The sequence below is a fragment of the Tachypleus tridentatus genome, chromosome 9, assembly GCF_004210375.1.
Source record: "Tachypleus tridentatus isolate NWPU-2018 chromosome 9, ASM421037v1, whole genome shotgun sequence".
Taxonomy (NCBI): domain Eukaryota; kingdom Metazoa; phylum Arthropoda; class Merostomata; order Xiphosura; family Limulidae; genus Tachypleus; species Tachypleus tridentatus.
The window spans coordinates 101,294,952-101,435,436 of NC_134833.1; the positions used below are offsets into that span (position 1 = coordinate 101,294,952).

General features: G+C 32.2%; 2 protein-coding genes across 11 annotated transcripts; one reads left to right on the forward strand and one right to left on the reverse strand.

Annotated features, from left to right (window-relative positions):
- Positions 1 to 316: 316 nt before the first annotated feature.
- ema (C-type lectin domain containing ema) lies at positions 317 to 61,198 on the reverse strand. Of its 10 annotated transcripts, none has more exons than XM_076456075.1 (24): positions 60,991 to 61,198; positions 56,905 to 57,033; positions 54,853 to 54,986; positions 54,046 to 54,156; positions 51,610 to 51,677; positions 48,707 to 48,787; positions 41,056 to 41,161; positions 39,699 to 39,822; positions 38,899 to 39,082; positions 37,127 to 37,177; positions 33,835 to 33,948; positions 31,330 to 31,561; positions 29,422 to 29,563; positions 28,610 to 28,710; positions 25,340 to 25,392; positions 24,468 to 24,537; positions 23,794 to 23,948; positions 21,331 to 21,381; positions 19,508 to 19,636; positions 18,823 to 18,943; positions 15,232 to 15,383; positions 14,600 to 14,906; positions 12,977 to 13,350; positions 317 to 3,912 (listed from the first exon to the last, which is right to left on the reverse strand). In XM_076456075.1, the coding sequence occupies exons 1-24, from the start codon at positions 61,062 to 61,064 to the stop codon at positions 3,343 to 3,345; spliced, it is 3,633 nt and encodes a 1,210-aa protein (XP_076312190.1). In that variant the 5' UTR covers positions 61,065 to 61,198; the 3' UTR covers positions 317 to 3,342. The 10 variants fall into 10 exon arrangements, with proteins under 10 accessions (XP_076312190.1, XP_076312189.1, XP_076312193.1 ...); XM_076456074.1 differs by having other exon boundaries at positions 15,232 to 15,395; XM_076456078.1 differs by lacking the exon at positions 54,046 to 54,156.
- A 25,085-nt stretch (positions 61,199 to 86,283) lies between these two features.
- LOC143225899 (claudin domain-containing protein 1-like) lies at positions 86,284 to 112,774 on the forward strand. The gene is made up of 5 exons (XM_076456085.1): positions 86,284 to 87,019; positions 105,219 to 105,326; positions 108,185 to 108,322; positions 109,681 to 109,778; positions 111,502 to 112,774. The coding sequence occupies exons 1-5, from the start codon at positions 86,779 to 86,781 to the stop codon at positions 111,751 to 111,753; spliced, it is 837 nt and encodes a 278-aa protein (XP_076312200.1). The 5' UTR covers positions 86,284 to 86,778; the 3' UTR covers positions 111,754 to 112,774.
- Positions 112,775 to 140,485: the final 27,711 nt, after the last annotated feature.

The following is a 140,485-nucleotide window of genomic DNA, read 5'->3' on the forward strand; positions in this document are numbered from 1 at the left end:
TGGCGACATAGACTGTAATTATGTGGTGAAGCTCTAAAATCGATTTTTAACAGAACACATCCAACCTCTGAATATCTCGTTCACAAGAATGTTCTATTCATCCCATACTTTGTTGCAACCATTAGTTATACATATGACAAAGATTTGTGAAATTCCTTTCTGCCAAAGGATATTCGTACAAGAGTATTTATAAACGATGAACAACCAAAAGCCATAAGATGTCCAAGTGTAAAGCCTTCATTTCATTTTTTCATGGAAGGTGATAAATTTGTATAATGTTGTCTTAAGAACAGAAATAGGCTCTGAAACCACACCCTTGGCTAATCTAGAGCTGTTTATTTTACATTAAAAATCTTGTGAAATATATGACCCTGAAAGCAGTATCTTGTGGGGTCACAGATGAGAGATTACCTGTTATGATAAAAAAAAATCAATTTATTACATACTTTACTTTGAATACACAATTTTATGAGCTACAAAGCAGTTTATCTGTTATGATGAAAAATATGTTGAAGACAGATCAGACTGAATACAAAATATTACCAGTCATAGGTGGATTATCTGCTAGATCTATAGATCTTGTTTAGGATATAGACTGAAATCAGTTTTTTGTGTGCCACAGATTAGAGATTGTCTGCTACAAAAACATCATATTTTGGTGCATATCACAAATATAATATTTTTTTCTTACTGATACCTTTTATAAGAATCAACATATTCAAAACATCTTAATTAAGGGCAATAATTTTATGACAAAAAAACTGTTTTGGTTCTCTTTTTATACCACCAGAAAAAAAATACATATTGTACCAGAAACAGATAAAGGTAAAGCTTGTGCTAGAGGTGGAGCAAGATTAAAAGGAATGCAATCCAACTTCGTTTTAGGAAGGCCTAAAAACCATCCCATTACTTTTTAAAAGACTTGAAACTACACTGGTACTATTACAGTTGCTTAGAGCTACATCAAATATCTTTCTTTTTGTTCTCCTTTACATACCACTATGAGCAGCAGGATATAACACAAAGCAACAATGAAACATATTCTGTTAATAAACTATAAAAATTTAGAGTTGCTATTTCAAGCTGATAAATGCTGGCCTAATCTAAAATTATACACAGACCAATTAGGTTATCTTTTCTTTTATTTTTCATATTCGAAATATCACAAACAATTCCACTACTTTCTTTACAGTGTCAAAAACTTTCACAAACCATTTTGCTTCTTCTATTCCTCCACTTCAAACACTGGGTAAACCCCAAACTTTTATAAAGATAAATAGTTGGATATCTATGCAGGTCCAATCAAAATGCTCCTAACAACAACAAAAAGTACATTGTGCAGAAGTTCTTATTAGTGCTGTGTATTTAAATACACCAATCAGAATACAGCCAGCACAGGTTATCATTAATATTACAATTTTATCTAAGCAAACATTTAAGTGTTTTCATAACTATGATCAATCCAGTGTCTATCCACTGATCTTCTTGTAAACAACAATTAATTTCTTAATTTAAAATACAATCTTTTTGCAGCTTCCAACACAATTATTTTATAATCAGAAAACAGAATTAGTCAGGTAGAGAAATGAATATCAATATGCTATCTGTGCTTGTAAACCATTTGATTTGAAGGGCATCCACAATTTACAGTGTAAAAAAAAGATGTAAAAGTAAAAAAAAGAGAGTTTAATATATATTTTGTATTTTTTCAGTAAATGAATCTGTTTTGTGAAATTTAACATAAAGCTTGTGGGTTATCAGTGTTAGGTGTTCCTAATTTATAAGTAATAGACTTGAGGGAAAGCAACTACATCAATGTTACCCACTACCAAGTCTTTTAATTACCCTTTACTAACAAATAACACAACTAAACATCATAATATGTTGCCCCATTGCTGGAAGAACAAGTATGTTTGACAATAAACTCGACCCTATTACAGGCAAGTTGCGAGTCATTGGGCCACAGAACGCTTGTTTCGGCAACTATACATAAATTACTAGAACCCAGAATGTCTACCATTTTTATAGCAGTTTGAACACTTTAGCTCAAAAGGTACTCAATAGATAGTTTGTTACCTAACTTGTTCAACTGTTTCTCCAACTCCAACTCTTTACTATTTATACACAGCAAACCTCCAATCAAGCTGCAGTTAATTTCTTACTCAAACAGATATTAAAGGTACAAGATTAGTTTCTTAGACCTGTACTCTGGTTTTACTGGTATATATATCTATAAAATCATTTTCACAAGAAGTTTAGTCAATCTTTTGAATTTAGTTGCAATGAAAACCTATAAAACTAGTTCACACATAGTATCTTAGCTAACAATGCATTTCTAATCCCACTCACTCTTCAGAATGAAGGTAAGTTATTTTTTTATTACAATATCATGGAAGTCTGCTAGATTGGGTCCTGATGAAAAGTAACTTTTTTTACTATTGCATCAAGATCTAACATGTTTAAAGCAATTCCTGTTAACAGTTAACATGCACTTGTGTATAAAACAAATATTTAAGTTTTGTTAATAAGCTACATTATTCATTATGATGTGAACATGTTTCTGAAAAAGAGTTCTTAAGAATTCACTTCCAAGAATTTGTAATTAATTGTTCATAAAAGCTATTAACATTTTCTACAAAAATTTATTTTAATACATGATAAATTTCAGCAATTTTTAACTCACACATTCTGATTACAAAGAAGCTTTGTATTTTAGAGCACAAATCTATGCAAAATTATTTTAGAAATCTTCACTAATGGAGGCTGAAGTGTTAGACTACTGATATTAAAATAAGTTGAAATGTTAAGAACATGCAAGTTTCTACATTGTGTTTGTTTACTTGTATTTTTGATGGAAGATTAATTTGTTTACACTATATGTCAGATTAATTTTCTTTCATTGAAAACATTGTAAGGGTGATTATTAAATTCTTGAAGGCCACAGCTAAATGATACATGCAATGTACATATATATTAAAATTTCACATATTATGATTTGCTTGAAAATGAAAAACCTATAGATGTAGATCTCATTCCAGCTCAAGTTGTACTTTGTAGTTTGAGCACTGACAATACCAAACAGTTATAGTCACATTATGCAGAAGTTCCACTGTTTGACTGTCTTCCAAAACAGTTATGTCAATCTACCTTAAAGTGTGTCAGTCTTAATAATATCAACACAAACATGAAATTCATCTTAGTTCAAAACAACTATTAAAAACAAATAACCATTTCATAATAATAATAATTTTCAACTTCATTTATAACTTGAAATTTACTCATCCATACGTACACAATAATTAATGACATTGTCCATATCATTGTCAATGAAAACTTTGGTAATCATACCGTGTGTACTGCACCTTTATTTACAGAATTGTTTTTTTTCACACAACTAGCTTTTTGAGGATCTGCAGCAGTAGCTGAAGAATGATGACACAAACCTTCAGAAAGGTTGGGAGATATTTCTTCACACGTCAATTGCTGATCATCTAAGTTTGTTTTATCCAATGCTGCCAGAAGCTGCTTTTCAGTAAATGATGTTTCATTCATGCAACAAGGTTTTGTACATGTTTCAGATGGGCTATCCATCTCACCGTCAGAACCTGACAAGCTCTGAATTCCGTCTTGTGCGTGTAATTGTGGACTGTGTGGTGGCAACAAACAAGGAACATCTTCACTTAACGATCCAGTTACTAATGAGACTGAAGAAATTTCAGCAGGTCTTAGGCTTTTTGGGGCAGGTATCTCTTGACAAGAGTCTACAGTATGATTTTGACATCCCAATTTTGCTGCCAACTTTGTATCTATTTTACCAGTGTCTTCAATTAGTCTACTAGAGGGAGATGAGATAGTGGTATGACCAGAGAAAACTGGTATGTGAGATATATTTGGTGGTGCACTTATCCTGGCCTAAAATAAAAACAAAACAAAAAAACACATCATCGTAAACCTTTCTAACACTATTTTAACCATATATGAAGTTAATTCACTTTGCACATAACAATACAAAGCTATACAATACAAAAAATATGTAAGTACTACACTAACTTCAAAAACTACAAAAACTTATCACTTCCAAACTTGTCTCTTTTTAATTTAATTCCTCTTCTAAAACTAACTTTTGTACAATGAAGGGATAATACCTGATCGATCAGTGTGAATGTTGCATTGTGAATATTCTTAAGTCATACACATTGAGGTGATTATAGAATAAGCAGGCTAGTTCAGAACCCTGTAGAAGCCAATCTGATGATTCTACAGTTGTACAATAATTTAGAAATAAAGTGCAATGCAATATTTCATATTCTGTATAATTTTAGAATTTGCCACCAGGTGATAAGATGGTAAAATCAGATGGATCTAAATGAAATATACTGCATGAACAAAACAAGTCAACATATAGACTTTAGAACATTGTATTAAATTATACATATTGAATTGCTAAGAAAATAAGGCAAAATTACAGACAGGCAAAGCACTGCAATGCTTCATATGTTCCAACCTATGGAAGCATCCATAATGTGACCAAATTTGGCATTCCATCATACCTAAAAAAAAGTTCTGGTACAAATTCAACCAACACAGTATAGAAACGTATGCAGAAATCACTAATAAATTATTGCTGTTCAAGAAAAGTTGCCTAACAAAAAAACCAGGCTTCTTACATTAACAACATTAAGACATAAGGAAACTGTAACCTAGAAAAATAATTTCATCTGTTCATCAACAGAATATTTATTTTCACATTACTAATTTTTCTCTAACATTAAATGTGTTTTTAATTTTTTACTATTAGGGCCCAAAATACAGGTTTTATACTTCAACTATCTTCACATAAATCACATGATTACCACTGTAGACACATCATGTTAAATTCAACAATCTTGCCCAAAACTAAACTGATTTGATTATATAGGTAAGTATAACATATCAGAAGGCTTTGTGTTATTAAACTTACAACTTATGTGTATAATCAAAGGATGCAAGTTCTTCTAAAACAGTACAGAAAGAGTAAAGTGTCTTTTTTTTACATAAAGGCTTAGTTTAAAAAACAGACCTAAAATAAATCAACAATTTTCTTTGGGGATTTAAAAGATTTTCAAAGGAATATCCAAATAAATATAATTACAGTTACATTCCTAAATGAAATGTATAACTTAGAGCCAAACTTTACATCCTACGAGACTGATTTATCATTTTTATTATTACTTATGTTTAGTGAATACAAAGCCAGTAAGTTAACTTGTACATGAAATAATTCTTGGAATCACATCCTTAATCTTCCAGTATTAATAACGACATATTATAACATGAAAATACAAATGTTTAGTCTGAGTAGCTTAAGTCTCATAACACTATATATTTACATATATACAGGGTGTCCCTAAAACATGTTTACACACTTTGAATGATTATAACTCACTCAAACATTATTTATTTTCAGGTCAAACTGATTTGAAGTCATGGCAGAAGCAAGACTAAACTTTAAAAAAAAGAAATTTATCTTAAAGTGCTACTGGAAGTGTGAGAACGTAGCTGAAGTGCAAAGAAGAAAGTTTCAGACGGATCCACCAATGCGACTCACCATTACTCGCATCAGAAATAAGTTTAAAACAAATGGAACTGTTCAAAACATCCATAAAGGTCATTCTGAAAGACAGCGATCGTCCACCAGTCCCACACCAGAAGCAGAGCTGTTAGAAAGTTTCCACCGATCTCCAAGAAAATCTGTAAGGCAAACAGCCTGTGCGACAGGAATCCCAAAATTGAGTGTCCATCGCATGTTGAAGTGCGTTCACTGGAAAAGTTTTATTCTGGTATTAGTCCACACCCTCAATGAAAATGATCCTGACTGGAGAGCTGAATTTTGCGAGTGGTATCTGATGGCAAAATCTGCAGAGGATGCACAGTTTCCAAACAAGATTGTCTGGAGTGATGAGGTGACATTTAAGTTAAATAATTCAGTTAATCTCCACAATTGCACCTATGGAGCACCTCAAAACCCACACATTACTGTTGAACACCACGTAAACTTACCAGGGGTTATAATGTGGTGTGGATTATGAGCATTGGGCATAACTGGTTCATTCTTTTTCCAAAACAGAGTCACCCGTCTCGTTTATCTGAACTTGCTGCAAGAATTTGTCATGCCACACATTCAAGAGCAATTTATGGTTGATGAGTTTTATTTCCAGCAAGATGGAGCACCTTCCCACTACCATTGTAATGTGAGGGCCTATCTTAATGAAAATTTGCCAAACAGATGGATTGGGCAAAGAGGTAGAAATGAATTTCCACCCCGATCACCAGACTTCACACCTCTGGACATTTTTTTTTTTATGAGGATACTTCAAAGATAAGGTTTATAGCACAAAATGTGCAACAGTCAATGAGCTGAGAGCAGCAACTGAAACAGAATGCACCAATTACCAAATGAAATGATTCATGAAATTTACAATTCCATCTGTCCACGATATTAATGGTGCTTGGATCAGAACAGTCATCAGTTTAAACATCTGCAATAACTCAAAAGACTCTACAATTGTCTTCTTAAACTTGGATTATAAAACCTAAATATATATCTTAATAAACATTGTATTTAAATCATTCAAAGTGTGTATACATTTTGGGACACCCTGTATATATATTTTTTATTATATTCATCTTCTTGTCATTTGTAGCTAACATTACATAACTTGCATTGAAGCAGTGCACATGCACTTATGTTACATGTCCAGTAATATAAAACTGACCTTTATTCTGCCCTGTCTTGGTTGTGTTTTACTGGACTAGCATTTTGTAATATACAGTCACATTTCAATTATTATACATTATCTATATTATTACTATTTAGAAATAAATTATTAAACTTATGTTTTTAAATATAGAACAATAAATCAAAAAGTTAAGGAAACAATTATCTCTTCCAGCTACAACCTTTATACTCGGTTACTGCCAAACAAAAAAGGTCTGAATCAAAAAGTTCTAAGACAACTTCTGTTACAGAGACAGTGAGCTTCACTGAGGTGTATACAAAGTACAAATAGTGATCTATCCCAGGAACAAGACGTTTCTTCAGACTTTATACTTGTGCTGCAAAAAACGTATTCAAAACTAGATGTATTTCTTGCCCATGTTGTAATAAAAATGGACAGAAAAGAAGAGCAACGTGTTTGCATCAAGTTTTGTGTAAAATGGTAAAGGAGGAACAGAAATCCTCGAAATCTTAAGAACTGCTTTAAGAACTGACGACTGATTAAGTAAGGCTGTCACTTATCAGTGGATAAAATGCTTTCAAGATGGCCAGGAATCAGTCAAAGATGACTCGTGTTCTGTGCAACTGTCAACATTGTCCACTAATGAAATGGTCGCTAAGGTGAAAGAAAAAACTCAAAGTGATCTTTGATTAATGATCTGCAAAATTGCGGATGAGCTGGACCTTTCTTTCGGATGACAACAGGCGATTTCAACTGAAAAATTCTGTATGTGTCAAGTGTCTGAAAAACGTTTTCCAAGGCTGTTAACAGATGATCACAAGTTTCATGGTCGACAAGTGTGCTAGGATCTGAAAAGAAGGCTAGAAGTTGATCCTAGTTTCATCAATGTCATTATTACTGGTGATAAGTCATGAGTATGTGGTTATGAACCTGAAACAAAACCTCAGTCATTCCAGTGGAAGTCTCCATCATCACCGCATCTGAATAAGGCACTACAGTCTCGATCAAATGTGAAGACAATGACGATTGTGTTTTATGACATTAGAAGTATTGTTCATGAATTCATACCTCATGGCCAGACAGTTAACCAGGATGTTTGTAAAGAGGTCTTAATTTGCTTGAGGGAGAATGAAAAACTTCTGCAAGCTGTACGAGAATGGTCACTAGTTTCTTTATCATGACAATGCCCCTTCATATACTGCTGTGTCTGTTGAAAGAGATTTGATGACATTCTGACCATCCATAACTAACAATGTGAAAGCAGAACTTAGTCACATAACAGTTGAAGACTTCCAGCATTGCTTCCAAAAATGGCAGGAACATTGAAACAAGTGTGTATCAGCTGGGGGAAGATTACTTTAAAGGGTATAGCATATAATACTAATGTATGTGCATTATTCTTTGGAATAGAAGTGAAATCTTAGAATTTTTTTATCACACCTCGTAGGTTGCTAAGCCTTTTAAAATTTCACGTGGAGAATATCAAACAAGTTTTTAGTTGTTTTTTTTATATATACAGTTGAATAACCAAATACTCATAAATAACTATACTGATACCACAGAATTCCATTATAATTTATTAAGCTAAGTAACTAAGATTTATTTAGATTTTACAAAATATGAAACTTCAAGCAGACTAAAGGCACAACCTATCTCCTTAAAAATTTGGATTGAAAGAACATGGTAGATTTTTTACAGATTAAGATGACTGAGAAAATCGTTCTGGGGACATTCTAAGCTGTTAACTGGTTATTCACATGTCATATACTGTATTATGGGTATATAAGGGACTGTTTCAAAGAATGGATAGAGCAGAATGTGGCCACTGTTTGATTCAATACATAAATCATATCTCAACAAAATAAGATATGAGGTTCTTATTTTATATTCTAGGTTGTCAATATTAGTAATTTGAGTTGTTTTAGTACAAAATTATAGGCTTAGTATTTTGACATCACAAACATGTAATTTTAAACAGTGCAGCATTCAACATACCACTTGACTCACTAACATCTATATTTAAATATGTTCTTTTAATATTTACTTTTATATTATATAATTTACAATTTCATTCCAAACTTATTGACATAAATTCATAAAATAGTAGTTCAATAAAATTTTGAATGCAAGTCAAGAAATGCAATGACATGGGCTTCGACCCATGAGCAGCATAGAAGGGTTAACACAAATTTATTTTTTAAACAGAAACCTTATATGCATAGCACTGAAAGTCACCAATACAGGTCATAACTTGTTTCTCTATTGTTTTAAAACTATAATATACTTTAGTATATTAATCCTGTATGTAAGATGTTAAAAGTTATTATACCAGTTGTCAATTAAAGCTTTTTACTTATATTTCTTTATGGCATAAATATGTATATATTTGTACAGCGATGTTGGACTTAGTTTTCTACGATAGGTGTCTGCTATTTTTTGGCAATAAATTAAACAATAAATGAACAGCCTGCACCATTTGTTTTCAAAATAATGTATACATTCAGTACTAGTTAAATGTTGTAGAACAACTTCTTTACACTACAGAGATCACAGGCATATCATAAACACTATATAGTACTCTTTTCCTTCTCAAAAGTCCACTTAGGTCTATTCAACTCCTTTAGAATTTCAGTTGACAAGCCAAACTACTTCTTTCTGTTTCTATCCCACTAGTACTCTGTGTGGAATTCACTTACAACTGTGACACAAGTTACTGTAGTTGTATACTGCTCTTCCAGTAATTGTTTACTTTTCTTTTTTTCAAGATATCCTCTGTTCCTTTTGTAAAAGTGTACTCAGGCTGATTCAGTTATTTTAAAACCATAATTTGATGGAACAAGTTACTCTTCTTATCTCTTTTTATACTGTTAGTGACAATAGTAAAAGTCATAGACCCAATATTTAATGTGTTAGTCTTACACTAACACATTAAACATCAGGTCTATGACTTTTATTATTGTGTTTGTCTGTCTGCTCATTCCCATTGAACTGATACTATTTATATGTTTATTACTAAATTGTCTCTGGTCATTGTGCTCTCAATATCAATAAGTTACAAATACAATTATTAAAAACTGTCTGCTTTTAATAAAAAAACTAAACAATCATAGAATATTCATTCACAAAATAAACTAATAATATCTACATTAAAGCATTTTATATAACACTGTAAAACAAATTTTTACAGGTTTTGAAATCTGTATTAAAACTCACAGAAGTATCTTTGCTTTATGATACATTTGTTAAAATAATTGTGTAACTGCTACATATACAGCTAGTCCTCAACCAATTAAAAACAGCTGCAAGAAGCACATCCGTAACTCATTGCAAAAGCAAAAGTACTGCGTTAACTGTCTTGTTATGGACTCAGTGGAACTACACCAACCTTGAGACCCCAAAGTAACTATCACAGATTCGGTAATGTAGCTTTTCATACAGTTTATGTATCTTCATGAAATTTGGCAAGCTTTCAAGAAACATTACAAATCTTTTGTACCCAAAAAATCATATTTTTTTAAATTCAATATTTTCACTAAAACTTTACCCATAAATACACAGAGTCAGTGTTAAATGCTCTGGGTGGCAAGTGATTTTAATTTTAAGATTACAAATATTTCAAATGAAAATTGACAAATTGTATTTACATAACCTCTAAAATAAGTATGAATTTTTTTCTGTAAACCATTACATTTTATCTATTATTTTCTCTACTCTAATTCTATATACCCTCAATCTATTTGACTAACTTTGTAAACACCTTCAATCAATTTGACTGACTTTGTAAACACTTAAAAAAAATATGAAATTAAATTTCTCTTTCTTTCTCAAATGAGTGAAATTGTTTATTGAACAGAGCTTATAACAGTAAACATCTGTTTATACTTAAATTTTATTGCACTTTGACCTGTGTCTAATTAATAATCCACTACACAAGTTGTAAATCATTTTGTGAATGCACAGTTCTTTAACTGTGGTTAACTGTGGTTTATGGTACTTAAAAGCGTACCATATTGAATTACATAATTCAGAGATGCCAACCATTTCAAATGAATGAGTGTAATGATTGTAGACAGAGCCCTTTCACAGTTTTAGTCCTTTTAGATTTGCCAGAAACAAGACAATCTGGTGAACAAGGCCTCTTTTTTTCCATCTTGTGAACAATTGCATTGGTGTTTCTATGCCGCTTATAAAACGAGAAATACCCATCTACGCGAGGGCTGAGTGGCTGACAAGCACTGATGACGTAACTATGGGTTCCCCCATGTCACCAGTATTGAGAAGCACTGCACTCAAGCTATTAGTAGATGTCAGAGATACAAATATTTTTTATTATTTCAAGCACAAACATGATTATCGCAAGTAGCCATTTAGACTATGTCTTTTATTTATTATCAAAATTTATTTGTATCTCACTAGAAATTTTCTTTTCACTCCTTTCAAGCCCTGAGGGAACAATTTATCACTTTATTCTGTAGGCCTATATAATATATAATAATTTGGAAGTTGCAATAAGTCGTAATATTTGTCTGTATAAGCGTATAGTCGTAATGTATACATCAAAATCGTAATGATTACACTCAAATTGTAATGGTTGGCATCTTTGCATAATTCACAAGCTGCTTCCAAGCATATCTCATAAAGAATTATTTTTTTATTTCCCTTATTCTAATTCAAAAGTTTCCAATTTTTAAATTCTAGTTACTTTTATAATGATCAAAAAAAATGATGCTTTTATGCTGATGAAAGATGAGCATACCTTCTTATGTTAATGGTACTAGTACCATAAATACTTTTTATTCAGTTAAGTAATACATCTAAGAACACAGAATAACAAGATGTACAAAGCAAACAATATCTTATAACCAACATAATTTACCTGGCTTTCTAACAATACAATAACAGCCTCTTAAATATTTAGCTAAGCTTGTTGATATGAATATTACAATGAAAATTTTCAAACTGGAGACAAGATGGACAATATTATATACATAAAAGTTTTGTACTCACACCATCTTCAAATTATAAGACAATTGGGTCATAGTTTGATAAATTAAAACTCTGGATTTCTTCTATAGGTTATAAATAATATACTATAACACATCAGAGAGAACTACTGACTATTTGTGAAAGAGACGATGTGACAGGTGGACATTGCAAATGAGTCTGATTTTTCAGTTTATGGCTATGTAAAAAATTAATATTCAAGGGTATAAAAGTTATGCTTTGCCCAAGTAATATCGACAATATAAAGAGTAATTCATGTTACACTAGTTGGAGTACATGTGTGGGGGTGGATTATGTGATAACACAAAAAACAATTAATTTTCATGCAATATTTTTATAACATATCATTATAGCATTCATTATTACATAACCAAAAGTTTTGTGTAAGCTGTAAAAACTCACTGTGTGTGCACTTTAAACATGACATACACTATGTAATGATCAGAGTGACTTTGTATTAAAAGGTAGTGGCAGCAGGGGTATTTTCTGTTATCTTCTTTCAAGGCCTATCTCTTTAATGTTTTTCCACTTTGACAGTCACTAGACACAGAAAGTGTCTTATGAGCTGAAGCTGAAATGTTATGGATCAAAGTAGGAAACTGGTATAATGCATTACTGCAATAGTGGTGGCCACGTTTTCATTACATTCCTCTACGGAGAGTGATATATGTGTGTGTATATATATATATATATATATCAGAAATATAAGATGTTTTTGTGTTCTTCCCCCCACACTTTGTATATATTGTAGTACATATTTTTTTTTTCCATAAAAGGATGATGCCATCTAATATGCAACTAATGTTAACTTACATCAAAGATAATAAATGCTCAAGAACAGCAATAATGGGGGCTGTTAACCTTATATAAATATGGCCATCATTTCAAACTATCATCTCAGAAAGTTTGATTGAGATTGGCTCAATGACCTGAAGTAGTTAGATAATGAAAACAAACACATACATTTTCGTCCTTTACATATACATATATATATTAAAACTTATATTTTGTAAGTTAGATATTTTTGCTCCTAAGCTATCTTCTTCATTACAACTTACCATAAATTTTACAAATGGGTCCTGAGCCAAAAAAGATTGAAAATAACTGGTGTACAGTGATCAAAACTTCTGTAAAATATTAAGTAACAGAAGATTTTTCATAAAAGGTCAAGACTGACTATAACTTTAGTATAAATGAATCACACTAGAATAAAATAATGAGTAATAAGTTACTTCTAGACCTTGAGTTTTTACCTTTGGTAAGCCAGAAGCACTTTGTCTCTTTAGATTAGGACTACTATGCCGAGAGCGTGACTTAGAGAAATCTTCTAGTGGAATCTCCTCAGAACTACTGTTCCTTTGTTGCCTTGGAGACGAGTCTCGAGATCTGGGAATTGAAGAGTGTCGTTGACTTGAAGGACTTCCACTTGGTCTACGCTGTCTTTCACCACCACTTGTTTCATGTTGTATTGAGCTTGGCAGAGAATTCTGTTCTCGTTTCATCATGGTGGCAAAACCTGGCACTCTGTTCGTTGATATAAAAAGTGGACGATAAGGGCCCTGACCACTGCTAGAGGCTAATGCTTTACTGCGAAATCCTGTGTCTTGTGATTGGCTTCTGTGTATTGCTGAAATAGTCACATTTAGATTTTGTATCTAAATAATATTCACATATCGTATTCCTGACTGAAAAAATTCCAAACAGCTACTTTTTATTTCATATAAAACAAATGTATTTGTTTTACATATCTAATACATTTCTATGTATACATAACTAAACCTAGCACAATTCTGTTGGACCACTTCTAAATTTAGAGCAATCCTGTGTGCTATTCTAAAGATTGTCCAACTCAGTATATCTTTCTTAAGATCTAAATTTATTTTATTTCATTTTAAACATGGTAAATCTAAGCACATGTTTTTCTTAAACCTGAAAGTTCTGACTGTTTGTTTTTTACATCTAGTTCACATCTCAGTGTGTCTTTCTAAACTTACACTTATAACTCAACTTAAAATTCTGTTAATCACTTTCTAAATGTGATACAATAAAGATCTTGTTTATTTATTATCAAGCACAAATTTACACAGTGTGCTGTTTCCATCAGGAGTATCAAAACCCAAATTTTAATGTTATAAGACCTTAAAACTCAAAGTTAGTGATGCATGTTTGCTGTTTTTCTCACACGATAAAATTCTCTTTATATCATTAAGCTTGTTACCAATCTGAGTATTCACTCTGTTACACACTTTTATGTAAGTCTTTGTAAACTAATATAATTACCAATTCTGGTTTTAAAATTGGGACTATTTTTGTGACAGTTTAATAATAATAAAAAATATATGTAGATACATGTATTTTAATGTAATAAAACATGTAGGTTTTCAACAACTAAACCATTCTGTATACAAATGATATAATAATAAAGGATAGTTCTTTAACAATTAAGTCATCTATAAACTTTAGTTTTATAATGACCTAAATAAATAAATAGTTCCATAGTATGTTTTTAAAACAAGAGATTGTCTTTACAGACATTCTAATAAAAACATCCATATAATAAACTTAATATATTATAGTAAAATTATTTCGAAACATGATAAGTTGCACATTATCACATGCACTGGCTATCGTTGATTATAATAAAATAATCCCAAAGAGAACTAATTATTTTGCCAAGTTTAACAGCATAACAGAAGACTGTGGAACACTTTACAGTTATTTAATGATACAAGTAAAGTATCTTTTCAATTAGAATTTGTTTAATCATATTTTCTTTGTTTCAGGAAGTAAGAGAAAAAATCTGTTTTTGCATTAATGAAAAATTAAATTGGGCATATGGTGATATTTATAAAATGAAAACAAGCAAGTGTTCAAACCTGAAGGATTATCTGTGTCCCTTATCACATGCAGTCCCTGACGGAGAGGAGAGGGACAAGGTTGAATGTGTTCAGGCAGTTCTAATAATTTTGCAATTTGGTGTAATTTTCTCTGTCTTGCTTTAAGCCTTCCTTTAGTAAGTCGCTGTTTAGCTGCCATGCACCTGATGTGGTCATCAAACACAAACCTAGCAGCTAATAGAGGTGTTCGTCCATTCCCTGCTGTAGCTCCTGCTGATGATGCAGGTCGATGAACAGTGAGATGAAGGCATCGACTATCATCTTTGTCACCAGCAACTTCAATATCCTAGTAATAAATAATATGTTAATATGATAAATCTTGTCATAACTGTTTAAAGTATTCCATTTTAAAATTTTTTTAAGGAAAATAAAAACTTGATTCATAAACTAATGAACTAAACAGTATAGACAGATTTTAAACTACATTAAAACAATATTTTTCAGATGATTTTTGTTACTGTAAAGTTTCTTCAAATAAAATAAAGTAATTTATGATTTTAAAAAACAAGATATCAAATTCTCACATTATCATCAAAATGAGAATGAATTCCTTTATTAGACACTGTAATTTCAACTAAAAAGCACAGTTTAGTAATAATACACACACATACCTGTAAAAATCCAACAAATTTGGCAACACCCCATCCTAACTTCTTAGTGTCAGGCTGAACAAGGATTAACTGAAGGATGTCAATCACCATAAACCTGCGAATCTTCTCTCCATTTTTAGTGAGTACCGTACACGCAATAAGGTCGCTGTTATCTGGAAAATGAGCTCCACATTTTGTGAAGATAATCACAGTAAGGCATGTATCCCTAATCTTAGTAATTGTTTTAAATGAACTAACTAAAATATTAGCAATGAAACCTGTTTATTATAACCATACATCAATATTTCATATTGAATCAATTATTTATATTAAACAAATTATTAATATTTATCTCTTAATGTGATAAATATTCAAAGTTGTGACTGATGGGCTTAGATTTTAAAATTGCATATTATATCAGTTTTTAAAGTTTATATTTATAAAAACGGAACTTTCTTGAAAGCATGACTTTCTACGGTGCATTACAGAGATATTGGTTTTTCAAGCAGATAGTATAACATGCCATATCATAGTAATGTTAAAGCACTCCACTCTCATAAAATCCTTTAGAAATATCACTCTTCCAGTCAACAAAAACAAAATCTAGAAAAAAAAAGCTGAAGTTGTGGTGAAACAAAGTCATTTTGATCATAAAACAAAAGAAAAAAAATGAAGAAACAATGCTGCAGTAGACAGCAATGCATAGTAGGAACCTGTTGAAAGGTACTTTAATATCTCAAAACCTTTGCCAGTTAGTAGAGTTTTCCCATTTCTCAGTGATAAAAAAACGTAGTTAAAAACATAAGAGAAATAGTCTTGGCATTATTTTTTTTTATGGATCTTTCTTTCTGAATCTGTTTTTGTAAAATACAAGAAACTAAGTTTTATGTTACAAACTGACAAAATTTTAGTCATAATATGAGTGAAGCATGTTCTAATGACTGAAGTAGGAAAGTGTTAATAAAAGTTCAAATATTTATTTTGAGTGCTCTGTTTTACATAATAAAATATTCATTAACCTTATGTGCCAAACTAGGTTAGAGTGCATATCACGATCTTTCAGAGATGTATTCAAATTTTAATTCAATAATTTTGTTATTATGAAAGTCAGTAAACTTGGTATCAAAACATAGTTTATAATTGATAAGTGTACATTACCTAAATACTAATTTCTTACTATCAAAAGGAAATACTTAAAAAAATTTCAATTTTCACTTGACATGATTCCACTCTGAATTGTCACCTACAGTTTATACTTTCCTTAATGTAGTTTTCTGAATGTCCAGCCAATTTGAAATACAAACTATACTTAGTGACCAACAACAATATAAAATTTGAACCTCATTCTTTTACAATTTGCTGATATATCAAAACTTTGTAAACCCACCAGAGAAGTTTCTCCTATTTTTTCATAGCTTTCATGGTATTAATCTAAAACTGTAGATTAATAAACGAGAATTTTATTTTAACCCCCTGTTTTAGCTAATAAAATTTATAAATAAACTAGTTAGAGTGCATATGATTCTTCATGATGTATTCAAATTTTAATTCAATAATTTTGTTATTTGAAAGTCAGTAAACTTAGTATCAAAACATAATTATAATTGATAAGTGTACATTACCTAAATACTAATTTCTATTCAAAGGAAATCTTAAAAAATTTAATTTTTTTGACATGATTCCACTCTGAATTGTCACCTACAGTTTATATTTCCTTAATGTATTTTCTGAATGTTTATTTGAAATACAAACTATACTTAGACCAAAAAATATAAAATTTGAACCTCATTTTTTACAATTTGCCATATATCAAAACTTTGTAAGTGCAAAAGGCCTATTTTTCCTAGATATTAATCTAAACTGTAGATTTCGAGAATTTTTTGTATATTTTCAACAAAAATATTTAAAATATGAAAATTATAATCTTTTTAGGTTAGGTAATGAAACATGAACTTTAAATTTGATGAGCTCAGTTTATTTTTAAGGCTTGCTCATGGTATATGACTGTAACCTGATTGTTAGTTTACCCTAGGTTCTACAAGAAATCACCCCAGTAATTTACTGCTTTTCATGCAAAACACCAAAAGTAATTAAACTATAAACATAAAGGAAAGCAGATGTGAAACAGGTTATAGAATAAATAATTGTCCATTATAATTTGTAATCATTCTAGAAAGTAAAATCATGTACTTATTTTATACTTTTCAACTTTTCACAAATCATTGATTATTTTGTTACAGTTGATGTTGGGATAGAGAAAATAAAATATTTTTGATATTCATTAAGGAGGTTCTATGGGTTATTCAAATGAGACTGTGGGATTGAAAAGTTAACATTTTCCTACACTAAAAATGTATTTCCAATAATACTTATCTATGCTGACAATATAGCTGTTCATCAAAATTGGCTTTGGCTATCTAAGCATTATTCTCTACAATGTGATCCAATCAAAAGTACATATATATATATATAACACTAAGGTCCAATAGCCCTAGCCACCAACATGGGATATAGAGACCACGACCCATTAATACCAGCCTTAAGTTGTGAAACCTCAGCTATATGGCTGGAACTGACCTATAATGATGATTACTTATGTACTATTCCATCCTTGATACAGGAATTAATTATAGATGTAGTGTGGATCCTTCACTTGTGTACCACTTATCTTGGTACACCACTGATCTATGCAGATTCTTTCTATGTGGATCATTCGTGCACCAGACCCTCCACCTTTTCAATGTGGGAGTCTAGCTATAGTAACAGCAGACAGTATCTTTCAAAAGTCAATATTTTCCTGAACTAAAAATGTATTTAGAATAATAATTATCTCTGCTTACACTCTCCCATCCTACAACCCCACAAAGAGTTGGTGTAAGTTTTGAAAAAGAGATCATCTAAGTGAAGCACTTACATACAGTACCAGGACAGAGGGTGCATTCATGAGGGTGGAGATATTTACAAATCATGTACTGCCAAGGGCACCTAAGTGGGGTATAAAAGACTGAGACATGTGAGACCAATGGTGAGATGAGCAAAGTTGATGTTGAAGAAAAGCAATGTTGTCAGTGGAAGTAAATGTCTTGGAAGAAGTATTTTTAACATTTAGTATGAAAATCACCTTTAACTCAAATTGACTCAGTAAAGGATTTGGAAATTCAGAAAAATCTTTAGTATAAATACTTTATTAAAAATTCCAATTTCTTTGTACACAACAGACTTAATTTTACTAAGTTTACCACAATTTCTGAAGATATATACAGTAAATTCTGAAGTATAGTAAACATTACCATGTATACCCTTACATATATAAGAACTGGTCTTGCAGACGAGCTCCATGCATATAGATAAAAATGATTACATGCATGATACTGAGGAAGAAGGCTGATGTATTCATAACTTGCAAAAACTACACAAAACAAACAGAAAAGAATGGTATGATACCGTGCTTTTGTAAGGAAAAATAAAATGTAACATGTTTTTTGAGCCTATCTAATTGTTTTACCAGTATGAAAAAATAACTACAAGAAAATTTAAAATGTTCAACAAACCTGATTTATTAGAAAAAAGACAGGAATAAAAAGAAAAAACAATATGTTACTAGAAACTTACTAAGATCCAGAACTTCATTCATTTTAATACAGTTGGCTGTGTTTGTCAGAGGTAGTTGTGTTTCAACCTCTCCTTGTAAACTGAGGGATAAGTCTCTCAGGATGAAGAAGACACGGATTGCCTGTTAACCAGAAAATAAAACTAAGGATACATAAGAACTATTGTACACCTACAAACTTATGTATAACAAAACCCAAACTGTTGTTTGGTCAACCTTTCATGTGAGATTTATTTTAATGTTGTATTCAGCTGTTCTATTACTAAGTGTCTTCAGAAGTGAAAGCAAAATGATACATTAAGATAAATTTTAAACAAATTATAAGGGAATATAAGTATCAAATATTAATACAAATTTCAAACTTGGATTTACAGGAAGTAGATCTTCAAATATTATGAAATTATTAACATGTTTGTGGTTGTTTATAATTAAGCATAAAGCTACACAATGGGCTATCTGTGCTCTGCCCACCACAGGTATGGAACCTAGTTTCTTGTGTTGCAAGTCCACAGACATACTGCCATGCCACTGGAGGGCATTAAGATGTTTGAATTAATACAATGAATTATGATAAAGTTATTAATCAACTAAAATAAAACTAAACTTCTGAATTTAAGTTTTTGTTTTGATATATCATGAAAGTTTATAAATCAATGTTTCTGTCACAGATACTAAAATAACAATTACCTGTCGTGCCCTCTCTACTTCTCCACAAGGAAGACGTTTATGGAACTCTACACCAGACATTGGAGTGCCCGTGGGTGGAAGGAGAAGTTTATCATCCATCATCAAATACTCAACATTTAAAGGTCGTTTCTGTCAATAGCAATAACATAATAATTTATCTAACTCCTTATAGTTGGAATGAATGATTATGTTTAATTGACATTCCTATGCTAACCTTTAAAACGGTTTCAATAATGTCTTGGTTTTGTTGTTGTTAAGCAAAAAAACTACACAATGGGCTATCTGTTCTCTGCCCACCACAGGTATACAAACTGGATTTCTAGAGTTATAGGCCTGTAGACTTATGGACATGCTACTGGTGGGGGAATTTTGATAGAGAACATTGTACATGTACTATAGTTATACAAGTTTAACAAAAAAAAATCACTTTTGAAAGTGATCAAAATAATACATGCGTGTGTGTGTAAGTGAAATAATAAAACCTAAAAATGAATTTATAAGAAATGCTTTTGTCAAATTTACTTAAGAGTTAAAGAAAATAGATATAACTCAAAACAGGTCATGCAGTTGTATTTGAAACTCTATCAAAATATTAGATTGAAAAAAGGTGTAAATATTTCACACATCAAGAAAAATTAAAATGAAACTTAAAGAATAAAAAAATAAATCCAAATATTAGAACTTTTGCTAAACTATTAGTTCTTAAAAACTATATACTATCAATAATTAGTTATCAAATATAAAATCATACAATACTCTTCCTTAAATTCAAAATACATTTCAGTTTTTGTCAAATATAAAACAATTTTCTTAAGATATCAAATAAGTATCATGTTAGAGATTGAGTAACTAAAAAATTTACCAAACATTTAATCATACCTTAAACAAACCCAATACTCCATGCAAAAGAGAAAACTGAAAATTAAAAGAAGCAATAAAGAAGCATAGTATATGATTACTAGTAATTGTCAGACTACTCAGCTTTGTGGTGATTTACTATCCCACAAGTTCTTTAAGTTCAAAACACACACAAACTTTAACAGTGCGACTGTTAATTATGAGTGGAGGAAACTTCTTAATTTCGGGAAGTCAAAACAGCCAATGAATGTTTGATAAACTTTAATTTAAAAATCTTCCTACAAAAACAAACAAAATAAGACAACATACTAAATTTTAACAATAAGGTTTCACAAAATAAAACTGTAACATGTCTAACTAGTCAAGCTCAAAACTTTAGATGAAAGTGTATGCTCAGGCTCTTGTAACTCATAAGTTAGTACATCAGACTTACAGTACGGGTTTTGACTTAGAGTTTTCAATATAGTTTATATTATCTTTGATAAAAATATTAAGACAATTTTCCAATATATAAAATATTATTTGTTAACCCAAGATAAATCTTCAACAAAAATATAAATGTTTTGTTTTACATTTAAAGTAAGAAATATGAAAGAAAAAAAGTGTTAAATCCCTCCCCAAACAAATCAGTTTCTTTTCTTCTTTTTTTTTTAAACTGGTGTTTGTTGCAGCTTATAATTCTATGAAAGTATGAAGTATGGGAATAAAAAAAACCAAACATTAAACAGGAATTCAGAATACATCAAAAAGTAATTTGCAAAAGAATATGCTTCTAAGGTTAAATTTAATGTTAATGTTTCATTATTTTTGATTGTTTTGCTAAAAGCACAGGAACAACTGTTTACACCAGATCTCAAGAGCATTCAATGTGTTCTTATACAAAAAATAACAAAATATTTACAACATTAATGTATTTTCATATTTGTTATTTAAAGCAGTCTTTTACTGATTTTATAATTTCTTACCTTCATTTCATGATACTCATCTTCAAACATATCTAAAAAAATTTCCTCACTCTGAAAATAAAAAAATGCAAATTTTCAAAATAAATCAGAGGACATTAAAACATGATTGTTTACCCTCTGAGGCAACCATTCAACCTATATTCTAGCTATTCATCTCCAAAGCCAATGAGTATTTCAGATATGTACCTAAAATTCATTCAAAATCTAATTATCTTTCATTTGAAAAAATATATGTAAAACCTTAATGAAGGCACAAGTATATAAATGTTGACATGAACAGCACATACAGATAATATGTGATTCACATAACAAACTGTTCACACTGAAGTATGAATATAGTTCTTGTACTAGGAAATATCTACAAGTTATAAAACTTGAAGACTATAATTAAAATACAAGTTTTTTTTTACCTGAAAATATTAATATCAAATACCTGTATATGAATTAAAAAAACAACAAATGTGCAGCTAATTTACTTAAAGTACACAGTCATTTCTCAATTTATTGACACAAAATATATGTGTAACATATTTCATATATATATGATTCTGTGTAAATAATTAAATCATGCAAATCATTTACTTGTGATTTTTCTCAAGATAATATTTCACCATTCACAGCCAAGTCTAGACAAATCTCAGTTCAAAACCATTACAATTGTTCTTCTCTGTCAACAGTTTTAACAAATTCTGCATAATTAAAAGTATCCATTAAAGGTAGTTTTTGCTGTTATGGTATTGAATAGACACTATTCACAAATCCTTAAAAATGACCTTTAATAACAAAAGCAATCATAAATGAATGAAACAACAACTTTGTCTTTTGTGATAATATATTGTTATTCTTTAATTATTTAGAGCATAAATATACTCATATTACATTTGAAATGAGGGTCAAGTACAAACTATAACAAATTTAAATTGGCAGTTCCAGATGATGAGAACAAAGTTGATATCATACATGACATTTTGCAAGTGCTAACCTGATGCTATCAGGCAACAAAAGCACAAGGATGTTGAGAAAGATAAAAGAACAATATAACATGCAGAAACATAGAAAATCCAAATTTTTGAAAAGCTTCAATAGTGTTTGAAAAACTACCCAATCAAGTTTAGCTGTTCAGCAAATAGTAACAAAAGTCATATTTGATGTCATGAGAAGACAGTCATGCACTGTTAAGTGACTGGGTTTAACTGGAGTAAAGGATAATAATAAAAAACCACTGGGAAATAAATCAGGTGAAGCACCTGAATGTGTGATTAGGTTGGGTTTATTTTTACTAATGCCAGTTGCTTTTTTGATTTCTGTTATTGCAATATTATTAAGCACAGAGCTACACAAATGGCTATCTGTGCTCTTTTGCTCACCACACATACTGAAACCTGGTTTTTAGCAGTATACATCTGCAGACATATCAATGTGCCACTGGGGGGCTTTTCCTTTTGTAGAGTCAATTTCACAGTTTAAAAGTTTTAGGAACTGGATACTGGTTCCATGTTTTATGATATTGGTATGGTCATGATTGCACAACAAACTCCTTTCATGTTCTAACACCTGAAAGTTTTTGTTTTTTTCAGGCAGTCCAAACATGGGACTTTATAAAGGAAATTCAATGGATCACTTTCATCCTTGGAACATTTCTTTAATAAAATACTGGCTAGTGCAGTTCTGGTAGAAAATAAAATACATTAACATTTAACTGAAATATTTTGTAAATTCTCATCCAGCTGTGATTTTCATTTTATTGTGGAGTGGTAAGATAAGGCTAAGACTTTTGTTTATGTTCTTACGTTAATTAGTTTCCTTCTTTTCGACAGCATTGTTTCTAAAGTTGATTGTTGCCAGTATATTATATTTTTTATAAAAATTTGATCTACAATTTATTCAACCATAATACATTTCAAAAAACTTGAATTTTCTCTGCTTCTGCAACTTACAGTGACAAGTTTTTCAACATCCTTGTGCTTATGTCACCTAATGACGCCAGGTTAATAATACTAATAAAACATACCATGTGTTAATATTAACTAAGTTTTTTGCATCATTTATATTCACATTAGATACTCATATTTCACATGTTTATCATGTCTTATAGGGTATGCAAAAAAATATAAAAGCAAAAATGACAGACTGTCCAGTGAATGTTAAAAATAAGTACACAAACAACTGTGCAGTTATTTACAAACTAGTGTTTGAGTCATCCATATCTTAAGAGTTAAAAATTTGTTAAAATAAGCAGTTCCTGTTTATATGGATTACACAAATACATGTTTAAATGTCATATCACTTTTGTCTCAAAAGTTAAAAACAATTATTGAAATTACTTGCATGTGAAGATTAACTGTTAATCTCATCAAACGATGTTAACAATACTTCATTCAACAATAACAACCTTTTAAATTTTTTTTTGAAAATGAATGTGTTTTACTCATTCTCTATTAGAAAAAATTACAAATTAGCCACCTTGTAAAAATTTCTAAGCAGCAAGGTACTCTCTTCTCGAGCCTGTTCAATTGCAGCCAAGTGACGATCTTGCAGGAAACTATTACCATCTTTCAGCACCAGTTGTTTCAGAAGTAGAATACTCATTTCTAATGTGGCTAATCTTATACGACTATCTGACAGTAAAAAAAAACAAAGCATATATAAGTAAACGAAACAAAGATTACAACAGGATGTATGGTATTCAATAAACAAGAAACAAAGTTAATAAAACTTCTATAATGTTACAGAAGAGGTTTGATCAGGGTTTGTCTACATAGATAACACAAAACTAAAAATGTTTGAGCTGTAAATGGATTTTGGAAGTCAATTTGAACATGGACTAATTTGAAAAAAGGTACAATATACATGAGGAATAACTATATGAAACATATAACACTAAATTTCCAATAACTATATTATAATTACAAAAGTAAAATAAAACATACAAATTTCATTCAGTCATTTTGTATCTTGAAAATGGCCAATTTATTATTGATAATACATGTTTAAGTTAATATCAGTAAGTGCAACTGGCTAGAAAACCATTTTTAGCAAAGTTTACCACTTCATGTTCTAGTGTTTGAATTTTGGGGAAAGAATTATTTTCTACATACTTTAACTTCTCACGTAATTAACTAAAAATGAATACTCACTGTACTGGCAGCTCTGAATGATGATTTTGATAAGTCTTTCTACCAAGTTAATGTTGTATAGCTGTTTTGTCTGCAAAAGAAAGTGAAAAAAATTTTCATCAATGTATCTGCTTCTCTGAAACTCACTGTAATTTTATCCGAAGAAAGTCTTCCACACTTTTACATTACTGTTGGCTGCTTGTCAGTTCTTGGTCAATCATTTGGAATTAGAATAACAAAAAGTTTAAAATATACTGGTACCATCACAATTAAACATATGAAAATAAAATAAAATAGTGACAACCACCAAGAACAAGTCCCATTTTGTACTAATTTCTCCAAAAAGAGGCCAAAGACCATCTGGAGGAGTCGCCTGTTTTAACTATAAAGTAGTTGGTTCTTTGTCTTTCGGTCAGTAAACATTAACATGAAAACGCACAAGGAACACTTAATGTTACAAAGTGTATTGATGTGACATCAGTAAAATGTGCACATGCCATGAATCATATGAGAAATTATGCACTCTGTAGGCTACAACACAGCCTACACGAGACAAACTTGAAATGCAAGAAATAAAAATATTTGTTGCTCATAATTTGGATTTGGCTCTGTGAAAGTAAATTTTATAAAGTACTGTTTATGATTTGAAACAATAACTACTTATTTTGAAGAAGTTGTGAACAGTTATATCACATTTTAAAAGAACACTCTGATCTTTTAATATATTAAAACCCCTAGTCTAGATCAAAATATCTTAAGTTAATTTTAGTTGAATTTCCAGAGAATAAAACTTGAAAGCCATACTTTCAATTTGTACATTACTGTCATCTGTTTTTTAAACTACATTCAACTTTTGAATTGTTAATTTCAGTTTAATTAAAAAAAATACATACCTCTGATTTATCTGTTGGCATCAAAACAGTGTCTAGAAGATCCTGATTTATTCCTGATAAAAATTAATTACTATTTTGTTATGACCACACATGTAAAAATACTTTTATTTTTACTACTTGTGGTAGTTCCTAATTTTTCTACAAACAACTGGACAAATTTAAATTAAGAGAAATACATAGATCATATTAAACTGGTTGTTTGAAGGAATATTTTAAATTACCATAATTTATATTTCTCACAATTTCTCTTCATCATATTTTAACTAAACCTCCCTCAAGGTTGTTTGTATTGTTACATTTTCTGCCACTAATAAACAGATTTCAGCAAAACAAAAGAGTTTATTGAAACTGTACCATTATACACGTTAACCCTTTCATGACAGGTCATGGGTCAAAGGTCATGTCATTGCATTTGTTGACTTGCATTTATAATTTTATTGAACTACTATTTTATGAATTTATGTCAATAAGTTTGGCATCAACTTGTAGATTATAATAAACTTTAATATTATAAATATTAAAAGAACACCTAAATAGATATAGCTTCATGCATGTTGAATGTAGCACTGTTTCAAGTTAGATGTTTGTGATGTCAAATAAATTAAGAACTCAAATTATCAGTATTAACAAGCTAGAATATAAAATAAGAACCTTGTATCCTTTTATTTGGCTGAGATATAGCTTATGTACTGAATCAAACACAGAAGCCTGGTCCATCCGTTTGCATTTTTGGAAAGTCTCTTATATACAATTACCTCATTATATGACATGTGAATAACCAATTTACAGTTTATAATGTCCCTACAGTGATTTTCTCAGCCATTTTAATCTGTAAAAAGGCTACTACATCCATTCAAGCCAAGATTTCAAGGTAGGTGGGTTGTGTTTTTAGTTTGCTTGAAGAAGATATATTTTAAACCTAAATACCTCTTAGTTACTAAACTTCTATGGTATCTAGTTCTATGGTATCAGTAAAGTTATTTATGATAAGATTTTAATTATTCAGCTGTATATATAAAAGCTAAAAAAAATTGTTTGATATCCTTCACATGCAGAATTTTAAAAGACTTAGCAACCTATGTCCAGCAGTAACCAAATTCAAAGGTTGTAGCTAGAAGAGATAATTGCTTCCTTAACTTTTTGACTTATTGTTCTATATTTTAAAAAATAAGTTTAATAATTTATTTCTAAATAGTAATAATATATAGATACATACACATACACACACACACACACACACATATATATATATATATAATGAATAATAACTGAAATGTAACTATATCACAAAATGCTAGTCCACTAAAACACAGCCAAGACAGGGCAGACTAATGGTCAGTTTTATATTACTGGATATGTAACATCAGTGCATGTGCACTGCTTCAATGCAAGTTACATAATGTTAGCTAGAAACGACTGACAGTCAATATAATAAAAATTATATAAAGCATTATGACAATCTACTTAGACCAAAATATTTTGTATTTCTGTGTAATAGTATGTGGTTGTTCTATTACGAAAAAAACATTATTAATGCTTATTTCCTTTTTTTTTTTCATGGTGGTTACGAGGTTGGTTAAGTGACAGACCCTACATAGATAGAGTATCAAAAATATATCAAAAATAACAAAATATAGTCTTTAAAAAATATTGAACTAAAATTTTTACTTAAAGTCAACCAAATCTTGTAAAGATACACATGCTGTATCAAAATTCATAGTGCAAATAGTTAATGCATGCAAATGTGTAGACAAATTCACGTATATTATACCAAGCCCACTGCAAAAGGGTTAAAATGACATTGAAAACTAACATATGGTTAGTGTTTTTTATATATTTATAACAGTTCACAGAAATTAACTCTTTTAAAACATTTTTTTTTTAATCCTACATGTACTAAACTCATAAATTAGAAACTTTACCTTGTGTTCACTGTTAACAGACATACACCAGGGGTAGGATTAAAGCAAGAAAATCTAAAAATTCTAATTTCAGTAGTTAATTTTATTCACTTTTAGACCATTACTTTAAAAGCCTTATAGCTAAGAAATCCGGAACTCGAAAATTCTACAAATCTCATGAACAAAAGAGCTAAGCCTATAACATGGATTATCTTGATATCACACAGTTACAGATAATAAAAATAACAATTCTACATCTCTAACTTATGACTTCAATCAATCTTATTTCACAGTATTTTACCTACCAGCTGTTTATTGGTGAAACACATCAGGAAGACAAGCAGGATTAAAAAACATTAATATTATGTTAGTCTTGATTTCAGTAATATTCACAACATAGACTACAAATGTCACTTTTCAGTTATAATGAATTATAGCAGTAACACATACCAAGTCTGTTTTATATACATACAGTTAGTTTACAACACATTCAAAGTAATAAAATCACTTAATATATTTTCTGCAAGTCATATTAATGAAAACTACATATGCATGCACGTTTGTTAACTAACATAATAGAAATATTGGTAAATGTGATTTGCATTTACAAGTTCATGAAGTATTAAGATACAAGACCTGTTATATTAGTTATTATTGGAAATTTATCCATGAATAAATTGATTTATTGAAATCTTCCTACATTTATGAAAGAAATAAAAGTTTTTAAACAGGGAAATTACTTGGTTAAAGTTTGGTAAGAAATGTTTTAATTTTGGTCTTAGTCTGTTACTGAAACTAAAGTTTCATACTGACACCATTAACAGATTGTATTACCACAGCACTAACACATCCACTAAAACTGGTCAAATTTAGTTACAAACGGAAGAAACTTTTGAAACAAACTATGTCATCATTTAAAAACATGTTACAATACTGTGTATCATTGGTAAACTTAATAAACATTTTTTTTACTGATCCCAAATTCTTATATGCAGTTTCTCAAATTACAAAGAAAGCAGTTTTTGCTCATCTTGTTTCCTAAAACATCAAGTTAACGTGTCTGTTACTTTAATTGACAAGGAAACTGCTTGATTCTAAAAAATTGAACTATTCATTCTTACAAGTGTCCAAAATATAAGTCAGAATGTCAAGGATCAACAATAATTTTTTATTAATTATTCAGTAAAAGCTAATTAATCTTTGAAATGTTTTGTAGTTATTCCACTATTATATATACTGGCCAACAACACTAATTATTTTCTGTATGCATATTTAAATAAATTATAAGAGTATATTTAATTATAACCTATAAAAATTATCATAACAATATAACAAAACACACTAACTTTAGAAACTCTAGTATATTTACCTGCATTGTGTCCCAAGGCATAAAGCAAACACAGAGCAAATAAAGCAGCATGATCATTTTCTGTGCACTCCAAGGCATTAAAAATGGCTTCCAAAAATGGTCTAGTATTGAGATACAAGAAAATATCATCAGCTGATTTTAATACATTGTATTGCAAAGCAACAGAACATTCAGTTGCACAAAAATCCCTTTTTAAAGTACTTTATTTATATCACAAAACCATAGAAAAAAAAACAGATTTTAAGATACATATTTCTTTATCTGAACATTAATTACTTCAATTCATCATTCTCTCTTAAAGAAGGTTAAAATATGTATCTGTAAATATCTACTTAGGCTATCTGCTGCCATCTCTAAATTTTGAACTGCTAGTCATAGAGAACACAACCAGTCAGCAGCAACCATGACAACTCTTCAACTACTTTTTTAACATTAAATAGTGGGATTGCCTATTACATTATAACATCACTATGACTGAAAAGAGAAACGTATTTGGTGCTAATACCATGACTTACACATTTTGAGTCAAGCACCCTAAATATCCAGTCATATCAGGCCTATTCACTATGGAACTGAACTATAATCATGAGCTTCTCAAGCAATGATAGTTGTTTTCATTTGATGTTCTGTCATTTAGAATACATTTTGACCTAGCCTACCTTTTTGTAACATTTAAGATACAGTTAGGAATACATCTTTCTTTATTTTGGTAGATCAATTTAACTTTTTTTAATAATCTTTATATATATTTCTATTCATAGTCACTAAGAGCTAAACATACAAGTAAAAAATTCAGAGTAATAAAATCCGACCTGTTTGAGAGAGAAAATTCTTGTTGGAGGTGCTCTAGAGCAGACTGACTCAGTTTTTGTGCAGCTACTGCTTTCTCTTCATCAGTAATGTTTGTACCATTTGACTGCAAAGCAACAGAACATTCAGAGAGGCTTTCTTGCTCTGAAAATTAAATAATATAATCCATTATCATCATAAAACACTGACAGTTCAAAAGTCAATATTAAATATTATTACTAGACTGTGTGAAAACCTAAGCCTTGTCGGTTGTATCATCTAATTTCGTGTAAGCAACTTACATAAAAAATTCTTTTATTTCTGACAGAAATATAAACGCTTCTGGTAATAAATGTTTTCAAGGTACAAACAGACAAGTAACTATTAGGCAAAAGACAATTCTTTATAAAAAGCAAACATATTATGAAGTCAATCATATGTTTTATTAGTTATCAGCAAAGTAAATCCATTGTAAAAATCAATCCTGCATAAGGCTACACATTTTCAATCATACCTGCTATTAAAAACTAAATCAAAGTAGAAAACCCCTTTGAATAAAATTCATTTAGCAATAAATCATCCTGTGTGAACAGACAAACCCTTAAAAAAATAAAACAAATTTTTGAACGTATAGGGTTTTTATCATAAATATATATTCTGTAAATAAAATAACTTAATACATAAAAACAAATAAAATAAATACATAAAACATGAAATAATCTGTAACATAAATGCAAAATAAGTCTTTGTGATGTATTTCAAGTATAAAATGTATATGATTAAAAATAATTATTATTATTAATTGTACAGGGTGTTCGGAAAGTCACTGTGCACTTATATATTTATTAACAGACAAAACTGCACAGTGACTTTCCAAACACCCTGTATACTACATATTCTAACAAATCATTTGTGTCCATACTGTGACAGAATTAACAAAAATTATCACTTGTTTAAGCAAGAACTACTATGCAGTTGTAAAAGTTACACTTGATTTGACTGGGTAAGTTCTAAAATCATAAACTGTGTTAACAATGTGAAATAATATTGATAACAAACATTAAAACTTGTGAAACACCACAAAGTTATATACTAATCCTCAAATGATAGAAGTATCCCAAAAAATTCCAAGATAGCTGGAAATCATAGTATGGAATGATAATGGAAACTGAACTGGATGACAGGTTCAGATATTCACACACATCTACATAAGGGGTATCTGCAATAGCTGTCTTCTAACTTTTTAAATGATAAACTACAGAGAAAGTAGCCAGTCAACAACACTGACAACTTTTGGTTTACTCTAATCAAACAGTAGGACCTGACCATCATTCTTATAAGTAACCAATGAGCTCTAAGCAGTGTACTTTTTATCTTTTAGCAACAAGATATAAAATTTTGATTTCAGGCCAGTGAAGGACAACAAATAGTAACATAGTCAACAAGAATGTGCATATGTCAAAAAACACTCAATATGAGACTGAAAAGAAAAGCACATTAAGAAGTTTAACATTCCTAATATGCATCTTCACATGAGCAGCATCTTTTTATATATTTTACTGCTAAAAAAAAGACAAAAACAACATACAGATGGAAAATACCCACACCTGTGCATGTTTTACCAAATACAAATGTTTTACCAAATACACACACACACACACACACACATACACATATATATATATACACACACACACACATATATATATACACACACATACACAGGAAACAAAGAGTTCCTACTCATGAAAATATATATGAATGTCTTTGGTTCAATTAAGCAAAATTTAATTCCTCAAAATGCAAAAATTGGAAACAAAAAGTTATTAATCAGTACATGTAAAACTATTCTGAAAAAACAAACATACTGGATATCATAAACAAATAAAATAAAATAATGAGAAACTAAATCACAATGTAACATTCTTTACCTTCATCTTCAGTGTCATGCTGCAGAGAGCTATCTAAGGTTATATGGTGGGAAAGTGGACATAACACATCTCTTTCCTCAGGAGGTTCTGAAGTCTGATCATCCAGAGACATGGAACTTGACTCACTACTTTTAGTGAACATGTGCTTACTTTTGGTATGAATCTGATTTTCAAGAAGCTTTTCTAATGTTTCCTGAGGAGCCACAAATCCAGGTTCAGTGCTTACATTCACCTAGTTGTAGAGAAAATGTCAATTCTGGAGGCTTAAAATTGAAATTACTTCAGATATTAAACTTTAAACTATCTTGATATAAGCATTTAAATACCCACTATTAAACAGATCAGTATGTTAAATTTTAAAATTAATGCTGAAATATTAATTATAACTTAAAATATTTTAATATAGGATATTTATTATTTTGTAACATTTATTTAGTGTAATTCACAAAGAAAAATGAAAAAAATGTTTAAATTTTAATTCTTGCACAGCTCTTGGAAGTAAACAACACATGTAGACTGTTTTTAATAAGTGTTTTGCCCATCCTAAATCATAGGTTTAATATTTGCTAACAAACTATTAAAAATAATGCTTATAATAAAATTACAATTTGTTTGTTGAATTTCATGTCAAGCTAGATGGGTATCTGCATTAACTCTCAGTAGTTTGGAAGTAACAGATGAGAGGAAGGCAACTGGTTTTAAACATCGTCTACTTTAACTCTTGGTCTACCATTTACCAACGTCTGAGATTGATTGGATGAGTGTATCTGGTGACAGGTTTTGATTCCATCATTTGAGAATCACAAGTCAAGTGCCCTAACCCCCAGATTATATCATATCCCATTAAAATTAGTAAAATTTAGGATAATCATCAGAGTAAAATAAACATTAAAAGTAAAATTAGAAATAAATAATAACAACTAATAAATAAAGGATATACTACATATTCTAACAAACCATTATGTTCATACTAAGGCAGAATTATCTACAGTTATCTCTTGTTTAAGCTGATGTTCAAGTAAAAAGTACCATGTTGTGGTAAAAATTACACTTGACTTACCAGTTTAATAGTACTGGGTAAGTCGTAAAATCATAAACTAGGTTAACAATATGAAATAATCTTTATAGTAATAAATGATATTTACAATAAATTAAAAACAGTTGTAATAAGTAATAATAACCAATGCTGCTAATGAAACTAATCTCAAAAGAAAGGATAAGATATAACTAACTATTGTTGCTGGATGAACACTAATACCCACTGCTCATACAATCTGCTAAGACTGACTTATTCACCATCAGCACAGTACCTTCACTCACACAGAACATATGAAACTCACATCACTTGGTAATTCCATTATAAAATACTGGATGGAAGTTACCTGCTTTGCTAGTTGTGAAGGTTTTGTTGTTATTTCTATATACCATAGATAACAAATTTACTTATATTACAAAACTTTAATCATGGAAACTAACAAAGTGATGTTTACTTATATTACAAAACTTTAATCATGGAAACTAACAAAGTGATGTTTCACAATACACTGTAATTCGATCTAAATGCAATGGGAAGTAAAACTAATGGCAGTCATAAGAGTACAATGGTTCTTTATTACCTTAAAGAATTAGTGTAAAGATGATAGTATTGAAAAGGTCAAGACATGAGTACAACTGTCAAGCCTACAATAAACAGCAAGAATATTATGAATTTATTGTAAAATTGAATGAATGTGTATTACAAAATGCTTGAAGATGATTCTCACTTGTAAAAAATCAGAGTGAGTTTATTAGCTTCATTTGTAAAATAATGCAATGTTTAAAAAATATAATGTATTTAATACAGAATTCCCACCCTTGGCTAAAAGTGCTTTTATATGACTTTTCCCAAGATATTTTGGTCATTTTTCATCACACTTTAATATTAGTATCTACCACATCCTCATATATTTTCAGTTTTTTTTCTAATCTTATTTAGTAATTACATTTTAATTTAGTTAGTTTTTCAAAGAAATGATTAGCTGTTATTAAATCAAATAATGCATTTCATAAAGTCACATTTTTCTCAGAAATACTTACAAAATATCAAAAAACAACTTTGTATCATATGCAGGCCAATGAACTGTCTTAATAGCTATCGGACTTTTCCTATGTACAAATACATAACTTACCTGATGCATTACAGAACTATTTAAATCAAAAACCCTTCATCTCAAAAAACTTGCTATTTTCCACAGTTTGTCATATTAGCATCTATAGTCCATGGCTATCCATAAATTATTTCTACAATTGTGAGGGCTGCTGAACACAAGTCATATCACCAATGTAGTATAAAAGCTTCCAAAGCAATCTGGTTGAGATTCTAGTAACCTATACTTTAGGTGCCACAGCCATTACCAAACACAATTTCTGATTTTAAACTTATGCTTTAAGTCATTACAAAAAAAAAGTATTATCCTTTCATGAAAATACTAAATATTCTATATTTGGCATGTAGACTCCACTTACACCATGAGCAGCCATTTCTTCTCTTGGCTTGCTTGAAAATATTGTCATGTCCTTATTTAGAATTGTGTGTGCCAGTCGTCTGACTAATGGCTGATGAGAAATAATTAGGAACACCTGTCATAATATAAAATAAACAATACTTTGTCACAGGTAGAACAATATATTTAGAAATCAAATTAAATATGAGAAAATCTTCATTCTGGAAATTCTGTTACTCATTTTTTTCTAGGGAAATACAAGAATTATCTTTGTTCCACAGTATCAGTTATATCATACATTACCATGCAAAAGTGTTAAGACAAGTGAGAATGTTTTGTCATTCTTTCCATTTCATGTTGCCAATTCTTCCACACCATTACACTGATTCCTGTTGACAACTGAATGAACCAGGGTGAGAATACTTATCCTTCTTTAGAATTCACTTATAATTGTACTAGTGGTATGTCATAAGAGTTTTGCTTGAATGAATATACTGACTAAAATATAGGGTCTGAAATAACTGCCATGGTATCCCAGCAGTATCTTAAATATATAGGAAGAAGCTAACAAAGAGTTTGCATCTGACACCAGTATATGCTAGAAGAAATCAATTTAACAGCATTCTAAAAATAAATGTTCATAAAAATAGTGTTTACACTATATAGCTTTGTTGTTATATCATGGCAGCAGTCACAAAACTCTTAATCTCCGAATATTATCAAGAGACTGAACTTTACCAAAAAACACCAAAATTGTACTGTTGATGATAGGAACAGGGCAATATAAATGGATGAGTCAAAGTTGAGAAATATATGGTTCAAAAAGTAGATTGTATGTCTGGAAGAAAAAGGTGAAAGATACCTTAATTCATAACACCCACCATGAAGTAGGGAGGCAGTGTGATATTTTGGAAGCATTTTTCTGCTGAGGCAACAGAAGATATTTGTCAAATAGATGGAATAATGGACCAGCACAAGTACCAATAGTTATTGATCTGTCATAACATATACACAGTGGTTTGCATATCCTTGCCAAAGAATTCTACTATCAAAAAGATAATGACCCCAAACATTCATCCAAACTATGCAGAAATTACTTAGGTAACAGAGGAGCTGATGGAGTCATTCAACTAATAAAATGTCCCCCACAGAGCCCTAATCTCAACCAAACTGAGCAAATCTAGGATTTGACAGATCAAAAACTTGACATATCAAAATTTACTTTTAAATAAACATTATGGGAGTGTATTAGAGATATTTGGAGTAAAATCCCAAAGCACACACTGATTAAATATGTTGCAACAAATGTCTGCAGTTATTGAAGTAAAATGGACACAAAATATCAACTGTTTGCTGAACTCAAGCACCTCCATTAAGTTTCTGTTGTACAAAACAAGAAGATTAATAACATTCTGATGTTTTGCTTGTGATTTACCTTCCATTGTTCTTTGAAAGTAGCCTGAAATTCAATGTTTCACATTGTCCTAACACTTTTGTACAGTACTGTACAAATCGACCTTTTTTTTAAAATAATATAAATACAATTCATTCTGGTTATGAAAAAATGAAGGATCTTGTACAATAATTTTTTTTTCAAATCAGTTTCACACTATTATACAAAAAGTAATGAGATGGATCACTGTTTCATACACAAAACAAATCATATTACAAAGCAAACTCAAGCAAATAAGAAATAAAGTATAAAGGGTATTGTGCTTTTCCTCTGTACAAATTTATATCTTTTCTGATATACAATGTTAATTCCTTTAACCCTTTTGCACAAATATCCTTTACTGCCCATGATGCAAGTGAATTGCATTCAAAATTTTATTGTATTATATTTTGTTTATACGAATTAGTATAGCATGAAATATTAACTAATAATCTGTATTATAATGTTATACATATTTTAAGTTCTTAAAATTTCTACAGCAATATTTTAAAAAATCCCAGATTTCCCCTGATGTGACACATTTTATCTAGTTATCTTCTCATCTTTGTTTCATCCACCCCTTCACCACAAACTACAAAATTAAATGTAAATTACTCACTACAAAGCCATCATTGCTCAGACAAACCATAAATTTTATAGCCTTCAATTTGTTTTGGTTACAGAGCTATCAAATGGAAAATGAGACCCCCCTCTGCCACACCCACCTGTTACATCTTCTCTTTCTTAAGTTTAATTATATGCTATTTGTAACCAATAGAAAGCCGAGATTTTCATATAGAAAATGACATATTATATTACATTCTATTTTAAACAGAGAAGTGCCAATTTTACTTGTAGTACAACTTTGGTTCTCATGGGAATGACAATGGCTAGCTTGTCTGAATTTGCAACTGCTCTTGCCACATTGTTGTGACTGTCATAGGAAATTATCTGCTTTCTTGCACATTATTGGCAGCTCAGTGTACCTTGTGGGTAACATAATTTGATAGAATAACATGTTTCCCATGTGATTTACAACTTATAAGTGGATAGTAGCTAGATATGGTTCAAAAGGCAATCAAAATGTCAAAATAAAACAAAATTTAATTATAAATAGCTGTATACTATAACAAGTTTAAAGTTACTTGGGATCAACAAATGTAGTTTCACACTACATTTGAAGTCATTCTAGAAAGAAAAACAGAGTAATTTAGATTTATTTCAATTTTTTTGTTTGATTATTACAAGGTCAGTCAAACAGACCAAACTTTTAGAGTCACAGTACATAAAATAACTGATAAAATAAAAGGTTTTACCAAAAATACATTTCAAATGTATTAAAAATACTTTTCTTCATCACATGAAAATCACTTTGCACAAATACTTTTTTCAGTTCATTAAATACACTTCACTAAGAAATCTAATTTCTTGTATATGAAATGCTTATAATGTTTACTGAAAAGACTGCCAAATTTGAAGATATATACATATATACCTGATATCAAAAGTTACAAGCATCAAATCTATAAACTTTATACGAGTACAAATAAGTCATGTTGCCAACTATTTCACTGAGCCCATGTGGAGAGTTAATAAAAACAATTTTTTTTCTTCACACTTTCTGGTCACTGATATATAAGAGGTATGAAATACTTTAAAGTGCTTACACCCAAACTGGTTAAGGTGGATGGTAGTTTTACTTTAACTTTCAATATTTGAAAAGTACAAAAATTATGTCTAGGCTTTACACCAAATCATACCTAAACTTGGTATTATTTTTTCTTGCAAAATATTTAATAGTTTTAGAACTTCAGAAAACATGTCAACAGACCAATCAATTTACAAATATTAACTTGTAATTCCTTAACTAATGATGACTTACTTGAGAAAGTAAAAACAGGGATACAACACTACTAACATGTGGCTTGTCATCCTATAAAATGATTAAGAAAGAAGAGATTTCATAATGACAGATCAATGATAACCAGTGGTAATTAAAATTTCTCACTGTTACTCAGTATATTTAGTAAAACAATATTCTTAATAAGATATGACAACAAATTCTGGTTTATGAAAGTACAGTTTTTTCTATAACACATATAGCAATAGCCACAATTTTCTCTTTCTACATGATGTGAATGGCTTCAACAAAGAAGCATGAAAATTTAGCAAAATAAGATGGAAACCTTTAAAGTTGTTAAGGACAGAACTATACAATGGGCTATTTATGCTGTGCTCAACAGATAATGAAACCAATATTTAGCATCATAAGCCTTCAGATTTACTGCTGAGCCACTGGGAGGCCACAATTAAAATAATATTTATAAACTCAACATTATTTCAGCACTTTAAATAGTGATGTGGATCTGTATACCAAAAGTGTGTTTGAAAAGCTACTCCAATAGTGTTTCATTGGAATTTCTGACAAAACCTAAAAGCAACACAATACATTATGTGCACTGTGTCCAATGTACAGATAAAATGTCAAACTTGAGAACAATAGGACAGATAGTTCAAAACTGAAATATTTACTTGTGGTAACTAACCTTACAATTAACATTGCTTCAGGAATTAACTTAAAATTGTACTTCATATAGCATGACTTATGCCTAAATGTTTACAACAGGTAACTTGTTTTTGGTTTCTATAATAACTCAAAGAAATTGGCAAGCTAAGAAATGATATGATTTAGTATTTTTTACTATTAAAAATAAACACTTTAATGATATTAAGAAAAAACGTGCTTGAGTTGAATGTTTGAAAGTTATTGATTAACATATAAGCTACATGTAGCATTTTGCTTTAAAGTTATTCAGGTACCAATACATTTGAACATTGTAACAGTCAACAATTATTTTAGCTTTAAAAAAAAACAATCTTATCTACAATAACAGTTAGTATGTGACATATTCTTCTTTTCTCCTACTTCTTATGAACTACATTTTTTTTACTACACTTCGGGAGTTAGACCTGTGACTAAGCACTATGTCTCAGGCCTCAGGTAAGATTCCCAAAGTGATTAATATGAACTTCAGAAGTCATAATAAGGAAGAGTCAACAAATAATGAAAAATATAAATAACAATGTAGCTGAAAAAAACTGAGATTAAATTGAAGTTAAGAATCAGGTTTAATAGAAATTAGAAGTGAAAATAAATGAAGGTCACTTCAAGAGTATGCTAAAGATAAACTTGAAACTTCAAACAAGCAAAAAAGAACATGTCCAAACACAAGCACTGCCAAACAAGAAGTGATAATCTGGTAGAGGCATGCTGAGGAAGTCACACGCATCATTTAATAAGGTATGTTTTGTTTGTTTCATCAAACGATTAATGTCTACCAGAGTAAGGTGAAAAATGAATAGTCAATCTCTAACTGTGCATTCAGAACTTAAAACATCATTTAATATTTATTTCAAACATACTGCATAATTTTTAATAAAAAAAATTCAATACATGTTGCAAAAAAATTTTAAACATCATGAAAGCAAAAGAACTGAACAGTGACCTAACAATCCTTTTTTTTTCCCTCATAAAACTAAGAACAAAATATTCCTAATGATGAACTTTCAAAACTTGTAGTTAAGATGTAATTCATTAAAATTATATTTATCCAGATAGACATGGATAATTTCTTCCACAACAACAGTACTAACCTCCGTTTGGGAGTGTCGACGCCTTTTGGTGAGAGAGAAAACGTACAAAGGGATCAGCAAACTGTTTAAGAAGTGGTCTGTGAGAACATCATTCAAGTCATCTATATGAAGACATAAGATGTCATTGAGGTAGTGAAGATGGTCAAGGTGTTCTGCAACAAAATCTGGTAATCTGCTTTGGTACCTGGAGAACAGTAATTGTAAACTTTATTTAGGTAAATAAAAAATAGCAAATCTATCTTAGTTTATGATGAACAGGGAACAAATTACTGTTAAAAACAGAGACTATTTTTATTATTTTATTACAAGTTACAACTTTCGCAGTAAGATGTTTTCAAAATAGGTACAACATTTCCATCACTCTTGAGTACACAAATTTTAATGATAAAGAAAATTTTAGTAATTAAACAACATTCAACAATTACTAAAATATTTTTCACCATTAAAAATTATGTACTAGGGAATGACTGTTCCAGTGATCAAAACATTGTACCTGTTTTAAAAATATTTGTCCTTAATGCAAAAGCTGTAACTTGTAATAAATTAATGTTTATTATAAGTAAACTCAATCTATTTTTATACACCACTGAAAATTTTAACAAACATCTACATTAAAATGCTTATATTCTCTCACAACTAGTCACTTGTTTATTGAATTAGATATTATTGTATTTAATTATATTTCAAGGATCCTTAAACATATGTTGACAAAAATGGATAATAATGATATATATATTTCTATAAACATTTTTGGTTATAGTCTCATAATAACATGATAAAATAAACAAAATCTTTCTCACTCTGGCACCATCCTCACACAGTTATCAAGCTCTAACACATGGTTTCCTATAAACCACACTAAGTTGGAGAAGTATGGAGCAGCAGTTTTATTCCGAATAAACTTCAGCATGGCTCTGTCTTGGACTAAAATCATGAAACAGGAATTTATTTTCAGTGTTTTTAAGGATGAGTATTTCAAACAAAACATAATAATGAATTTCTTTGAAATTCATTGTTATTTTAAAATTATATTAAATCTTTTAAAAATTCAGAAACATAATATCTAAAAAAATGTAATTGAGATTAAGTTATAAATCTTATGAACAAAAGAAATGTGAAATTATTGAAAGAGTTGACAAAGAAGAAGAGTAATAAACAAGAGTAAGCAGAGGACAGCTAAACTTGACTAAAACAAAAAGTTAAAATTGAAAACCTACAAAATGGCAAAAATGAGCTATTGCCCACTAGAAAGTCCAGATACAGAATCCAGAATTTAAGTCCAGAATTAAAACTCAAAATGAAATTGAAATAGTCAACAGTTATAGCTGTTCAATGGATAAATGTACAAGTAAATGACATTTTTTTCTTCACTTATTTTTTAGGTTATACAAGACATGGTAATTTTAGTATTACTTTTATTGAGTAGATATAATTTTTAACCCTTTAAGTGCACTTGTGATCATATAGAAACCAAATAATGTGATTTGAAATTCCTCTAGAAATGAAAATTGATCTCACAAAAATCAATAACTAAAGCCTAATCTATACAGATTACGATTCCAGCCACCAATCTATATCTGCATGCTGTATGTTGCTATTCAAAACATCAGTAATATTTGCAGATGAAAACTGTTCATTTTTTACAAGAAAACAGACCAAAAATGGTATCAAATCACTCCAGTGTTTTCACACTTGATGAAACAACTGAACTTGTGCAAGCTAATGATGATTTTAGCTCTGAATCTAAATTATCTAATTTTGAGCATGATATGACTGAAGAAATATACACCTAAAGATTTAATAAGCAAATGCAATTACATTCAATATCAATGGACAGACAAAAAGATATGAAAGAGATATGTAAGGAGTTCACAGCTATGACATACACTCAGAGTGTTTGAGTGATTTCTTCTAGATTATTAATTGTAAACTAAAAACTAAGAACTTACATTTGGAAAATATTGGTTTCTAAAATCTGCCAGTGGAATCAGATAAATATAATATACAAACTTTAATTTGCAAAAAAAAGTGAAACAGCTTCAAAAAGGGATGAAATACTTTATATTACAAAGAAAATGTTATATAAAAAGTATTGTGATATTTACATATCTATTGCTCTATCCATCTATCACAATTTCTACATAGCTACATACTCACCTTTGAATACATTAAGGGTTAGTGTTCGAACAGCTATTCGTACCATGCTTTCACCATGATTAAAAAACTTGATAGCTTCAGTGTACAATGGAAAATCATTAGTATGCTAGAAGAGAAAAAATACACTAAATTGATAACTGTGTCTACACACACACTGTAAATGTCTGTGTTTCTCTAATATTGGAGTGGACAGACATTTAAAGGCCTAGCTATGTTTACAATATTTGCAAACTTAATGCCAAAAACCTATTCTACACTGGAAAACAATTAAAAATCATCATTTGTAAAATTATAACAAATAACAGACTTGTAATTATTTGAAGAGAATATGAAACCAGATTCATCCAATTTTCTTACAAGAAAATCATGTATAAAGCAATGGTTGCAATACAAATGCAGCATCAGTAAATATTTTTCAGCCTATCAACCTCTGTATCCTACAGAATGGTACCACTAATGCTGCAGATGACAGGAACCATGGTATACAAATCTTTGTGCTATCATAGCATAATGGATGTTGATTTTAGCCTAATAGAATAATACCAATCTATACATTTATTAGACTTCAAGTGACCCCAATCATTAACTTGTTCACTGCTATGTGCCCCACCAGTGGATCACAACTGACTTTTAGTTATTGACCATGCAATACATTGGTGGGTCACAAACATCTCCAAAACAAATTTCTCTTGTGGCAAAGTTTTAGAGACTGTGAGTGTCACTTGGCACTTCTTGAATGTTTAGTATTTTATATTCATTATGGGCAGGTATCATTTACTGCACATCACATGTTTATGTTACACCATTTAGTACAGCATAAAATTGTAGCTAATAATCCATATTTTAACAGTATACAAGTTTTAAGTTCTTAATTTTACAAGGCAATATTTAGAAAAATCCTGAATTTCCCCTAGTGTGAGAAAGGTGACAAATTTCTGTAGGAATCAAACCTTCTCTATTTTAATCACTAGCCCTCCAGTAAGTAAGAAATTCAATGTAAATCACTCACTATAAAATAATCATTGTTCATACAAACCATAAGTTTTATACCTTTCAATTTTGTTCAGTTACAGAACCCATCAAATAGTGAATCAGATCATCTTGCTGTTCTACCTGTCATATCCTCTCTTTCAGGATTTGCTAATAGTCCTATTGTACATTTAATTCTGTACTATCTCTTATAACCAGCAGAAATCCAAGGTTTTCACCTATGTATTTCACGTATTATATTGCATTGTATTCCAAACATAGAATGGTCAATTTCTCTTTTAATACATGCTCTGTTCATTAAAAAGATGTCAACTAGCTTAAATGAATTTGTAATGGTTCTTGTCACAGTTAGAATGTCAATAAAATCATGATAAAGGAAATTTTCTGCTTTTTGCATGTTATTATTTCTGTTCTTTGGTGCATTATTACCATTAATATACAAGTGTCATTGATGGTCAACAGCAAAAAAGAAGATAAGTACTTTATTTCTTGTTTTTCAATGTTTATTCTTTATTATTATAAATGTAACTAAAATGTAAAAATAGTGGTCTCTTTAGAAGAGTTAAGGTTAGATAAAATATAAAAACAATAAAAATAACATAATAAAAATATTTCATGAGGCACTTGCACAAGCAGCTAGGAGTAGCTTATAGGTAATGTAATTTGATAGCATAGTGCAAGCTGCATGTTTCAAAAGTGAGTTACAATTTACATTGGCCAGAACAGTAATTAGACACAGTTTGACAGATAGTTTGTCATATATTTAAAATTTTATTAAACTACTTTTTGTATACCATTTAGTGTAGCAAAAATATTTGGTAATAATCCATATTGCAATAGTATAGAAGTTTTAAGTTCATAATTGTACAACAAAATATAAAACAAAATCCTGAACTGTCCCTAATATGTCACATGTGATGTTTTATTTAAGAATCTTCGCTTCCTTATTTTATCTACCACCAACTGAAAAAGTACTAAATTAAAGTAAATTAATCACTACAGAACTGTTATTGCTCAGACAAATAATAAATTTTCTACCTTTCAATTCTCCTTGATTACAAGGAATTGCATGGGAAACCAAACCCCTCCTGCTACATCCTCTCTTTCAGGATTTAGCAGTTTTCTTTTATATTTAATTATACATTATCTATAACTGGTAGAAAGTCAAATGATGTATTGTATAACATTGCATTCTGAACAGAAAAACATTGATTTCACTCCAATTACAAGCAATGGCTCCATTGTAAACTTAATGAATAGCTTGGATGAATTTGTAACGGCTCATCTTATAGTTAAAAATCGTGACTGTCAGAGTAAATTGTCTGCTTTTAGCATGTTATTAGTTTATGTTTCTGGTGAAATATTTAACTAAGTAAAAATTTAGTGCATTACTACCATTAGTATAAAATAGTAGGCTTCTGTATCCTCAACAACTGACAGCAAGAAAAAGGAAGATTAGGTAAGTACATTATTTCTTGTTTTTCTTATTTATTCTTCACTTATTATTATAAAAGTAACTAAAATGTAAAAATATAGAGATTTTTAGGTTAGTTAAGATTAGATTAGATAAAATAAATAAATGTTTCATAAGGCATAAAAGCAAACAGTATGTGTTCCAAGTAATTTAGAACTTACAGTGGCACTGATAGTAGTTAGACATGGTTCAAAAAGCAATCAAGAGAGCAATAAATTCCATTATAAGTAGATGTATAATGTATAATCCATTAAAAAAATATGATTTTTTTTACATGACTTACAATATAAACTAAAAAAATGTTGAACTTTATGAAGATATACACGCTACACTGAAAGTTAGAAGTATTGAAGCTATAATGACTTTAAATGAGTATAAAGAGGTCATGTGGTTAGTCAAATTAACTTAGCTCGTGTTAAGAAAGTTTATGCTACTTTAGATAGATGAATGAAGTTTCATGTTACATTTAAAACCATTTTAAAGAAAAGAAAGAAATTGATTTACATTTATATTGATTTTTTTGAGGGGATGTCAAGAGATCAGTCAAACTGACTAACATTGTATACAGTTGGGGTATAGAAAATAAACAAATGATAAAGTTTTACTGAAAACAAACATTTAACATCTATTTAAGAAGCTTTAGATATCACACAAGTGAAATTTCAAAATTCTTAGATGAGGATGAGTGCTTTTAATCTTAATATGAAAATCACTTTGCACATGGATTATTCAAAACAACTATTCTAAATATTCATGGACAAATTTTTTCTTTAGGTTATTAAAAGTACTTCACTAAAAACCAATTTTTCTTGAATGACAAAAATTTATAATGTTTATTGAAAGACTGCCTAATTTTGTCAAGATATACACACTGTATTAAGTTAGTAGTATCAAATCTATAAAAACTTTGAATGTGTACAACTCTACGTACTTTATCAACTCTATGTTTTAAGCATAAATCACAGGTACCAATCTTGTGAAATGTGTTATTATTAGCAAAAATATGAAACCACACCTACCAAGCAATCAGCTTAGGCTGAATGACCAATCACATTTCAGATTAAAGACTGATAATTACATGACTGTTTTGATCAATATCATACATGTATGATAATAATAATTTCACAGTTTTGTACTAAAAAAAAGTAATATGCAAACAGCATGAAATTCCTCTTCAAATTTATACCTATTAAACCTGGATGTCTAACAGCAGTTGTAAAGATGAAAAACTGTAATTAAATAAAATTACTTTTATGATATTGTTTGCTTAAAAGAATCTGTTTATGAATAGAAGGTGAAAAAATACTAATAACCAAGTGCCTATGAAAACACTTTTACATACAGAAATAACAAAAATGGAGAATTTATAATATTTAAAAGTAAGTTTTGGTAAAAAAAATTGTTGGTAGATTTAGCAAAATTAGAAAAAGTTATTTGAAAAATGTTTTATATTTATGTAAAAATGTGGAAATAGTACAGGCAAATATACGTTGTTTGTTTGAAGTCATTAGGAAATCTTCACTGTATATCAAATAATTCCATGGGTGAAAAAGGAAAATTATATATCCTTTATTAAAAAATAAATTCTTAACCCTATCATGACATGTCACAAATAAAATGCCAAGTCATTACACTTGTCAACTTGCATTCAAAATTTTATTCAACTACTATTCTATGAATTTATGTCGCTAAGTTTGGTAACAAACTGTAGATTGTAATTTAAAATTTCATATTATAAATTATTTAATTTCTTCATTTGAAAGTAAATATTGAAAAACATACATAAACATTGCTTTTGTGTGTTACAAGGTATAATGAATGCAGCACTAGTTTTTAAACCAGTCTATACTTCTGTACAAATTAAGAACTCAAATTACCAATATTTAAAAAACAATAATATAAAATAAAAATGTATTATCTTTCCTATATGATAAGACATTGCTTATGTACTAAATAAAACATAGTGGAAACAACTCACCTCCTTTGATTTTTAGAAACAGTCCTTTATATACACTTATTTTTATATATGACTTGTAAATAACCAATTGAAAGCTCAGAATGTCCAAAAGTGGTTCTTCCCAGCCATATTCAAATATAATGATGTCATTTATTTCATTCAAGACAAACCTTCATATTGGTAAGTTGAGTCTTTAGCCTGTTTGAAATTTCCCTTATTTTAAAACTAAATAAAGCTTCATTACTAAACTTGATAAATTATAATTGATATCTACACTATCGATATAGTAATTTATTATTTTTTGGTTATTCAAATGAATACATGAAAACTAAAAAATAATTTTGTTTTGCATCCTCCACATGTAAAATTTCTTCAAGCTTAACAACTTAAAAGAAGGAGTAACAAAATACAAAGGTCATAATTAGAAGAGATGTTTACTTCTGTAGTTATTGTTCTATGTTTTAAGAAAAATAAGTTTAAAATCCTACTTGTAAATAGTAATAATATATATATATATATATATATATATAATGTATTATAACTAAAATGTGCTTTTTTTTTACAAAATACTAGTCCACTGATCTGTTTTATACTCTTAAATATAGTAACATGATTGCACATGTTACATCATTTTACTTTCTATCTTAGCCAGCAATGGCTGAAAGGTCAATAAAAATAATAAATATATATATATATATATATATAAATGTACAATGTTATGATATTTAAGCTATTTACATTAAACATTTGTGTTTCCCATTATAATTTGTGTCATTCTAGTATGAAGAAAGCATAATTTATATTTACTTCCTAATTTTTATGGTGGTTACATCATCAGTCAAATCTACTGAACACGTCCACAGATTCCAATTTGATAGTGAAAATAACAATAATAGAAAGTTTTCCTTAAAAAACATTTGGTAATAATCTGGAGGTTATAAAGTTTTAGATGTGAAATTTTAAAATACATAAAAGTATTTTTAATCTTAAAATTAAAATTACTCTGCATGTTGCCTAGTCAGCATACTGAAAGAAAAAATAAATTTTTAATTATAATATTTTAATATTTAATTTAAAAATCTGATATTTTGTGTATGTAATGTTTACCACTAACCTGCAAAAATTTGTAAACATATGCAAACATTATCAAAAATCATAGTATAGTTACATTCGTGGATACATTTATGGTTATGAACTGGATAGATTCCACCCAACCCATAATGAAAGGGTTAATCTGAAAATATCTTTAGGTAAGTAAAAATTAAACCTTATTTTTATTTTCTAAAAGTGATTATTAGTTGATAAGTAAATGCATATAAATCTAGCAAAATAGACTGATTTTTCATCCAAGATTAAATAAGATCATTAGGAACATTTAATTATCTTTTAAGTGTAATAGAAAAAAAACAACAACAACTTTCATTACAAGTTGGGTGTAATTCACCTAGCTCAAAACCACAAAAGTATCGGTAAGAATAATTATATTGAATTTTGGTAATGTACATGTTCACAAAAGTTTGTAGATTACTGGTAAATATTACAAGGCTTTTGTGCACAAAATATCAGGTTTTTAAATTACATATTAAGATATTTTAATTCAAGACTTTCTCATAAAAGGTTTTCTTTTGAAATAGTGACTATGCATCAAAAAACATTAAAATTTCACATCTGAAATCATTGTAACATCAAGATAATTACATGTTTTTTTAAGATAGAACTTTATATTTTAACAAATGAATCAGTTGTGTATGTGTTCAATATATATGGCTGATCTCTTAACCACTATAAATTAGGAAGTAAATATAAATTTTTTTTCTTTCTAAAATAACAGAATTTATAACTTAAAAAGACAAATGTTTAATTTAAATAGTTAAAATGTCGTAACATTATATATTTATATTTGTTATTTTTATTATATTGACCTTTCAGCCATTGTTGGTTAACTTGTTAGAAATTACAATGACATGGCACACATGCACTCAAGTTACTGTATCCAAGAGTATAAAACAGACTTATATAAAGTGACTTCTCTTGGCTGTGTTTTAGTGGACCAATATTTTGTAAAATACTGTCATGTTCCAGTTATAATACAATACATATGTATACATACATTATTAAATTTTTCTTAAAATGCAAAACAGTAAATAAAAAAATAAATACAATTATCTCTCCTAATAACAACCTTTGTGTTCAGTTGCTTCTTGTCAGAGATTGCTAAGCTTTAAGAAATTTAGCACATAGAGGCTGTTGAACAAAATGTTTTTTAGGTTTTATACATACATTTTAAGAAACAAAAAAAATCAAGAATTACCATACCAATACTAAAGAATTCCATTATAATTTATCAAGTTTAATAACTGAACTGAATTTGGATAAAAACAAATATGAAAAACAAAGATTCCACTTAGCAGCATGAAGGTTTGTCTCAAAAGAGACACCACTGTTATATTTGAAATAAGCTGAAAGAAACACTTGTGGGACACTGAGCTTTTGACTGGTTAATCATGTCATTCATAAGATTTAGGAAACAATAGACTTTATATTTGGATGTCACAAACATCTAATTTGAGCTAGTGCTGCATTCAACATACCACACAGAGAAAAACTGATATTTAGGTATGCTCTTTAAATACTTATTTCTAACTTAAGAAATTAACTGATATATAAACACCAAAATCTGAATTATAATGTACAACTTGATATCACATTTATAGACATAAATTCATAAAACAGTACTTCAACAAAATTTTGAATGCATGTTAATAAATATGATGACATGGCCTTTAACCTACAACTCATACCAATATGGTTAATCAAAACAGACATTAAAACATAAATATAGCATATAGGAATAAAAATGTTCTGCTCATATGAATTAACTTGTTTTATTAAATAACTTTAGAATATATAGTATATTACATAAAAAGATAAAACATGCACATGTTGAATCGACAGCTGAATCACAAAAAAATTAAAGAAATGTTAATTAAACCCAACCAATAATAAAACCCATTTTGAATTTTTCTTTTATCATTACACAGTGAATCATGCATTTAAAGTTTAAGCTTAAGCAAAATAAAATGATAATACAGAAGTTCCAAAGCACTAAGTGAAAATATCTAGTATGTCTATTCAGAAACATGATTTTCCCTAAAGTATATATTCATAAATAAAGGAAAACATATATCTTATTGAAAAATATCATTGACAAACAGGATTTAAAATCTTACCTCATTGTAAAAAAAATTCACAGTGTGGGGGTTCAACTTTAAAGACAAGGTTTTTAGAAAGGATATATAGTATGCCATTACCTGGTAAATACACAAAAAAAAGTCATTAAAATGAGCCTAAACAATGAAGTAGCAAAATACAACAAAAACAGTTTGGATAAGATGAAAGATCTATTTTTGTTTGTTTGAAACTTGGGTAAACAAAATATAGATGGTTTCTAGCATATTCCTTTATATTGAAACTTATATCATATACTGGATTACATCTATACAAACCACCTTTTCACATATATGTTCAAACAATTTAGAAAATTATTTCCTAATAAATTATTTTTACAATAAATAACTGTGAAGGTAAAATAAAAAGTTTTTAATTGTTTCTCATGCTCAAAACTTAATTCAACTACATACTCTATCTAAACATAACAAACATACAAAAGTACAATAGTAATAAAATTATACTGAGCTTAAAAATGTTACATGAATCATTTAATATACAAAAGTAATTGCTTTTTATAGTAAAATGTTTAAGGGGCATCCACATTCTAAACAGTTCCTAGATGAAAAAAAAATTATATTATTAATTCTGAAGTTGTTAAAAACCAACAAAAGAACAGATTATTTTGAAGAACAATGAGGCTCTTGGGACAGATAATATTTCCTCAAGGGTTTTGAAGATTGGCAAGAATTAGATATGTGAGGAACTGCAACCATTTTTGTAAGTCCATGAATAGTGGGATATGCAGAATACTAGATGTTACCCCCTCTTTGCAAGGGTGGTAATAAATTTTGTGCTAGTAATTATATGTCTAGTAGTTTTATATGAGGTGAAAAGAAGTTTTTTTAAAAGTCTGATAAAAGATGTTTTGCAAAGTAATGAAACAACATTAATAATTTTGGTTGATAGTCAACATAGTTTGACTAGTGAAAACTTCTTGCCTTGTTAATCTTCTAACAGTTTCAAGAGGTTATTACTTATGTACATGAGGTTATGGGAGTGGATTTGGTGTATCTGGATTTTCAGAAAGCATTTGACAAAATGCAACATAAATGGACTATTAAAAATTAATCCATCGGTGTGGTAGATAAGTTGGTCTATAGGATCGAAAAGTGGTTGGATGGAAGAAAGTGGGTATTTCAGGGTTCAGTATAAGTGTCTTTGGTCATTTTTTATTTTATATACATGAAGAAATTATAAAAGTGTTTAAATTTGCTGGTGATATTAAGATCTTGGATTTTACCAGATGTAAGAAGGATGCTGCAACCTTACAAAAGGATTTAGATTATCTGGCAAATCGATGGAATAAATGGCAGATAGCTTTTAATTAAAATAAAGGCAAGATATTGCACATGGATAATTATAAGGAAAGTTATTTTTAGTGTAATTTTGATGAGAATAACCTAAACTAGAATTAAACCAAATCTTTATTGTCTACAACATTTTGGACAACTGCTCATTATGGTTTTAAACTTATATTAAACTTAATTTGCATTTCATAACAGTGTAGTATTTATATTAGATATCTAAATTCTTTCTACCATAAACAAATATGAGATGCTGTTGTATCTGTTTAAGTAATTTTGTTAAATTTTTAGATGTTTATACATTTCACCTTGTTTGGTCTGGTTTAAAACAGGACTTAATGTTTAATATTTAATGCAAAACAATAACATTGTAAGTTACACATTTGCACTAAAACTCATATAGCATGCACTTCAACTAGTACAATTTTTAAATTTCATTATTAACTTCAGTGTTCCTATAATTTTCAAATTTTAAATTTCATGTCTTCTAAACAAAATTATAGAATTTTCCATATCTCATATACATGACCAAACATATATTTTTCATTTAATATTAAATAACACTTTGAACAAAGTTCAAGATAACATACACAACCATAATAGTTCTTTAGTGATAGTGTTTATAATTTAAATATATACTTTTAAGTGGGAGTGTAATTATTTTAATACAATTTCTCATTTTTTTCAATTATTATTTTTTTAATTAAAGCATTATAAATATGAACATAAATCATGAACATGATAACATTGCAGATTTACACTAAGCTATCCAATCTTTTTTTAATTCATTAACTTCTTTTCTACCATATAACTAAACACAAGGCAGCCAAACAGAGGAATAAGGTAATCTTAGGTGATAGTTTTATATTTAATGAATTATAATTTGTTGCTGTTTAGTCAAAAGTTATTTCAGAGGAAGAAATTTTAAACATGTTTATGTTGCTGAAACTCAGTGAATATTGTATCAAGTTCATATTTCTGTTCTGAAAGGGATACCATCTGAAACTCCCACTATTAATATCATTCGGTTTACTTATGACGTCAGCTGACATGAAAAATGCAATTCCTCAATGTGCTTTTTTTTTGTTTTTGAGAAGCAACTGGTAGTGCTTGTGTGTGTGTAAACAGGGAATCAAAGGAAAGCAAATGTTTAAATATTTACACCAGTTTTATGTAGTAGATACTAAATCACATATCTGAAAACCAAGTACACACTCCATTTAGTGTTTTTAGAGTTTATTATCATGACTGTTCATAAATATTTTACATAGATAATGAAATTTTTGTACAGTGTTTTCTTTATGAGATGGGTCCACACTGTTCCACAGAACCAAAGTTTTAGTAAGGAAACACTGTATTTGCCAATTCAATAACAAAAACCACAAGCAACAAATTTCATTCTACATCCTTGTCAATCAATAAAATCAACGTAATTCTATATTTTTAATGGCTCTGAAAATAGGTCCATGTTATTATCAAATTAAAATTAATTTTAATTAATTTTACGAAAAATAAAAACAGTTAAAATGCAGTTCATTTGAATACTTCAATGTTGAGAAAAAAAACTATTATAATTAATGCACATATTAAGCACTTACCTCTTCGTCAGAAAAATCAAACTTATGAACTATTATAGAGTTGACATGGTTATTAGATAGCAGGTAATCTGTGGTACAAAAGAAAATGAATTTAAATATCATTACTAAAAGTATTAAAATTAGGTTTCTGACATTTAATGCAAATATTTCTATGATGATTTGTCCAAACACATACAGAAATTCATCATTTAAAGCCAAAAGTTAGTTACTATTCCTACTAGGTATATATAGGTTGAATATAAATATGCATGAAACTTTTGTTGACAACTTAAGTGACCTTTTATTCCCTTATTGTCAAAAGGGTTTTTACCATTAATACCTATCTATTCTTAGCACGTATTTCCTCAAATCTTTAATAGAAGAAAACTCATATGATATAAATTTTGAGAAATTTGTCTGATAAATATAAATGAAATTCTTAAAAGTTGAGAATTAACTGAATGGTGATGTTTGTTGTAAATATTTAATATAGAAAACCATCAATAAAATACACACACACAAAACAAAGTAAACAGCTACACAAGAGTACAGAAGCTATAGTTATCAATGGCAAAAGTTAATAATTTCCTAACTTGAAAATATATTTCTGATAGATACACACCTCATTTCACAAAACAGCTTTCTTCAATTTGTACTGTACTCTACACATGCAAAATGTTTTCTTTCCACTCGCCTTTCTATTCACAATTTCGACATGGTATAGCTGTATTGTAGCTGCTTATCCACATGCAACAACCCTCCACCAATAAGAGTGTGACACCCCTTCATAGTGCAGCCAACTTTCTATGCAGTAGATCCCAATTTTCACTTCAAGGTCATGCAAAAAAAAAAAAAAAAAAAAACAGCTGCAGAGGGATGGCAGAAGGAATAAGTTCCCAATGAACAGATCAACAAATATGCCACTTATGTTTGTACAAGGATAAAGACAGAATGAAAAGAAGTGATGCTACCCAATTGGAAAGTCCATAATATCATGGAATGGACTGGACAAAAGCCCTGCATGAAGTCAAAGGGTGGAAATTGAAGGATGAAGCACTGCCAGATGAGGTTGACAGAGAATAAAAAATGAAAGAAAGGAAAAGGTAATAGTAATGACAGATGAAGAGGAAAAAACAGAGGTAACCAAGGTTGAGCTGATCAGAATGGAGATGCTAGAAGAACTGAACATGGAGTGGTTTAGATAATGAAAAATACCCTATGAAGAAGACGAATAGGTGAGGTATAGGCATAATGTAGAAATCTGTTCAATCCTGACAGGTGGCATCTGTCACTAAAGTCAAAGGATGAGGAACAGGAAACAAAAATAGAGCAAGCTTAGTATTCACCTTGATCAGCCTACTTACCCATGTAGCTAACTTGAGAAGAAACCACATATTGATGTAAGATGTCAAAAACAAAAGAGTAAGAGTAGCCAGTCATTTATGTAATGACGAAAATGAAGCTCATCTGAATGAAGAAGTTGGGTAAAGGCTTTGATTACCTGACAAAATATGTAGAGGGGGCAAGTGATAACATGAAACTGATATTCAATATATGCAGAGGACCTGTGGACAAAGCAAAGATAGTGACAGAATGTTGGGGAAATCTGAATATAAAACTCTGTTAACCACTGACCTGAAGAAAAATTCCAACGAAGAGACAGAAAAGATTCCATGGTGAACAGAGGAACTTCAAAACAGTGATTTACATAGGAGAGATTGAAATTAGGATACCAATTGTCAGTCTTCTTGGAAACTACATAAAGACAGAAATAAAAACTGTAAAGAGCAGGAACCACTAATTCTGTAATGTCCTTGAGTAGATGATCTTGGACCTCCTCAGAAAGATGCTGGCTGTACAGAGGATCTTCGGAGTTGGAAAGGAACAATAAAAAAGGACAGCAAAGGAAGTGAAGGGAAATAAATGGAGTGTCACTGATAAGTCCTGAAGACCTCAAATATCAGTAGTAAATGACTCCCAAATATTTACAAAAAGCAGCAATCTGATCTCTACTGGACCCAATTCAACATGACATTCACCTATACTGTTGGTGGCATGTAGGAAGGTGGGGAACAATAGTATTTCATGAAGGAAGGAAGAGGTAAGGGTTATGAAAGAGGTAGCAATGAAATGGGAACAGGAACAAAGGAAAGTTGTAAATGAAAGAAGTATATCAACAAGCAAGAGGCAGATTCCACTCTTAACTCCAAAAAAGTTAGAAAGACCCTCAAAAATTATTTGTTGTAAAAAGAAGGCTTATACATAAATAACATAAAGGGGTAGGAGGAATGCACATGAATTAAGAAAACATATCTATCTAAGGAATCCCTACAATACAGGTGAGGAAGGATGGACAAAATATTCAGCAGCAGGTGCTTCTATTAAAAGGAAAGGGGATGATGTGTCATAATACATGAAAGACAGAGACTAAAAAAAGAACAATGTAAAACTAATTACCAACTTGGAGAAGAATTAATTGAGTGTTCATGGTCTGAGTACAAGACTGTACAGCAAAGGAAGGGGGAGGGAAAATACTGTCCAAATCCTCATAATTCCAATCTGGCTCCCCTGAAAGAAGAAGAAATGGTTAGTGGTCAAGATACCTCTTGGCCCACATGAAAAAAGATGTTTCACTTCACACATGGGCTGCAAATATCCTCAGCTGATAACATCCAACCTGGAAGTCAGTGGGTTGGGTTATTGGTTACTAATTGTGTCTAAAGCTGTAGGATTAACATATTATGAACTGTGAATTCATAATAAATCATTCATAGAAATTATTCAAAATTAAATTCACCTGAAGAATATGAAAAAAAATCAAGTTGTTTTCAAATGCAAGCAAAAAAAAAAAAAATTGGGAAAAAAAAGTTCAAATCCAGAAAAGTTAGTTAAGAAATTGTTGAAGTCTCAAAACCTTTGAGTTTAAGAACATTGTACACCAAATTAAAAAAAAAACGTCGAGCAAGATGACAGATAGTCATGTCAAACTAAGATGTGAATATTGGGCTCTGCAGCATGGAGGAAGACAGATGTACTAGAAGGGTGTGTCACATGCTTATTTGCATGCTAAAACCCAGCTATATCATGTGGAAAACTTCTGAACAGTAGTAGGAGAAAAAAGCTAGTTAATCTAGACAAAAGTCTTGTGCAGAATAGAAGGTGGTAAAAATTATGAAGCTAAGTTAGCACAATGAAAAAAAAAAAAAACAGAGAAGTTACGATATATAAAAGAGTTTAGTAATTTTAACAAACATTTCAACTTACACAGTGAAGTTTCATTCCTGATATTTTCAAACAAAATATTGAGGGTCTGAAGTAGCTGTATACATACATAGCGTCCACATTTTTGTTTCATGATTTGTAAGAAAAAAGACAACATGTTCTTTTCCAAAAAAAAACTGAAACACAAACACTTATATTACACATAAATTCTAATATCATACAAATAACTATAACAAGCATAGCTATATACAAAAATAAAAAAATACCCTTTTAATAATACAAAATCTTCATCAATAAAAGATTATTAACATAATGAAGTTAAATAGTTTCTTATTTTATTATAACACATTGACAAACATTTTGTTACTATCTTCAAAATTACTGACACACATTGATATTATGTTGTTAGTAGTTAAAGTTTATACACAGATCAAAATATTTAAAATTATAAAATTAAAGAAAATGTTTTCTGATATTTTTATTGCTCAACTTTCAATATTAAAGGAAGGACAATTTGAAATTATTTTACATGCAAGAAATGTAACAATATTTACTTATAGCACTTGTAGTTATATACATCTTAAAATGTAATCAAATAAAAAACATGCAAAAATTAAAATAAAGGTTAGCAAACCTATAAAGTCATAATTGGTGTATAACTGCATACTAGCATTCAGAAGTCATTCAAAATAGTCTCTTCAGTTATACACCACTACAACATGAGTAAGGATCCACTGCAATAGCAGGTGATTTTAATTATTAAGTGGTAACATTCAAGTGCTTGAACCCTTAATGTCCTGAACCAAACTACACATTCCTTGTCTGCAGCCAATTACCCGAAGGAAGTTGCTCAGTAATAAGAGAAAACAAAAACCTAACTACAAGTAAACCTAAAGATTTCAGAATACACACAGCAGATAAATGACACAAAATAAGAGAATAAAAAGGGTCATGTTCCCCAACTATACATAATCAGTATAGCCAGAAATGAAAGGCATCAAATAAAACAGAATCATGCAACTAAACACAGTAAGAAAAAAAAAAATCATTAAAATATGTTTTATATTTTATAATTTTAAAATGTAACCTGATGTGTTCTTATGTATCCATCAGACATTATGTACATAAAGATTAGTTTACATTTGCTTTTATCAATAGAGTAAAACAGTTTGGGAATTTAGGCATTCAGAATCAAAACATACTGTATTTTACACCTTGTAAAATGATCTTTTTTCTTTAAAAATACCTTGAAAAATCCCCATACATCTTTTAATACAAAAGTGATAGGTTAGCAAGAGGTTAGCTTTGGGTCTACTCAAAACAGCCTCTCGTACAGATCGTAATCTCATCACTTACCAATTACAAGTATTTTCAATAGCATAAAGCATTCAATTTAACTAATATTGTTGATATACTGCAAAGAACATGATGTACTTGACTGTATTTAATCAGTAGGTTGAAAAAAAAAAGTCTGCATCAAGATGTTGGTTGCCAAGTCAAATATTTTTTTCTTAGAATTATCTTTTCAAAATTAGAGTGTGTCTTTCACGATGGAGTGTCTTACAAGGAGTAAAATCTGGTAATTTCTAGTAACAGTAATTGGAATATGACAATCAAGATAATGACACTGTCACTAAACTACCACCTAGTATTTCTTACCTCTGTTTAATTGATCTATTAATTGTGAACACAAAATTTAAAAAACAAGTGAAAGGTTTAATTGTGAGCCAATTTTATGAGGAAGAATGAGTTAGGCTTTACAAATCAGCTAAATATTAATAAAAAGGATATCTTCATAAATGTATTCTTAATCAGATTACAAAAAGTTTTATCATGAAGAATATCTCACACCAAAGTTAAATTTCCAAGTTCTGTTTAGAGAATGATTTTCCCTCTAAGTGAATTATAATTTAATTTTTCTTTACTGAAACTATGAATATCAATTTCTTAATCCAATAAATTACAGATCATTCAGTTTATCCAAACTTTCAAAAAATTCTCATTTGAATACAAACCAGCTTGTTAGTGTATAGACTATCAACAATTAAAGCATTAAATCATAAAAACAAGGTACTTAGTAAATTTACTACTTACTCAAAAACAGTGCTGTCATTTTGGTCACCCCATATCAATATTTCAGCAATAGACCTTAGTGTTTCCACAAGCAGAGACTTATTTTGCTCAGTTACAACCTGGTTTTTTGAGAACAGATGATACAAGTATCTGCAAAAAATAGATTTAAAGCTCAAGTAAAAAAATAAATAAACTGAAATTAATGTTTTGATGTTAATCTTCAAAATAATTTTAAAATGGGCATGGTAATAGTTTAATCCCTAATAAAAATGCCTTTGTTATAAGAAAATAAAAACACTAATTACATTATTGTAAAATTGCTGTTTTATGAAGACCATTAATATGATCATTTTGAAATGTTATATACTTCCATTCAAAATTTTCCATCTGATAATGCTCAGTAAAACCAAAGATATGCAGATTTCTAAATATACAAGAAACTGCATGATGAGACCAAGGTCAATACTAATAAGACATTGATAAAATAATTACAGTGACTTTAAAACACATTGCTTGAAGTTTAATGCAGCCATATAATGAAATTTCTTTAAGTGATAGAGAATGGTTTTATATACCAAGCTGTGAAAGAACCAGCAGTTGCCATCAAAGATGAATAATGAAGATTTGATTGCAACAGATGAAGAAACATCTTGGTAAGAGTGATTATTGCATAAATGAGTTTTATATTTTACCAACCTAAGATATAAAGAAATGAAATGTTAGTTCCCGATTTTCAGAAAGACAGTTTTGAGGCCAAGAGAAAAGATTTATTGATAGTGAATTGGAACAAAAATTAAAGATACTAGGTGAGAAAGATTTATGAATTTTTTTAAAAAGTTTGCTTTTCATTAAAAATAAATTTGTTTCAAAAACAAAGGAAAAAAGGGATAATATTAAAAAATCAAACCTAATTGGCTTATTGACAATGTACAAATCAAGGGCTAAAAAACCATATATTTAAAAGTGTAAACTTAAAGATAGTTTAGATTTGCAGAACTACATTTATATAAGAATTCCACCAAGGACTTATGAGAAACAGCTGAATGATAATGTTAAAACTAATAGCAAATTTGGTTTCAGTCTGTTAAGGGTAAAACAAAATGTTGGACTAGGGTTGGGTCTTTAAACTATGATGATAATGATGACAAATCTATTGTTCAAGATTATGTAATGGTTATGATTTCAAATGATTGTTTCTCTTCTGTTTTACAAGAGATATTGGATCATTCCATGCCAACTCACCTAGGACTTCCCAGTTCATGTCATACATTTCTTTGAAAACATTCAAGCAAAAACTTCATTTTGATTTATTCAGCCATGCAGTGCAGCTTTAGGATTTTGCATGGCTGAATAAATCAAAATGAAGTTTTTGCTTGAATGTTTTCAACAAAATCTATGAAATGAACTGAAAAAAGTTCTTTTTTCCAGGTGAGTTGGCATGGAATGACCCTATTAGAAATATCCCCGATCTTGAAACATTCTATGGAAAATATTGGAAATGACTTAAATTATGCAAATTATCAATAACATCTTGGTAGTTTGTTTTTATATTAAGGACAAAGCTATACAATGGGCTATCTATGCTCTGCCCACCATGTGTATTAAAACCTGATTTTTAACACTCTAAGTCCAAAGACTATAGGTCAATAGCAAGTGAGTTAACTGGAAAATTGATTATATTACTATAATTTTTAAAAGTAGTAATAACAGTTGCTCTTAAAATTATATTCCAGTGACAATTACTTCCTCAGTGTGAAAAATTCTAAAGCACCTGATATAAAAGAACCATTACATAATTTAGTTAAATAAATAAAAGCTATCATGGTTTCACCAAAGCAATATCTTGCTCTAATTATCTGTCATGATTTTTATAGAACTTATTTATTTTCTGGATAAAGAAAATGGTGTTGACTTTGGTTTGTTTACATTGTTAAAAGCTTTTGATTAGGTGTCACATAAAAGTTTACCCAAGAAAACCTCATCAGTAGGAACTGGGGATTAACTATTTAATTGGATGGTACAGAACCTGAATAGGAGTGAACAAAAGGTGGTTGTTAATGAAGTCCAGTTACACTGGATCCTTGTTACTAATGAATTATTTCAGAGTTCAGTAGTTGGACTTCACTCTTTCTTATACAATAATGATACTGATAGGGAAGTAACTAACAAATTTGTAAAGTTTGCTGAATGGACAATTTTAAAGTACTTAAAATAATTTGGATCAACTGAGAAAATAGACAAATATTTGACAAATGACCTTTAATTACATTAATCATAAGGTAATGCATGTTTGAATTATATATGAATATATATATTCATTATTTTAAATTATATTTTAAATTTAAATTATATATACATATTTAATCAGTGAGAAGTAACTCAGTAATATGACTGAAGAAAATGTTAGGCTTAGTGGTGGACACTGCAGCAGTGCTCTGTTATTAGTAGTAAAGCTACCAGGATTTTAGGAAGTATTTATAGATGTATTAATTACAAATAAAATTAAGTGATTATCTATTTAAAGTCACTAGTAAGGCCTCACTTGGAACACGTATACAGTTTTGGTCTCATTATCTAGAAAAAATAAAGTTAAGAAAATTTAAGAGGAAGAAATCAAGGATTTCTTGAAAGTAAAGATTCTTATTTCTGTCATCCCACAAAATCAAAGCAGTGAATGTCAGAGAAGGCTCAAAATGTAATCTAAATACATTTGCACTACATGTACACAGGTCAAGGTTAATAAATTACTTAACAAAGGAAAGCAAACCCAAAAACATCACAATCAATTTTTGAGTGTTAGTGAAACAGGAATAAATATTATATTACATAATAAATGATTTCATGATAAAATCATAAATACTCTGTTTTAATGGCTTTGAAATTACAATACAAAAACCATAATACTGTAACAATTTAAAATAAAATTCTGAGCAAGGAATAAACAATATTGCTGCAATAACTGGGTAAAGTATGATTACTTCTGCTTCAGCTATTTAGTTTCTTTCAAAGATCTTGCATGTATCTAAACTTATAACAATTGTATGCAAACTTTTACAACATCATTAGATGTCTTGTCACAAATTTTTCAGATTTGACAAAATGTGACACAGTAATATTAAACCTTTTCCTTACTATATATAATGTTCAGGATTGCACTGTCAGGATTGCTAAATACTTATCTAGATATGAATGTACAAGTCCAGTTATTAGATTACCTTTTTTTTCTTACAAAAACTAAATCAAGAACCTAACATTCACATCATACAAGTTACAAAGGGAGTCTATACATATATATATATGTGTGTGTGTGCCCAAAATACATTTAATGTACCATTAATACTTTCATTGTTTCAGTATATTACACATAGAATAACTTTTTATTTATCATACCCTTAAATAAAAAAATTCTTTCCACCATTTTTTGCTGTATTTAGATATCACAATAAGTTTAGATTATTTTTCCTATCACACTTAATACAAGTTTATGACTGTATTCTATTTCAGTGACTCAAATTTAATTAATGCAACACGTGTAATACACAATTTATTTATTAACACCATGATAGGGTATACCATACATTATACCACAGAACAATCAAATAGTGAAGTTCAAGTGGTTCATCACATGCAAACAGTAATGACTCAACTAACAATTATGTTTAAAAATGTCTGAGCAATAGTGATAATTAATGTTTGTAGTCATTGACAATGTCACATAATTTCCCTATTCCTTACTGACCCTAGTTCAATATCACTATTAGTAATAATTTGAAAAACACACTGTAATCCCAAAATTGGTATTATTTTCTTCTATAATAATACAGACACCTAATATAGCAATAATATGCTACACTTAACAAGTTAAGAGTAATACCTAAATCTGTTTTAACTTTTAATAAGCCTAATGCTGTAGTGTATAGTACTTGTAGTATAGAATAAGTTAGTAGTACTAACAGCTTTAAAATCACCACACCAATATTATCAATATTAATCACTATAATTGTAAGTGTATGAAAGTATCAGTAGCATAAAATAACTTCATTAAGGTTAAATATCATAGCTCCTTTTCTAGTTTAAGTTTTAATTTCACTGAAAATTTTAACTCACTTCAATTGTTCTAGAGAATGTGGATTTTTGGGTTTCCACAAACCGCCTGAAAACCATCCTTTTCCCTTAAACATTGTTTTCACATTCTGATCATGCTAAGAAGAAGGCTTCAAAATTTAACAGAATTACGAAATATTACAAGATACAAGCGTTTAAATTACAAACTCGTTCGTTCATCGCCATTACTGCACTCCTTCACAGTGTGACGATATAAAATCTTTAATATTATTGGTTGTCACTGTGAGGTGCTTTAGCGCATGACAATTTAAACACTTCTGTCTTCTTTAGATACGTATGGCCTATATTCTTGCACTGCAGAGATTTGTTCTTGTTGTTTCTTAGCGCAAAGTTATAAAATGGACTATCAGCGCTCTGTTCACCGCAGGGAATTGAAACTTGAATTTTAACGTTCTAAATCTTTAAACTTGCCACTGACCTACCAGATGAGCACTACAACAATTAAGTCTGGTGTTTGTTACTGTTTCGTCTTTGTGCGCGACCTGGAAGGACCAAGTTTAATCCAGACCTATTCTTCCTCAGTAATTTGCTCTTTTTCTTTACTGAGATCTGAGAGGATTCGCTCAGTTCATGTAATTGGGATTTAAGTCTTTGAATACTTGAGAGGGTCAAGTACTAGTTAGAACTCTTCCTCCCTCCTGTACTATTTTTAATTGTTAATTTTGTGTTTAGTCGTCAGTTAAGCTGGTTGGATTTCTTTTCATCTTCTGTTGCTACTTTCCTTTCAGGCCCAGCCTGGCCAAGTGGTTAAGTCACTAGACTCGTAATCCGCTGGTTAGAATCCCCATCACACCAAACATGCTCGCCCTTTCAGCCGTAGGGACGTTATAATGTTACAATCAATCCCACTAATCGTTGGTAAAAGAGTAGCCCAAGAGTTGTGGGTGGTGATGACTAGCTGCCTTCCCTCTAGTTTTACACTGCTGAATTAGGGACGGCTAGCGCATATAGCCCTCCTGTAGCTTTGCGCGAAATTTAAACCAAACTTTCTTTTTAAGGACTTTGTCCTTTTATTTTGGATAATTATGATATTAATCAGTAGGGTTATTGCGGATGTGTATTTTTGTCCTGAGAGATGTGTGTTTGTGAACTTGCAACTAACTGTATTATATAAAGAAGCAAGCGTTGAATAGTTATTTTTTGTGATTAATGTAATACAGTTTTCTTGATTCTGAGAATTTCGATATTGTCTTATAAATTCGTAAAATATGCTTTGGTGCTGGTAATAGGAATGCTCTTCTTTCCGTTCTCCGATGACCGAAAAAGGTCGAAACCTTGTTCGCTTCTCTACATAGAGCTTTCTCTATTCATACCAGCCGTTTTTACACATACATTATTTTTTCCGTTCTGTTTGCTTCTGGTAAATGCCTCGTTATCTAATTAATTAACATGAATGGATTAACGGGATTCCCAGTGTCCCTATTTATTATCTAGCGAAACCACAGTCAATGAAACGGGCTTGGAGAAATCAGCATTTTATATTAATTATTCGTGTTTTGATGTCCTCATATTTAAAACATACTTTGTGATGACAACTTAAACATTTATGATAAAAGATATAACTTCAAATTCCATGTATATGATATTATTTCTATAAACAATGTAATCCCTAATACCTTAATGATAGGTGCAATTATTGGAAAACTGAAAAGATTTGTGCTAATTTGTAAAATATGTGAATACATTTCCGCTAGTTGTCCATAACTTAACAGTAACAGAATGGGGAGTAGGGAGCTTGTCAACACCACCCACCGTCAACTTTTAAGCTACTATTTTACCAAAGAATAGTGGGATTAATCATAACATTGTACTATATTAAAAGGGCGAGTAAGTTAGGTGAAGAGTTTTCGAACTAAATTAAAAGTCATAACAAACAAGACACACCGGATTCCAATAATATAGGACTGATAAAAGGATATAGAGTTATTTTTAATTTTATTATAAGTTTTGGTTGATAAGTATCCTATATCTAGCTGATATATAATATCTCTGTTTGTTTGTTTTTGGAATTTCGCACAAAGCTACTCGAGGGCTATCTGTACTAACTGTTCCTCATTTAGCAGTGTAAGACTAGAGAGAAGGCAGCTAGTCACACCACCCACCGCCAACTCTTGGGTTACTCTTTTACCAAAGAATGGTGGGATTGACTGTCACATTATAACGCCCCTACGGCTGAAAGGGGAGCAGCCGTGGGGGCGTTATAACGTGAACGTTAATTCCACTATTCGTTGGTAAAAGAGTAGCGCAAGAGTTGGCGGTGGGTGGTGATGACTAGCTACCTTCCCTCTAGTCTTACACTGCTAAATTAAGAACGGCTAGCACAGATAGCCTTCGAGTAGCTTTGTGCGAAATTCAAAAACGAACAAACAAACTCATCTTACTTTTTCCCTAAATTTATGGAAAAAACACATATAAAGAAAACTAGTTATTAATAACGTTGATATATATATATGCATACACACACATATAGTATGCAGTCATGCATCCGATTTATAAGAAAATTCAAACAATAGTAACGGATTCATGATGGAGAAACCGAAGTTTAATAATGAAGATTAAGACAGTTGACAAAACATACGACATTTTATTTACAAGTTTGAAAGTATCGAAATAACTTATTCCAAAAATTTAGAACAATTTTAGATTTAAAGAGCTTTGTGAATCATTAAAGGTGGGGTGGTCTTTAATTATGAGTGAACTTTCTTTAAAATAGAGTTCAAAGGGTTGTGATCCTGTTCCCCGCTGGTATAGCGGTATGTCCACGTATTTACAACGCTAACGTAAGGGATTCGTTTCCCCTCGGTGGACTCAGCAAATTCCCAATGTGGCTTTGCTGTATAAAAACACACACACTGATGATCTTAAAATGACGGTAAATAAATCGTTATATGAGATATTGTGGTCTGTTGTGTCAAAATGTGAACGAATGGATGAGTGGCTGAATATAAGTAACTGGAGATTGGTTTTGTTAGATACTATTAAGTGTTCATATACTCTAATTTTAAGTGGAGTTTCGTTTTGCCCAACTACTTGACCTTATAGTCACCAGACATATATTTATACACGAGTCACAAACGTGAAAGTTTAGGTACTTGATCTTTGTACTGAAATAGACGTTTATTGCGGAGATTAGGTCTGTATGTTATTCTAGACTGAGTTTGAGGGTTGAAGATTTTACTTAGTGAGGGGAGTTGTTTTTAAACTGGTAGAGATTGCGAGCTCACAAAAGGAAGAGAGATAATAAGGGGAAACTTGGAGACATCGGTTGGTGATTGAAATTTGTTGTTTAAGAAATCGCATGTAATCTTCGTTAAAAAATCAGTCGGTTAGCCATTATTTAAATGTGTTTATGTAGAAGGGCAATTTCTTCGCGTAAATAGAATAATTAGAACAAATATTAAAAAATTCTCATTAACTATGATATAACCAGGTTACGTTTGAAGAAGTTGGGGACGAAACTATTGAAATTGTTGTAGAGGCTTGTAAAAACTCTTTCATGATACACACAGGTAGAAAAATATTTTTCTTCTCTGATAATCTTGACGTCTAGGAACATTAAAGAATCATTTTCTTCGAGTTCAGATGTGAATTTGGTATTAGGGTGTTGGGGATTAAGGTAAAGAAAAGAAGCTTGGACATGTGGGTTGATCGTGGAAACAGTAATAAAGTATCATCAATACAGCGTTTGTAATGGACAGGTTTGAATTCATGTGGGCAGTTTTCTAGTCACTTACGTTCATGATAGCATAGAAAAGTATTGGCTATTGTTGGATCCAGTGGAGATTACATTGCGATTCCATCTTTCTGGTCATACATGATGTCATAAAAGAGGAAATGGTTTAACTTAGTAGAGAGAACAAGAAGTTCCAGGAACTGTTTACAGATGAAACCAATATACTGTTTAGTGTCTGTGGGAAAGTGTTGGTCCACGATTAAATTCAAAGTTTCTTCAAGATGATACTGGTACATAGAGATTTGATATCAAAACTAGCTATGACGTATTGATCGACAGAGGGAATTTTAGAGATTTCAGAAGCAAAGGTAAAATAATCGGTAATCATGAATTCGTTGAAAGTAGGGGATTTAAGTATAGGAACAATAAATTTAGAGAGGTTGTAACTGCAGGGGCCTACAGCTGAGAGAATAGGGTACCTAGTTTTGTGTACAGTGGTACCTCGGTTCTCGAACGACTCCCTTCTCGAACAATTCGGCTTTCGAACATATTATTGTTTGAGAAAAAAAATGTCTCGATTGTTGAATATAAACTCGGTTCCCGAACCAAGCTGTAGTGGCCCAAACCCCCGAAATAACCTGACTGATGACCCGAACGACCTTTCGACCATTTTTGGCCCACTCCAAGCTTGCCCAAAACATTTTACCCGCACCTGTCGCTCAGTCCACACCACCGCTAAAATCTGCTGTGAACGTTCTCGTTTTCTTTTCGTTTCTTTTTTGTTGTTTTTCTATATATTCTGATTAAATAAGCCACCATGGGGTAAAAGAAGGATAATGAAAGCAGCAAACCAGAAAGAAAAGTTGTTAGAGACACAATACAGGTGAAAAAAAGATCTCTTAGCGAAGTATGAGAGTGGTGTTCCCGTGTCTGACCTTGCTACACAGTTTGGTATGGCGAAGTCTACAGTCTGCACCATACTGAAAAATAAAGAGGTCATCAAAGGAGCTGATGTTGCAAAAGGAGTGACAGTGCTTACGAAACAAAGATCACAAACAATGAAAGAGGTAGAAAAACTGTTGTTGATTTGGGTAAACGAAAATCAGCTAGCTGGTGATAGCATTTCTGAGACCATCATTTGTGAGAAAGCAAAACTGTTGCATGCTGACCTCCTGAAAAACACCCCTGGAACGAGTGCTGATACAAGTGATGCCTTTAAGGCTAGTAGGGGTGGTTTGAAAAATTTAGGAAGAGAAGTGGTATACATAGTGTGGTGAGACATGGGAAGGGTGCCAGTTCTAACAAAGACACTGCTGATAAATATGTTAGGGAATTTAAGGACTATGTAGAAGCTGAGGGTTTTATTCCCCAACAAGTGTTTAACTGTGATGAGACAGGCCTCTTTTGGAAAAAAATGCCAAAGAGGACCTACATCACCAAGGAGGAGAAGTCACTGCTAGGACACAAGCTAATGAAGGACAGGCTAACTTATGTAGTCATGCAAGTGAGGACTTAAAACTTAAGCCTTTGCTTGTGAACCATTCTGAAAACCCGAGGGATTTTAAGAAAAATAATGTCCTGAAAAGGAAACTAAATGTCATGTGGAGGGCTAATAGTAAAGCATGGGTAACCAGGCAATGTTTTATGGAGTGGGTCCATGAAGTGTTTGCCCCAAGTGTAAAGAATTACCTCACGGAAAAACAGTTGCCACTCAAGACCCTTCTTGTGGTGTACAATGCACCTGCTCACCCACCAGGCTTGGAGGACGGGTTGATGGAGGAGTACAGTTTCATTACGGTGAAGCTCTTGTTCCCTAACACGAATCCTCTCATTCAGCCCATGGACCAGCAGGTCATATCGAACTTTAAGAAACTTTACACCAAAGCACTGTTTCAAAGGTGCTTTGAAGTGACCTCTGACACAGAGGTAACACTTAGAGAGTTCTGGAAAAATCACTTTAATATTCTTCATTGCTTGAAGATATTGGACAAAGCCTGGAGGAAAGTGTCTTTGAGGTCCATGAACTCAGCCTGGAAGAAATTGTGGCCAGACTCAGTAGCAGTTAGAGACTGGAGGCTTTGAGGCTGAGCCTGTTGTCGAGGACATTGTCTCGTTAGGCAAGCGTATTGGCTTGAATGTGAGTGGTGATGATGTGGAGGAGTTGGTGGAAGACCACAACACTGAGCTCACCATGTAAGAACTCCAAGACCTTCAGAAGGAGCAGCAACAGAAGGCAACTGAGGAAGTGTCTTCAGATGAGAAGAAGGGAATGGAGGATGTTCCTAGTTCACTAATCACGGAAATGTGTGGAAAATGAGAAGAGTTACAAAGTTTTGTGGAAAAATTTCACTCTAACAAAGCTGTGGCAAACCGCAGCATAAACCTTTTGAATGACAATGCCATGTCTTACTTCAAAAACATTTTAAAATGCAGGCAGAAACAAACCTCATTAGACAAATTTTCGTGAGAAATAAGTCCAGTGAGTGTCAAGCAGGTTGTAGCAGTGCATAGAGACAGAAAAGAGAAAGAACCCCAGAAGGAGAGTTACCTGACGTTTTTATGGAAAGTGACTCTCCTTCCAAACAATAATAACCCTCCTACTCTCCACGTTCCTCACCACCTTTCACTTACGCCATCAGCTTTTCTCAGCACAGGTAAAGTGCAGTTAAATTTTTATTTATTGTTTTTTATTGTATTTGTAGTTTTTGTGGTTGACTTTATGCATGTGTGTATTATTATACAGGTATAAATAAGCAATATTTTCACTTGAAATGCTTCATAACGGGTATTTTTTGGAGGTCTGTAACGGATTAATTTAATTTACAGTATTTCTTGTGGGAAAAATTGATTCGGTTTTCGAACAAATTGATTTTCCAACAGCCTTCTGGAAAGGATTAAGTTCGAGAACCGATGTACCACTGTACTTTGGATAGGCAATAAAGAACACCTGATTTGATGACACACGAGACAGTTTGTTGAAAAGTTGTTTCAGATATAGTATTTTGATTTTTGAGGGTTTTGAGGAAACGTTGGATATTACCTTTATTCTCAAGGTTAAGGGTAATATGTTAGTATCTAGTTTTTTATTTTACAAAGGTCACTGAGCTGGTGGTTTATCTTATCGATATACTCAATTTTTTTATAGTGACAATACCATCACTTTTGTTTGGTATAGTAAAAATAATATATTTGTTTTTATATAGAGTTTCAAGGGCTTATACTTCAACACTGTTTAGTGGAGAAGTAGGACGACAGGAATTATATCTGTAGAATGAGGAAAGAACAATGTTTTTAGTTTGGTTTTTATAAAATATTTTGATGATTGTTGTTCAATTTAGTTAACACTGGAAAAGAAGTAAGGGTTTTGTAAAGTTTCACAAAATTAAAATAAGTAGCACAGATTAGTTTGAAAGTAGAAATGAGAAAGTTAAGGCAGTTTTTAGAGCTTTCTGTTTCAAGCTTTTTCATGTTTGATTATTATTTGCTGGCAACTCTTATAAATTAAGCATATCAAATGGACAAAAATCAATGTGTTTTCAAATACATTGGCGTTGGCGTTCTTGGTTAGATAGATTTTGTCGATACATCTTATGTTCCAGTTTACGTTCTTTCTCTAGAAGTCAATGTTAGCAGACGACGTATGCAGATAGTTCCACAATTTTTAATTCGTTACTTTGAAACGAAGGAAAGATGGCGCCAGTTTATGCTGTCTGCATTCTGTAAGGAATTGGGTATAGAGGGTAGCTTTTCATTTTTTTTAGTCTTTAGATCAATCTTTTAACACCATATGAAGAGCCGTAAGTGTTGGTCTCACACCGTCTGGTTAAAACACTAGCAATAGTAATGGATTCATGATAGGGAAACTGAAGTTTAATAATGAAGATGAAGACGACTGACAAAACATAGAACATTTTACTCTCAAGTTTGAACGTTTCGGAATAACTTATTTCATCATCCGTGAAATCGGAAAATTATAAAGATAATTATTACTACAATTATACTATAGTGTAAAGTTATAATTAGTTTATTTAGTTATTAGGAAAAGCAAAGGTGGATGGATAAAACAATATATATATATATTACACTGTGGCTGAGTTAGTGTGAAAATTTAGAAAAACATTTAGGCCCAAAGAGCTTTGTGAATCATTATGAGTTGGGTGTCTTCAGCTATGAGAAGACTTTCGTTACTATAGAGTTCAAGGTCTGAAGTTATTCCGAACTGTTCAAACTTTTAAATTCAAATAACTGTACGGGGGTTCAAGAATTCGCGAAATGTCTAATCAATTTTTATCAGGTTTAACTGGTACATTTCAAGAAAGTGTATGTGTGTGTGTGTGTTAATTCCATTTTATCCATTGCAAATATGTGTATCGTTAAATAAAACTTTTTTAATTGAAAACAGTTTTTGATTATATGACTTCTAAAATATACACAATATGTATAGTAATACACATAAACACAAAAATAATGATATTTGAGAATTACTATATTAATAATGACCAAACGATAAACTATAGGTTCCATCTGGAAGGTTAACGTAAATAAGATGCTTTCACGAGGTATAAACATTTGTGTTTTTTTTGTAAAAAAAAGTATAGAAATGCGCATTTGATGACAAAATAGAATAACCAAAGTGTTGACAATTCTAACAGTCCATACAGGACTGATTAGCTTATTTTTATCTTTTTTTTTCTACTCTTCTAACTCCACGAGCCTTCTAGCTGAGACTTAACGACGTGAATTTCAGACTCTGATGTGTACATATTGCATTTCGATTCGTACTCATTGATGCGTGGAGTCGTTGAATTCATTTGAGTACCAGATAACAATTCTAATATTTGCGTATACTGGCTGCTTCACAGGATTTAAAATAGTTATTTTACTAATTATTATCAATGTGTTCTTTATGTATATACTGTCCTACTTATTTCCCATTTTTTGCTTTTCCTAACTGCACCATACGTTACCTTGTTTTGGAACAGACTCATCCTCCACCCCACCCTGTAGGCCAGTGAAGACCTTTCATGCCACTTTCATCTTCTTGATGTAGAAAGGTTCGACATCCTCTCAGTAGAGCTATGGACTTGGCTGCTTTTGTAAATGATATGATATATGTGTACAGGAAGGCATGTCGAACAGGATGGCTGTATCTGCGAGGATATCTTCATCGAGGTTTACCAATCTGGAATGTATGGCATCACATGAGCACGATGAATATTTATTGTTTAATAAACACCGATTTTGTAGCAGGCACGTGAAAGATAGACTTATAGAGATGGTTGCAGAAGAAGACGAAGTCCACAGTCATAATCAGTGATGCAGTGGTAAATAAAGAAGTGCTAGAATTCGAAATCTTCTGTATAGCCGTGCAAAGCAGGATTTGTTCAAAAATGTTGGTGATACAGTGCTTCACTTAAAAGAAATACAGGTACGATACTGTGTAAAAGTGTTAGGACAGAGCTAAAACTTAGATTTCAGCGCAAAGCTACTGAAGGGCTATCTGAGCTAGCCGTTCCTAATTTAGCAGTGTAAGACTAGAGGGAAAACAGCTAGTCATCACCACCCACCGCCAACTCTTGGGCTACTCTTAACCTGCATAAGTCATTTTTCAAGATGCGTTTTCCACTCATATTCCGAGTGCCAGTTCTACACAGGAAAAGGTAAATATTATTGTTCATGCTTCGTAAAATTTCATAGTATCTTTTAGAACAGGGGTTTCCAACTTAAGAGTGCCCGAGGGTCACAACTATATTCACGAGTCCAGTGGCAGGCACCATTATATTTTTGTCAAATTAGGGCTTGTTGGTGTATTACGTAATGCAAAATAAAGAGTAAATAGATCCATGATAGGGTTAATTTGTGTCCTTTCAACATGGTAAAATGAGTTACGATTAGGGAAGGAGTTAATCTGAATGTGACTTACTTCACGTTACATGATATTTGGACGGGCATATTTGTGAAAAAAAGATGTATTTCATTGTGAAAATAAAAGGAAAATGTAATTTAAACCTGTTCAGTTACGTAATAAATAAATTTAATAAAAAATCCTGCATATAAAAGAAACTAGAATAGTAAACATAGCTATGATATTTAATGTGAACTTTGAGGTCGCTCAGTAGCACTGAAAAAAGCGGGTATGTCGACATGGAGTTCTGTCGTTGCTGGTCTCAGGAGGTGAAGCAGAGAAGAATCTGAGGCGACTTCTGTTGTGGTTCTTAATGAATTTCATTGTGGAGAACACACTTTCACATATGTATGTGCTACCAAACGTTGTCGTCATTTTCTGTTCAAAAGCACTCTCATTTCGAAATCGATTTTTTGAAAGCAGTTTAAAGAAATCTGGTCCTTCTTCTTGTCTGGTTTGCAGAAATGGGTCAGCTTGCAAATCACATGATTCAAGTTGAATGTCAGCTTGTTGATTTTCTATGTCAAAACAAAGAGGATTATTGAACAGCTCTATCTGCTTTTTAGCATTTCAAATTCTTCAAAACTTACGTTAAACTCATTTATGGTATCTTCAATATTTACACAAAATTCTGAAAATTCAAATAGCTCGTCATCTTTGAACAGTTCTGTTAATTTCTTGGAAGGTGAGCCAGTCGTTGTTTTCTAGACAAACTTTGAAAATTCTTAACTTATTTCAAAACCCGTTTACGTTTTCCATTAAATCTGATACCATCTGGTTCCGCCCATGGAGCTTCAGGTTGAGATCCTTAAGGTGAGTGGTGATGTCTGTGAGAAAAGCCAGTTTTTTTTTCCAGAAAATCCTTACTTTTGAGATCTTCTTTCAATTGTGTTGTATCGGACGAAACAAACTGGTCGAGGAATGAGGGATTTCTTACCTTATTCCAAAGAGTAGTTCAAGACACTTTCCGACACTGAGCCACCTTACTTAGTTGTAAAGAGCCAAATCCCCATATTCTGCCTCCATGTCCTTCAAAACCTGCTTCAGCTACCGATGTAAAAGAGCTTTATTTCCTCCTCTTATCACGTTAATAACTTTAACAACAAGTTTAAAAACTTCGTTTTGTTTTGCTGATTTCCCACACAAAACACCTTGATGAATAACACAACGAAATGATGGACAAGTTACTTCATTTTCCCTAAGAAAACCAACAAAGCTTATTTTTTTCAAATCGTCGCAGGTGCGCCATCTGTCACTATTGCTGAACACTTATTGAAATCTCCGATTTTATCAACTGAATTTTTCGCTGCCTCGAAGATACCCTTTCCTTTTGTGGTTCCACGAAGAGCACAAACATTTAATAATTCCTCTTTCGTTGAAAAATTTTGATGAATAATGTGTACAAATATTAACAACTGACTTACATCTGCTTGATCAGTACTTTCGTCAAGACAAAGCGAAAAATAAGTACTTTTTTGAACCAATCCAACAAGCGAGTTTTCTAATTGTTCTCCCATATCAGTGACTCTTCTTTATATGGTTTAATTGGAAAGCGGCACTGATTCAAAGTTCTTAGCAATTTTGTAATCCTCAAACGTCTTTACCATTTCAACAACACATTTCTTTACTAAACTGCTATCAATAAAAGGTTTCTTTCTCTTGCAAGTTCAAGAATAACGACGTACAAAGCGTTCAAAGCAGATGTCTGGCTTTCTGACAACTTGCTAAGCATATTCGTTTGTTGTTTTAATTTCTTGCTGAAATCCACAATCTGAATTTTTCAGTTTCTCCTTCATATTTTTACACTTCATGCATCGTTGAAAAATGACTTTTCACGTTAAATTTTTGGACACTGATATAATTTGCATACAAATCAAACACTGCAACTTGCTGTTATTGTTTGTAATTAAATAATCAATTTCCCAAAGTTCCTGTAACGCTTTATTTTCACTGTCAATTATATGTTTCTTAAAAACTTTGCTCGTGTTTATATTTACCACGGAACTGAACAATGATAATTTATATCTCAGAACGGCTGGTATGGGTATTAACATGTTTACTGATAAGGAGAGAACAACGTTTCGACCTTCCTAGGTCATCTTCAGGTTAAGAAAGAGAGAGTGTTTGAATGTGGCCGTTGACGGACGCATGTCTTAGGGACGAGAGTATAAACGGATTGTAGAGGGCGTTGAAGGTGATGTTAGGTTATTAATTAGCATAGATATAAAGGCGTTCCTATATTTAGCAGTGTAATAATAGAGGGAAGACAGCTAGTCATCACCACCCACCGCTAATTATTGGACTACTCTTTTACCAACGAAGAGTGGGATTGACCGTCACACTATAACGCTCTCATGGTTGAAAGGGAGAGCATGTTTGGTGTGACGGGGATTCGAACCCGCAACCCTCGGATTCCGAGTTGAGTGCTTTAACCACCTGGTCATGCCGGATCTTAAAGTTTCAGAAAAAAACAAAAAGGTTTACATTATGGTTTGGGTACTAATCTTAGAGGTGCAACTGTGGGTGGTGTTAAAAAGACGGTTTTGCTTTTCTATTGTAGCTTTTACTGACTTTTCTCTCGTAGTACATTAATTGGGCATGGCCTAGTGGTCAGTGTGTCAATTGTGTACTAGAAATTTCAAGATATAAGCCAAGGTATGCAACAGAAAACACGCTCACGAACTAGAAAATTTTGTTTATAATTTAATTGATTATATCAACGTATTCTATAAGAGCTCTGGAATACTTTGGTTGTTTATATATATTATTATATACAGGATGGGAGAAAATTGACTGTCAAGCTATTTCCTATAGAACATAGTTTAATTTCCAATGTCGTATTATGAAACACACAATAATTAAATTGGTTTCAACTTTATTCATAATATTTTCTTTATAACCAATCATATAATCCTGCCTATTCGATTCAGTGTAGCAATATAGGTGGCAGTTACTGTTTTCTGGCGTTGCCCTTCCTTTGGTTAACAACTCTAAATTATGTATGGCTATAATCATTTAACACACATGTACCGGGCCCAGCATGGTCAGGTGATTAAGGCGCTCGTAAATTCTGGTTAGAATTCTCGTCACACCAAACATTCTCCCCTTTCAGCCGTAGGGGAATTATAATGTTACAATAAATCTCACTATTCATTGGAAAAAGAGTAGCCCAAGAGTTGGCGGTGGGTGGTTATGAGTAGCTGCCTTCCTTTTAATCTTACACTGCTAAATTAGGGATGGCTAGCGCAGATAGGCCTCGAGTTGCTTCACGCGACATTAAAAAAAAAGGCAAACAAAAAACACATATGTACTATTAAGTGCTGCTTAGGTTGAAAATATCAAATACTCTGTAGTACAGAATATATATAAGTGTTTGCACATCTGAACGATGCCTTACGCACATGATATGTTAACTAGCCAAGTCAGTGAAAATTATGGGTCAATCATAGTCATCTCTACATTTGAATTGCAGACCAGAGGGAAGACAACCATTAAGCAACACCCACCAACTCTAAATCAAATAACAAAATGGACTGTCACTCTTATAGCACACCTACATTTGAAAATGTGAAACGTGTTTGTTTTCACGATATCTTGAACATAAAATCCTCAGATCTGCAGTCCAATAAGCTAACCAATAGGGTCAGTATATCATAAATTCTTGTTTAATTAAAAAATTCGTATGAATTGTATCACCATTACATTTTATTATTTTGTAATTTGCAAATAAACGTTTCATAAGTTATTATTTTACATAAAATAGTATGTTTTATCATTTACATTTAACGAGTAAGATGTTACTCGTAAAAATCGTAAGATTTGGTAATTGATTTTCGCCATGTCTGAAGAACTTGTGACATATTAAAATTTATGTTATTGTGGTATTCTCAGAAATAATAATTTCCTTTCGAACAAATTTATCGAGCCCACAAAACTGAAGATCAGAATACTTTGTGACGGGGTATTTATCTATTCTTTCCTGACTACAATTTAATCCGTTACAAATAAAGAGCTAATGTATAAACACACAATTAGAATCTTTTTTGAACAAACACAGTCTCCCAAAAGATAAACAAAACATGAGCGAGTGTTTCACTACGTGTTAATTAAACTAGAGAATATAGTAGTTTGAGAGAACCTTTATTGGTTCTATCTTACCAGTTCATTGTGATCCACCAATAAAAACTAAAAGCTAAAATAAACACCCTTTCTTTAAAGTAAAACACAACCTAGAAACAAAAACTAATCTTATTCTGCAACTGAAAAACTTCTAAAACCCCTTTATTACTTGTAAAGAAAATTTGGATGAAGGTTTTTTTTTTATCAGGGGGAGAGCTTAGCCTTTATATATATAAATAAACAATATCAGCATACCTAGACTGTTGATAGCCCACACCTTATTAATGTGGTTTCAGAGCACTCTCGCTTTAGCCCAAGGACGGTGAAGAGAAGTTGAACTGTTTACTTAGGTGCCTTTCCACCTTCGTGAGATATTACTGGGTTTATGACAAAAATATTATTAAAAACAAAGGTGTTAAAAACTAAACAATGCATACTGATTTTATAAATAATCTAAGAGAAGTATAGTTAATTTTAATAATTATAGGTGTTGACGTTCTACGGAATATTACGACTTATTCAAAACAGTTACGTCTACAATCCTATTGCATTGGAATTAATGACGAACCGTTTCAATGTCTTGACCATCATTAGTTTTACCTACAGTTAGTTTAATCTTTAATCTTGTGTATATTTAGTACTACCTATAAAACAATTCCGTACGTTATATTATATTATGTCATCAGTTGAGTAACATTAGTTTTTACGTATTAATGTGTTTCCATACTTACACTTATTGGGACTTCCATTTCTATGTAATGTTAATATTATTGAACTTTATTTCTAGGCTTACGTATTTACTTTTCGGTTCTTAGAGAAGATTTAAGTTTATTTATTACTTACTCTTTCCCATTCTATATATTAAAGTGGGAGCACTAAAAAGTATTACTTACCTTGTATTACATTCAACATTACTACATTTTGTTTCTTATAGCAACGTATTGTACGTTTCGGTTATTCATTCAATATCTTATTCGTTATTTTGTATCTTTATAGTTTGTAGTTGTATTCTTACTAATGTCCTGCTACTTGTCTCTACACCTAAACAGTAACCTGTGTTATAGCAATTTATCCCACATGCTACGCTTCCCTGAAATTACACTGTCGGAGCTGATTAATAGGTTTTAATTCATCACAAGATTATTTTACGAAAGGTTGTGAAAAGTTCAGCTTATAAACAGTTATAATGATGTTACACAAGCTGAGGTGCCCATCCTTTGTCTGAGTTATGAAATAAAAAAAGTGTAGGTGGATGTTATAATAAATAACTTTGCAAAATTTATTCATAACGTAACATGTTATTACAGTAATCATTACCACTTTATCATCAGTTTTGTACAAGCTTTAAGAATGCAATACTTATATATGAAAAACATGGTATACACTGTGCAATGGTCAGGATGACTTTGTAGGAAAGGGTAGAGGAAAGATAGTGACAGTAGGAGTACTTCCTGTTTCCCGCTTTCATCACCCAGCTGTTAATGACCTTCAGCAGATGGTAATTGTCTTATTGGTCGAAGTTTAAAGGTCACGGGACAAAGTAGGAAGCTAATATAACTCAAAAACGACTCTTCCTATCAGCCTTATAGTGGCTGTTGGAGTAGAAATATAAACTTCCTCTGAATTTAACTAATACAGCAATAACGGTGGCCATTTTTTTTTTTACATACTTTCACAGAGAGTGATAGCGCATTCTCTGAGATATAAGACGTTTGTGTTATGAAATAGTAATAACGTTTTTTGTTTTGTCTAGGAATGTAGTTTTTGTATTGTCTAAGAATGTGGTTCACGTTGACTTACGTTAAAGATAACAAATACTCAATAACAGCAATAATAAAAAGTTGAGGGAGGTTGTGAACATCCCATTAAATTTATTTGAGATTGACCTAATGGGACAAGAGTAGTTAGATAAAGGACAAACAGACAGACACACAGATTTTTTTTCTGCTAGCAAAATATATATATAGATCGTTCAACAAGCATTAAATCCAGGAAAGGACCTAAAGCCAACAGCTGATGTATGTGCGTTTCGTAAATGAAGTATTCTCTATTATTTATTTATTGTTACTTTTATTAACAGTGTTGGCTAGAATGTTTAATGTATTTAATTGCATTATTTTTAAGTTTTATTTGATTACTATAATTTTATTACAGAAAATGTTTTGCATTTTAACTAAATAGATGTTCTTAGGACTAACCTAGATTTCGTTACCTGGTAAAACCTCATGAGATTTTACTGGGCTTATGGCCGCAAATATCGTTAACAACGAAGATATTCAGATGATAAAACAATACATTCTATTTTTTTTAAATGAGAATATAAATATATATACATAGTTGTAGAGCTACACTCATTACCAATCGTCACACCAAACATGTTTACCCTTTCAGCCGTGGGGGTGTTATTATGTGACGGTCAATCTCACTATTCGCTAGTAAAAGAGTAGCCCAAGAGTTGGTGGTGGGTGGTGATGACTAGCTACATTCCCTCTGGTCTTACACTGCAAAATTAGAGATGGTCAGCGCAGATAGCTTTGCGCGAAATTCAAAACAAAACAAACCAAAACTCATTATCAGGAAAATATTTAGTTTCGCTCTAGCTAGGTGGCTTGCTCTGATCATAATTTAGTGTTAATTGAATTAGTAGATCTCTCACCATGAAGCTATCATTATAAAAGATAGGTAGATAGATATTTGACAACGAAGCTAGCAGCATTGAAGACTTATATGTTCTTGATAATGTAACTAATAACTCATGTGTTTAATAGATATTTGACTTGAGAATAGGGTTCATTAATGCCAACGTTTAATATGAAATGTAAAGGTATATACGGACTAAATAGCAGAAAATGAGTGGTAACACTACTAGTCTGCCACCTACAATACTGCAGAAAATAATTGTCTCATTCCTTACGTATGTGTCTGAAATTAAAAAGTGAAGCGCAAATCCTGTGCTTCAAGTAAAAAAAAAAAAAAAGAGAAACATTTGCTAATGGCCAAGAAATCATTATCTACATCCGTCATCAGTGTTACCGAAGTGCCATTATCATGTCATATTATTAAGATAGTAACTGTTGTTCCAGAAATACAAAGACGGAATTGTGTACGTAAAAAGGCACATCAAGCATGTGATTGAGGCCAAATCATACGAAAACTAATTATGAGCAAAACTAAGGAAGCATGACCAGGAAAGAAATACGCAGTAAAAAACTTGTTTTAGAGCTTCTCATATTTAACTTTTTTAAATCAAAATTTATATGTGCTACTTGCTGCCCATAACTAAAATAAAACACAAAATTATAGATGTATATCCTTAAAGTTGTGGCGTTAGTTTACCAGATCAAGTATTTAAATAAGCGAAAATATTTGTTTATCCATATTCAATAATGAATAATTTACATAGCTATTATAATGACATTGCTCCTCTCCCAAATGGCACAGCGGTATGTGTGCGGAAATATATTACTAAAATCAGATTTTGATACCAGCGATGGCAGAGCACACACAGACCATTGTGCATGTTTGTGCTTAACATTAATAATTTAATTAAGAATAAATACAGATTTAATTGTTGGAGAGCTTGGTGAAACTGTAATTGTATATCTGTCACTAGAGGGCCAAAAGTGCTGATGATTGATGTAATTGAGTTTGGTTTCCTCTTTCTAATAAGAAAAATTGTTCTAGGCTTTTTGTCAGATTTAGCATTTATTTCAGTGTTCGACGTAAAATTCTGTGTGAGAGTAAATACTTTATACAATGGTCTGTTGTTTTGTCTTTTAAATGTCCAATGAAAGCTCAAGTTTCTACATATTTTTTTTATCCAAAATAATACCATACAGAAAATCATAGAAATAGGTAGGAATAAGGAAGACTTTCAGTGAAAATTGCTTATTGTCCTTATCAGCATTTTAGTAACGTTTAATCCATTTCAAACAAACTTTGGGAAAAAATATAGTAATCACCACTTAATATCTACATTTTAAATTAATATATCTAACATTTGTAGTAAAATCAAATAAACAGTAAATGTTTTTATTTTATCTGCATTCTTCTTAAGTTGTCTATTTCAGATTCTAAAATCAGAGGTGTGTAAAAATAATTGAAAACGAACTTTAAATCTGAAATTATATACTAACACACCAATACTGCTAGAAACAGGGTTTCGATACCCATGGTTGGTAGAGCATAGATAACCCTTTGTGTAGCTTTGTGCATAATAAAACAAATAATGTTTGTACACCTTTGATTTGGAATCCCAAATGAGCAAATAAAGTAGAGAGAAAAAACATCTACAGTTCATGTGATTTTTAACTTTTTGTAAGAATAAAGCGAAGTAAATGCTTTAAACCATTTCATTCCTTTATAAAAAGCAAGCCTGAACACATCAATTGAACATGAAATAAGAGAAAAAATTAATTGATAGAAGCGATATTTTTGCCAAAATCTTGAGGATTTTAATAAATGTGAAAAATTGTAATTATCGTTAAATCTTTTTCTGACTAAGAAATAACAAAAAATCAAAAATAGCAAATACTATTATAAAGCACAAAATAAGTTTTAAAATAATGAAATAGAACAAGAAAGTAGGCGAGGCTACGTTAGGCCTAGATCACGATGATTGCTTAATTTAATGGAAATGGAACAAATTGGATAGAACTGTTGATTGTTAAGAGAAAATTGCAAACTTTAACATGATTTGATTTTGATCACTGCAAATCTTGAATAGAAACAACGAATAGTAAAGATTTAAGACTAATTAGATTGAACTATTTAAATAAATGAAATTAATTTAAAAAACAAAAATGGAAGGCATGGTTTGTTTTTGTTTGTTTGTTTGTTTTTGAATTTCGCACAAAGCTACTCGAGGGCTATTTGTCATAACCGTCCCTAATTTTGCAGTGTAAGACTAGAGGGAAGGCAGCTAGCCATCACCACCCACCGCTAACTCTTGAGCTACTCTTTTACCAACGAATAGTGGGATTGACAGTCACATTATAACGCCCCCACGGCTGGGAGGGCGAGCATGTTTGGCGCGACGGGGATGCAAACCCGCGAATTACGAGTCGCACGCCTTAACGCGCTTGGCCATGCCGGACCATAGGAAGGCATGTATAAGACGTTCATTGTTGATTTAGATAAAGCTATACATAACTTATCTCAGTATAAGTTTATACAAATGGAAAATAATTAATTATTTACAGAATTAAAGTATTTTAGTGTTGTCGAAAAAGTCTGAGTTTTATAATTATTTTTTTAAAAACATACATATTTATTATATTTTGGTAGTATTATAAAAGAAGTGTTAACGGTAACTCTACGGATTCAAAAGACTAAAATCTGAGGCTCAGTTCTTCCAGGTGGACAAAGTGCGGTTAACTTATTTTGTAACTTTGCGTTAAGAAAACAGCACCAACGAAAATTTGTTTTTATTTGTATAAAAGAAAATTAAATTTAACTAGGAAAGAAACAGACACTATTTACGTCTAAACAAAGGAATAGTTACAGTTAGATGAGATAAAGGTTTGTTTTCGAATTTCGCGAAAAGCTACACGAGGGCTATCTGTGCTAGCTATCCTTATTTAGCAGTGTGAGACTAGAGAGAAAGCAACTAGTCATCATTCCTACTGCCAACTCTTGGGCCAATCGAATAGTGGGATCGACCGTGACTTTATAATGCCCCCACGGATGAAAGAGCGAGAACTAACATTTTATTTACTTCTCCTTTTGTTTAATTAAAATACAGTGCGGAATAGAAATCCCTTTTTAACATGGTGGAAACTGTTTCTCTTTAAAGTACTTGTTATTAAAGTACATTTCAATCCTAAAGTCATCAGAATGTTGCACAGAAATTGTCATAATTTTGGTGGCAACTTTGAACCAGATATAATCCGCTATACCATTTTCTTTTTTGTTATATAAAACTTCAGTTTAGAGCATAGTAGTGGGTTCAATAAAATATGCGGTCTAGCTACCGAATTAATATTTGCTGTAAAAGTCTTGTCAACGTTATAAGTGTAGCTACCAGTTTAGTCGCCTATTTTGAGTTCATTCTTTTAAGGTGCAAGCTCACTTTTTCTACCACATCTCTTTTTAACACCTAAAGTGTTTTTAATTAGATATAACGACTTCTTGTCAATACACCCCAACAAACCACAAGTAAGAAAGTGATACTCGATAGTAACTAACTTTAGGACTGATCGCAACCCTATTATTCGGAACAAGCTCATACTTTTCAGATACTTTAAAATATAAGATGTTGAGTTTTCATCTCTAAAAGAGCGTTAATAGCTTTTTATATAGTAACGCCATGGAATCTAGACTAACAGTTTCATGTCATCACCATCAGGCATTTGGTACAGCCGTATGAAGTATCATTATTTACGCTTATTGCTTAAACTAATATTACCTAAAGCTAAATGATCTTTAATTAGGTGAATTTCACAACAGTTACCAAATTTGTGCTTCACAGTTGACAGTTAATAATAACAGTCCAACCATATGATTCTTTTAAAAACATGAGCTAGAAACTACAAATCTTGTTTGCTTGGTCTAACCAAAACTTATGTATCTTCATGTTGTATCACCGTATAGTTTTGCTGCTCTAAGTCAACCGGCTTTAATCCGAATGACAAAGAATTAAAATTCGGTACACCTTTACTCTTGTATGAAGCTGTTGTAAACATATTAGACCGATAATTCATGTGGCCCTTTGCGTAGGCATGCGTAAAAGTTTTCGTCAAAATTGAGCGGTTTTATTGAAAACCTTTGCATGTGCTGCCTACATTTCGATCAAATTTGACACCTCATTGCAGGTTGTAAAGATCTGTCAGTGTACCAGATTTGAAAAACGCCATGGAAGTTAAGTATGTTTTTCTTTAAATAAAATTCCCTTATTTTCGATTCGAAGAAAAAAAGTAGGGAGATAGTCAATCAAAATTGTGAAGTGAAGACTCATTAGAGAGCATCCATTTAAAATATGTGACAGTTTGGATTATCACAACCCAAAATACAGAACGAGGAAAATCGTTAAGCTATTACTCCTTTCAATATCACACATTGTGCTCTGCAGGTTGTTTTGACTGCTTGACACATTACCGCATGTCTTAACACACGAATAATTCTCTATAACAAACGTAGGTAGCGCTACATTCACATCATTTACGTTAATTTTAATAAAAGTGTCGAACTACTTTTGATGTGTGTAATGAAACATAAAGATACACAATGGGCTATCTGTGCTCTGCCCACTACGAGTATCAAAACCAGGTTTATAGTGGTATAAATTCGCAGACATAGCTGTTTTCCATTGTGGGGCAAGTGTCGAAGTGTTTAAAGAAAAAGAAGATAAGTTTGTTTGTTTGTTTTGAATTTTGCCAAAGCTAGTCAAGGGTATCTACACTAGCCGTCCCTAATTTAGCAGTGTAAGACTAGAGGGAAGGCAGCTAGTCATCACCACCCATCGCCAACACTTGGGCTACTCTTTTACCAACGAATAGTGGGATTGACCGTCACATTATAACGCCCCCACGGCTGAAAGGGCGAGCATGTTTGGTGCAACCGGGATTCGAACCCGCAACCCTCGAATTACGAGTCGAACGCGTTTTAAAATAAAGTTAATTAGTAATACAGAAGAACAGTATATGTCATTTATTGTTGTTGTTTTGAATTAAGCCCAAAGCTACAGAATGGGCTATGTGTGCTCTGCCCACCACGGGTATCGAAACCCGGTTTCTAGCGTGGTAAGTCCGTAGACATACCGCTGAGCCACTGGGGGGCTAAGAAGATAAGACCCATAGCAACAATACAGGAATAATAAAAATAACATTTTTTATGTTCAAATGTGACCAGACTACCTCGTCTTAGGGAACAGTCCTCGATTTTTGAGGAGTACATAAAAGGAAAACGGCCCCAATTAGATAAAATTAATTGCAAGGCATTCTAGTTTGAGGTGAATAGATTCGAACTTTCTCAGCTTCAAAAAGCTCGTTCTAATACAACATGTCATGTCATTACTATAACTGAAATTTAATCTGTATAATTTTACTATTATCTCCCATTGGCTTATTTACTTATTTTCAATTAAACTGTGTAACACAAATTTTATTCCCGGATAGTATGTGTTATTTCTTAATTGCTTATGTTGTAAAAGTACAGAAAATGGTCATTATTCCCTTCAATGGTGAAATTTAGAAATTAACCTATTTTCTTCGTAAAAAAAGGCAAATTTGCACATTTTCATTCACATAAGGTCTGAATAAAACAGTATATGAATCAAGATTTACGTGTATTTATACTAAAGTTATGAAAAAATGAACAACAATGTTTAGAAGTGACTTGCGACTTGCACACTTTCATTTAGCAGATCCCACTCCTTGAGCCTAGATGCCAAAAGCTCGACATTTGTTAGACCAAGATCTCTCATCAAGTCATTTAGGTTTCTTTAGTTAGGGTAGTATGGGTTTCTCTCACCAGCTGCACCTTTGAAATTGTAACCTGGATATTCAACGTCTACCTCCTCTTCTGATTTGCTGCTCTCTTCTGAAAATGGCTTCTTCTTCTCTGGCGGAGTGGGTACAGAGATCTTAGGGCAGTGTGGCAGTAGGGCGATGGATGATGGAAGGTCCGGATACACGATAGCAGGTGTATTCTTGCCAGCCCGACGTTTTGAAGGGTCCACCATGCAGAAGTAGCAACTGTTTGAATGATCAGTGGGTTCACCCCAAATTCTTGGAATAGCTAACTTCATGGCTCTCTTTTCCCCTCTGTACCATCCTGCAAAAGAGCAAAATAAAATTGTTATTATGAAGAATAAATTTATTTCATCCACAACTAATGTGTAAGAGATTCATGCAAAATATTTTATACGTGATATTTTTCTATACTATTGGAAATTTAAGAAAATAAATTAAAAGATTTAAAATTGTAATAGGTCTAAAATTTGTATGATATAAAATCTTACTATTCAAGTAAGCAAAAATTGCCCGTCTTACTTTCTAGAGTTTTTTTGCAGTTCTCGCAGGTAAAATGAGGTGCCCAGGGTTTGTCTTGATTCCCGACAGGCATGCCGAAATATGCCTTGTAGACTTCACACATTTTAGCAGATGCTGTCACAGAGTACTTTTTTGCTCTTGTCTTGATAAATTGACCACATACATAGCAGAATGCGTCTGAAAAATGCTTGCAGCTTCTTGATGCCAGCTCTGATAAAATTAGATAGGTCTATGTGTTCACTTAGGCAACTGGAACTAAACTGAAGTAGTGAGTAGTGAGCCCCTGCATATATATATTACTATGGAAAGTTGTAGAAAATTCTAAAAGGTTCTTGAAAATTCTCGTAAGTTCTACAATATTCTAGAAAGTTCTCAAAAATTCTCGTACATTCTACAACATTCCAGAAAGTTCTTGAAAATTCTTGTAAGTTAGAGAAAATTCTCAGTCAGCTACACAGCACTGAATCTATCTGGAATGATCTGAAATATGGTTAAATTTAATCATTTCATTACCCAGATCACAAAAGCAAAGTTTGAGGAGAAAAATAGTTGTTTTTTTTCCAATTACTTTGGGTATAAGCAATTGGGAAATAACACTTTCTGCCCAGGAACAAGAAAAGTTAAAAAAAAAAATTACATAATGTTATCATGGCCTAGTGTTTAGAGCACTTGGCTTTCGAGTCGTGGATTCGAAACCCACCACTGAACATGCTTGCCCTTTCAGCTATGGGACCGTTCTAATGTAATGGTGAATCCCACTTATGTAGGTAAAATAGCAGCCCAAGAGTTGATGGGTGGTGCTTTTCCTCTGGTCTTTTTCTTCTAAATTAGGGACGGTTAACACAGATAGCCCTCGAATAACTTTACGCGAAATTCATCAAACCAGTGAATTACCAGTTTTACAATACACAGCAAATAATTAACAATAATATTATGTGTGTAAGGCAATGTGAAGCCTCTCGGTGGAAGAAAGTTCTTTAATTAAAACATTCACGATGAAAGACCGCAATAAAATATGTCTGGGAATTTCATTCTGAATGGACGATCTACAAAAAACAACAACAATAGGATTTCCAAAATGATAATACCAAAATCGATTTTTTAAAATCTAAAAATGTTAATCATTAAAGCACCAAAAGTAATTTGTTTTCAGTATTTTTAATAATGTAATATAATAATTTTTTTGCTTCTTTATTGTTTAGTTTGTTTTGAATTTCGCGGAAAGCTACTCGAGGGCTATCTGCGCTAGCTGTCCTTAATTTAGCAGTGCAAGACTAGAGGGAAGGCAGCTAGTCATCACCATCTATCGCTAACTCTTGGGCTACTCTTTTACCAATGATTAGTGAGATTGGCTGTCACATTATAACGACCACACGGTTGAAAAGCGAGCATGTTTGGTGAGACGGGTTTTGAATCCGCGACTCTTAGACTACGAGTCAAGTGCCTTAACCACCTGGCCATGCCGGACCCTTTATTGCTTCGCATTAATCTGCACAATGAACTATCTCTGCTGTTATCACCGCTGGGACTGGGTTCAGAATTTTACGTCATGAACCCTTAAGTGTTTTTTGCTGAGCTCCACGAGTCTTAATACGACACTGTTTTTAATAGCAAGAGTATTAAAGTTACGTCTTATGATGACTGGTAGAATTTTTTGTCGTAAAAGGTATAAAGTATCGTATTTAAACTTAAATGGTTTTTTGTTTTCTGTATTTTGTGAAGTTGGTTAAGTTCCTATTAAGACAAAACACCATTATTTAAGACTGAGTGATTTGAATTCCAGCAAATCCGGTGGGTCAGTGGTAATTTTACGTACTTATAACACTAAGATATTGCGTGGTTAACACAGTCCACGTAGGCCATTAGGTAGCCAACTATAGTTTTTTTGTTTTTTTGCTATTTCAAAAATAGCACATAAAATATTTAACTACTTGTTACCTAAATCTATATAAACATATTATACTTAAAACCGCAGATACTGATTTTTTTTGGGTGTGTTGTGTAATGTGGTATAATGTATCGTCTATAACAACATACGTTTGCATTTTTTTATTGTCAGGAATATATATACACCTCCACTTTGAAATTTACAATAAATTGAACTAAATGACCTCAGTTGGGACAGCGGTATGATGTTGGATTTACAACTCTACAATCAGGAGTTCGATTCCCCTCGGTGAACCTAGCAAATACCCCGATATGGTCTTGCTGTAAGGAAACGCACAAACTACACTAATTTTGATCTGGTCTCTCGTTACCAATTTCTCTGGTTGCAAAAAAGATAAAAGAGTGACTCAAACGTTATGCAGTTTAGAACAGCGGCGAAAAAATCGATGTTCTTTTTATATGAACGTTATAAATGTTTTTGATACGAAAGTCGAGTTGTTTGTGAACCGTGCAACGTTTCGGCGAGCTTCCGCTCGTCTTCATTAGGTAGAATTTTTTGCAAGTCAATCATATTGTTCATTGTACAAGTACTCCAGTCAACTTGTTTTTGCCTCGAGGCTCTTTTAAAGCAAGTTCTTTGAAGTCACGTGACTGACATACCTCACTCCATCGTAAGCGCATGTTCATGTATATAATTGCTTATTGTTGAGGTTCGTCAGGGATATGAGTACGTAACATGACGGAAGTAGTTATTTTTGTGAGTCTTACTTATTTTAAAGTATGTATGAATTACAAAAGCTGAAACATAAAGTAACAGTCAATATCACAGTGTAAGATCTCACACGTCTTTACATATTCATGTCTTGTTTAGTAGTTTGCCTGGTTTTCTGCTCTTTCCATTCAAGCCTCACTATAAGTCACTTATTCTCTCAGGTGTGGTAGTACCTTTCATAGAGGTCGTAGGAATGCTAAAACACACGATTAGAATAGATGCAGCTTGGTCCATAGTTGGTTGGTTCTTGCAACTGTTTTTTTTTCTTTTCCTCTTCTTCTGTTCATATTTGTCATCTTAACATTGTAAATATAGAAACATTCATAACGCACAGCGAGTTTTAACGTGTTTTTCTCCTGGGACATCGACTGGTTTGTAAAACCAAAGTTTATTAAACTTGTAATTTTTATAACATTTCTGAGTGATGGCATGTTCAGCTGTGACTCTCTCCTTGGCCACAATCGCAGCAGTGGTTGCTGTGGCTTGTTTAGCCATAGGTTTTGGCACAGACAACTGGTACGAGATTAGGGTTAACAGAACTTTCATTCGCAAAATTTTGGAGGGAAATGAAATAGCTCTGAAAGAAATGGAAGAAGACATGAGATACTTCGATCGTGATGAGGGCTTATTTAGGATATGTTTCCCAGATAAAAAACCCCTAAATGGTAAGTTGTCAGAAATTTTCTCTGTTTTTTAGAACTGTTTCAGTGTTCGCATAGATGATAGAGGCTAGTTTATGTAATTGCGACTTATTAGTTGCTTAAACGTTTTGTTTGTCTAAATAATGCACTTTCAAACCAACAGAAGCACCATCATCTCAAACAAGGATATATTTCTTATAAATATGATCTGTTTTATTTAGTCAATTTTTTGTCAAGAAAGTTATTGAAAATAAAACTTCTCAACAGTAGGTTTTATATGACGTTAAAGTATTCAGTACCACTTAATAGGAAATTTTATAATCTTATTATCTCTTTGTTCAACATGAGTTTTCACATATTCCGTTTTGGAAAGCAAAGTATGCCTTTATTACTGCTAGTGTTATGAAGCTTCAAATCCATCTCGATCTGACTCTGAGCTGTTTCACTTTCAGATTGTTGAATTGAAATTGTTCTACTTTCTCCAAGTATGCTTAATATGGTCTACACTTCACTTGAAGAATTAACTTATGTTTGTTACTATTACGATGAGTGTACGTATTTTAATACGATTTTTAAAACGTAATAATAATAATAACAATAACCTTAAACAATAATGATAATACACATTTTTTTATCTCATACAAGAAGAAACATAACGTTGGTGTTAACTCCCTGTACCTACAACAGTATCTGTTCTAGGAAAATGGTTTCTCAGAATTAGAATTTAAGTTTTGTTTCTCTACATAACCAGCACGGATTGGTTTGGTATCCAGTATTTCTGGTTTTTCGTTTTACCGCCAGATAGCTTTCTAAATATTAGCTTTAGTTTAAGAAGGGTTGTCCTTTGTCCTGAAATAATAATATCTTTTTAACCAAGAGGAATACACGGTTCTTTTATCAATCTCAAAACTGGATATTTCTATATCGTTTGTGGCAAATATTAACTCTTATAATATTAATATAGTGTACTGCGTTAATGCGTAACATCAGAAGCTTCAAAAAAGGAATTTCGATTACAACGTTTTCAGGATGGTTTTATACATATATATATATAAGATATAGGTGGTGACGAAGGTGAAAGTTCAAGTTTCATGAAAATGTATTAGTGTATGTGTGCAAGTGACTGCAAATTTGATCAAAATATGTAGGTTATTTCAAGGCATCTGACGTTAAGTATGAAATATCTTGTTGTAAATTTTATAAACAGTTTTCAGAAAACATATAGATGGCGCGGTAGACTACAATCTGAGCATTATACATGTCATGTTTATTACTGTATAATCTGAGTATTATGTATACAAAACTTTTTACTGTGTTAATCTGAGTACTTATGCATACCAAGTTTCTTAAATATGTTATATGTTTATTTCGTCAAGGAATAATCATTATGGTATGTTTGACGTAATTCTTTTTGTTAAAATAGCTGGCATATCAATCTGTAAAATAAATATTGTCAGAAGGTAGAGACTTGTTTGTACATTGTGAAATTGTTTTATTCTCCTACCAATCCTGTGTTTTGAAGGATATCAACAATTTGCTGCAACGACAGTTACACGTTTTTCATCAATACTACATCATTATCTGTAAGCAGCAACATAACTCTACACAAACATCTTAGGTGTGAAACAAAGGTGACGTGAAAAATGATTTAGCGTTCAACTTAAAAGGAATGAAATCAAAACTGGCGGACAGACATGCAGCTACACATGTAGCATTGATAAGAATTTTAAGCAAATGCTCATTATTATCAGTGATATTACTGTAGCTATCAGTTTAGTCACCAATTTTGATTTCATTCATTTAAGTAGCACATTAAATCCTTTTTTTTTTTTTTACCGCAAACATTTGAGTTGAAATTAAGCGGTTTTTATTCAATAAGTATGAACATGTGACACCTATATTTAAATCAAATTGGGTGTATAAATGTAAGTTATAAAGATGTATCAGTATTCCAAAGTTTATAAAAAAAATCCATGAAAGTTAAATATGTTTTTCTATCAAATAAAGTTTCCGTACTTTAGATTCGAAATAAAAATATAGGAAGACAGACAGTCAATCAAAACTGGATACGTTATATCTCAGGTATTTCGTGATGGATTACATTGATAGTTGCTATGTGAAACAAGGGCTCAGTAGGGTATATCCGTTTAAAATATGTGGCAGTTTGGATTATCACAGTTAGAGATGTAGAAAGAGGAAAATCGCTACACTATCATTCCTGTTAATGACATACAGTTTGCCCTCCAGGCTGTTTTTACTACTGGACACGTACGGTGTGTCTTGAGGAAGCGCTTTTACTTCTCAATTTCCATAATATTAATAGAAGTGTCGGAAGTAATTTTTTAACAGAAGGTACACAGTAACAATACATAATAGAAATAATATTTCTTTCGTGCAATGCAAGCAGATCATTAATTTATTTTTATACTGTGTTTTGTAAAGTTGTAACTTAATTACTAACGTCTGTGTGGGTTCTCACTGGACGAGAAAATATCCACGACAAAATTTGTGGGTTCTTAGGTTTATGTGAATTAACAAGAAATTAGAAACATTTCCTTTTGTAAATGGTTGAACATTTTTTTTTCTTTTAAAATTAATATTTTGCGGACTTCGAACGCGTAATAATTCTGATACCCTGAACCTATTGTATAGTTTTTGTTTTCAAGATTAACTTGAGCAGGTAAACAGCAATTTATGTGTAATGTTCGAGGTAAAAAGGAGAAAGTTACTTTTCAAGATTACGAACAAACTATTTTTGTTCGTTCATTTTCAATTCGCGCAAAGTTACACGAGGGCTATTTGCGCTAGCCGTCCCTAATTTAGTAGTGTAAGACTAGAGGGAAGGCAGCTAGTCATCACCACCCACCGCCAACTCTTGGGCTGCTCTTTTACCAACGAATAATGGGATTGACGTCACTTATAACGCTCCCAGGGCTGAAAGGGCGAGCATGTTTGGTGTGACGGGGATTTGAACCCTCGACCTTCAGATTACGAGTCGAGTGCCTTAACCACCTGGTCATGCCGGGCCACATATTTCTTTCACCACAATTCCTTACAAAGTTTCTGCTCTGTGGGGTGATAAAAGAAGAATAACGCACGTGTGTTTTTTAACTACTGGGACCTTGTAGTTTTTCAAAGTATATTTCAAAGCTACATAATAGGCGATTCACTAAAGAGGTCGTTGTAGCTAGAATTTGAGACTGGTGGTGGTAGTGTGTCTATAATTCTTATATTAAATTATACGTATGTTAAGACCAGTTGGGTTAGTTGCTGCAAAGGTGGCTCGTGAAGTTTAGCACCATAAGTGTGAGAATCAAAGCAATGAACGTAAAAATACCACAATAAACCTTTAGTGCGTGATATTCACTCACGCTTATAAGTTTTGCCAACGCTGCTGCATAACCAGTGGTTATTAAAATCTTGCATTACTTGATTTTATTTGTTGAGGGTTCACACACACAAAAAACGTATGATAGAGAACTAACTTTCTAATGAGGACAGTTGGCTAGTCGTATTATCACTAAGCAACAAAATAGACATAAAGTGTTGGTGTAGCTGCATGTACAGGTGTGAATAACAGTAGTAAGGCACATCGTGTTATGTTTCTTTTTATCGCTAGATAACCTTATTTAGTTTAGCGATTCGGAATATAAGAAATAATTATATTTAATTATTGTTCTATTATTCGCTTAACTAGATATGTTGTGTTCTAAATAAGATATTATGCAGTAATATTGCTTTTTCTTACTGTTGTTTTTCTATTTTGTTTTGCTCTATTGTTAGTGGTGAACCAGGAAATATTATTGTGATAAAGAAATAAAAACTAAACTGCTACCGTGACTTCTTATTAGAAATGTTACTTTCTTCGACTGAGAGAATTACAATTTTACACAGGTGGTTAAGACTCTCGACTCGTAATCTAAGGGTCGCGGGTTCGAATCCCCGTCACACCAAACATGCTCGTCCTTTTAGCCGTGGGGGCGTTATAATGTTAAAATCAATCCCACTATTCATTGGTAAAAGAGTATATCAAGAGTTGGCGGTGGGTGGTGATGACTAGCTGCTTTCCCTCTAGTCTTACACGGCTAAATTAGGCACGGCTAGCACAGATAGCTCTCCTGTAGCTTTGCACGAAATTCAAAAACAAACAAAACAAATAACGGCTAAAATCGTTAGTTGGATTCTCTCGGTGGACTAAGCAGATGGCTTAATGTGGCCTTCTATAAGAAAAAACACACACACAAACAAACAACTATTTTACATCTCGCACTCTACTACGTAAACTTTGCCAGTTGACATTCAAGATCACGTTTTAATGCTCCCACGACTGATAGGGCGAGCATGTTTGGTGTTGACGGGTATTCAAACCCACGACACTCGGATTACGAGTCGAGTGCCTTAACCATCTGGCCATGCCGGCCATGGAGTAGAGAAGCCGTTTTAGTAATGAAGATAACGTAATTACGTTTCTGCCACAAACCGTATGTTTGTTTTTCATTCTTTTTATAGCACACACTAACATTAACCTCAGATTAGTTTCGCTGATACTTTGGTCGTCTCTATCGTACAAGTTGTTTTCTCACGTCGGATGTAGGCCATACATCAGATTGATTAAACGAATAATAACTGACGACAACATAAACTTTACGTAAACCATCAAATACAGAATGAAAGAAGAAACGTCATCCAAGATCCCTGCTCATTAATGTGAAATGTTCTGGTTTGATTAACTCTGAGATTAATAATGTAACACAGAGAGTAAATATAATTCTAAGCTAATTCCTCTGTCAACTATAATGTGATAAGATGTAGATGTTACTTCTAAGCAGACAAAAATAACGTATTTTGTTCAAGTCCTTTACTCGACTATAGGAAAGGAGAGTTAAAGGGTTAAGTTGTAATGGATCATGACAGTACCACCAGGGCAGTAAGCAGTTATAAAACAATGATTTCGAATGTGAAAATCTTTTTCTTAATTGTAACATGCTAAAAAGAGCACATACATGTACTTTAGAGCACAGATTGGAATTATTGGAAAGGACTATTCGGACGGTGTCAGAATATGAATAGTTTAATTAAAGTTAATGGTTTTTAGTAGATAATTATTATGAAATATCACTCTAGGTGCACTTATAAAACTAAAGTGTTCACCTAATAGATCATTTGAAGAGTATTTTTATCAGAGTTTTTTCAGACTACAGTTATGTATATCTAGCATAAACGAAAATTACACGGATACGTCTTGTTCATTTAAATATTTTTTGTTACTAAGCAACGAGTTTCAGATACGTGCGACTTGCAAGTGTACAGACCTTTAACAATACTGTAATCATACGAAAACAAAGCTGAAATTTAGCGATTGTAATAAATATCATTGAAATACAATCTCGTATTTAAGAAAATATTTGGGTCACATACACAGGTCGGCTTGGCATGACGTGTGGATTAGATCGTTGGATCGAAGCCCTTTGTTGAACGTGCTCTCCCTTTCATAATAAAACATAGCACAAAATTGGTAGTTTGTGTTGCTGACTGGTTGCTTCCCCTCTGGCTGCTCGGTATGACTAGGTGGTTAGAGCAATCGAATAGTAATCTGAAGGTCGTGGGTTCGAATACGCCATTCGCACCAAACATGCTCGCTCTTTCAGCCGTGGGAGCGTTATAATGCGACGGTCAATCCTACTATTTGTTGGTAAAATAGTAGCTCAAGAGTTGGCGGTGGGTGGTAATGACTAGCTGCTTTCCCTCTAGTCTTACACCGCTAAATTAGGGACGGCCAGCGCAGATAGCCCTCGTGTAGCTTTGCGAGAAAGTCAGAACCAACAACCTCCTCTGACTGAAAGTTCAAAGCTACAGATGACGGTAGGTAGTCTTAATAGCGTTGCCTTAAATAAACAAAAAAAAAATTGACGGTTGGTGATTAATGATATAGTAATTTGACACGATAGCTGATGTTCTGTGCTTGAAATGCTTATCCTTTAATTTTAGTATTTAAGCTGTCAATAATACAAGTAGTACAAATATATATCTTAACAGGTAATAACGTCGATTGTTAACATATAATTAAGAAATGCATATATAATTACATATATAGATGGGTGTACAAAATGGCTGTTTTTGCTACTAATATTATAACACATATTCTGACTGGAAATCTTTAATTTTAAATGACTGAAGTAAAATTATATTTGTATACTTAACTTAATTCACACCGTAATGCACTAGGTATATAGATGTGTGATTGATGGATCACTACATATTTATCTTTGCTTTCGTTCATTAGATATTGGAATTATGGTAGTTGTGTAGTTTCCGACTATTTTGTGAGGGAATTTATCGTTCTTTCGTTTTACTCTAAGGAAATAGAGCGTTATTTGCAGGAGTTTCGAATATATTTTGACGAATCAAATATTGTTTTTGTTAGGATTCTTACGCAGATATTAAATTTATTTGGTGGAAGGTTATGAATGAATATTAATTATATCAGTTTAGGGGATTTAAATTTCAGAAAAGTGACTCACAAGAGTTTAAAAGAAAAACACAAAAACAACAACAACATTGTTTCTGTTTTCAGGCAGAGGGCGTGACTGGAAATATGCCAAAAGTATTAATAATTTTAAATATTGATATTTTAAAATGAAAATATTTAGTGAAATGTTCCGCAAAATATGGGACAAACACTTGGACACTTTGAATAATTGTTATGAAGCTGCGTTTTTTTAATAATAATGTCGATAGATTGAATTTAGTAATGTTTCAGATATCTATACTAAATTATCTTTATTCAATCTAACTAAAACGGCCCGGCATGGCTAAGTGGGTTAAGGCGTTCGACTCGTAATTTGAGGGTCGCGGGTTCGAATTCCGGTCGCACCAAAGATGCTCGCCCTTTCAGCCGTAGGTGCGTTATAAAGTGACAGTCAATCCCATCATTCGTTGGTAAGAAAGTAGCCCAAGAGTTGGCGGTGGGTGGTGTGACTAGCTGCCTTCCCTTTAGTCTTACACTGCTAAATTAGGGACGGCTAGTACAGATAGCCCTCGAGAAGCTTTGTGCGAAATTCAAAAAACAAACAAACTAAACCTGTTGAAAGCGTTACAGCTTAGTGACATATTTTCTACAAAAGTTTACAAGTTCACAAATTAGCATCTCATGTAAAATGATAAATTTTTACACCTCATATCCACAAAGTACAAACAATTAATGAACTTCTTAGCGTCCACATAGTGCTACAGTTTCACGGTTCTTTATCTCCGACTAAGTACTTTGTGCTTCTCAAAGTCTTTTTCTTATCTGCGCTAGCCATCCATAATTTAGCAGTGTAAGACTAGAGGGTAGGCAGCTAGTCATTACCACCCGCCGCCAACTCTTGGACTACTCTTTTACCAACGAATAGTTGGATTGATCTTAGAATTATAACGCCCCTACGGCTGAAAGGGCGAACATGTTTGGTGCGACAGAGATTTGAACCCGCGACACCCAGATTACAAGTCGAATGCCTTAACCCACCTGGTCATTTCTTAGAGTCTGAAGATTAGGTTATTACATTGTTAAGGTTGAGTCTTAGCGTTTACAGAGTAAAGCACAGGATTGAATGCTTATTTTAAAATGATTTTGAATATACAAACCAGTAAATAATGTTACAGCCCAATTCGAAATAATGGGGTGCGAAAGTACACTATACACCAGAAAAATATAGTGACATTGTTTGACATTTCGTAAGTAGTGTGGTGTCTCTAAACAATTACCAGTTTGGGAAAGAAATATTACATAACTTTCACAAAAATATTCAAACACGCAGATGGTAAGAATGTGTTCAAATTAGGGATTTATAATATTCAAGATGAAGGTATCCTTTTTACTTTATGAAATTGAGAAAAAAAAAAGGAATATGGATCATCGTGGTACCTCAGACTGTCCAAAGTGAGACCTGCAAAAAGTTGTATCCCGAACCACTTAAAGCCCTTATTTTTGTAACTGATTCAGAATATTGTTAGACGAAAGGACATGTTATTACTTGAGTCTCAAAATTTGTTTTAATATAACGTGTTCGACCTTTGTAGTTTAAAGTATCTTAGCCTAAGAAAAAAAAACACTTTCATTGTTTCATATTTCGTACCGAGAATAAATTTTATTTTGATATGTTATATAGTACTCGAAACAATTATGAAAACATACAGATGATACACATACAAAAATCAAAGACAATGAATAACTGAAGTGAAATATGTTCCATGGATTATTTTCTTCAGCAAAAACTTTGGTTTCTGCCATGTTCAATTTGGGTCCTAGTAATTATAAATGTATCCACCATACTACCGTTGGGAATGCCTCTTTGTTCTTTTGAAAACGTTATGCTGATGTGGTAATGTCTGATCGGTTGCACGTCAACCTATAACTCTAAACCAATGGTTCTTAACCTGGGGGTCGTGACCCTCTCGGGGTCATTTGAAGTTTCTCGGGGATCACGGAAGGTTTGGGAATTATTGGGGAAATCACGGAGCAGTTTGTAGTTTTGGTAACTGCTCGCCAATGAGAAACACGCTAAAGTGCGGCAGTTGAACCGCGTCGAGATTCTTGTTGCGCAATCACCTGTCTAATTGTGAGTAAAATTTTCATATATTACAACGTTTTGAATTGCCTAAATTTTTTTAACTATATAATATTAATACATTGAACTTAAAATTTAAATATCAAAGTTTCTATCATATTTAGTGTATTTTCTCATTATATATATATATATTATACAACCCTTACACTGAGTGAATAAGATGTTTGTATGACATTCAGTAATTCCATGGATTTTGCATTTGTTTAGCACTTGTAGTATTTCTCAAGGTCATTTCTTTGTAATATTTTCAGTAAATTAGGATCTTTATATAGTTTTGTTTTATTCTACCTTTACGCAAAGTTCACCAATACAAAAATTATTATAGGGGTCACGGTAATACCCTGGAGAATCTCAGGGGTAAGACGATGAAAAAGGTTAAGAACCACTGTCTAAACTATCGAAACATTGTTGATTCACTTTCTTTTTGTTTAGTAAAGAGGTGATCAGTTCCATAACATTCGCATTTCATGTGCACTGTTATTTCAAAATTTACCATAACTATTTACATATCTAAAGTATAGGCCATAAAGTATTCGAATTTTAAGATTGCTTAAGCAAGCAAATCATGCTTTCAAAATGTCAACCACAACGTGTTTCAGTTTCAATAAATTATCTACACGACATAACGACTAGATTATTCCATGAACAACAATAGGTTTATTTATGTTTTATATTTTTACATAAATACTTAGCACCGAGAAAGGAGTAAGGTTACACATTTTGTTATTGTGTCTATTGGAAGTAAAGATTCTTGAGTGAAGTTCACATCTGTTATTCTATTCAAATACTCTCTAGAGCTTCTAAGAATTAAGCCTAAAATCATGTTAATTTCAAAGCGAAAAGAAACTTTATTTTAGGGTTTTCAAACAATCTGTAATTCACCAAACGTTTATAAAATTTACAAATCACTTCAGAGAGCAGTATCACTTTGGAAAGAATAAAACTAAGAAAAGGCAAGGTCTTTTGAAATTGAAAATAAAACCTATAATCATATTCGATTTCAACGGTAGTATTGATTTGAAACTTAGCTCTTAACCAAGAATTTTCAAATTTACCAGATTTATTATGACACCAAAATAATCCACTGTAACGTAACCTCGATTAAAATAATATTACGTGTTATTCAAACATGTTTTCAAATCTAATATATGTTTAAGTCGTCTTTAATAAAGCACAGAAAACCATACACTTTATTTACAGAGGCTAAATAAGCAACATCTCTCAAATTCCTTGGAACTCAGAATATGAACAAAAGTATTTTTCTTGGCTGAAATTTATTCACTTTTGGCACGCAATGTATAAATAAAACAAGCCAATTTTTCCACTGTAGGAATTAGGTCACAGTTTTGGTAACTTACAGGATTGTTTTATTATTATTTGATAACACTGCGTTGCGTTTTTCTACCTTAATATACTAAGAAAACTGAGTTCTGTGAATCTGTTTTCAAATGTTTTATTTTATGTCATTTTTCAAACAATAATTACCTCAATATCTACTCTCATTACTCTTTTAAGGTACCTTTTCAAAGCACAAATACATACAACTAAGGATACGTTTCCAAAAGTTATTTCATGAGTTTGTTTTGAATTTCGCGCAAAGCTACACGAGGGTTATCTGTGCTAGTTGTCCCAATTTTAGCAGTGTAAGACGAGAGGGAAGGCAGCTAGTCATCACCACCCACTGCCAACTCTTGGGCTACTCTTTTACCAACGAATAGTGGGATTAACCGTACATTATAACGTCATCACGGCTGAAAAGACGGACATATTTAGTTTAACGTGGATTCGAACCCGCAACTTTCAGATTAGAAGTCCAGTGCCTTAACCACCAGGTTATGCCGGGCCTGTTAGATGCGACTCTGAAAGTGCCTTAAAAATTATACAGCATTTTATTTTTTTACTGTTGGCAGTCGAAGCGATGATTCTTCATATTCGAAAATTCTGTAACTTAGGCTTTTAAAGGTGGTTCATAGTATATTTTTTTAAATTTCTATCTATAATATCAACTGATCAAATCATGGTGATTTACGTTAATTATATTTAATTTATATAATTCTAAACTGAATTCTTACTCTTAAATATTATTAAGAGTAATAAATATTTTTATTTCTTGCTTTTCAAGCTTCTATGTCATACTGTGTTGTATCCTACTGAGTGCATAATTATTCTCGTGTTTCATGGCATGCACATGTTTTATTGACACTAAAATTGCGGTGTTTAGTGTCCTTTATGTGACGCCATTTTAGTGTCTACTGATTGACAGACAACACAGTGCTGGTGCGAGGGGTTAAAACAGTTGACCTCTCTAGGTTGCCTTCTGCCCCTTTTTAGTGAAATTATACCTTTGAAACGCCTGATTTTTCATATTTAAGGCACGTGCAGTTTTGCGTAATTGAAACTGATATTTTCTAAGACGTAATTTACTTATGTGCTCCTCAGTGGGATAGCGATAAACTTACAGACTTGCAAACGTAGCATGTGAGATTCGAATCCCCGCGATGTATACAGCAGATATCCCAAAGTGACTTTATTCTCAAACAAAACAAAAATTCTAAATATCAATTTTGCCCCTCCCTCCACTATCAACTACTGGCTCAGAGACAAGACTGCAGACTTACGATGCTACAAATCGGGCTTCGATACTCGTGGTTGTTAAAGCACAAATAGCCCTTTATGTAGCTTTAAGCTTAACAACCAAACTAAATAATATTGTTAATTTGTTTTGTTTGATGTATACTGACACACAACACTTTGATTAAGCAAGGAATGGTGTTATGTAGTAGTTTTGCACAGCTGGAAAGTTTGTTTCATACGTTATGTTAGGTTAAAGAAGGCGTTACGGTAACAGCGACTAGGGAGGAAGAGAAAAACGAAGACATGACAAAGGTGTTGCATTGTATGTTGTATTAGGTGTGACTATACACAGTGCAGAAGAAAACGCCTAATATTCGTGGTACTATTTCCTCAATTGTTCTATCGGATATTTGGGAATTTTCATTTTATTTTTACGAAAGTCTTCATTAATATTTTGCTAGTGTCGGCTACATAGTCACATATTCAGAAAGTTCAAGATGGCACATAAGCTATAGATGGCTTAGTAAAACTATTATACTGCTATGTAGGTGCAAACTCAAAAACGGTGCATTTCAGTAGTCTTTATACCTATTATTTTCACTATCTAAGAAATGCTATCTCAGAAAACGGATTTGTTCAGTTATGATAAAAAATTTGGAGTGAAAGAGAGAGAAAGAAGCCCAAGGGAATGAAATATATTTTTTACTTTTATCCTTGTACGAACTTAAAATTGATGACACCATGGAAACCCGCAAAATTTGGAAGAAAAAAAGAGTTTCACTGATTTAATATTTTAACCACTTGAATAAAAACCAGACTTCAAAATTTCTTTGTCTGTGCTCTGCTCACCATGGGTATCAAAACCCGATTTCTAGCATTGCAAGTCCGCAGACATGCCGCTGTGCCATTGGGGGGCGCCAACTTTACAAAGAAAGGGTCGACATTTTGTTTTTGAGTTCCATAAAACTTGCTAAAAGTTTTATCATTTTCTGAACTTTTTTCATAATGCTGATCGTACCGTCATAGATTTTCCTGGTATCAATAAAAGTGTCCGTGTATACAATGTATTGTAAAGTCCACTAACTAAATCTTTGTTTTTAGAGACGAGAGAGCATTTTAAATTTTTCTTCAAAAGCTGTAAACTTTGTAACGTTTCGAATTGAAATTTTCAACATGAATCGTACCTCATAAGCACGTGGACTAAACCGTGAAGTCGGAGACCTCTCAGGGTTTTAAGGTGTAGCTGACCCTATTTTTGAATCAAATAACAAAACTGTCACTCACATAACGCACTCATAACTGAAAGTTTGGAGTATGGTCAGTTACAACTAAAGAGGACCCGGCATGGCCAGGTGTTTAAGGCATTCGATTTGTAATCCGAGGGTCGCGGGTTCAAGTCCCCTTCACTCCAAACATGCTCGCCCTTTCAGCCGTGGGGGCGTTATAATTTGACGGTCAATCCCACTATTTGTTGGTAAAGGAGTAGCTTAAGAGTTGGCAGTGGGTGGTGATGACTAACTGCCTTCCCACTAGTCTTACTGCTAAATTACGGACGGCTAGTAAAGACAGCCCTCGTGTAGCTTTGCGCGAAATTAAAAACAAACCAAATCACTGAAGAGGTCCACCATGTGATTAAACTAAACATACTTTTCCCTGCTATTTTTTTTAAAGTTGATGGAAAGTAAATAACATGATATTTATATTTGTGTGGAATTTATTGTTTCTGTACTAATTACAATGATATATTTGTATTTACTATATTCGTGTTATAAACTAAAATGTTTTTCTAGAATTTTTTTTTTTTTTGATGTAGCACCAAACACTTTTCTCATAACCTCAGACGCTGCATAACAATGTATCAAGTTGAAATTGACAAGCGGAAGTACTAACGAGTTTTTACTCTTTTGTAGAGCTGGTTAATTTATCACGTGCTGTACTGAGTTTAAAAGTACAGCGGTTGTTGGTGCCCGTGTTTGTGTTATTCCCAGAAATACTATGTAGGTTAAATTTTAGGGTTACCTTGTAGGGCTTGTCGAGAAACTAGGCCAACTCGGGCAGTTTTGTGGATAGACATGTGAATTTATTTGTCTTCTTTTTTTTTTTGCATATATTGTGTTATATACATATAAAACCTAATGACCTTCAGTTTGAGAAACGTTTAGATAGAGGCATTGAATAATGAAGCTTACAGAATGTCTTTGGACTTGCGTTATGATTGCTTTTAATTTTTAAAATGTATTTTAAGATAATATGTATCATTAATTATACGTTACACGGGAATATTAATGTTTCAAATGGATAAACAACTGAACTAACTTCGACAAAACTCCGGTATGTTCCATGTTAATCTAACGAACCTTTAAAGTCGATCAGAACGACCAAAACTTGAATTCAAAACGAATTCCGTTACGAAGCAAATCATTCGAACGTTTATAAATAAAAAGTGTTTAAAAATCCTTTAAAATAAATTATTTATGATTATTAATATAAATTTAAATTTACTCATGTGTGTGTGTGTTTACACCAAATTAATACGAAAAGCAGAAAGAAAATAAACGTTTCAAGACATTAAATATCCTGTTAGAGAAACGGTTTACAGATTTCAGGATTATAGTAAGAGAGTATGAAAAAGTTATCTTGTGTTATGTAAGACTGAAAAGTTACTTCAGATGAAGTAACATTATGACATCAGTGAAATACTTTATTTAAAGTAAAATTGTGGCTATCGGGTATCGATTGTTATCATGATTAGTAGTCTATAGGATCATTTAAGTTAGTTTCAATAAGTTTGTTTCTCTTGATAATTAATCTTCTGTCGTCTTCAGAGAGAAAAGTTCTTAGAAGGACTATATATAGTAGTAAAGACTGTGGTTTGATCCGTAGCTTTTTTTAGAAATACTGGTGTACCATCTATTCGATTTTGATCCCTCCATTAGAGCTTGAATTAAGTAACCATTTGAATGGTTTCAAGAGACCCTGAACTACAAAATGTAGACTCCGGAAACAAGTGAAATGTTTTGCTTCGACAAAGGGTTAATCGCGTTTCATTTGAGTTTATTTATGGATAATATAGTCGGTTAAGCCATAACGTCACGAACGACTTGTCAAGCATCTGCATATTTGATTCACGGATATTCTCGACAGTACACTATGTTATAGAATCATAGCTTGACGAATATAATATATCTTTCAAAGAAGAGATCTTCATCTACAAAACTTGTTAAATGATTTACAGGTACAAACCATAACGTCAATAAGTTTCACTTCACGGAAATAAAGAAACCTGCATTTCAGAGTGTTCAAATGGGCTCCGAAAGTATACCCCAACCCAAACCGAAGCAGAACCCTCCTCGCAAATTAAAGGTTATTGGAAGTGAAGAGAACTCTTTTGACGCGAACCCTCTCCTGTTATTAACAAGATAATTAGGATTTATAGCTGTCAAAGGTTCACAGGCTAAAATGGGCGTACTGCAGGTTTCATGCAGTGTGGTTGTTACGTCTAGCTTATTTTCACATGATTTACCAGATATATATTTGAAATTCGGATAAAGTAAAATAATACCTAACTTATTCATAAATTAGGCTTAGGTGAAAGTGACAAACAGTTACAATCAACGAAAGTCAGCTACATCTTACGAAGTTTAAACAACAACAAGAAAGGATCACTACAACCTTTTACACTTTGTTTGCAAAGTAAAATTTTCTTGCACTGTAACGAAAACTTTTATAAAAGATGGTTTAAACATAGTAGAAGATATTTCAAAACCTTATTACACTACATGTCTGAATCACTTTCCTTACAAAAGTAATTGCCTCCATTTCGTTTTCAACATTTTGAGATAGCGACTTTAATACAATTTCTGTTAGTGTGAAGAACTGCGCAACTGTTATGCGACTGTAGCATCAAAGAAATATTAGATTTTACTTTGGTCGAAATAATTTCAAAGAAACAAATTGATGCCTACTTCGAAGAGTCTTAAAAAATGAATCTGTTTAGTTGAGGCAACCAGACCCATAAAGGATCCTTCTCGTTCTGCGTTGCAGGTGTGTCTGTGGAAGGTTTGTTTTTTTAAAAGTTCGTGCAAAGCTACACGTGGGCTATCTGCGCTTGCCGTCCATAATTCAGCACTGTAAGATTAAAGGAAAGGAAGCTAATCATCACCACCCACCGCCGACTCTTGGACTACTCTTTTACCTACGAATAGTATGATTAATCGTCAAATTATAACGCCTCCCACGGCTGAAAGGGCGAACATATTTGGTGAAACTGGGATTAAAACCCGTGACCCTCGGATTATGAGTCGAGTGCCTTAACCATCTGGCCATGCCGGGCCAATAAGTTAAGCTAAATAATGTTCAACATTGATCTTGATTCTTATTGGTAAGACATATTTAGAAGGATAAAGGGTGATCATGTTAGGTGTGTCGGAATTCGAACTCACGACCCTCAGATTCCGAGTCATGTGCACTGATCACTTACCTGTGCCAGGCCTGGCCGACTGTGGAAGGAGTAGTGGAGATTGATTAAAATATTCAAGAATAATTTGAAAAGCATCTTTTTAGGGAGAGGAAGAAGTAGCACGCTCGAGGTCTTGGTCTGCTGTAGATTATAGGTGGGAAATACGAAAACTAAGACAGTAATGCATAAAACGTTTCACTTTGGACGTCCACACGCCGTAAAAATATGATGATCCAGCTGATGCACCTTCGAGACTTGAAGTCATACGTTGGATTTTGGTCAAGTTATTGATGGACGAAGCGTAGCTAGGTAACCCCACGTTGAAACCCCACGTGCAATTTACCGGAAGACTAATTATTATTTTTATTGGATGTTGCGGCTCCAAAAGTGTCTTTATTGTCCTCCTCATTTCTTGGAAGATGTTGATGAAACTAACCATGCCAAATAATTGGATAAAAGAAGTCTGTTATGAGAAAATACTTCAAGATCACATTGTTTCAAGTCTTTATAGAACAGAGCACACATCTGTTTTCAAAAAGATGAAGCAAACTTTGATGTTTGTGGTCCTGTTGAAGGCTTTTAACAGTATTATCACTGAAGATAGAATCATCATCCTTTTATTCAAACAGAAAATATCCTATGATATTTCACAGTAGGTTTTTGGATGTGGGTGTCTCATCAGAGGGAATAAACATTTGGAGGATCTGAAAACGGTCATTATAAATGAGTTGATCGGGTCAACAGAAAACAATTATGCTTGCAGCAGCTCCAGTTAGGGATATGCTTGATATACTGATTGAAAATAACGAAAACCCATTCTTCAAAAACTTTGAATAAAAATGATTCTTAATATACTCCTGGTGAGATTTAATTCCAAAGAGATTACTAGTTTTTAATCAATAAATATTTTTAAAGTCAGTAAGTGTGGTGGTGGGTGTTGTTGATTAGGTGCATTTCTTGTAATGTGTCAGTCCAAAATTGGGGATAGCAATGTGCATACACCCCTGTGTTTAGTTTGGCACGCAAATCCGAAACAAGGAAATCATATATTATGTGCATATCGAAGACATTTACGTATTTTATATCACTGTTCTGTCGTTAGCGGGTTTTTAAATGTTATGTGGTGAAGATAATTCAATGTCCAGTCTACGTGGTGAGAACAAATTGCTTTTTTTCCCCCCGCTTAAACTTTTCTAAAAGTTTGAACACTTATAACCTGTCGTAAGTTTTTGTAGGTTTACGTTGCAAATGACGTTAACCAATGTAAAATAAGTCAGCTTTTACAACGTAACTCGCTAAGCGCAATAGCAAACATAGATCCACATACTTCACTGACACACACTTAACTTTTTCCTCAACTATCTTTCAGCTTACTTGTCTATCTTCTTGACAAAATTAAATAACTACAACAAGAAACACTCAATTTTTAAATAACCCCCTGATGCTTTACGGAATATCGTACTTATATTGTACACTTGTTCAATATAATCCTAGAAATTCCTAGATTTGAACCGTATGTTGTCCAGTTAACAATTAAATTAGGTAAATACAGTGTTCTTAATATCACTATAAGTTACAACAGTTACAAAATACACTCACGATATTCTTCTAGAATTAGTCCTAGAGATTATTTTGTTCACCCTGTTGTATGTATCTTATATTTTAGAACCTCTAACATTTGTACTGGCAGCGTTCTGACAAATTGATTTTGGTATGTTTTTGAGGAGTTGGGATACGGACCAAAAAGTCCAAATTTCGAGGCGACATACTATTAACACTTTTCCAAGTTTAAGATATTGCAGTATTATATCTTAACAGTCAATCCCGTTATCTAAATAAGAATCCCCCTGTAGGGTGAGGGTGATATTTGATTGCTCTCTCCGTAATTCTAAGATAGTTGTGGCTGTGCCTGAACTTTGAGGATCACTTGACCTGGCCTTTTAGACCATATTTCACACCCTGAACTGCGCCGTTCAATAAAAATGATGTTTGTTTGGATTAAGTTGTGACACTTAAGTTTGTGTAAATAATATCAATAAAGTATGGTAGAAATAAAGATCGTCATTGTTTAGAAAATTATATGGCTGAAACTGGAGTGTATTCTTTGATAAGATTGTGTTTTGAGGAAGAGAATCGTGGAAATTGGATGAATTGTAATTTAAAACGGAAAGTAAGACCAAGGTATTGTTGATGAAGTATGGAAATACATTTCACTATTCACGTAGCTATTCTAAGTAGATGTTTTAATGTTTAAATGAAAAATCCAAAGTTGCAGTGTAGGCTTGCAGTGAATCAAATTACATCTGACCTAAAATCGCCCTTAGAATCATTTTAGTTTTTCGAATTTACCGAAGATAAAATTGTAGGGATAGTTTCAGGTTTGTGGAACCTTAAATTTGAAGCACTGTAGACCTTTCTTGAAGAGATGTATCATTTCAGTATATTAACTAAACTCTTTGTATATATACATATTTTGAAAGTTCTTACAAATTCCGACAACTGCCACAGCAAGCTAACGTTTTCAGAAAAAAAAATCAATTTCTCGTTAAAGAAGCATTTATATCTGATGTCTTCCTTTTAGTCAAAACGTACATATCTCCAGTGCAGACAGAGTGCGTGAACATCGACTACTTCATTCCGGAAAATGAAATATCAGACACTTTTTCTGACACCAGATGGACCAGACTACGTAAGTATAAATATCAAATTTAAACTGTATTTTAAGATATTCAAAATAACTATAATGTAAAAGCTTTATATACATATATATATATTTATATTATTCGTTATGTCATGTTGTAACGTGATAAAATATTAGGAAAGAATAAAGACACACATTCAGAAATAGGTTTTTACATGCCCCATATGCTGATTCCATATGCAGGGTTTTTGGACCTAGCATATACAGAGTTTATGGGCTAATTCATAATAATAAATGGTAACTCATTTTATACATAATGCGTTGAGCTCGTAACTTCAGACGTGTATGCACACAAAAACTAGTATAAAACTTTACTGATCAGAAACACGTTTGCAAGTTAATGAATCATGTGTACTTCATAAACACGCCACTGGTCTGGCTACCATATATATCGTAAATATAAAATATATGCACAAGTGCATGTTGCTCAACTGGTTTAACTACTACTCTGCTTCGAGACGCGATAAGCCTGACTACATATAATTTATTCTTTTATGCCAACTTTACCGATATTTTATCGTAACAACGTCTACTTTCAGGGCATCAACCTTGCATCTGAAGGAATGTAGCCTTGCTCTGAGGAAATGGCTAAAGAAACGAGTTAACCTAGCGTGTAGTAGATCACTTTATAAAAAAACAAACAAACAAAAACAACACCGGGCAATAACACCGCTGATTATGAACGCATACTTAAAGTGTTTTTTGTTATGGTTTTACTAATTGGCGTCGTATAAACTGTAGCAACTTTTTCTGAACATATTTCTGCACGTTCTTCGGTTTTAGAAGCAATTTTGGATTTTAAATTGAAACTACAAGTACGAGTCTGCTTTTACTATTCGTATAAGAAAGTCCATCGTTTAACGAATAAATAATCTCTCAAAACTGACGGGAGTGGGTACTAGATGTTGGAGAGCCATTTCTGAGCGAAATATTACAAGAAGACTGTAGATAAAACACGCACTGTATTCAGAAAATCTGCAAGATGGATTCGTTATCCAAAAGCGCGAAAAACTTTCACAGAAACGTTCAAACAATAATATATTCCTACTGAACCCAAAACCTTGTAGTCATGCAATAGGTCTCTTGTTGTAGTTTATACAACTGAAACCATGAACTTTGATAGTCATGCAATAGCTCTCTTGTCGTGGGTTATATACCTGAAACTAGAACCTTGTAGTCACGCGTTACTCTCTTTTTGTAGGTTATATAAATGAAACCGGGAACTTGTAGCCACGTATTATCTCTCTTGCTGTAGTTATACAAATGAAACCAGGACCTTGTTTGTAGTCACGCAATAGCTCTCTTATTGTGAGGGCCCGGCACAAACAAACTTATTGTGAGTTATGTAACTGAAACCAGAACCTTGAAGTCATGCATTAGCTTTTTTTTTGTGGGTTATACAACTGAAACCAGGACCTTGTAGTAGTCACACATCAGCTTTTCTGTTGTGTCATACAAAAAGCCCTCCGAGAAACAAGTTAAAAAACAAAAGTAACTAATTACTAATTTTGCCACCATATTGTCCCTCAAATACATAAAAACAAACAAAGATAACTTGTTGGAATGTTTCAATTTTAAAAATACGTTAATGAAAATGTATTACAATGTACTAATTTCATCTTTCGGATACCGCACTGAAACGTGATCAGTTCTTGGAACCTATCCTGGTAATAACAGTTTATTAAATGACATATTTACTGTTCAGTGTATGAAAGATACGTAACAGTATATGCTTCTCTTTAAGAAAATTCCTAAGATCACTCACCTCCCCCCCCAGTGACATAACGACATGTCTGTGGACTTACACACTAGATACCAATTGTCGATACACGTGGTGGCCAGAGCACAGATAAACCATTGTGTAGCTTTGTGCTTAATTACAAACAAACAAACCTATGGTTAGTAGTCAAATTTAGGGACAGTGGCGGGCCCGGCATGGTCAAGCGTGTTAAGGCGTGCGACTCGTAATCTGAGGGTTGCGGGTTCGCATTCCCGTTGCGCCAAACATGCTCGCCCTTTCAGCCGTGGGGACGTTATAATGTGACGGTCAATTCCACTATTCGTTGGTAAAAGAGTAGCCCAAGAGTTAGCGGTGGGTGGTAATGACTAGCTGCCCTCCCTCTAGTCTTACACTATTAAATTAGGGACGAGTAGCTTTGCGCGAAATTAAAAAAAACAAAACAAAACATGGACAGTGGCAGAAAACCGTAATAGTTTTCCGTAACTTCAAAATAGAGTAAAAATACCTTCAGGCAAAACATATCTTGTTTTATTTTATTTTTGACATGTAATGGTGTCGTTTTAATGAATTCACTCGTTTCTAGTGAACCTATTCTAAAGGCTATTAATAAATGCGTAACCTGTATTACTAATAACTTCCTTTAATTTAAAATACATTGCAATTACATGTCCCAAGACTCAGTGTTTTTATACTTCCACTGATCTTTCAAGAATCTTGTTTTTTAGGTTTGAATGCTGTTGTTCTTTACTCACTAAAAATAACCTAAGATACTTTAGATGTTTGGATAACATGCGACACAATCAAGTATCCTTACGTCTTGGTTTATTCAGCGGGGGAACCTACCAATTACTTATTCGTTTGATTTGTTTTCCTCACCAAAATATAAATTTTAGTGTGTTTGAAGATAGTGTAGAGATCTAACCTGTGGTGTGGTTCACTAGTTCGAAACTCATCATTACCACCTGGAACAATCCACTTATTTATTCGCTTCATTTTAAAGGACGACACTGATGAGGTTTAAATTCAACAAAAGTAATTTGCTTCGGCGGAAGTTACAAAATACGTGTATTTACATCAGTGTTTTGAATGTTCTTCTTCCACGCAGACATGGCACGTTCCGTGATTGGACTGTACATCACAGCGTTCTTCCTCATCTTCCTCTCATTTTTCACTGGTGTGGCCGGATGCTGGAAGCGTTCCCATGGAAACGTCGTAGCAACTGGCATATTAGAACTTCTCGTATGTAAGTGATTAGTACTTCGATATCTTTGGTTGGTTTCTGATAAGTGTCTACTACGTGATTAGTACCGAAATAGTGTATGTGAAAATGAAAGAAGCGCATTAATACTTTTCAGTAATTAGCTGAAAAATACACAGTCAGTATATGATGTGACTCTTGTAATATAAAAGTGGAACTTCGAAAATTAATACAAGGTCGTAACTTCAAGAATTATTAGAAACATATTTGAATAATAAATATTATCATAGTTTATTTTAAACACTCTAAACGTTTCATGATTTAAGGAACACCTTTTTTGTACCACAATCTATGTTGTTAATAATATGAATTGATGATAACCAAGTGTAGACTTATTCCATTTGTCTCTAAATTATGAACTGTCAAATCATATAAGGCCGATAACATATTCAAATGAGGCATTAGTTTCAAAACAACACATAGTAGCAGGATTTAACTGTTTCCCTGGCTTGGGTATTGACATGAAATTTTTCGAGATGCATAATAACTTAAAAAACGAATAATTTTTGACAGTATTTAAAAATTACGAATCTAAATCGTTATTGGTTTTAAGTTTCTAAATATGCCTTTCCACAAAAGGAGCAGACCCGGCTTGATCAGGTGGTTAAGGCACTTGACTCGTAATCTGACTTGTCATAACAAACACTCTCGCCCTTTCAGCCGTGGGGGCGTTGTTATTTATGGACAATTCCACTATTCGTTGGTAAAAGAGTAGCCCAAGAGTTGACGGTGGATGGTGATGATTAGCTCCCTTCCCTTTAATCTTACACTGCTAAATTAGGGAAGGCTAGTGCAGATAGCCCTCGTGTAACCTTGCGCGAAACTCATAAATGAACAAAATGAATTTTCTAGGAACATGAAAGTTGTTGACGTTGTTTCTTATAGACATCTTCTATAACCTTTTGGGTTCCATGTTGAGCGCTTCACTAGTTCGACCCAAAAATGAAAGAAGTATACTTTTTAACCCTAGAATTACCAATAGAGTCAAGTGGATCTTATTGAATTGTAATTACATTTTTATAAAAAAATTGTTTTTAAAATTTCTTTCGGGTCCATGGCGTCACACATAAAGGAAATAAATATCTTCAATATCTCATCTAATTAATTACTCCAAGAGCTTTTAAAAAGAAAATTATTAAATATATAAACAAATAGGCAAGTGAAATTATGCTCGCTTTTTCAGAAACATTTGAGTAACATTAATCCACCAGTTAAGTACTATATGTTCAACAAAGATCCAGCCAATAGTTTTACCTTCCAAACATACATCATAAAGGTAAAAAATAACAATTTAATAACCTTGAAATTTTTCTACTTATAAAATATTAATGTTTTACTTTCAGCTCTCATCGCTGCTGGTGCAATGGGATTGTGGCATGGAGTTAACTATTTCGATTATCAGAAACTTCAGGACAAAATGTCGTATTTCGAATGGCCAGATGTGAGTATTGTTTAACGTACTTAGTAGTATAATGTTGAGCAGTATCCCTTGGATTATTCATTTCTTTGTACTTGAATTTGTTGGAAAAGAAGCTACAAAAATATCAGTTATTCAAAGCTCCAACCCAAGGAACGTATTATTATTCTTAACTTTGTTTAACGCAAACTGGAGTTTATTATGAGACATCTCTATAAAGTTATAAACGCAAATAAACTCTTGATCTGTATCTCCAGAATGTAACTTTATTAGCTCAATATTTTGTTAGTACAGATCTCTCAGGAGTTACTGACATTTTGAAAGATATCACACTAAATTTTTATAACACGTGTCTTACACTTGTCTAATTTAGTTGGCTCGGTTAAGTGTTGTGTTACTTGAGTGTTGCTTTGTACTACATTAATACTGCTTCAAGTACCTGGTTATATGCCCTAATAATTTAGTATTACTTCAAGTGCCCAGTTATCTGTTGTGATAACTGAATGTTGCTTTAATTTGATAATAATATATTTTCTGTAAGAAAACGCCACCAAAATTAAATACAGGCTTATCTACGCAAACGTGGAGATGCTATGCTGTGCTAGCGCTCAAGGAAGACGAAATAACTGTAAACGATGTATCCAGACAGTTCACAACACCAGTCATAACTTATCTTCATAACTCTTTCCATACATTACAGAAAATTTTACGCTTTTTTTGCGCTTCCACTATGATAAGACAAATAATAATATTTTGCGAAATGATAAATACTGTTTAAAAGATGGTGGTGTTCTTTGTTTTCCATCAGTTTCTCGTATTTTTAGTAAGATGCATTAAACAACACACATCTATAAAACCTCACTGTTATTTCATATTTTGAATTTGAATGATAGGCAAACAACCATTGCCACAAGAAAACTGAAATAAGAAAGGCAAAGTATTATAAATATAATTTTCAAATCAGTGGCTGTAACTACAGTTTTGAGTGTTTTAAATAATTCTGCAGGCTATTGTGATTACAATAACTAGCTCTACAAAATAAAATAACTTTTATGGTTTAACTTGGATCATGAACAGTATTCACACAAATTCTAGTATGACTGAAAAGTAAACAGAATTCTTGCCTATTTTATAATGATTAATTGGAAACAAATTGTTAAATGAGAAAATTTGTGGTGTTTGTTTGTTTGTTTTTTGAATTTCGCACAAAGCTACTCGAGGGCTATCTGTGCTAGTCGTCCCTAATTTAGCAGTGTAAGACTAGAGGGAAGGCAGCTAGTCATCACCACCCACCGCCAACTCTTGGGCTACTCTTTTACCAACGAATAGTGGGATTAACCATCACATTATAACGCCCCCACGGCTGGGAGGGCGAACATGTTTGGTGCGATCGGGATTCGAACCCGCGACCCTCAGATTGCGAGTCGAGCGCCTTAACCCATCTGGCCATGTCGGGCCTTTTTGTGGTATTAAGAAACTTAGTCTTGTGAAGTTAGGAAGTTCATTAAGCTTTTTTGCCAGCAGCAAATGTGATTTTTATTACATTTATCAAACCAGAGCAAAACCATTTTCTTGAAATGATGCTTCATACCAAAGTCAGTGGGCTTTAAACGCTAAAAATCGGATTTCGATCCCCGCAGTTGACAGAGCACAGATGGGCCATTGTATAGCTTTGTGCTTTACAAAGATGTTTCTGTTGTATATTTCTCTTAATACTAATTTGCCTTTTTTACGTATATTTTTTAAGATTCTGAAGCAACCAGGACAAACTAAATATTATTATGGCTGGTCTTATATACTTGCATGGATTGGCGTAGGAATGAATCTCATTTCCGCCATCTTGTTTCTCTGTGGTGCTCGTTGCTTACGTAAAGAGAAGAAAATTGAACAAGCTAAGAACATGCAGTACCTAATGCCTGTGTACCCTGACAAAAGACAACCATATGGCTATGGCTACGGATATCCAGGTCCTTACTATCAATACGGTTATGGATATTAAAAACAATATGTGTCTGAAGAACAAAATTTGGATATGAACATTACTTGCCGCTCTGAAATTTATTATAGCGTCATTTAGGGGTTGAGGATGATATTTGGCTTTTGTGCCACATTAACTGGGTTATAAACTTAAACATAAAGGCTTCAGAAGGTAGTGAAATGTTTGTATCTGTAGAAGAAATTTCGAAAGACCATACTTTTTGAATGGTATAAAACAGGTTTAAGAAAACAGATGACGCATTTCAAAAATTGTTTCGGGTTTTCAAAAGTATTTATGTTAAAATACGTAACTGGTATAATAAAAAAGTTGTTTATTGGGAATTTTTAATCTATTTGGAGTTATTGAAAATTTTCAAGAGAATCAGAGTTGAAGCAATAACAATTTGATTTATTATTAAGAGGTTTGTATGTGATGCATAGACGAACACATTGAATGATTCATCACCTGCAGGTGGCGCTGTATATACTTTGTTAGTTTTTTAAGGTGGTACTTTTTGCTTTTTTTACATAATTGTTCTTTGTAATCTATAAAACGACAGACTGAAAATACGAATGAAATTCTTTGTTAGATATCTGTACAAGCTCATTGTATAGGTGTGTAAACTCAAAGTAACGTATGTGATCTATATCTATGTGCCTATATACACAGGCACACACGTACATATATATATTGGGGCAGTATTTTATTATTATACTTTAACAAAAAGACATCTTTTTCTAATTTAATTTGTTTTATATGAATCTTGTTTATATGTTTATCTGGTATTAAAGACCAATTGTATTTTTCATTATATTCAAGAAAGATTAACCAAAATGTCATGCATTACGAAGATATATTTTTTCACTGCAAACACACTGTTGGAATTTTAATAACGTTTACTTAATTAGTTATATTTGAATAAACTTGCCAAAATCAACGTGGTAATTTTCAGTGTGTTAAGGTGAACTTAAAATGGTAATAATGAAAAACAACATGTGAATGTGTTTAGGAGAGGTTTGTATATTAAACTGTTATCAAATAAGTTTTCAGATTCATTTATTTCATATTCACCAATATAACGTATCAGTACTTAGATTTCTATAAAAACGGTCCCCCGCTAGTACAGCGGTATGTCTCCGGATTTACAACGCTAAAATCAGGGGTTCGATTCCTCTTGGTGGGCTGAGCAGATAGCCCTTTGTGGCTTTGTTATACGAAAAACACACTGTAAAAACGTTCGATTATCAAATGTGATGTTGTGTGTCACTAGTTTATTAACTTGTGTTGGTACATGTGTGTCTAATTGTGGGAGTTGGGTGTGCTTCTTTGGATCGATCATTGAAGAATGTTTTTTCAGCTGTGAAAGTTATTTTCGTGGTATTTAGTTTCCATACTTATGTTAAAATAGTTCAGTGCAGGTCAAGATAACACGTTGAATGAACCAACATGTTTAACTGCCTTTCTGATAAAACTAACTGTTTTAGATGTTAAAGAATCACAATACAATTCTCAAGACTCGTGTACTCCTAAAGGAATCATCACAGACATACATTGTACTTTATGATAATTTTTCGTTGATTTCGATGTAGTAGACATACGCCATAAAAAATATTACAAACAACACAGAACACAAAATAGAATGATTTTTTTTTGGCTGATACCCAATGTTTGTGTTGAATTTTATATAGTATTTCAATGTTGTCAAATTAAGAAATTTCATAGCAATTCAAATTGAAACACAATATTTTAGAAATGACCTCACATGAACGAAACTCTTCATAAAAATTGATTTTGGCGAACAGTGTATTTAAATAAATACAGTTGAAATCAACAACTTACCTGTGTTGTTAGAAAACAAGAATACTCGTGTTTATATTATTACAATAGCCGTGTTACAGTTTACACTTTTTTCTTTTGCTTGGGGAACACATTTTTTGTTTGTTTTAAGGTATTTTATGTTCTTTCTTTCTAAAACTCAAACAAACTATTTAAGATCATAATATAATTTTTTGAGTAGTAGAAACAGGTTAACTTTGAATCTTCATTACAGCAAAACTCATTTAAATTGAAAAGTGATTTTTGTATAATTGTACAAAAACTCGTGTTTATATTATACAATATCGTTTAACTTGGGGAACACATTTTTGTTTGTTTTAAGGTATTTTATGTTCTTTCTTTCTAAAACTCAAACAAACTATTTAAGATCATAATATAATTTTTTGAGTAGTAGAAACAGGTTAACTTTGAATCTTCATTACAGCAAAACTCATTTAAATAAAAGGATTTGTATAATTGTACAAAATAATTATAATCGTAACCACAGAAACTTTCAATCCTACTTGGCTTAGGCCTAACATTAGTTAAGCATTTATTAAATACGGCCTCTATTCGATAAAGAGATGAATTAAAACAGCAACTTGTGTACGTTTTTGCTTCAGTTTAGTCAGAGCTAAATTTTACCAAACTTAATAATATCAGTAAATAAACTTATAGCGTTATTATGCGACGTAATATATTAAAGATTTTAATATATTTTGTTATACAAAATGTCTACTACGGTATACTTACTTCCACTTTTTGTTCAGGACAGACAAAAACCGGGTATTATTAGAATCGATATAAATATGAGCTAACTAGTTTCGGCAATAACATCTTCGACATATAAAAATGTACGAATTCACTTATGTTGCAAAACGGGACAGAGTAGCGAAATGAAGAAACGATTTTCCCAGAACATGGCATACTAATTTTTGTATGTTTTAATTTGCTTTCATTGAAAGAGAAAACACACACAGAAATAAAGATTTATGTACAGTTTATTTAATAATTGTAAAATTTCGTTAATGATCCTAGTTGAAGTATTACTTTTTTGTCACTGTAAGCAACTGATTACACTTGACATTGACTTTAGCGAATAGTGGTGCGAGAGCTTGTCTAGTACTCTTCATGATTTCGAGATAATATAACATTTAAACCATCGACATACGTCTCACAGTATTTAGAAGAAACGACAGTCAGAATGAGAATGAAATATCATGCAAATAAAGCAAATGTTTTGACTTATTTCTTTGTAATGCACTTGGTATAGAACAATAAATTGGATGTAAATAATATAAAACAAAACAAGACATGATATCCGGCACGCGCATTTCTCGCTTATAAAAGCGGGCGTGGTAAATGTATTAAAACTGGTCGCCCTTGGAAACAGACACTATCGGGAATTTCATGTAGCATAATACAAACCACGTTTTTTTTTTTGTTTTTACCGTTTACATTTAAGGTAATTACGCATGCTGATTTTATAACCATGTGCCTGTAGTGTCCTCTATGTTTGAAGTATTTAATAAATATCACAGGCTAAAGAAAACTATTCGTTTCTTTTTGAAGTAACAATTTATCAATAATTTTAATGTTTTAAAACAATCTAATAAACAAAAACAAATTGAATAAGCATAAACTTTATTTCCTGTCTGTAAGGTAAATAAAATTAGTTGACAAAAATCTCATTTTTAGGATGTCTCCAGGAGATACATTTTAAAAGAAATGGTGCGTTTGTTTTTTCATAACAAATCCACATTCGGTTATACTTTGGTATCTGCCGAGATGAATCAAAACACTGTTTTTAACGTTGTGAGTCCGTAGACTTAACACTGTCCCATAGGAGGAACTGGTTTATGGTCTTTTGTACTTTAACGATTTTCCGTTTTCTCATGTTTCAATCAGGGAAGATCATCCCTTTTATTTTAATTTTTCTCATAAAATAAATATACAAATAGTATGTATGATAGTGATTTAAAATCGATTTAAATATTAACGCTACGCTTCATTACTCAAGTCAATTTTACCACATTCCCACATATTTATGCCAACATAAAAATAAATTCAAATTTGATTTGTTTTCTTAATTTGGAAAATTTGAAAGCGCAAATTGAAATTTTCTATCAAAACATTTTATAGGCTAGTGGGCTTAACAACCAGATCAGAGACTTTTAAGATTTAGGTACAACGATATCTATGTTTGAATGTACTGACAAGAATACCCAAATATTTTCTTTCGGCTCTTCGAAACATGTCGTGAGATTGATTGATTGTCACTTTGATAACGCTCTCACAAGTGAAAGGGCCCGGCATGACCAGGTGGTTAAGGCGATCGGCTCGTAATCCGAGGGTCGCAGGTTCGACTACCCGTCGCACCGCCCTTTTAGTCGTGGGGGCGTTATAACGTGACGGTCAATTGCACTATTCGTTGGTAAAAGAATAATTCAAGAGTTGGCGGAGGGTGGTGATGACTAGCTGCTTTCCCTCTAGTTTTATACTGCTAAATTACGGACGGCTAGCGCAGATAACCCTCGTGTAGCTTTGCGCGAAATTCAAAAAACAAACTCAAATGAAAGTACGAAATTTGCTCGGCAACATTATGTTTTGAACTTTGAACTGTTTGATTGGGAAAGAGACACACTAAACGCTTAGTTACAACCAGCTCCTTATCGGGAAATCATCACTTTTTGAAGTTCGTTGGTGTTAAATTATAACCACACACACACACACACACTATACAAGTGAAACGTTTTTATGTTTTGATAAAAAATATAGAGAGTATTTAATTATTTATGAACTAAACTTAATAGTTAATTTGACAGACTCTCAGTTGTTTTGAAACCATGTTTTTGTGTGTTTTATCATTATTATTATCATGTTCAATAGGCATTATTTTAACAGAAGTCAAATGAACATTTATATATTTAAAAACGGCTGGAATGAGTAGAGAAGGCAATAATAGCTCCTCTTTTAGAGCCTTCTCTACCCATTCCAGCCGTTTTAAAATATATAATTTTCTCTACAAGTGGGTTTTATCGTCATCACGGATTATTATTTCATCAAATGAACATTTATTTACAAATACGTTCAGCTGTCAAATTTAGAAGTCAAGTTTTTAACATGTCAGTCGCTCTTTCTTCTTCATAGTTCGATCCCAATGTTTGTTTTGTTTTCTTACTGAGTTGATTTTTCATCTAATTAAAAAAAAACATTTAGAAAAACTAATTACCTCGTTTCACTTCGTTATACCTCCGACCTTACTCCTTACTCCAATCAGAAGTAATTTGATGTATACATATATAATATACTCGTCTGTTTTTAAACTCTGTGTAAATTTTACTAAAGTAATACTTTCAAACATAAATAACTTCTTATGTCTTGCTTACCAGGTTTCTTCACAAGTGTTGAAGTTTCTCGTTTGAAACACAATACCTGATTTTATTCATCCTTCTCTTTCTCTCCTCTTCTGTTGGTTTCCACATTTCTCTTGAGATCAAGTGTTTTCTCTTATTCCTGGCGTATCCTACCACCTCTTATTTTACTTTCACGAAGGCATCCCTGACACCTTCTTTCAGGATTTGGAGTACCTTTTAGAGCCTCAGATAGAAAGTTTTATTAACCACAGCGAGCCTATTCATTCTTTTATCTCTTGCCTGCTCATGCAGCTAAGCTGTATCTTAGCAAACACTAAAATATAATCCTTTTCGACATCAATCCCTCTACGGTCCTTGGTCTCACTAGTAACCTTCTCCACTTGCAGTTGATTGCAATGTGACCTATTTGATTTTAGGCTTTCTTGTCAACAGAACCTTTATTGCTTTATGCAGATGCCTTCTATGATTAAGTTGTTCAACTTACATAATATTGCAAATTGTTCACCTTTATTATTAATCTCTTCCATACCATGCTTTCCTATGTAATTAGCTGTATCGGTTTTGTGCTTTTCTCTTTTGCCATTTAAATAACATATTACTAGGAAATTGGGCTTTGGAATACGTGTTCAGTTATTTGTGCATGCTTATAAAATTGCCCTCAGTTTCTTTATCTACATTATTTGTTTGAAAATAAGCTTGAACCACACTAAGTTTTCTGAACATAGAGTCGCCATATGCGTTTAATATTCGTTTAAACACTGGTTTCCACTTGAGAAGAGTCATCTTTGCTGTCTTTTCTAGCATCAGTGTGATCCCTCTTCTAGGTGATGATTTTTAATTCGCCACTTGTTATCTATATGCTCTTATTTATTTCTATAACAGTTTTTTATCTCTTTATCTAATTGATCTGGTTTTTCAACCTTACACATTACTCTTGTGTTGCAGCACACACAATGCCATGATTGTTTTGAGATCCAAAAGAGAAGATCTTAATCTTAATTAATGTATCTTAATCATACATCCTTCTATATAAACCAGACAGGAAAAAAGTGTGTGTGTGTGTTTTCTTATGACAAAGCCACATCGGGTTATTTGCTGAGTTCACCGAGAGGAATCGAAGACAGGAAGAGGAAGGTGGACGTATGATTTAACTGAAACACTTAAAGGGAATGCATTACATATCGCATCTGTTCAAAGCTCACACTGAAAACATCATGAGAGAACCATACATTTGTAATAAAGACAATACAACATTATGTGCCTACTCTAAAAAAAAAAGAAAAAAGAAGCAGGTTATGTTATAAACAGAAAGAACAAGTAGGTGAAACTTATAAATTAAAACTTAATGTAAAAGACTCAATTTAAAGGCAACAGGAAAACTACTGTCCAATACTACAGTCTCTATAGACAGTAAAGTCATTGAACATATAGTTTACACCAAATATTAAGTTCCTAAGTACTGGTGATTTTAGACAGATGTCCAAACCTGTTCTTCCATACAAGATTTAATTCACACCTGAAAATAGAACACTATGAAACACCCGAAGATATTGGGTTGCTAAGCCCAAATTTCAATCACTAATCTGTTGACGCAAAAGCTAAAGTATACAAACATGATAATAAATATTCATTGCTACACCTATTTGTTATATGCAGCAATTAAGGTATAACACAAACTGTTTGTTGTCAGCTTTAGGTTGTTTAACAACATCTATTGAAATATTTTACGGCTTCAATAATACAAGTTAACAAAGATGAAGAAAAAGCGAATGATCAATCATCTTGAAGATTTAAACTGGGTGAATTAGCTCTAATAACTCGAAAAAATTTGCGACCGGTTGTGAAAGTTCCAATTTAATGAGTTTAATTAATACTAACGAAAATGGTTCCAAACCATTATTAAATAATGCACAACTTTAATTTGATGTCCAGTAGATGTTGTCACACTTTGTGCAGGAGATAAACAGAAAAACAACGCAGGTGAAACTCATGAGCTAAAACTAAATGTTTCAAATACTAAACTGATGATAATACAAGAGCTACCACTCAATACTAGAGTCTATATAGACAAGTGAAGTAATTCAAAAGTAAGCTCATTCCAAATACTAAGCTTCTTAAAAATAAACACTGATGAATATGTGTTTGTTTGATTGTTTGTTTTTGAATTTCGCGTAAAGCTATACGATGGCTATCTGTGCTAGTCGTCCCTAATTTAGCAGTGTAAGACTAGAGGGAAGGCAGATAGTCATCACCACCCACCGCCAACTCTTAGGCTACTCTTTCACCAACGAATAGAGGGATTGATCGTAACATTATAACGCCCCCGTGGTTGAAAGGGCGAGTATGTTTGGGGTGACGTAAATTCGTATACGCAACCGTCGAATTACGACGAGTCGAGTGCCTTAACCACCTGGCCATGGCGGGCCGTGAATATGTAACAATTATCCAAACTCGTACTGCCATGACTTACAGACTCATGCCAGATAACAGATTCAGAAATACAACACTATGAAACAAAATCCCCTTCGTAAAACGCTAGTATAGATGATAATAGTAATATATATAGTGTCGCAGGGTGTACACTGAAAATAGTGGATGAAAAATTAATTAACTGCCACTGAATGTGTTTTTTTTTTTTTTGAGCACACATACCGTTTAAATTGTTAACAATTAACAATGACTATACCAGAAGGCAAAGCTGTGAGAAAATGAAAATCAGAATAAATGCCTAACTAGTATAAGATCGAAATCCTCGATATGACAAACAAACAGCAATATAGGACTGCAGAAACGTTCAAGACCAAGTATTGTGGCAAAAGCATGTTAACACAGCTGAAAGATGGTGAATAATCAATCATCATGATGCACACTATAGACCAGACCACATCCAAGCTGAGTGAAGCAGCCCTAATAACTCGACAGAATTCAAGACCAGTTGTCAAGAGTCCACGAACTGAATATTAACACATATGATTTAAAACATTGATTAGATAACGTACAGCATATAAAGATTCCTCAGTATTCTTGGAAAACATAATGTATAGATCTCATAGAGCCAGAATGGATGAAGTAAAGTCTTGGTTATTTAGTTGCTGGAACGATTTACAATATTGTCTCTGGACTTTTGTTTCTCTTTATTTTTTCTATTTATTTATTTTTAAATGATGTAATTAATATCAAGATTCAATCCTATCGGTTTGTTTATGGTATGCATAGTAGATTAAAACACCTGCTCTCAGAAGCTGTACTTATTTTTCACCCAAAGCTAATAGGTTGATAACTCAAGTTTCACTCATTAGTGTGTTGATGAAAAAGCTAGAAGTATAAAAGCATGACAAGAAATATTCATCGCCACATACGTTTGTTAGGTACAATATTCAAGGTATGATGTACACTGGTCATTATGAAACTTAGATAGTTTAGCGCCATCTATTGGAATAATATATTTCATCAAATTTTATTGCTCAAAAGCTTTAGTCATGTTCATATTATTATTATTATTATAGGAAAGACGAGTTATATCTAAATGGTAATATAAAACATGCCAAATAATTTAAAATATATTCTGCATCTATATTTCTACAAGTTTTTTGTGTATTCTTTTGTCTGTTATTGTTAAATAATATCACCGATAAAAGGAAAAAATAGGGAAATAAAAGGCATCACATTTAAGCACAATTAAGACTTTGTATTTGAGTTTACTATTTTTTATGACGAGATGAAATCAGTATTGGATTAATACGTTTAAATAGACGAAACCACTTGTAAAACGTAGCCAATACATGCAAGTAATAACAGAAACTTTTTATTTCTGTACAAATGAAATAATATACTTGATGCATAATATAACGAGTACAAATCTTTACAATATTTTTGCTTATGATGATTGATGCTTTAAGTATTTTAAACACCTCAAAAATGTTACTTCTAAAACATAATTAATATTTTTAAAGATTGATTTTAAGTATTATAAAGGTTTTGATAGTTCGATAAAATTATAACCTTAAAAACAAACCCAGGGAAAATTATTTTTGCGGTAAATGCTTACACCAACAAAACACATATTTATTTGCATATGAAAATTGGATTAATCACATAGCATATCAATGACAATTTGAGTCTCTCAATGTGGAAACTTTGTCGTATTATCATTATTTGCAAAACATTGAGAAAGAGCAATTATATCTTCGACTTTCAAAGTAGTATGATAGTTGTTTTGTTTGTTTGTGAATTTCGCACAAAGCTACTCGAGGGCAATCTGTGCTAGCCGTCCCTAATTTAGCAGTGTAAGACTAGAGGGAAGGCAGCTTGCCATCATTACCCACCTATAATTTTTGGGCTACTCTTTTACCAATGAACAGTGGGATTGACCTTCATTTTATAACGGATTGAAAGGGCGAGCATGTCTAGTGTGACGTGAATTCGAACTCGCGACCCTCAGATTATGAGTCATGTGACTTAACTACCTGGTCATGATGGTCATTTGTTTGTGACAAGATTTATTTGACAACTTGGTCGCAACAACCTAACTTTCATTCTTAACTCTGATAATCTATATTGCTCATAGTAATATCTTTACGACTTTGTATATATTGTTTATTATAACAAGTATAAGTTCTTAGACAGTTTAAGACGTAGATACAAATGATGGAATTATTGTGGTCGTTACCCATTTGTAGTCTAAAATATCACTAAGGACTAATTAATGACAAAATGCATCATTTTCTTTAAATGAGATAACATGAGAAGTCAGATATTGAATTACTATTAAACGAAGAATGTGGGTTAATATTTATGTTTGATATTGCTTGTAAATGCATATAGCTTGCTTTGAGCAGAAGTTAATGTATCATCATGGGGTTGGCCCGGCATGGTCACGTGGTTAGGTTGCTCGACTCGCAATCTGAGAGTCATGGTTCGAATCTCTGTCTCATCAAACACGTGGTTACTAAAAAAACGTATGACATTGTGTTTATTTTTGTTTCTTTGTTTGTATTGAATTAAGCACAGAACTACACAATGGGCTACCTGTGCTCTGCTACCACGGGTATCGAAACCCGGTTTCTAGCGGTTACTAAACAATCTAACTTCAGTTTAATAATAATATTTATAGTAAAAAAGATGGTGCTGTTTTGGTTAAACATTATCAACTAGTCTAGTTTTAAACCTATCAGGTACAACTGGTATATTAATGATACATTCGTTATTTGAGGAAAAAAGTGGTTCCATTCTTGAATTATTTAAACAAGCAACAATCTTTAATTAAGTTTACAGCTGAATTAGAAAATAGCTTATTGTTTATTTATTTTTAAGCCTAAATATTAATAACTTTGGAGGTAATAAAATCTCATCATAATCTTATAAGCTTATAACATTTTAAGGACATGAAACAGCAGCTCAGTCTCTCAAAAAAAATTTAACTTTAAATGTGTTTTTCGTATAGCAAAGCCAGAAAGGGCTATCTGCTCAGCCCACCCCGAGGAATCGAAACCCTGATTTTAGTGTTATAAATCCGGAGACATACCGCTGTACTAGCAGGGCGCTTAACTTTAAAACAGAAATTAATAATAAAATAGGTGTAACACTGTGATATCGAGTAGGATATTAGAACAGAACTAAGTGAAGCCCAAATGCATTAATATCTTCGTAGAAGATGTACTGCAATTATAATTTGACAAATCAAAGCTACATGGGATGCGGTTAAATAGTGACATGAAGATATGACATCTTATTCTTGTGCTGCAATGACGGTTTTACAAGACAAGGTTATACACCGTGAGGAACTTATTACTCTTCTAGATAATCCTGTTGTTACCATCTTTGAAAACAGAAAAATACCAATAAGGTAAGAAGAACTATAACACCATAAGTTTAATGTAAGTTTAACACGATGCCGCTTTATTTTCAGAGAACTGAGAGATAAGTTTTCATATAACTTGCACTTTAAAGCTATTAGGTCTATTAATGGTGGAAGGCGGAAAAACATGTAATTATAAAACTACCAGATGAAACATCTGGAAATCTAGAGACAAGCGACGTTCTACAGTTCGATGAAGCGTTATCAGGACTTTTAAATTGGTGCTTCTGCACGAGAATCTTTCCATCAATAGAAATCGCTAAGATATAGAAGGAATGATGGACTTCTTTAAAATTACCATTGGATAGTTTAGTAGTTCTGTATTTCTATTGGTATCTGTATATGTGGTAAGTTCTACAGAGGGTAAACAATGTAGCTCTGCTTGTAGCATCAATAAACTTAACTATATATAATTTTGGATTTGTAACGCTGGCTTTGTTAAAATGCTACAAACAAAGAGAAAACCCTTTATCACCAGTGATAAAATTGTGGTGTTTATTTCTGATTTCTATTCAAATAGAAACTTTAAACGCTGAACTGCTATGAACTTGAAGGAAATTAATACACTGCAGAGGATAACAATGGTACCCCTCCTTCTCTGTTGGAGAGTGTGTTTATTAATAGTTCTGCTTAAAGGTAGATATCTAGAAGGTCTTTAATTCAATGTTACACCGAAATAATAATAATCGTTAAAAATCTAAAGCATTAAGGTATAACAAGAATTGGCGAGTTTTATACAAGTAAGATTTAAAAATAAACGTCATATTATTTGTTTATAATAATATTTAACACTTCATGGAAAAACTTTCCAGATAGGAAGGAGATCGTTTAATTCTAAGAATTTGGTGTTTTAATCTCACTGGCTCTTTTGTTTACAGACTTTTTCGACACCAACTAAAGGTTGTTTGTTATAACCTACATCGATTCAGAATAAATTAGTTGACAGTTGCACCCATTATCTCGTGGAATTTTTTAAAAATCAAGACATAATAATAATTGTATTATAAATATGATCCATTAGGCGTGCACACGTGTGCGTGTTTGTCAACATCCACACACACGATTTTGCTGACAAGATTGCTATAATGTTTGTATGATAATAAGAAATTGTTCGAAGTTGTACATGAACTATTTTACTATAAGGAGAGATAAAAAGAGAGAAGAAAAATCCACTGAAACATGGCACATCTCCACTTTTTATACACATTTGGCTTTGAGTCTAATGACATTAGTACTTAATCAGGTAAATGAGGTAATTAGTACCTTCCACAAAGTATGGTATGCAATTGGCAGGTAAGAAGGTTACTGGGAATTCAACAACGCAAGAATGAAGGAAGGGTGGACATTACCTAACACTGTCCCTTATAGAGTTGTACATCCGTAACGGATACCCTCAGCAATATTAATAAATACTTAACTCTGATTTTTAAAAGTCGTTTTCTAAAAACCTACTATCAACAGATTGCAGATTTAAAGAAGTTAATGAGAATTGTTGATTGGAAATACCAGCAGATCAGAATACAAAAGAATATATGTTTCCCTAATTATTTTTATTAGTATTTCGGTAGAGAAAGAGATAGGAATAAATGCAGCTGGGCTATTTTAGAGATTATTAGAAACATAGAGATATATTTTAATTTTAAATGCTGAATGTGTAGAAATTCAAAGAAATTAACTTAATTGAAATATGATGAATCAATTTTTGATGTGAGAATTTATATTAACATAGATAGGTTCAAAATGTAATCGTCAATTATTGTAGGAGAGAACAACTACATGTTCGAAATATCTTGTTTTTAACTTTTTATATTATAGGTTCGTAGTGTGTTTGCAACTTTAACGCTGCTTTTCATCAATCTTATTACTTATATTATATTACTAACCTATATATGCATCCTTGTAAAGATATTCTGAAAATGATTATATAGTACATAAAACTCGTAAACAATTACAACTTGTTAATAATACATAAAAACATGAGAATTTCTGAAGTTATTTAAGTAAGTTTCAAAGTAATTCTAAGTTTCTAAATAAAATGTCATTAAATAATCTTTGTTCAATATTACAAAACTAAAATAAAAAACAAAAGATTTCTGTAATAGGCCATCGGTACTTAAATTTCAACTGTAAAAATGTTCTGGACATTATAATGGATCACTCTGACTCTAGTTTCTAACACAAACTTGTGTAGATTCATTCTAAATTCTCAGTTTAGTCCACATCACTTTCACCTAATATTTTACATTCAAACATATAAAGCTCTTAGAACTGAAAGAGCAATATATTTTGATTTTAAACATAATAGTTTAGTCTGTGTTTTTGATGATATTAGAATTTTTAATATAATCCATATTACAGAGTTGACATTTAAAGTTCTTGCAATGTGAAATACCTTCTTGTCTATATTCAGTGAATGGTTCAAATTTATAGGTAATCTACAAGCTACAATAACATTGATATTACTTATGACTCTTCTTACAGGTCTGGATGTACAAGAGACAGTAAGTTTCGAACTCTTTAAAGCTAACTTAACCCAGGGTGACGACTGGTAACACTTCTGATTGATCATCATTAGCTTTTGGACCATACAATTTGGCGCGAAATATACAGTTGTCAATTAAGCCGTCTGGATAATTTTTATTTAATAAAAAACATTTTGAATTCATTTAATCTAATATTTTTTTATTTATTGTAAACAATATGTAATACACTATGGTAACGTATATGGGATATTTATTTTGTCTAAGATAGTTACTGCTAAAATTTAAATAGGCATGGGATTGGTTAGTTTCTGAAAAAAACGTTTCTAAATTGCCATTGTCTGATATATCAGTCATTATATGAAAAAAAATGTATATAAGACTTTTCAACAGTAAAAGTTATGTGTGTATTTGTTTTCTTATAGTACAACCACATCGAGCTATCTGCTGAGTCCAGCGAATGGTATCGAACCCCTGATTTTAGCGTTGTAAATCCATATACTTATCGCTGTACCAGCTCTGTTACTTATCTGATGATGATTTCAAGTGGCTGAAAAAAATTAAATTAGAATTTTCACTCTAATTACTTTACTATCGAATATTCATTTTTGTATTTTTCACAGTAATGCTCGTCTGCTGTGCTGACAAGCTCTCCAGAGAGTTACTTGAAAATTAAGTATTATGGTATGCGGAAACGAAACGAAAAGAAGAATGTAATAAAAACAGCAGTTTCGGCATGCACGTAAACGAAACAAAAGTATGCGAAATGTCATCTACATTCTCGCACAATGTATAGCATTATAGCTATCAATCTAAGGGCAAAAAATATGTTATTTATAGAAAATGACAAAGCAACAGAGGCACATAGAACAACATCAACTCAAACTATCAAGAGTGACATGTGACTTCGGGGAATATCGAAATGTGCCACCAGTTGTGGTGAGGGAGAGGCACACACACTCCTTCTCCAGATATTCTAGATTTAGGGTAATGTTGTCAATATGTAAGACAACGTAATATATAAATACTTTATATCCGACATAGTGATACTTAGATATTCTATATTTAAGACAACACGACACATCCATAATCTAAATCTTATTTGTATCTCAGAACGGCTGTTATGGCTATTAACACTTTCATTGATTACCTGAAGATGGAAGGTCAAATCGTTATTCTCTGCTTGTCAATAAAAGTGTTAATACCCATACCAGCCTTTCTGAGATATATTTTTACTTCAAATGGGTTTCTCGTCATCAAGAATTAAATCTAGTATACTGGGATGTCTCATATTCTAGGTAAAGGATGGTACGGTACTGAAATACTCTACATCCAAGCAATATGATGCTTACGTGTTCTACATCTATCAGAGAGTGATATATACATATTTGATATGTAGGATATATCAGATATTTAGTTTTTGAATTTTGTGTAATTAATTCTTCTTGATAATGACTCATAACACTGTTTACTTATTTCGTCTGCATAAAAATATCAGAAACCAGTATCTGATAAAACTTTTAGTACCAGAAACGAGTATTTTGTAAAACTTTTAGCATCATAAGCTAGTGTTTGGTATATCTTTTAGTATCAGAAACTAGTACTTGGTAAAACTTTTAATATAAAAAACCAGTATTTTGTAAATTTTTAATATACGAAACCAGTACTTGGTAAGTCTAGAATTTAAATAAATATCAGCCTTCAAGATGAAACTATGTTATGTAAAATATTTACTGATGTACATTTGTTTTAGTGCCCATGCTTCTTTCTGTATAGTTTTCTTTTTTGTAAGTGACATATATTGTTAACTATGTATTACGCAAGTCCAACCTATACTCGAAATCTTTAGAACGTTCTTGTGCGTAAGAATCAACAATGTAGTAGATGTGTGTGTAATACTAGTGATTGACAGTATTGTCGCGAGCTTTGATGAAGGTTCTAGAGTCTCGCTTGATTTGTATGAAAAGCACCAAGCCGAGAGACGGGCGAAGAAAATATTGTTGACAGTTACATCCAGTACACTATAGACCTAAGAAGCTACAATTGTAATTAACATTTAATAAATCGGAAAACTACAGAATTTAACCAGGAACATTACAAGCTGTTCAATTTCAGTGAATTACTTTGGATGTTATTGTTTTTATGAGGACATCAGATATCTTCTTCGGTAAGACGTGATCTTCTAACCGACATGATGCTAGCCAAGAAAGACGTCGTTAGTTTAAGCGAAGTGCAACAATATCAATTCAGAATTAATCTGTTCATCGTGGACGTAGATCGTCGATTAACTATTATTAATAGTAACCGTTATTATAAATTGTGTTGTTCTAATATTTATATATTAAAATGTATTTGTTTTAAAAAAGGAAATTGTGTGTGTCTATTATTTTTTGGCAAATAACATAAATTTAATACACATTGACATTAAGCTCAAATTCAAATTTTCGGCTGTTTGAAATAGTAATACATATCATATATAACGATATAAGTCTGAGACTCGTTCGAAATAAAATAATAATATATAATAATAAGAACAAAAACTTCTTGAAAATGTTAAAATATGTATTGTGTTTGTATCTTTCAATTAATCCATAGGTCAATAGGTTTCAAGATAATTCAGAAAAAAGCGATTTGAGCTGTGTATCTGTAATTTATATGGTTATACTTGTAATTTATAATACAATTTAGTGTTTTTATACATAGTATTATTAATATGTTTGCCATGTTAAGAGGTGTTTCAAGGCACCTAACGTGATTTAAACGATTTTCTTAAACTTCAAAGTATCTGTGCTGATAAATAGAGGTTAAATGTTAATTATTTTTTAAACTTTATTATAAATTATTACTGTAACGTTTATGCTTTGCATACAATTTTTGTGACTTTTATCACAGTATTTTAGTTGAGAGGGTAATAGTAAGATAATGTGCAACTAGATGGCAGGGTGTTATTTTGACCCTGTTTCTTTCACTATCTACTAGTGCGGTTAATGTTTCTGTTTTTCCTAGAAAAATTCTAAATAAGAAATTTTAATGTTCAAAAATCGTTGTAAAAAAAGGAATTATTACTTAGTAAGTAATTGTTTTGATAAAACTAACCACTTACTAACTTATTTTTGATAAATTTAGACCATTATTTGACAAAGTGTATATACGTGTGTGAGAGGGTTTGGATACACATAACTGTCAAACAGTTAGATTTTATGTCATGAAAATTATGACTCTCCGGAGAATGATATAGGAACGTCGAGGTTTACGTATAATCACTCCATCCGTTTTATGCTTAAAATGTTTAATACAATTGTATTTTATTGATATCAACAATGAAACATTGGGAGAGAGTTGCTGGCATTATTGATTTCCTGTAGTTTCGTCAATCAATATTTTTGTATGTTTTGGTGATTTAGTGCACATTAATTGTACCTCTGTTACTGAATAAAACAGACAAGCGAAACCTAGCATCTTGGGCCATTTCTTAATAGTGCAGTTGTTCTTTCTTCGCTTACATAGCATGCACACATTTTAGGGTTTTCTCACCTGATATGTGTAAAAATAGTGTTGCAGGTCTATCTTTTGTTATCCGTGGGAATGGAGGTTGTTTAATACCAGAAATCATCAGTTGGGCTGAAGATAGTGCAGAAAATACATTTATATTAATATTTAATAAAGTGTTCTAAACCACTTACTCATGTAAAGCATTAACGAGTTTGTTTTTGCTGAAAGACACACGACGGAAGGCAGCTAGTCACCATCACTCACCGCCAACTTTTCGGGTGTACTTTTACCAACGAATGATGGAAGCTATTATAATGTCCCTCAAGCTGAAAGAGTGAGCATGTTTGATATGATGGCGATTCGACCCCGCAACTCTAAGATTACGAATCAAGCGCCTTAACCACCTACCTATGCCAGGCCGCATGAAGGAGTTTTTTAGGAATCCTAAAACTCTGCATGAATATTTGTAGTTTTGTATCTGAATTGTGATTAAACAAAGTCGCAGAACATTACAGATAATGTCCTTTTAAAGATAATAACACAGTTTTGTTGTAGCTTTGACAGTGTACTTCAAATAAATTGTAATAAATGTAATCAGAAGAGTATAAATAAAAGTCATAAGTCATATTAATCATGTACTGACTGACCACAAGCTACTGACTTATACCGTCTTTCACATGTGATTTTATTTTATGTGTCTAGAAGAGCGAAAGGAAAATAATTTATATTTAAAATTGTTTAGCGTTTTATGTTAATTAATTTACTGTGATTACGTTTAATTATTTTTCCGTGATGGCTCATCAAAAACATCTTTCTGTGGATTTCCATAATAAAGGCACGACTTCATGAAAATGTATAACCAAAAGTAATAGTGGAAAAACAGTAATTTTTAAACACCACACAAACCAGAATATGATATAAATAGTAGTATACAACTTGTTGTTTGATGTTTAAGTTCACTGGTATCCAGAAAAAAAACTTTCAAATTTTCGAGATCCAGGTGGTTAAGCAGAGAATAAAATAACTCGGACAACGAAGGAAAGAAACGCAAGTGAACAAATGAGAAAACTGTTTTAAAAACAGTGGATAATGTACTGTCAAATACATTCCACTTATCACACGGCCTCTGATTTTATTGTTCTATGATTGGCTGCTGGAATTGAAAGAGAAAATATTTCTTTAAAACATCCACACAGAACAAAGTAGATTCTAATTTACTGCTGAAAGTTAAATAAACCTTAACAGCACGGTGTACCACCATACACATCACAAACTATCTTAAACAACATTTATAGGGATAAAAATTGATAATTCGTAACAACTTATTCCAGTACCTGAAACATACTTTCAGACGGGCTCGCCGATCCACAGAAAGGTCAAACTGATACGAATTTCTAACTGTTGGAATACACAACTTTATCTGAGTAAAATAAATAATACAGTGGTATCTCGGTTATCGAACGACTCTCTTCTCGAACAATTCGGTTTTCAAACATATTGTTTCAGAAAAAATGTCTCGGTTGTCGAATATAAACTCGGTTCCCGAACCAAGCAGTCGTGGCCCAAACCCCTGAAATAACCCGACTGATGACCCGAACGACCTTTCGACCATTTTTGGTCCACGCCATGCTTGCCCAAAACATTTTACCCGCACCTGTCGCTCAGTCCACACCCCGCTAAAATCTGCTGTAAATGTTCTTGTTTTTCTTTTTGTTTTTTTTGTTGTTGTTTTTATCTAAATATTCTGATTAAGTAAGCTACCATGGGGTAAAATAAGGATAATGAAAGCAGCAAACCAAAAAGAAAAGTTGTTAGAGACACAATAGAGGTGAAAAAAAATCTCATAGCGAAGTATGAGAGTGGTGTTCGCGTGTCTAACCTTGCTACATAGTTTGGTATGGCGAAGTCTACAGTCTGCACCATACTGAAAAATAAAGAGGTCATCAAAGGAGATGATGTTGCAAAAGAAGTGACAGTGCTTACGAAACAAACATCACAAACAATGGAAGAGGTAGAAAAACTGTTATTGATTTGGGTAAACGAAAATCAGTTAGCTGGTGATAGCATTTCTGAGACCATCATTTGTGAGAAAGCAAAGCAGTTGCATGCTGACCTTCTGAGAAACACTTCTGGAAGGACTGCTGATACAAGTGATGTCTTTAAGGCTAGTAGGGGATGGTTTGAAAAATTTAAGAAAAGAAGTAGCATACATAGTGTGGTGAGACATGGGGAGGGTGCCAGTTTTAACAAAGACGCTGCTGATAAATTTGTTAGGGAATTTAAGGACTATGTAAAAGCTGAGGGTTTTATTCCCCAACAAGTGTTCAACTGTGATGAAACAGGCCTCTTTTGGAAGAAAATACCAAAGAGGACCTACATCACCAAGGAGGAGAAGTCACTGCTAGGACACAAGCTAATGAAGGACAGGCTAACTCTATTGTTATGTAGTAATGCAAGTGGGGACTTAAAACTTAAGCCTTTCCTTGTGAACCATTCTGAGAACTCGAGGGATTTTAAGAAAAATAATGTCCTGAAAAGGAAACTAAATGTCATGTGGAGGGCTAATAGTAAAGCATGGGTAACCAGGCAATTTTTTATGGAGTGGGTCCATGAAGTGTTTATCCCAAGTGTAAAAAATTACCTCACGGAAAAACAGTTGCCGCTCAAGGCCCTTCTTGTGATGTACAATGCACCTGCTCACCCACCAGGCGTGGAGGACGGGTTGATGGAGGAGTACAGTTTCATTACGGTGAATATCTTGCTCCCTAACACGAATCCTCTCATTCAGCCCATAGACCAGCAGGTCATATCGAACTTTAAGAAACTCTTCACCAAATCACTGTTTCAAAAGAGCTTTGAAGTGACCTCTGACACAAAGTTAACCCTTAGAGAGTTCTGGAAAAATCACTTTAATATCCTCCATTGCTTGAGGATCATACACAAAGCCTGGAGGAAAGTGTCTTTGAGGACCATGAACTCAGTCTGGAAGAAATTGTGGCCAGACTCAGTAGCAGATAGAGACTTTGAAGGCTTTGAGGCTGAACCTGTTGTCGAGGACATTGTCTCGTTAGGCAAGTGTATGGGCTTGAATATGAATGGTGATGATATGGAGAAGTTGGTTGAAGACCACAACACTGAGCTCACCATGTAAGAACTCCAAGACCTAAAGAAGGAGCAGCAACAGAATGCAACTGAGGAAGTGTCTTCAGATGAGGAGAAGGGAAGGGAGGATGTTCCTAGTTCACTAATCAAGGAAATGTGTGGAAAATGAGGAGAGTTACAAAGTTTTGTGGAAAATTTTCACCCAGCCAAACTGTGGCAAACCGCAGCATAAACCTTTTCAATGACAATGCCATGTCTTACTTCAGAAACATTTTAAAATGCAGGCAGAAACAAACTCATCAGACAAGTTTTTAGTGAGAAATAGGTCCAGTGAGTCTCAAGCAGGTTGTAGCGGTGCAAAGAGACAGAAAAGAGAAACAACCCCAGAAGGAGAGTTACCTGACGTTTTTATGAAAGGTGACTTCCCTTCCAAACAATAATAACCCTCCTACTCTCCACGTCCCTCACCACCTTTCACTTACGCCATCAGCTCTCCTCAGCACAGGTAGAGTGCAGTTAAATTTTCATTTATTGTTTTTTTATTGTGTTTATAGTTTTTGTCGTTGACTTTATGCACGTAAGTATTATTATACAGGTATAAATAAGCAATATTTTTACTTAAAATGTTTCATAATGCGTAATTTTTGGAGGTCTGTAACGGATTAATTTAATTTACAGTATTTCTTATGGGAAAATTAATTAGATTTTCGAACAGCCTTCTGGAGCAGATTAAGTTCGAGAACCGAGGTACCACTGTATATGTTTCCGACGTTTTGTTATCAGTTTAAGAAGAAAATAGTTAAATGCATACAGAAACTATATAAAACTTAAGTAACTGTGTTTGACTAAACTGCCAACTGCCCTACTTACATTATGACAGTCCTACCTACAGATAATATGTATTTATGTTTTACTAACAATAGTTGTTGAAGTATTCATTTATTTTGGTTAGAGGCCGTCCATTTAACCAAGTGCGACAAGTGATGTGTTAAAAAGTGGAGTAAATCGTGTGATGTCCCTCATTGACGGCCCCTTACAAATAAATAGTTCTACTTCAAAACTTTCAAAGGTTGGCAGTCCTAGACTATATATTTTGAACTTGCTGTGGAAGAATGAAATTTATGTCTAAGTAGCACGTTACACTGTCACATTTTCATTTGTAACTTTTAAGACTTCATTATATTTTTAAGATTTGATTTTTTTGGTAATTTTGATGTATCACATGTCGCACAATAGCAAGAGTTTTTCACTTACTAATCACAGAATTACATAACAAGTTTCTATAACAATCTTTGAAGACCTAAAGCACATTTTAAGCATCATTGTAAGCTGAAAGTAGAAAACATTTTTTAAGTGGTTTGAGAATAATAACTTGTGTTGAATAACAAAATTTAAAATTATAAGTTAAGTGTGAGAACTGCTTAATATGTCTCTGAATAAATTAGCAATAAATTTACGGACTTACAATGTTGGAAGCTGAGGTTCGATACCCCGGATAGACATGGCATAATAAACTTTTCAGACCACCATCCCCTTGGCTCAATAAATTTATCCGCAGTGGCCGCCCCTCCGCTTGTACAGCGGTATGTCTTCGGATTTACAACGCTAAAATCAGGGTTCGATTCCCCTCGGTGGGCTGAGCAGATAGCCCTTTGTGGCTTTGTTATACGAAAAAAACACACAAAACACCGCAGTGCCCCTACCCTACCCTATAAAAAGCATTATTCAGAAAAGCGACCCACTAAGGAAGATAATAACATAATAAAATTCAAAACAATAACAATTAATTGCACGTTTATTCAAAATCCAATTATAACTTATTAGTTTAAATAATTTAACAAAGCTAGATCAAGTGATACTAGCCTTTCAAAGTCTGCTAGTTGGTTAGTAAGAGCCTTAGATACCACTTTTAGTAACAACTTCACTGTTCAGTAAATTGCACATGTAAAAACGGCTCGTTTGGTTTGAGAAATATTTTTACGTAGAAGAGTGAACAAGTTTCGACCTTCTTCGGTCATCGTCAAGTTCACAAAGAAAGAAAGAGGTAACTGACTGGAAGCTGACCACATGTTTGAAAGGAGTTGTGTAACTAAGTGTCGGAATGTAGAGGGCGAGCTTAGATGTTTGAATATATAATTTTATATTAATTAATTTATTATTATTATTTATTATATTATTTTTTAATATAGGTATAAAGGTGTTCCTTTGTATTGGTTTATTTTGGGCTTAAGTTGTTGTTTAAGTAAGGCTTCTTTAATTTTGCGTTTGTTTATGTTTGTTTCTTTATTTAGTATTTGAGTGTTTTCTATGGTTATGTTGTGTTTATTTGACTTGCAGTGTTCGAAAATGTGTGAAGGTGACTTTTTTATGTTCTTTAAATCTGGTTTTCATTTTTTTACCTGTTTTTCCAATATAGAAGTCGTGGCAGTTATCACATTGTATTTTATAAATAATGTTGGTGTGGTGTTTGTCAGTGTAGTTTTTAAACAGTATAGACCTCAGTTTTGTGCCTGGGTTTTGAATAAATTTGGTATTAACTGGAATGTCATATTTTGTTACTAGTTTTTTGCCAAATGTTGGTTATTTTTCTGCTGATGTCGGGAATATATCGTGGTTTCGTGATTTTTTGATTCGTGAGATATATTTACTTTTGTTGGTTGATTTTGCTTTCTGTCTAGGTGTTTCCCTATAATGTTTTCTACGGTTTGTGGAGGAAACTTATTGATGTTGATGAAGTATTGTTTTATTTTGTCTAATTCATCGTTAATTTTATCTGGTGAGCATAGTTTTATGGCTGTGTTTATTTGGTTTCTCAGTATGTTGAGTTTTTGTTTTGTTTCAGGTGCTGAGTTCCAAAGAATGTATAGTCCAGTATGGGTGATTTTTCGGTGGATTTCTGTTTTAAATTGTGTATCGATTCTTGTAATTTTGAGGTTAAGAAATAATATTTGATTGCTTCCTTCTTGTTCACATGTGAAGTTGATGTTGGGATGTATAGCGTTAATGTGATTGAAAAATCTACAGTGTTCTGTAGATGTGTACCCCGCAATCGTGTCGTCAACATATCTGTACCAGTATAGTGGTGGATATAATGCTGTGTTACTTGCTTGTGTTTCAACTTGTCTTATAAAAATATTGGCTAGAACTGGTGATACTGGGTTGCCCATGCTTAGGCCATTTGTTTGTATATAGTTGTGGTTGTTGAACATGAAGTTTGTCTTCATCGTGGTGAATTCTATGAGGGTTGCTAATTGGTTGCTGGGAATGTCTATAGATGGGTTAGGGTCTCGGATATAGAGTTCTAAGGCTATCTTGCAGGCTTTAGCGGTTGGAACTTCTGTAAAGAGGTATATAACATCGAAACTGGTCATTAAGGCTTTATGATTAAGTCAATTAAGATTAGACTTGAAATTAAAAGAGTCTTTGATGAATGAGCTGGCTAATGTTACATATTTGGAAAATGCCCATGCTATGTATTTACCAAGATTGTAATTAAACGATTCATATGTGGACATTAATGGTCGTAATGGACAATCTGGTTTATGAGGTTTGGGGATGCCTTATATTTGTGGTGTGCGTGAGTCAATTTTGCGTAGGTAGGAATAAAGTGTTTGTGAAATTGTGTTGGCTTTTTTTCATTTTTAGTAGTATTTTGTTTAGTTGCGTTTCGTGTCTTTTCAACCCAAACGAGCCGTTTTTACATATATATTTCTCTACATGTAGGTTCTCTCGATATCACTGTTCAGTAAATTCTCAATGCGATGAATGGGCTTGATGAAATGGTACCAGTTATATTTGGTAGAAATGAACAAGGAGCTTCTTAAGCACTGTTCATAGTGCAAGATAGTGATCAGAAATCTCCTTCTGTTACCCAAACTCTTGGTAAGATTTCTTAAACTTTAGCTTCAGCTCAACATAATTTTGTAGCTCAATTAGTTGTTCTTCCACTACCCTATCTTCCTCAGTATCTAAAAATGGATTTATCACTCAATCTGGAATTTCGATCAAAAGAAGATTCTTACATCGCTCAGACATATCTTTATACAACATATCCAAATGGTCACAAAAACTTGCAAATCATCATATTGTATCCCATCTTTCTCTTCTAATGTCACAATAAGTGGATATGCATCATTAGCATCACAGTACTTAAAAGTAAATAAATACTTATGATAATCAGCATATGAAATATGTATAAATACAGACAGACGTTCCGGCACGTACGCACGCTGCATGAGATCAGTGTTAGTGACTTATGCCCAGCACTATTTACAAACATTTCTAATAAAATAAAATACTGGTTTAGTGAATATTACAAGTATGAGTGCGCTAACTACACTACTAAGGCCATTACCTCAATAATTATGCATGAATCGTTATATAAAATGCAAGTAATAACTTTGAAAAGTTCCAAGAAATGCTATTTAGCAACACAGTGCGTGTTTTTAGAGAGAAGTTCAGTGGAGCACACAGCAAAACAACCGCACTGTAAGCATGTCAAGTGAATTCTAACACCTCTCTTGACCAATGCCACGCCCATCTCAGACACCCCTTTGTCACCCCTTGCCTCTTAGCGCTCCCTAGGTAATCCTACAGTTCCTCTTCAGGTGGTACCGCCCACTTTGGGAACGAAATAATTTATTAACTTATTTTTAATAAATTTTGTTTTGTTTGGAATTTCGCACAATGCTACTCGAGGGCTATCTGTGCTATCCGTCCCTAATTTAGCAGTGTAAGACTAGAGGGAAGGCAGCTAGTCATCACCACCCACCGCCAACTCTTGGGCTACTCTTTTACGAAGGAATAGTGGGATTGAAGTCACATTATAATGCCTCCACGGCTGGGAGGGCGAGCATGTTTGGCGCGACTCGGGCGCGAACCCGCGACCCTCGGATTGCGAAGCGCACGCCTTAACGCGCTAGGCTATGCCAGGCCTATTTTTAATAAAACAACAACAACATCAGTTAATAAACAAATATACAGGTTTTTGTATCTACTGTCTGTGTACAAAGTCTTAAATAAAATATATAAACAATTATTTGATTTTATGAGAAAAAGTGTTGATGTAATTGAATGTGGTGGGTAATTATAACGACCACAAATGTTTATAATGGTTTTAGACTTTGTTTTACAAAAAGAGTTGTGTGGGTTTTTTCTCATAGCAAAGTCACATCGAACTATCTACTATGTTCACCAAGGGTAATCGAGCCCCTGATTTTAGCATTGTAAATCCGAAGACTTACCGCTTTCCTCCCAGGGGGAGACCACGAAAAGAGAAATCGAAGTATCTAATTCAAGAAAAGTATCATTTATTATTCTAAATCTCTCATATTGTTGTGACAAACGAGACAATGACGTAACAATTATTCTGTTTGTGGTGAAGACAGACATTTCTCTTGGCACTACATTTTTCCCACACATGCTACGATTATGCACCTGTATAGCAATAAATGGGACTTTCAAGGCTTAGTCCTCTAAACTAAGAAAATCACTTAGTCTTAGCTATACGGAATGAGGGGAAAGGGGGAACTGAAGGAATACTAAGATAATTAATGTTTTGTGGAACATACGATTACAGAAGAAAAACAACACCTATTGTTTACTGGTCAAGATTAAAATTAGGCGGATCTGAGAACGATGGACTTTGTCACGCAACGTTGTCCAATACAGCTCTGGTTGCTTTTTAAAATTGGCGGTGACTTTTTATTTCCAAATGTACGGCTTATAAAAAATACTGAACTGTATAGTTGTACCTTTAACATTTTCTAAGAGGAATGATCTAGTGGGTTAACAACCACCCCACCCCCCGACAAATGTAGTGATAAATATTGTAACTGTGTCTGGAAGTCAATGAACATTCAGTTACGTGATCTTTCAGATTTAGAAATTATGTAGTGCAAGTTTTTGATGTATTTTCACAACTACTATAGGATAATCTGACAAGACACAAAACTAAACAGATATAGAATGTTATTATTAGTCACACACACTCACGTACATATACAAATGTACATCATGAATGCAGAGAAACGTTACGTATATGCAGGTAAAATGTATCCATGCAGGAACTGTTGTTACTGCCAATGGTTTAAAAACTGTTACCTGACTTTTGTAATGTTTTTTAACGTTTCGTGGCTTAAAATGTGTTTTTGTCGGTTAGTTGGGAAACAAAGTTGAAATCTCATTTCGTCCAATGACTTTACACCACAACTTAGGTCTAGTTATTTTGTAATTTGTCTGTTTTTTCGTATTAAATAACGAATTTTCATTTTATTTTTTACTTGTATATTAAATTCTGTGTAAAATAATACACTCTAAAGTTTTCAAGCAAGGAACCCACTTTACAATGGGAAACGACTTAAGTAACAAAGAAAACACGTGTGACATAGTAACAAATGTATAATGTATAGAGTTTTCACCGTTTAGTGCAAATAGTTTATTTATACACAAGAACATATTCTTGTATCAGACAAAGTACTTATACCTAATGGTGACAAAACTTTTTGAAATTTTTCTAGATCAACTGTTCAAGACGTCTACAAAATTTAATACACACGCTCATGTGTAAAACTTCAAATGTGTGGAAAACTTCAACTTTCTAATCTCTAGAAGCATTTATATGTTTCATATATGTTGCTCATTATACATTAATACTTCAAGAAACCGCAGTGAATCATCACTTCTTGCCACGTTGTTACTTAACACATTAATTAATTGTTAATTGATAGTTTATCCTCCAAAACATTACTTACTTCTTCACACTTTATTACTCAGCATATAAAACATTTCTTGCCACTTTATAACTGAACACATTAACTGCTTCTTCACACTTTATTACTCAGCATATGAAACATTTCTTGCCACTTTATAACTTAACACATTAGCTGCTTCTCCACACTTTATTACTCAGCATATGAAACATTTCTTGCCACTTTATAACTTAACACATTAGCTGCTTCTTCACACTTTATTACTCAGCATATGAAACATTTCTTGCCCTCTTAACATATACTTTTCACACATTAACATTTCTTGCACTTTATAACTGAACACATTAACTTTTTACACTTTATTACTCAGCATATGAAACATTTCTTGCCACTTTATAACTGAACACATTAACATTTCACTTTATTACTCAGCATATGAAACATTTCTTGCCTCTTTATAACTTAACACACTTTTTATCAGCATATGAACACACTTTATAACTGAACACATTAACTGCTTCTTCACACTTTATTACTCAGCATATGAAACATTTCTTGCCACTTTATAACTTAACACATTAGCTGCTTCTCCACACTTTATTACTCAGCATATGAAACATTTCTTGCCTCTTTATAACTTTAACTGCTTCTTAACTTTATTCTCACACTTTATAACTGGACACATTAACTGCTTCTTATTACTCAGCATATGAAACATTTCTTGCCACTTTATAACTGAACACATTACTGCTGCTTCTTCGGCACACTTTATTACTCAGCATATGAAACATTTCTTGCCTCTTTATAACTTAACACATTAACTGCTTCTTCACACTTTATTACTCAGCATATGAATCATTTCTTGCCTCTTTATAACTTAACACATTAGCTGCTTCTCCACACTTTATTACTCAGCATATGAATCATTTCTTGCCACTTTATAACTGAACACATTAACTGCTTCTTTACACTTTATTACCCAACAAATTAATCGCTGCTGTACACTTTATTGCTTAGCATATGAACTACTTTTACCACTTTAGTACTTTGCACATTAACCAAATGGTTGATACTTTAATACCCGGAAATATAAACACATCCTACCACTTTAGTGATAAGAGCTAAACATATTTTTTTATTGAAACTTGTGTCAAATTCAGTAAATATCAGGATATTTTAAACATTTTTAAAATACTTATGAGTGATGCTTATCGTTAATAAAATTAAATTATTTTCATGTATTGAATTTTTTTAATAATTAGATAAATAATGTAGATGACATAGCTAAAAAGTTGTATCTTGAACAATTAGTGTAAAAATTTGAGTAATACAGTTATCTTTCTAAGTGGTTGCAGTATTCGTAATGCAAAACTACACAGTAACTTTTCTACTAACTGTTCACCATGGGAAAATCATCTATGGATTTTTGGGTTGTAAAGACATAAACTTTCCTCCGACCCACAAGGGTAATATCTTTCAATCATAAATTTACTTAAAAGAATAAATCATCATTAAAAAAGCTTCCTTTAGCTTCGTTTGTACTGATTATTAAGAAATATCCAAATATTGAAACTGGAAATTAATTTATTGGTAGAAGAAAGTAGGGAACTTAGAGATAAAATTAAAAATTTCCGAAAATATTGTACTGAAAATACTTTAGCCATTTGTCTTAACTCTGTTTTGGCAAAATGCCAGACCATCTACTGGAGATAGTTGGCCTTTCCATTCTGACAACTAACGGTAATCGTCTGCACCAGCCGTAATGTTTTTTGCTTGTTCCTATTCTGGTGTATGTAGTTGACATATTTCTCGCCAGAAAAGTATTTTTAATTCAGTGTAGAAAATTTACGAACCTTGTATTTTGGTGATGTTTTTGGCAACATTTTCAAGTGATTGTTTACATTTAACGAAAACACAAAT

What these genes read in the sequence shown, in the direction of transcription:
- ema (XM_076456074.1), bottom strand. Translation starts at nt 61,064, where the DNA reads ATGTTTAAGGGAAAAGGATGGTTTTCAGGCGGTTTGTGGAAACCCAAA. An exon ending in TGCCTTGGGACACAATGCAG is followed by an intron (nt 25,393 to 28,609) that starts GTAAATATACTA and finishes AATTTTTATCAG; the next exon opens with GAATAAATCAGGATCTTCTA. An exon ending in TGCCAACAGATAAATCAGAG is followed by an intron (nt 24,538 to 25,339) that starts GTATGTATTTTT and finishes TTTCTTTTGCAG; the next exon opens with ACAAAACAGCTATACAACAT.
- LOC143225899 (XM_076456085.1), top strand. Translation starts at nt 86,779, where the DNA reads ATGGCATGTTCAGCTGTGACTCTCTCCTTGGCCACAATCGCAGCAGTG. An exon ending in AGATAAAAAACCCCTAAATG is followed by an intron (nt 87,020 to 105,218) that starts GTAAGTTGTCAG and finishes TCTTCCTTTTAG; the next exon opens with TCAAAACGTACATATCTCCA. An exon ending in CATATTAGAACTTCTCGTAT is followed by an intron (nt 108,323 to 109,680) that starts GTAAGTGATTAG and finishes TTTTACTTTCAG; the next exon opens with CTCTCATCGCTGCTGGTGCA.